Source organism: Perca fluviatilis, chromosome 7 (assembly GCF_010015445.1).
Source record: "Perca fluviatilis chromosome 7, GENO_Pfluv_1.0, whole genome shotgun sequence".
In the NCBI taxonomy this organism is placed as follows: Eukaryota; Metazoa; Chordata; class Actinopteri; order Perciformes; family Percidae; genus Perca; species Perca fluviatilis.
The window spans coordinates 23,991,580-24,113,475 of record NC_053118.1 but is presented as its reverse complement, the minus strand read 5'-3'; the positions used below and the strand labels follow the sequence as shown (position 1 = coordinate 24,113,475).

The 121,896-nt window shown below is 41.0% G+C and overlaps 11 protein-coding genes and 1 non-coding gene across 23 annotated transcripts in view; 4 read left to right on the top strand and 8 right to left on the bottom strand.

Annotated features, from left to right (window-relative positions):
• Positions 1-263: 263 nt before the first annotated feature.
• On the bottom strand, positions 264-13,655 carry pex5 (peroxisomal biogenesis factor 5). Of its 6 annotated transcripts, XM_039806526.1 has the most exons (18): positions 13,551-13,655; positions 13,398-13,458; positions 11,185-11,341; positions 11,021-11,059; positions 10,725-10,842; positions 10,456-10,602; positions 10,134-10,218; positions 8,705-8,795; positions 8,286-8,408; positions 6,462-6,575; positions 6,032-6,115; positions 5,059-5,178; positions 4,744-4,887; positions 4,560-4,630; positions 2,735-2,956; positions 2,422-2,587; positions 2,161-2,318; positions 264-1,027 (listed from the first exon to the last, which is right to left on the bottom strand). In XM_039806526.1, the coding sequence occupies exons 3-18, from the start codon at positions 11,296-11,298 to the stop codon at positions 781-783; spliced, it is 2,043 nt and encodes a 680-aa protein (XP_039662460.1). In that variant the 5' UTR covers positions 11,299-11,341; positions 13,398-13,458; positions 13,551-13,655; the 3' UTR covers positions 264-780. The 6 variants fall into 6 exon arrangements, with proteins under 6 accessions (XP_039662460.1, XP_039662459.1, XP_039662461.1 ...); XM_039806525.1 differs by having other exon boundaries at positions 13,398-13,632; XM_039806527.1 differs by having other exon boundaries at positions 11,185-11,334; positions 13,398-13,632.
• Positions 13,656-15,356: 1,701 nt separating this feature from the next.
• Positions 15,357-39,393, bottom strand: clstn3 (calsyntenin 3). The gene is made up of 19 exons (XM_039806547.1): positions 39,059-39,393; positions 38,147-38,213; positions 35,091-35,213; positions 33,146-33,356; positions 32,746-32,954; positions 31,522-31,671; positions 30,895-31,080; positions 30,516-30,803; positions 29,845-29,975; positions 28,344-28,503; positions 27,495-27,554; positions 27,196-27,344; positions 23,547-23,695; positions 20,499-20,725; positions 20,234-20,395; positions 19,317-19,462; positions 18,996-19,131; positions 17,523-17,707; positions 15,357-17,431 (listed from the first exon to the last, which is right to left on the bottom strand). The coding sequence occupies exons 2-19, from the start codon at positions 38,211-38,213 to the stop codon at positions 17,282-17,284; spliced, it is 2,889 nt and encodes a 962-aa protein (XP_039662481.1). The 5' UTR covers positions 39,059-39,393; the 3' UTR covers positions 15,357-17,281.
• Positions 39,394-39,777: 384 nt separating this feature from the next.
• Positions 39,778-57,039, bottom strand: lpcat3 (lysophosphatidylcholine acyltransferase 3). Of its 2 annotated transcripts, none has more exons than XM_039806772.1 (13): positions 56,885-57,039; positions 54,299-54,406; positions 52,849-52,958; positions 52,104-52,197; positions 51,393-51,430; positions 48,689-48,867; positions 48,415-48,523; positions 48,221-48,307; positions 47,735-47,898; positions 44,211-44,358; positions 43,789-43,944; positions 41,681-41,824; positions 39,778-41,555 (listed from the first exon to the last, which is right to left on the bottom strand). In XM_039806772.1, exons 1-12 carry the CDS (start codon positions 56,967-56,969, stop codon positions 41,705-41,707), a joined length of 1,398 nt encoding a protein of 465 aa, XP_039662706.1. In that variant the 5' UTR covers positions 56,970-57,039; the 3' UTR covers positions 39,778-41,555; positions 41,681-41,704. The 2 variants fall into 2 exon arrangements, with proteins under 2 accessions (XP_039662706.1, XP_039662707.1); XM_039806773.1 differs by having other exon boundaries at positions 52,849-52,955.
• A 2,108-nt stretch (positions 57,040-59,147) lies between these two features.
• LOC120563208 lies at positions 59,148-59,204 on the bottom strand. Its single transcript, XR_005639925.1, has one exon. It is a non-coding gene; the product is annotated as a U7 small nuclear RNA (small nuclear RNA).
• Positions 59,205-60,539: 1,335 nt separating this feature from the next.
• On the top strand, positions 60,540-64,554 carry tpi1b (triosephosphate isomerase 1b). The gene is made up of 7 exons (XM_039807089.1): positions 60,540-60,754; positions 62,653-62,776; positions 62,975-63,059; positions 63,191-63,323; positions 63,486-63,571; positions 63,659-63,746; positions 63,840-64,554. Exons 1-7 carry the CDS (start codon positions 60,646-60,648, stop codon positions 63,956-63,958), a joined length of 744 nt encoding a protein of 247 aa, XP_039663023.1. The 5' UTR covers positions 60,540-60,645; the 3' UTR covers positions 63,959-64,554.
• A 1,263-nt stretch (positions 64,555-65,817) lies between these two features.
• LOC120561701 (zinc finger protein 391-like) lies at positions 65,818-67,119 on the top strand. Its single transcript, XM_039804896.1, has 2 exons — positions 65,818-66,096; positions 66,202-67,119. The coding sequence occupies exons 1-2, from the start codon at positions 65,934-65,936 to the stop codon at positions 66,855-66,857; spliced, it is 819 nt and encodes a 272-aa protein (XP_039660830.1). The 5' UTR covers positions 65,818-65,933; the 3' UTR covers positions 66,858-67,119.
• A 6,929-nt stretch (positions 67,120-74,048) lies between these two features.
• On the bottom strand, positions 74,049-86,561 carry atn1 (atrophin 1). The gene is made up of 7 exons (XM_039806142.1): positions 86,495-86,561; positions 79,381-82,081; positions 79,020-79,230; positions 77,312-78,878; positions 75,933-76,076; positions 75,561-75,741; positions 74,049-74,790 (listed from the first exon to the last, which is right to left on the bottom strand). Exons 1-7 carry the CDS (start codon positions 86,559-86,561, stop codon positions 74,757-74,759), a joined length of 4,905 nt encoding a protein of 1,634 aa, XP_039662076.1. The 3' UTR covers positions 74,049-74,756.
• Positions 86,562-87,621: 1,060 nt separating this feature from the next.
• On the bottom strand, positions 87,622-93,581 carry LOC120562699 (gamma-enolase-like). 2 transcript variants are annotated; one of them, XM_039806552.1, is made up of 14 exons: positions 93,240-93,581; positions 93,032-93,104; positions 92,557-92,642; positions 92,224-92,319; positions 92,030-92,088; positions 91,864-91,933; positions 91,612-91,745; positions 91,306-91,528; positions 91,006-91,203; positions 89,867-89,943; positions 89,323-89,447; positions 89,126-89,234; positions 88,408-88,466; positions 87,622-88,223 (listed from the first exon to the last, which is right to left on the bottom strand). In XM_039806552.1, exons 3-14 carry the CDS (start codon positions 92,639-92,641, stop codon positions 88,154-88,156), a joined length of 1,305 nt encoding a protein of 434 aa, XP_039662486.1. In that variant the 5' UTR covers position 92,642; positions 93,032-93,104; positions 93,240-93,581; the 3' UTR covers positions 87,622-88,153. The 2 variants fall into 2 exon arrangements, with proteins under 2 accessions (XP_039662486.1, XP_039662485.1); XM_039806551.1 differs by lacking the exon at positions 93,032-93,104.
• A 799-nt stretch (positions 93,582-94,380) lies between these two features.
• On the bottom strand, positions 94,381-102,593 carry mlf2 (myeloid leukemia factor 2). The gene is made up of 8 exons (XM_039806553.1): positions 102,275-102,593; positions 100,236-100,347; positions 100,068-100,103; positions 99,167-99,220; positions 98,921-99,049; positions 98,470-98,629; positions 98,042-98,256; positions 94,381-94,904 (listed from the first exon to the last, which is right to left on the bottom strand). Exons 1-7 carry the CDS (start codon positions 102,316-102,318, stop codon positions 98,045-98,047), a joined length of 747 nt encoding a protein of 248 aa, XP_039662487.1. The 5' UTR covers positions 102,319-102,593; the 3' UTR covers positions 94,381-94,904; positions 98,042-98,044.
• Positions 102,594-104,430: 1,837 nt separating this feature from the next.
• Positions 104,431-109,632, top strand: cdc42l (cell division cycle 42, like). Its single transcript, XM_039807062.1, has 6 exons — positions 104,431-104,537; positions 106,614-106,718; positions 106,899-106,971; positions 107,073-107,182; positions 108,713-108,910; positions 109,052-109,632. Exons 2-6 carry the CDS (start codon positions 106,614-106,616, stop codon positions 109,139-109,141), a joined length of 576 nt encoding a protein of 191 aa, XP_039662996.1. The 5' UTR covers positions 104,431-104,537; the 3' UTR covers positions 109,142-109,632.
• Positions 109,633-110,931: 1,299 nt separating this feature from the next.
• On the bottom strand, positions 110,932-115,041 carry wnt4b (wingless-type MMTV integration site family, member 4b). The gene is made up of 9 exons (XM_039804861.1): positions 114,822-115,041; positions 114,359-114,600; positions 113,802-113,955; positions 113,585-113,669; positions 113,355-113,486; positions 112,446-112,588; positions 112,202-112,342; positions 111,900-112,062; positions 110,932-111,802 (listed from the first exon to the last, which is right to left on the bottom strand). Exons 2-9 carry the CDS (start codon positions 114,445-114,447, stop codon positions 111,633-111,635), a joined length of 1,077 nt encoding a protein of 358 aa, XP_039660795.1. The 5' UTR covers positions 114,448-114,600; positions 114,822-115,041; the 3' UTR covers positions 110,932-111,632.
• Positions 115,042-121,184: 6,143 nt separating this feature from the next.
• The window catches only part of chd4b (chromodomain helicase DNA binding protein 4b), a 25,859-nt gene continuing 25,147 nt past the window's right edge, over positions 121,185-121,896 (top strand). For 4 of the 5 annotated variants that reach the window (XM_039805760.1, XM_039805759.1, XM_039805757.1 and 1 more), the window contains exon 1: positions 121,874-121,896. This exon is cut by the window's right edge and continues 41 nt beyond it. In XM_039805760.1, the coding sequence (XP_039661694.1) occupies positions 121,874-121,896 (23 nt within the window). Of the gene's footprint in view, positions 121,429-121,727 lie in introns of those variants that run through there. The other variant, XM_039805756.1, reaches the window with a different exon arrangement.

The following is a 121,896-nucleotide window of genomic DNA, read 5'->3' as shown; positions in this document are numbered from 1 at the left end:
ACACACACACACACACACACACACACACACACACACACACACACACACACACACACACACACACACACACACACACACAAAACAGTCCCGCTGGTTGTCAGTTCATTATCCTGGCTGATAATTGATTACTAAAAAATTAAATAAAAGTATAAAAAGAAAAAATAGGAAAAACTCGCTGTAGCACTTCTGATTAGTGTTTGTACTCTGGACTGGACCAATCCTGCTGAGAGCACTTTTAACAAAAAGAAGTACTCTTTTCAATGTCACAGCAACACTGTACCTTTAATCTACATATTTGCAGTGAGTATACAGTTCAACTTACAACCTTCTCTTAAGAAAAAACTGTGAGAGCATTGAGTGTCTTGATAAACAAACCATCCACATGGCATTCATCATCATTCATCTTTTACTTTCTTCACTGAGAAAAAAAATTTCAAATCAACAACAAAAGTGACATTTTATTAGACCCAGTTCTCCAGATCAACAGAGTAAGAGTAAATGTGAGGACCGTCAGACATGTAAAATACAGTGACATGACTGTATTGTTGCTGGCTGCGTCTTCCAGGTAGACACTAATACTGCAATATTTGATAGAAGTTATTCAAGCGCACATGACCACAAGATGATGTCTCAGGGATGGTGGATAATTCACAGTGTCTTCCTCGTCCATTTCTCTGTAACCATTACCTCTCCGATTCCTCTCCGCTTCATTCACTCACCCAAACATTTACCTCCCAGCGACACACATTCACACTCAATAAGCCCTCCCGTGGCTGATTTTCATTCAGTCCCGCCGTCCACCTCTCTCTGGCAGAAGTGAGCCAGCAATGTGTCCAAGTCCCGACGGTCTGCTGCAGCATACAGAGCGCTCTCTCCCATCATACTGAGAGCCATACGCAGGGTGGACCAGATGTTGTCAGACATCACGGTGGCTGCGGCACCTCCAAGCCCCCTTGCAGCTCTTGCCCCATCCCCAGCAGCCTGGCGCTGTAGAGACAGAGCTTCTAGGAAGTGCTCCACTGCCTCTCTGAGGATAAAGTAGAAGGAAAGCAGGACAGGATGAACAACAGCTCATAGTTAGCCAGAGTTTCTGATATTAGCTTTACCTAAATACTTTCACACCAATAAGATAATAGTTGAAGTAATACAATATATAAATATGTTATAATCAAATATAATAATGAAAATTTTTTCCTGACAGAGCTGCTTTTTTTTTATTTTATTTTTTTATTTACCCTCTGATATATGAATAGGGTGGACAAAATATTAGAAACATGACCTCTCAGTGTAATGCAATACAGTTCAACAGCCCCAGAAACTGCAGCCTCCAAAACAACCAGAAAGTTAAATCATCACCTCTCTGAGACATTTTCAAACATTTTGACCCTTATAAAAAGTAGCATTTATTTCAGAGCCGTTGTATTAAACAACATTGTTTTTAGCAAAGTGTACCTAATAAACTGGCAAATGATTGTGTTTTACAAAACTGCTGTTGCCATCTAGTGGAAGTAAAAGGATTGCACTACACCAAGGTTTGTTAGGTTTAAATATTACACCAGATACAACAAGACAGCACAATCATTTGTTAATATTTAATTTGAAACTAACACAAGACAAACATGTTTTTTTCCCGAAATGTTAGACAAGTAACTGCGAGCATGGTGCGTGCTATGTGAACAGCACAATTGCTTAACATGGGTGCTGAAAGGAATCGTGCAGCGCTTACTGGTGCTTTGCGGCCAATGTAAACCTGGTGTAAAGCAGTATGTGTGTTAACACCTTTAACAAGTGATATCTTTTCTTTAACTTTAAATGCTTGATCAAAACAACTACATCTTTCATGAAATAATCAAACCCATTTAAAACTTTTAGTCTAACAACTTACATTAGGCACACGTAATGTTCCTTTCACCCATTTTACACAAATCTTTAGCTCATTAGCTCATGCTTGGAACAAACTTTCCTTTATTTTGTTCAGTATATTGGGCTACAAAGTAATTCATAATTCAGTAAATCATCCATGGAATCCGTCTAATGTAACGTTAAGCAGTTAACGTGATAACTACAACCAAAAAACATCCCTTTTAAAGCTAAAAACCGACAATTCTTTTGTCAAAATTACCCTTTTTGAAACAAAATACAAACCAAAGAATTCCTTACCTGTGTGCTCCTAAGTTGACACAGCTGATTCCCAAGTTGTAGCGACTACGGATGAAACCAGGCTGCAGCTCCAGAGCTCTCCTGTAGGCGGCCACAGCCTCCTCTGAGCGGCTTCCATTGGCGAGTGTGGCCCCCAACTTGTTCCACAGCAGGTAGTCCTGATGAAGACAGAAGAAGAAAAAAAGAGAGAGCTCAGAAACCAAACAGAGCATGCAGTGTGAAGACAGACGTTAGGATCTCAGAACTGGCTTCTACACTAACCTGTGGTGTGACAGACAGAGCAGCGCTGAAACAGTCCACCGCCTTGTCGTACTCTCCGCTGAGGTTGAAGAGAACTCCCAGACCGCACTGCAGCTGGGGGTCCACCTGGGCGGGGTCAGAGTTGGCTGCATGCAGGAACAGGGACTGGACATCAGTAAACAAGGATCTGTGCCAGAAAAAAAACAAAAAGTAAGGGGCAAAGAGTTAGAAGACAAAGTTAATACAATATATGACAAACATTTTAGAATTGCTGGATCTGCATGTTCAGGATTAAAACTGAAATCTGTCTGAATCCCACGTGTGTGATACTCACTCCGGCAGCAGTGACCCGAACCTCTCCCTCTCCTTCTCTCTTTCTCTGGCCCCATCCTGTTGGGGTTCACCCTCCTTCTGCTCCCACACAGAACGGTATTTTGGATTGTGCTTTAGCCAATCACGAAGAGTCTCACAGGCCTGCCTGTGCAGCGATTCGTTAGTGAAACTGACGGCCAACGCCATCAGAGCAGTCAGGTTGTCGTTCTTCAGCTCTATACATCTAATAAAAATAGAGAGGAATAAAAAGTCAGAGGGAATAATAAGGACATGCTTTTAGTCGAGAAAGCAAATGTTAGAAATTGTCAAATACTTGATGAACGGGGTCTAACTGTACTATTACATTTATGGAAAGAGGGGAAACTAGAAAAAGCGGTGACTACAGACACAAAAACTCGAGCTGGAAGATCACCATACACTCGTATTAATGACGTAACAGGATGGAATCTTTTTTTTCCTTATTTAGACATTTTAGACTAGATTTATATACAACTATTTGAATTTTGTTGTGGACTCACTCAAAAGAGGTAGTAGAAAAGCAGCTTGAGCCAACATTCATTAAGCTCATTATTAAGCTACAAACGAGTGAATCAGGACGAATTCCAAATTAGAGAAGCACCATAACATTTACAATTTCCAAACAATGTCTGCAAAGAAAACAGGTAACTATACAAAATAATCTTCCAGAGGAACTGTAATAGCCCAACAAACTCAGATGCACTACTTATATGTAGTCTCCAATTGTTTCTAAATACAATTGTGAATCTGAAGTAAGAATTTATTAGGGATGCACTGAACCCAGGATTCGTCTTCGGCCGAATATTGGGCTTTTTGACGGGGTTCGGTTCCTGCGAACCTTAGAATTTCTTTCCACCGAATCGAACCCTACGCGCACTACGCTGGTCGACGTAATGACGCCGCCGTTGATTATGGGAAGGGGTTTACGTAGGTGGACCGTTCAATGCAGTAGGCTGTGAGAAAGTGAAAATGGAACTCGTGAGCAGAAAACGTTTTGTTTGGCAGCACTTTCAGTCAAAAGAAGGAGATTCAAGTCGAGCTACATGTTCAATTTGCAATGCCGATTTGTCTCGTGGTGGCAAGGACCCCAAACAATACACAACATTGCCACTGTTAAAACATTTGCGTATGAAACATCTGAAAGAATACGAGTTGTGCATGAAGGAATCTACAGACAGCAGCCAAAATGCAGCAGCTTCAGGTACGGCAAAGAAAGAACAGTCACAGCTAAAAACTTGTGTTAAAGTGCTGTAGGTAGGATTGGAAAGATCCAGGACTTAGCCAAAGAATTTGAACATCGACAACTTCTCAGTCCCTCCCCCCTTTCCGCTAAAGCCCAAAACGGTCTCCTAAGCCCCTCCCCCCACAAGGGAGAATGAATGCATGTGCATGAGCAGTGATTGACACACAGTTAGACACCCCCCTTGCCCTGATTGGAGCATCTGAACAGGGAGCTGTGGATTTCTGCAAATCGCACTACAGGCTGTAGGTGGTGCCAGAGGAGCCGGATTTTTTTTTATTTATTTTTTTTAATTACCCGCTTTATGTAGTTCTACTGGAACATAGGGTCATTTTCAGCAAATATGACAGAAAGTTAGTTTTATAAGGCTTACCTACTGCACCTTTAACCATTTGTTTACTTCATTAATGTGTTTACTGTGTTAATGGACTGAGGATGGGAGTAGGATTCAGTATTCGGTTTCGGAAGAATCTTAACCAGTTGATTCGGTATTCGGCCGAACCCCCACAATCTGGATTCGGTGCATCCCTACAATTTATATTAGCATTTAGCAATTTGGATTGCCCACCTGCGGAGAGCACTGATGGCAGCAAATTCTTGCTCGTTCTCTGCCTGGCAGGTTCCCAGATATTGCCACGCCTGCAATTTAATGAAAAGAGTAAGTAAGGAGACTTTTTGGACAGTTTTTGACAGGGTGGTCAAAAAATTGGAGACTGGAAAATGCAAATAAAGCCACAGGCTAAGAGTCTTACCAGCTGGTTGTCTGGTTCTCTCTGTACAGCACTTTCAAAGAACCGTACGGCACCAGGGATGTCCCCCGCCTCCATCCTCTTCACTCCCTCTGACAAAGGGTCTGGGTGGGTTAAGTAGGGGTTCTCCTCTTCAAACTGATAACCCTACGACAAACACAAGGAAAACAAGAAGAGAGTTTTTCTATGTATAGTGTTGAGAACAAAGAATGATCACTTTCAGACATCAGGAAAAGCAGTATCTGCAAAAATTATGAAATCCTTAAACATGTAAAAAGACAGCATTTCTCAGCCTGTTCCGAGCATGTTGACAGCTACCTTGTCATAAGAAGTGCTGAGTAGCTGATCGAAGTCAGACAGCCAGGGGTGGCTCTCTGCGTCCCTCTTAGCCATCTCCTCCCACTCCTGCTGCAGCTTCTCCCAGAAATCCACATCACTCTGACAACATGACAGATACACATCATTACTTCACAGCCTCCTTGTATCATATATCATCCTGTATTATAGACATATTTGACCTTTACTTTTCCAAGGGACAGACAAGAGTGTATTGATGGTGTTTTGTAGCATAACTAAGTCAATAGAGACAATGTTTTTTTCCCCCTCAAACAGCATTAATTATTTAGACCAATCAATTTCCATTTTTAAGCCTCTATGTTCCAGGACACAGTGTGCTTTACCCTCTACATTACCACTGCTCCCAGTTAATATACAGTACTTTAGCTGTATTTTTTTGAGTTTAAGTTGTCATTAAAGTGATGGTTCGGAGTAATTTCACCCTAGGGTCTTTTGCACCATGACCTCAAGCCAAACAACCCTCCAGAAGCTTTTTTCAGCTGGGTCTAACATTGAACGAGTTAGCGTGATCAGCTGAATAGCTTAGTGCAGGCGCTAATGGATCCAATGGATGCTGTTCGCTTCTGCTCTCTGCTGCTACTGCTACTGCTACCGGCAGCAATTTGTAGACGTCCCTAAGCACTCGTCTTACTGCCGGTAGCAGTAGCAGCAGAGAGCAGAATCCAACAGGCAAGTGTTATTTACATAAACTTCTGGTGTACTTACAAACTTTCCAATCCATCGTTTTATGAGCGCATAACCTATTTGTACTACTGTAGAAGTTTGGTATCATTTTGGGCATTATTAGTGGGGTCATTTACGAGATACAAACGTGGATCCATTAACACCTGCACTAAGCTATTCAGCTGATCATGCTAACTCGTCCAATGTTAGACCTAGCTGAAAAAAAAGCTTCTGGAGGTCATGGTGCAAAGGACTTTAACTCTTGTCTCACCTCCACTGCAGCTTTAGCTTGCTGGAAATCCGGTCCTGATGTGGCAAACTCATCTACCCAGGCTTCAGCCGATTCCTCTGACACCTGAATCAGAGCGATGACAGTGGTTGACTTGAGTCATGAAAATCGTTATTAGAGCTGAGGATGGGTATATTAAAACGGGAAAAATATAGGGAAGTGAATGGAAAGGAAATGAAAGAAGAAACAACACAGAAAAAGCTAATTTTCTCCTACTCCTTTCTTACAGTTCTTCCTAATGAACTCCTGATTTTTTTTTCCCTCAGAAACAAAAATCACTCACCAGCAACAAAATAATGAAACGCTGAGAGTATCTTACGGTTTATGTGTAGGACAGAATCCTACAAAACTAGTCCAAAAACTTTAAATATATCAATAACTGCAGCCAATGCCAAGACCACAGAGGTCATACCTGCCTGATGACCTGGGCCCACTGCTCTGCTTGTTTAGCTTTTACTTTCTCAATCTTCTCATTCCTCTCTGGGGGTTCCAAGGGAAGACTCCCTCCCCCCGACTCCGTCAGGAACTATATGGCGGGAGGCGAGGAGGGGTGGCGATGGGGAATGGGGTAATGTTTTGAGGAGGAGGGTACGGTTGGTGAGGAGGTTTGTTTTTTGAGGGGTGGGCGGAGTAGGAGTAATTTTAAGTAGTAGGAGGAGGAACAGATGAATGGCGGTTGTTAATTGAGGGAATGACAAAGCCGATAGTTCGAAGGCAGGTCAAAAAATGGGGAAAGTACATGTCAGAGTTAGAGGGCAATTAAGTACAATGGAGCCACGGTGAACAGATAGTCATCATAAACAAGGCTGAGAGCTACACATGCACAGTAGAATATGGACGCCCAGTTCTACCAGGATAGAAAAAAGAATAAATGAAATGTTAGGCATGGTAAAATAAAATACAAAAAAAAAATCTTAATTATGAGATAGTAAGTCACAATTCTGAGTGCGAAACTTTTACATATAAATGAACGTCTGTTACATTCAAGCCCTTGCTAAACAAGTTCACACAATGCTGCTTTAGCCTATCGCCGCCAGGGAAAGCTCTCTGTATTTCTCAGTATACCCGAGTGGTGTTGTCTGTGGTGACATTAACGTGCTGACGCACCAGAAGTGTCGATACAGCTTATTGTAATAATAATAATTATAATAATAATAATAAAAAAAACAACCATTTATTTATATAGCGCCTTTAATGAAATCTAAGGACACTTTACAGAAATTACTGTGACTAAGTTTAGCTAAGGGAGGTTGTAGGCTGTGATGAACAGGTGGTGTTTGAGTAATTTTTTTTAAAATGTCCAGGGATGTAGCATTTCGGATTTCTCAGAACGAGTAGTTTATTAACTCAACAAAAAACAGCGTCACACGAGCACTACACGGCATGTCGTCAACAAACCTTGCTCACTCACTTACAGTTCTTCACAGAGTAGCTGCTTATTCTGTCTCTCTGATTGTACACGGTGTGTCAGTCTACCTGTATTATCCAATACCTTGGCAGGAATGGGGGGTGGGGGGGGGGACCACAGCGACGAGGCGTTATTATGAATCCCACTGCGTTTCTTAAGCAGGTCGACAGTGCCAGACGGGGGAGAAAAGGTTCCGCACTCCAGCCTTGAGTCAAAAATGTAGACTTACTATCTCAAAACTGATTCCATAGATAATAGGTAAAACTCCTCAGTTAACAAGTCAAAATTATGAGATTATTAGTAAACATTTTGACTTACTAAATCAAAATTAAGTTTTGACTTAATAATATATATAACTTTTGATCTATTTTTTTCCTTTCTTAGCAGAAATGGGCTTCGATAATATTGCCTTTTCATGGGAAAATCTAGTTAAAATCCCCAAATCTGGCATTAGCCTTTTTCGGCCTGAACTGAATGACGTCAAAGTCATTACTTAAAACCCCAGTAAAATCAAGAACTGAAAGAAACGGAGTCAAGGTGGGAATAACCAGCGCTTGGTTGACATTAAAACATAAATGCATTAGAAGAGAAGAGTTCTCTCATTGCTGAACAAATTCCATCTGCAATGCAGCGCAGCCTTGAGCTTCATATTACAGGGAGTGTATTGCGGCTGCTTTTGGTTACATTAGTGGAAAATGTTACTCTGCATCAGATACTGGGGTGATGAGTCACAAGGCATAGTCTATACTGTGCAAAAGTGAACCAATGTGCCTCCCCAATGTGATCCCAGTTGCAACCATCCCCTCCTCAGTGGGCAGTGACTCGTACCTGGTTGAGGTTGGAGGCCCAGTTCTGAGCCTCCTTGGCCTGAGCTTTATCTTTGAGCTGTTTGTCTGTCCTGCTCTCCACTGTCACACTGCCCTCGCCAATCTGCCTAATGAATCGCAGGAACTACACAACAACGAAAAAATAAAAATAAAAATGACAACAAAAAAAACATTTTACCATTACCATTAGTAATTGGTCAGGTTTATACTAATACAATGCTAGTTTCTTTCCAAACCAACTACTTTCTTTTCAAACTAAAAAAAAAAAAAAAACACAATGAAACTTAAGTCATCAACATTACCAATTCACTATGCTCCCAAGGAACAACTTTACAAAAATGTTAAAGGAAAAGAGATATGGTGATAGAGGATAAAGAATCCAATGACTGACATGGAGAGAGACATGAACACACTGCTCACCTCAGTGTTTTGTAACTTGGGGTCGTCAACCTTTGAGACGAGCTCATTGGCTGTCTGCCTCAGCTCCTCCCCTGGCTGATACTCCTTTGTCCTGGCGCATTAACAACAAGAGAATGTTAATATTATACTGTAAGGAGATGTAAGATGATTAAAAGAAACGGTTATATTTCGCTCTGCATATGTAGGCTGGAACAAATCAATCCAGGCTGAAGGTTGTACTTTGCATTGTTGTACAAGCCAGTGCTTTTGAGGTCAGTGTACTACGTTGATGATTAGACATCTAAAGGCCCCTTTTATCATACCTGTCAAGTATCCCATTTTGGCCGGGAAAGTCACATATTTTACCCTTCTTTCCCGCCGTCCTCCCGTATTAGTATTTTCCCGTAAATCTCCCGTATTTTAACCTGCGTTATTAAAAAATAATAATACCCCGGACCCGAGCGGAGTAAAAAAAAGAAAAAAATTCCCAATCTGAGCTGTTACTTGCCTCGCGATAACTGCCACCTGCAGTAGCCTACTACAGGTACTGTAGGTGGCAGTTGTCGCGAGTTTAGTGTGTGAGGACAGATGATGAGAGACGGATGATGGACGCTACGACAGAGACGGTGCGCTGCCAAAACCTATGAAGGCTTTACAATGCATTCCCCATAGCAATGCAAGTTGAGAAAGGGTGTTTAGCATGGTACGAAAGATTGTTACAGAGAATAGGATGACGTTAGACAACAGAACTGTCTGCGCTCTACTCTCATGTAAAATGAACCACTCTGGCCCAGCCCACAAATACACTCCTTCCAAAACAATCTTATGCAAAGTCTGCAACAAATTTGTACAATAACTCACTAAAGAAAAGTTATGTGAAATTAAAAGAAAAACTGTAAAAGAAAAGCAATATGAAATGAAAAGAATGTGTGGAATGAAAATAAAATGTAAATGTAAAGACAAGCAATGTTATAAATTGTAAATGTTTTCAGCATTCTGCATCAAGTGGTGATTTTAGCTTTCTTGTACACCTGTCTTAAAATGTAAGGGATACTGGAGCTTGGTTGGGGTGGTGGGACTGCTCGAGGTGGGCGCCGGAAAATTTCCCTTATTTTCAAATCCAAAACTTGACAGGTATGCCTTTCATGTCCTGTTCTGATGCTTATTTGCCTTTTGACAGAGCTCTTCTTTGGATGAGCTTAACATAATCAAACAAGGTTCAAAGTCTGAACATTTGAAATTCAACAGACGCATCCACTCAACAATTAGACAAGAACATAATCAAGGTTCAAATACGCTATCCTTTGCCTACCTTTGCTCCTGTTCTCTGTTATTCTTGCCTCTTGCTCCACATGTATTGCAATGTGCCCGACGTAGCCTTTATATAAGCCATTTTTCAGCTGCAAACTTTCAACGCTTTACATGCATGTCCCCCATCCCCTGTTCTAACCATTCGTTCTCCTTGTCTCCCAGGTCTCCCAGCCACAACTTCTCCTCCGACTGCTCCAGATACTCCTCTGCCCACCGTCCAGGATCTGGAGCAGAGAAAAAAAAAAAAAAGGAAAAAAAAACATAGGCACATTTTTAAAAGTACAAACGATGCAAAAAAAAAAAAAAAAGATTTATCCAATGCAAGTTTGCTCGGGTGTCAGTAAAGATTGGATGACTGATGACAGACTGATGTTGACACCAGTGCTCATAAAGCACATCATGTTTCCAGAGTGACAACACAGGAGAGCAAAAAAGTAAAAACTATAACAAACTCAAGCTACCTGCAGCCTCAGCGATAAATTCTTTCGTCCAATCAGCATCTGCTGCATCACCAAGAGCGATGAGCCCCGGTGTGGAGGCAGAGTCAGGACCTGAGAGGAACTCGGCCGTCCAATCACCAGAGAGGGCTAACGCTGCCACATCAGGAGCTATGGCATGGAAATATGTGGTGCTTAAAATGCTGAAAACAGTTTGTGCAAAGACTTAAGCCTAAGCCATACAAACACTAAAGAAAATACCCAAAACTAAAAATACTAATAATGGCATGTACCTCTCTGCGGAGCTTGTCTGTAACTCTGCTGGTCGATCTGCTGCATTTCCTCCAACAGCTGACCCATGTCAAATGTGTGTGGGGGCCGGGGGGGCGCCTGAAGGAACTCATTCACCAGCTGCAGCAAAAATAAAAAACAGTATTCTACTTTTTAGAGAATACATTAAGAAATTGCACCCAGTATACACAGAGCTAGACACCTGAAATTGCTTCAGAGTGGGGGACTTTTATTAAACATTATACAGTATTATAGTCAACACAATATGCTGAATATGGAAAGGGACATAAGCGCTGACCTCTTCTTCAGTTGCAATTTCAATCGGAGAGGGGGGAATCTGAGAAAAAAAAAGAAAAAAAATGAGGTAACAGAACAACTAGGGACATGTGTTTTGTCAAGCAGCATTTTGATGATAACACTGATATATTTCCACTTTGTAGCGGTTATGTACAAATAACTCACTGTAGGTGTTGAGCGGTGTCGCCATGCACCCCCTTCCTTGCTCATGTGACTGGTCAACTTCATGAGGGGATTGGCTCCCCCACATTCTGCCTCCACCAACTCCCGCATCGCCATGGCAACACAAGGACGAGGCAAACCCAATCAGACCACCTGAGAACTGAGAGAAGATGAATTATTCAATTTGTTTCAGTTTCATCAATTTACAATTTGCAAAGCATTCAGTCTGTGTTTAAGAAAGTCTATGGAATCAATTTTTTAGACTATTCACAGTCAAAGTGAAGCACAGCATTTTGATCACTCAAAAGGTAAACTGCACAATATTAGGTTTAATTCCCAAATGATGAGATGACAGCCGTTCAGGTCACCCACATACAAAAACAAAATGAAGCATTCTGCACAAATAAAGTCAGCACTTTAGAAATGCCCTGTCAACACGAAATGTTTCATTTTTATCTTAAAGTCCAAAAAACAAATGCACAATACAAGCCCTCCAGTGATATTTAAAATGTCAAACGTGTCCACACTGCTCAGATCTCATGTCACATAACTAAACTCAAGCTCCATCTGCTGTTTTCCGTGTCGCTTCCTGGCTTAGGGTGAACCATTAATAATGTGGATATGATGGCCCAGCAGACACAGGCATTCACTGCATATTTCACTCAGCTAGTCTAGTAAGTTGAGAGGATTTTAGCAATGACAACAAGACAACATTTAAAGCTATATCATCATATTGTTATAACCAAAATTATAGACAATTGCTATCATACAGGGCTGGGCATTAGCCTAAAAACTTCTTTTGTACCAAGCTGTGAAATATGTCCATTGCACCAAATATCAAAAACTGTCAGGTGAAACCTGCTTTAGAATTCTCAGATATTTCCTTATTCAAATAAAAAACATTTATATTATTATTATTATTATTTTGGCAAAGTTCTTCCGACAATTTTGTTGAGACAACATTTATTCCAAAAATTTGACTTGAAATAAAGGGTTTTGCAGAAGAAAAAAAAACCTGTTTATTTTTCCAAGAACGGTAATGAACAAATTACTTGACATTTTGGTATCTTTATGTTAATTTAAATGACACCCAGACTTGGTATCATGTCATCAATATGATATTCATATAAGGTTCTATTTGGTCCTCATTTATCAGATGATCACTCACCTGAATCCTCCAAAAGCAAAACAATTACAAAACAAAAACCCTTGTGACGACGATTCAGTCCAGGCTATATGCAAACCTTGCAAATAATATGTGGTCCAAGAGAAACCCTGCTGCTCAACTCACTGACCCATATCCAGGATGAACAGCTGACAAACTGTTGTACATGCTGGCCTACTCAACTTCTCTATCCCCCTGGAGAGATACGTAATGATTACAATTTCCATAATGAACTGTCAGGAATAGAACTTTAAATCCCTTTAAATCTACTCCACTCTACGTGGTGTTCACCTAAAAACATTACAGAAAATGTTACACAAGAGAGTCCACTCTACAAGTGGACTGCCCATCACTCTGGACTCTAGGCATTAGATGAACATGTTATTCCCTCTACTGTTTCAAAGAGCTGCTGTGCTGTATGATGATTAGGGTCAAAGCAAGAGGATTAGACACAGATATTAATACACACACTATCACAGACAGGACACTGTGATACCTGTTTACTTGCTCACTTCACCGTCACAAGCCTACTGTGTGCATTAACTGTGGAAGAAGAGGTGTGTGCTTTGGCCTGCACATTTACACATATTCCAACTTAATTGTGAAAATAGTTTCATTTGGGGGAAAATATTTAACAGGGTACACCTGAAAGCAACCAGCTGCCAGCATTTAGGTGCTTTTTAACTGTCAAGCTGCTGTCATGTGTCAAACCACTTAACTGACTGGGAGCAGTGTGTATACACTGATAGCGTTGTTTTGTCCGATGCTAACTGTGGCTTCAGTCATAAACTGCAACATCAGTCTGCTTGGTAAACGTTACCCTGTGTATCTCTTCTTATTTAACGTTAGCCAACACGCTGCTAATTAAGTAGCAAATCAAACGGAGAAGATTAAAATAACTAACGATCCGTTTTGTCTTTCAGCAATTGGCGAGTGTAGCTAGCGTTAGCTGACGGTACTAGCTAGCTACTGTAGGGCCAGTGCAGAGATCATTCCTGTTGTATGCAGCCAGAGAGGCATGAATAGACGGGTAGCATGATGTTCATCTCACCGCCGACAGCTGCTGCTGGAGCCGAAGCGACAGTCCCTCCTCTCCGGTCTGTCCTCACCAACTGTATTACAACAAAAGTTGCCGCAGTGTCAAACCTCCCGGTAACCGTCTGAAATCAGCCGCTATCTGTTATTAGCGCTCCTCTTTATTTACCTTCCTCCTCCATGACCCACAAAACCCTTCACCGATCGCTTGGAGTGTCGCGTAACGATGCGATGGTTTCGTATTCTCAAATGGTCTACGCCAGAAGATGTCAGGGCTTGACATATGGGCGGGGGCTTGAGGGGAAAAGAGAATGTTAACAGTCTAAATAGTCTCTGGTAAAACCAAAGATCCTTTATACTAAACCCTCTCTGGTAAAACGTAAAAGGTTTTAGGTGAAATACATATTGCGCAGGAGATCAAAGTCCATCAGATCTGGATTGGTTGCTAGCTACAAAAACAAAATTATCCAGAAATACTATTTGCAGTAAAATGTAAAAATAATCAATTACAAGTAAAAGTCATGCATGAAAATGTTTACCCAATCAAAAAGGTGGAAGTAACATCAGCAAAATGTACTCATCAAATGTAGGAAATACTCATGCAAAATGGTGGAAAATAACCGCATACAAACGTACACTTACACAAGTAATGTGCTTTTTTTGCAATTTTAATGCATAAGTACTTTACATGAAACTACTTTACAGGTTAGAAATTTTCCCTAAAACATATATTTATCTTATGAAATATGATCATGCAATGTTATTAAGGATGCCCAACAGTATGCTATAAGAAGTTGTTCAAATTAGCTTCACCTCCTCATCTTTGGAATGGCCTCCCCATAGAAAAAAAATTCTATTTCTATGGGCTCACTCAGTTCACATTTTTAAATCTAGATTGAAAACCCCAGCTCTACTCATTATAATACAACCAACCATAACACACAATCCTTTCTGTGTCCTTCACAAACAAACCTTTTTCACTTATTCTTTTATGTTGCTGGTTTTGTATTGTTTATTATTACTGCTTAACTGCTGTTCAGTTGTTTTGTTGCTGTCTGTTATTTCTGTGTTCCTTTAACTGTCAAGTGCACTGAGACCATGTTTAATGGTGATTTTACACTTTAAATAAAATTTGATTGATTGATTATGATGCTATTTACTATGTGCATCAATAATCAAATATAGTAGTGCCTCCTATAGACCACTCTGCACGATTAGTGCTTTTACTTTTGATACTTTAAGTATATACTACTGCTACTACTTTTGTGCTTTAATTTAATGAAGTACATTTTGTGAATGCAGTTTTACTTGATACATTATAAAAATACTCCTTTACAAGTAAGAAGTATTTTTATAATGTAGTATCTACCTTTACTTTTACTTAAGGATTTGAATGCTACTTCCACCACTGATTATATATTCTAATATAGGCTTGTTATTTAGCTGGTGGGGGTGTAAAACATACTCATGTTTGAACTATTTTATATAGCCTACTGTTGTGGTTAGTTGAATCCTAAACAGTGCTTTATATTTTATAAGAATGTTGTGTTTTGCACATTAAACTGAAAATTAACAAAGTAGCGCTGTCAGATAATGGTAGTGGGGTAAAATGTAAAATATGTCTTACTGTAAAGTAGATGTATAAAGTAGCATTAAAAAGTACCTTAAAATGTTATTTATGTGCAGTACTTGTAAATGTTTTTAATTGCATTCCAACACTGTAGTGTGGTACACCATATACTGTAAGTATATGTATGTTGTAATAACAGTGTGTTTGTAGTGTTGTGTGACATTTGTATGAAATTGGATAAAAGTCTAATCATCAGAAAAGATTATTTATAATACCATATTGTACATTTAAAAAAAAAGTGATTCTTCCAGGTTATTTTTCATATATGAGCTCACTTTTAAACTAGTGTTTTACAATATTATAGCGTTATTTTAGTACCTACTCTAACAAGAAAGCTCTCTCTTGGAGACGTCATATAGTGATTTTATTATGAATTTTGTAATGTTTTCTGACAGTTCTCAATAACAATTAGTCAGCATAATCCATGTCATCATTGTATCAATAATTACAGGTAATGTTCCAATAGTAACATAGTAATAATATAAGTTATTAATCAATGCAATGTTTATTCCTTCTTAACATCACACTCAAAAACGACAGGCTTTATTTACTGACAGGTTTAGCACTGCACATTGATAGGCTACACAGACAGACAGCAAGAGACACAGAGGGAGAGGGAGGGAGAGGTGCGGGGGAAAGACAGGGAGGCAGGGGGAGGTGAGGAGAAGCACACAGTTGTACATTCATTGAACCAAATATATCGGATGGAGTGCAATAGAAAATAATTGTGCGGTTCAGTTTTGAAATGTGAAAAAAATGACCTGGAATGGTGAAAAATGAAATGAGTGAGACGTATCTAAGTATCACAACAATGTGCCCTCCTTTTTCTGTGATTCAGATATTGACAAGTTCTTAAATTACAACAATACACACAAATTAAGAGACACTCATCAAGCCGGGGATTATCATCCGTATCACTACTACTACTATTATTATTATTATTAATATTATTATACAGTTTTCTGATGCTGTAAAAGTGATAACTCAAATGGAAAAAAGTAAATCATAATCTGCTCCCTCTCGAAATACGCAGAAAAAGAGAAGAGTGGCTGCTGCAATAATAATAGTAATAACAATAATATAATATTCATCATTGTATGTACAGGAATTTCATTACAATCAATACAATCAAAACTGCCCAAGCTGAGCTGACATTCTGGAAACAGCAGGGGTAGCATTATGGAGTCTACTGTGTGTGTGTGTGTGTGTGTGTGTGTGTGTGTGACGTCTTGCAGTTAATGTAAGAGCAGTGTACAGACTGCAGTGAGAGTCATCTAGAGACATTCCAGCGGTCACTGTGAGAGGGGTCAAAGGTCAGGGTACACCAGGTTTACTGTAGATGGTTATGTTTTGTCATTTAGCGGCACAAGCTAAACTTTGCAAAGACTCCTGACTCAACACCTAGAGGCTTTTACTCTGCATCTGGGTATTGCATAAGTACCAACTTGTGTAACGGGTGCGGGGTATGGTTGATAGTCCTCAGATCTTCTCATCTTATCTTCAGCACCACATGAAATATAGTTGAGAGCTGAAGCACTAAAGTAGCCACAATACCAAGAGAAAAATACCTGCAAGCGTAGTGTTTTTGAGTTTTTATGAATAAGTTGTTGAGTGACTGTAATGTCTGACCTCACTGTCTTTACTCTGCGGTTAACAGTGGTCGAGGAATGTGTCAAGAGAGGATGCAAAGAGGGAGAAAAGAGCTTGTGCACAGACTTCTCGAGTCAAGTCAAATAAGGGAGTGCAGAGACATGTCAGGATCAAGGCTCATGTCTTTGCCTACAGATCTATTCAAGGCCTGCATGTTGCGGTTTGTTCCCGTTTTCATTTTGTAAAGACTTCATACATTTTCATTCTGTGTTCAATAACAAAAGATAAAATACAATCTTTTTTTCTTCTTTTTTTTTTTAAACAAAAGCAGTCTCATTCAACTGGTATTTCACTATACAGACAGATTACCATCTTGTGATTTAGAACTGGTGCACCACATACGATTTTCGTGGGGTTTGCTCAGGCGGTTAAATTACATTAAATGTATACATTGTGCCATTGAACATTTAGATGGTGAACAACTGCCCGTTGTTGGCTGTAGGTCACATATGGCGTTGAGTGTCAAAAGTATTACAGTGACTGTGTTGTGCGTAGTGTTTGTAAGCATACATTCCTTATACTAGTAGTGTCAGCAGTCGTTGATATTAAAAGTGTTGTAGTGTGTGACTGGTGAGCCTGTTTGTGGTTTCCATGAGAACTGGTGCAGAGACACATGTGGCTCAGTAGCGGCGGGCGTTGCCGTCCCTCCCCTCCTTTTTGATGATGATTCGCTGGTCGTCGCTGGCGTCTTCAGGTGACTCTGCTACCTCCTCGTCCTCCTCCCCCTCCCCCTCTGTGTCAGCAGAGATGCCCATACGAGACTCATAGGACTGTGGGAAAGAGCGATGTGTGCATGAGCACAGGAGCTCGACAGGTGTGGTCATTTATTACGATCACATCAATAACTTATCTGGTTTTTACCTCCATGGGGTTGACGATTATGGTGAGGGCAGAGTCGTCCCATTGGCTGCTACCCTCCTTAGCCCCGCCCCTGGAATCCTCACCACGGCGATGGATGGAACGAATTCGGAAAACACCGAGGATCACCATGACAACCAGGAAACCCACACACACCATTATGATGACGGTGGCTGCTCCTGGCACCACTAGGGGGAAAAAGTGAAGGTTATGTGTAATAAAATAACACTGGCTTATTATCGTAAACACTTCCTACATGCCAACAAATGCAGTATTTAGTCCTGTTTGAGTTTAAAAAAAGAAAAAAACTATATTATATTTGTGTTTTTTAAGGATTTACATCTTCAGCATGAACAAATGTGTAAGGTGTTGAGTGTCATCGTCATGGCAGGAAAGTCATTTAAAGGACATTTTGTGGTTTTGTGAAATACATAATTAAATTTCCCTTCATATCCACAGTGTGCAATCTCATGAATGCCTTTTTTTCATTTCCATGGGAAGTTCAAACTGTACAACAAAATTGTTGACTTAATTATGGAAAGCTTAGTAGTTCATAAGAAGCCACATACCAACTCTGGGTATGAAAGTGTGAAAAATAGCATAGTTATCCAAACTAACCATCTCTTTAAAGGCAAATATAAAATCACACATTTGCTGGGGTGTTAGACTGTGTGGGCAACATGATTAAACCTGACTCCTGTGTCGCTGTAGTTACGGCATAAATAAAACAGCAGAGGTGCATCAGACCATAACACAGTGCCTCACCGTGCTCACTTACACTGGCTCCAGTCTTGTGATTAATTTTAGAGCTCTGCATGGTCAGGCACCTGCCTGCATTAGAGTTCTGCTGCACCCCTTTATCCCCAGTAGGTCTCTTGGGTCTTTTGATTAGGGTTTGTGGGTTGTTCCTCGCTTCAGGCTTAAAACTAAAGACAATTGAGCCTTTGAGGCTGCGGCTCCTAAACCTTAAAATTCTCTTGTCTTTGAAATTAAAGTGGCCTTATGGAGTTTTCTTGTAAATAAACAAAAGTTCAGTGTTACTTATCAAAAGTCAATGTGTGTATCCTTGAGGTATAACAAACTTATGAACTAAACGCAAAGCCTTTTTTGTTGCAGTCTTCTTTTTCTTCCCTGTCTTTGCTGGCGCATTGCAACATATGTTGGCGTGTTACCGCCACCTATTGATCAGAGGAATAGTGTGACACCATTGGTAGGACTGTGTGTTATGCCTCCCGTGTGTGCGTACACATGCACATGTGATAAACAAAAACGGGGACCCACAGCTGATAATCAAACTTTGGATGCTGCAGCCTTGTGGTATGTGCCCCAACCATTAGGCTACCAGGGCTCTCCATCACTTTTATATTCTGCATTTTATATTATATATATTTGTCTTTTATTGCAAAGCACTTTGTGACATCTGTTCTAGAAAGGTTCAGGACAGGACAGGAAAAGCCGATGAATGGGAAATGTCACCTGAGTTGCGGTGAGGATTGGGCAGAGTGTGTCCACTCAGCTCTCCAGCGTGGTGAGACGGATGGAGAAACTGCTGCTGGGAGGCCAGCAGGTGGGATGGGTGGTACAGACTATCAAGTGAGTGGAGGAAGTTCACCTGAAGGAAGGAGAGAAATAGAGAAAAGAAATATGTAACTAAATAATCTAAGGACCATTTTCTAGATTTCATACAAATACTTTTCCCAAAGGTGTAAACTGAACTTTGATGCTCAAATCTAAAGGACATTTATCTTCATGTCGGTGCCAGAGGTGTTACTGTTTGTGAGTGATGTTTCTTCTCACCTCCAGAGTCAACTCATTGCTTGTGTATCTGCCATTCATCTCAGAGCAGGACAGGCGGAACCGCCTCTCGAAGCGGGCTGAGCCTTTGGCCAGTCGGTAGCGGACCGAGCGAAGGACGTCCTCGTACACAGAGATGGATTCGGCACCTGGAGGGAGCGCAGAAAAAAAAAAAGAGGACAGAGAGTCAATACTGAGACGATAATTGCAGAGAGAGGGAGGAGGAGAGAAAACCAGTCTGCAGCTTCTTATTGACAGCTGGGGGTGACTGTATCAGATGGATTACTTTTATTATTTAGGTCATTGGGATCTATTGTATTGAATTTCAAAGAACTGAGTGTAGAAGTTTTAAAAGCCCTGAAAACCTATTTTCTAAATCAGGCTTACTATGAGATCTGGGGTCTTATATGAACATTTTAACATGTTTTGCGAGAGTTTAGACAGTTCTGTTTATTTCAAATGAAAGATTTTTTGTAGTTTGTGTTTTGTTTCTCACTGTTTTTGGCTGGGCAGGACTCGTTGGAAAAAAAGGTGATGTCATGTATTTTTGTGCACCAAAGAGGATTTAGCTATTTTAATCCAAATGTGATGATAGTTATTAGGCTGTTTGCTTCTGTCTGTTCTTATAAAAACCACAGTTACACTTTTATTGTTGCTCATTTAGTGATGACTATTTATTGTTATAGAGAAATACTTTAGCTAATTTCCGTATGAAAGACACACACAAAAACAATAACAAAAAAGACAAAGACTATTTAATTCTTATTTCCTGACATATTTTGTGGTATGAATTATATGTTGTTTATTTGTGTCTTGGCCAGAAAGAGATATTTTCAATGTCAATGATGCTTTTTGTTCTAGTTGAAGACAAAAGACAGTTTACAGTCATAAAATGTGCTGAATGTGTTTATGCACCGTACCTGTGATGGCAATATAAGCAGTAGTATTGATGATTTCCAGCCCCCTCTCTCGCACAACATCCATGTCCACCAGAAGCTCCTCCCTCTCTGGGTTTAGCTCCTCCCCCAGTGGTTGGACCTCACAGCCATCCAAAGTGTGAGCCACAGCGTCAGACATCAGAGCTAAGAGAGGATCAATACCCCAATTTAAGAAACAAAGCATGCAGACCAGAGATATTCTCTTCAACTCACAAGTGTTAAATCCTGGCTGTGTGCTAAACCTCACCTCCACCCTCCATCCCCTGTGCAGCCGTGTTGACTGCATGAGACAAGGAACAGACGATCCGGAGCTCGGGGAAAAGGGGGACACCACGGGGACCCTCAAACTCAGGGGCAGGACGAGCCAGATGAGGGCCGACCCCAGACAGAGAGATTTGAGGGGCGTCAGGCTGGAGAACCACCAGGTATCCTTCCAGTTGCTTGAGTGACAGACAGCTCTCCTCGTTGAAACATCTGGCAGGGAGAAAGGAAGTGTATGTTGTCAGAGATTGAAAGGAGACAAAGAGTTTTTTTGCCACGCTGGTGACATGGCTCTAGGGATGGAAATGTCAGTCTGTTAGTTGGACCATGCACCACTTTGGTCCAAACTGAAATATCTCTGCAACTATAGGATGGATTGCCATGAAATATTGTACAAACATTCATGGTGCCCAGATGATAAATCCTACTGATTTTGGTGAGACCCTGAATTTTTCACTGATGCCACCTTCAAGTTGACATATTTGTTTTGCAGTGCAGTGCAGTGCAATGCAGCGCAGTGCATTAAAGCCCCATGAAGGGTGTATTATAACAGCTTTGGTGATCCCTTAAAAGATTACTGCAGCAATTTAGCATTGCACTCCTATAACATTGTCAGACTCACTATTGACAAAAAAAGTATCAAAATCAATGCAGCAGAACTAGAGATATTGTAGTTTTTATTCTGTGCATTCTAATTCCTTGTCAAAACCTGTGAACTACATTACCTACAATGCAACTCAACCACCCTACAGTCTAAAATTCAATTGTGTTACGCAAGCTAATGTAGCCTAGAGCCGCTAGCCTCAAGCAGAAATAAGAAGCGGGTTACATAAAAGTCTGGTAAGATCACTTTTTTTCTAACTCAACACTCCAAGATTTTTTTTATTTTTCATTCCCAACCAAGACATCACTTAAGGATATGTATCAGACTTTGTACAGTTTCCTATGAAGCCACTAAAGATGTTATACACCTTTTTGTAGTACTCCCAAAGACCTATAAACATACTTGATGTGTAAAATTGGCACAGTTACCCTTTAACTTTCCATATAGAGCCATCATCAGGTTAAAATTGTAATTTTTTGTAATTGACTAAACAACCTATACAACTAATGACATTCCCATTAGCCTCAGCTGTAATTTGTTTTTAGTGCTTATTAGTAAATGTTAGCATGCTCACAAGTTAAACTAAGATGGTTAAGGTAGGTATGCAGGTAAACATTATACCTGCTAAACATCAGTAGGCTATCGTCGTCACTTTGAGCATGTTAGCATGCTTATTTTAGCATTAAACTGAAAGCACCACTAGCACCGCTGGAGACTCTTTGTGTGGCTTTCAAATTAACAACATATGTTAGGCAAGTTGGCGACTCTGGAGAAAAAAGGTCTAAATCCAGTGCAATGTTTTCTCAATCCAGTTACCTAATTCCACCATGACTGTAGTAACTTTGGTCTGAAAATAGCAAATGTCAAATCACAGTAGCTCTGCTGTTACAAATTTAATTTTCTTGCCAAAAGGGGGGGCAAATCAGATTGATGACAGGCTGCTTACATATATTTATTCATCTGCACTATAATTCAGCATCACATTTGAAAGGGGATTAAGCAGAGAGAGAGGTGTGAGTGTGTGTGTGTGTGTGTGTGTGTGTGTGGTGTGCGTGTGTGTGTGTGTGTGTGTGTGTTACATTTCCACTATCAGAGTGAGCAGCTGCTTCTATCGGCCTCTCCAGAAGGGCCTGTTGTTCAGCCATCTGGGTAACTCCTGGCCTCAAATCAGTCTAATCTTCACACACGCAATAAAACAAGCTGAAGGGAAAAAAAACTCTGGTACACTTGAGCAGAAACCAAGTGGAAAATAAAATTCTGCCAATGACCTTGAATGGTTGGAATCTTAAAAACAAAACCTCCAGCACTGATTTGTGGCCTGGTAACCTTGGAATCATGCGACAAAAACAACAGTCCAAAAAGACAGTAATAAGAATATCTGCACAGCCTGAGAGTTTGATGAGATCTGATTTGTCAGCAGGCAGTTAGTTTTTTAATATAAATACACAATATACCACATAGTATGTGCATTGGACTGTACTTCCAGAGGTGAATTAATATTTCATCATCGAAAAGTGACTGCTAAACCAGAGAGCCAGTTTTCAGTTGTTAAGCACGGTTGAGCACTGACCCGAAAACAGTGTGTGTGCTTTTTATTTTCACGGCCAGGTGATTCAGTGTGATGCGCACTGAACCAGGGATTCAGTCTTGTTCTGTCAGTCTGTGTGGCAACATTAGGGATACAATTTCTTTTGATCGTGCAATACTTTAATGTAAATGTTAAACTTTTAACCACTTTCAAGTTAGAAAGATGCTAATTATTTCTCAATAAGTGTTGAAGAATACAGAAAACAAAACAGTAAAATAAACGAGTAACTTGATGATGACAGGAATTCACTTAAAAGGGAAACAGTTTTTTTAAGTGAATTCCTCAACAAACAGTTAAAACCAGGCAGTATTCATTTATCTCCAGTATACAAGGCAAAAAGTTACTTGGTGGCTGAATGAACAAAGAGATTAAGATATTCCTTGTTATCTCTTGCTTTGACGTAATCCCTCTATAATCATCTCTTTCCTGCCACACCAGTCCTTATCACAGCTGAGGCAAGGTTCATGTTTGATGAGTTCAATGTTAAAGGAGTAAAGCAAAGTCCAGAGAGTCACACTTCAGTTGACTGCCACAGAAGAAATAATTTCACTTCACATCATATCCTTATCATTCGTGATGTTCAGAGATTTTCAGTGTGATCATTTACATTTGTGGTGTCTCTTTACTTCAGCTTGCCTCTTCTTCTACTGTTAAATATTGGGGCATGCTTTTGCTTTCAGTCTACTGCTGTTACAGTGATGAAATCAGTATTTCTGCCTCATCAATCGTCTCGTCCATCTACAATAATAAAAAAAGAGCTGTGTGCGTGCATATGTGCGTGTGTGTGCGTGTGTGTGTGTGTGTGTGTGTGTGTGTGTGTGTGTGTGTGTGTGTTTTTGTACCTGAGCGAGGTGGTAAGTTTGAGGGGTCGGACTCCAGGGGTGGCGAAACGCAGAGAGTTTCTGTAGGTGACCTGCTGCACTGCACGGTTAAAGCTCTCAATGTCGTCTCCCTCCAGCACCAACACTGACTGGCTGGGGTTCACATGAACCTGCATAGCCAAAAGAAACACTTGAAAATCTAAGTTCCTAATAGTTAACATAAGAAAACATCACATTACTGAGGAAATTGGACATTTTACAAAGGGGAGCTTTGGGAAGGTTAATCTTTTTGAATCTAATTCAATACAGGTATCTTTAAAGAGATATCAGAGGAAATAAATAATAATTTTAGCAGCCATATTACTTTTTACCCATTATACACACATTGAACAAAAATGTCTACATTATCTCAAACATAGTCTCTATTTTGCCAGACCCTCCAACGCGCGCTCGAGGAGAGTCTGGCTACTCCACATAGCATTCGGGGATGGGAGGACAACGTGCTCTGGTTTAATGGCATTTCCTTAAACCAATCACAATCGTCTTGGGCGATGCAAAGCACCGGAGAAAAGCCGCGGTGTGCTGCAAAATAGGCTCGGAAGGAACTTGTTTTGGTAGAACACGTGTACATTTAAAAGTTGTTTTAGTCATGCAACAGAAAACTCAGATTGGACAGATAGTCTAGCTAGCTGTCTGCATTAACCCTGCAGAGATCTGAGAAAAGGTGAACCATAGTCCTCATATATTGGCCGGAGTTTAAAATGCCAACACAAAGGCAGCTCAAGGCAACGATATCCGGCCTAAATGAGTGAAATCCGGCGGATTTTCCGGCGGCAACGGAGCAATCCCGGAAGTGGAATGTCAAGGATATACACAACAAACCACCACTAGGGGAGGTTAGAAACTATTTTTCAAGTCTGGTGCCCATTGGAAGATTAAAAGGTTTTGCTTGCTGTAATAATTCTTCCTGTTCAGACTTGAATGTTTGTGAACCTATATTCTTTCATCTTTAACTCATAAACAGCAAGTAGGAAAACAGATACATGTGCAAAGAAAGGGGATACTGAATACAAATTGGAGGCAACATTAGATTATATATTCTCTTCTGGCAAATATGTTATTTACTTAGTATACAAATTTAAAAGATTATAAACACCTCATATGCATAAAATACTCAACCAAAGCCTGACTTTAAAATTAGTTATCCATAAGGGTTAAATTTGGCCCGCCCCCAGCACATAGGCCTATGCTCGGTCATCAGAGGATGCTTAACTTAGCACATCTTACGCTTTTCTTGGTCTTAATAAATCAAACAATGACTAAAACACGTTTTCCTTGTAGCTGTAGAAACCATAGTCATAATGAGGTGATCAGGCTTTGAATCCAGGCTTGGAATTGACTCCGCCCCACAGGAAGTTGAATTGGAATTGGAATTGGAATAACAGGAAGTAGAATTAAATTCATGGCAATTCAAAGAACACAGTCACACAACAGAAAGAATGTGTTGAATCTCGTATACATTCAGTGTTAGGAAGGTTACTTTAGAAATGTAATTGCTTACTGTTATAAGTTACCCATTATAAATGTGGTTTGGATTACTTTATTTGGATTACTTTATTAATGCAAAGCAATTTCCTTTTAATTTGATTAGTAACTAATTGAATTACACATTTTACCTCAGTAATACAACTAAATACAATTACATTAATTTTGTAATTTAATAACATAATTTCATTACACGTAACTAGTCACTCCTCAACCCTGCATACATTTTGTTCCAAAATATAGATCACTCTTTAAGAGAACAAATATTTCTATTAATTCCACAATTGACAAGAATTGTTTTCTTGAATACAATAAGTAATAAGTAGGGCTGTCAAACGATAAAAAAAAATTAATCGCGATTAATCGCTGAATTTCTATAGTTAATCACGATTAATCGCATGTTTTATCACATGATTAAAATTCTATTATTTTGCATTTCAGAACTGTTTTAAGTACATATTAACAATGGAAAGCAATTCTTACCAGTGTATCTTGATTGGGAATCAAATGAATGCAAAGTAAGTTACTTTATGAACTTGACTTTAAGATTTGTATTTGTTTATTATTTATTTACTGTAAACAAAAGACCATGGTCAAAATTAAAGATTTAATAATAATGTAATAACTATAACAATAACTTATCCAGTAAATTGCTGTTGTTTAATTCCGACAACGGCAGCTGCTGCGCTGCAGAGCAGAGGTCCCGCTGTTGGAATCCTCTACAGTGAAATCCAGTCACACTTTACACTGTTTAACATTAGCTGTCAGCATTTTAACCGTGTTTAATCCAGCTGCTAGCTAAAGGTAGGCTAACGTTACCTGCTGTCAGGTGTAGTGTAAAGTCAGGCACCGAAATGAGGCACTGAAATTTTCGTTCTTATTCGGTCTTGTTACTACCGTTCAGTTCGGCACGTTTCGGTACCCAACCCTACTTACCAGAGTCAATATAGTGTGCAGTAACTTCTAAATAATTTTGATTACTCACTGACGTCCAGTGATCACCGGTTGATGAGACAGCGTTTGCACTTTGGTTTCAATAACAAGTCGGCGAGTAGCACTCTCCAAAATAGTGCTTTGCCTGAGCCCACTAGCATCAACCTGAGTCACGTTAACTGTACTATGCTTAGCTCGTAGGTGGTAGCTCAAGCTTGACGTGCTTCGGTGATATTTTAATTCGGCTTTACACAATGTGCCTATGGCTTTCGACTTGTCTATGTCTATGTAATCTGTACAAGTAGTTCTAACTAATATAATTTATAGAATATGTAATGCAATCATATCTGACATATATTGTAAAGCGTCATTGTTAAACACTTCATTGAAATTACGTATTTACTGAATTGCAATTGTGCTTCCTTTAATTCAAATTCAAATTGTAATTCTAGATCCTGTTTTTGACATCAATTCAAATTCAATTCAAATTCAAGAATTGAATTGGAATTTAGGAGTCATTCTCAATTCAATTCTGAATTGTGCACAAGCCTGAATGTGATCATCAGAATTTTCACATGGTTTCCTTTTCTTTTTCTTTTTAAAAGCTCCCTAGCAGATCAGCGACCTCAGACTAGGTGGTGGTAATGCACCTTAAAGCTGGTTGCCACCCGCCATAAAACGGAAAAAAGAAGAAGAAGCGACCTTACATTCAGACAGCACAGATGGCAAAAAGTGATTGTGTTGAGGTGAATGGCAAGGTAGGGAGAAAATACTGACAGGTTTAATAACAGAATGTAAATTGCTCTGATATTCTGCTTTAACAATGTCTTGCTTTTACAAAAGGATATCAATTCTGATTTTTTTGTCTAAAAAATGACTGAAAAATATTTATATTTCTCTTGTAAATGTATTCATCCCCAAAGACCAAATACTGTATTTTCTAAATTATATTCTAGAAAGATGACAGTAATGCTATTTTCTACACTTAGCATCTATGGTGATCAATAAGTCATAAGACTGGACAATCACAGCCCAGATGAAGGCAAGATGGCTGGATTGGTGAATAAAGCATGGTGTACTGGCGAAAAGTGTAAATTGTACTAATGGGGATGAAAGATGTAAAGGACTCTCTGAGCATCCTCTCTCTCTCTCTCATTATAACATGGTGGTCTACGGTTCTCTGAGGCATTACCTTCATGCCAGAGCCCAGAGTCTCCAGGTCTCCAAAGTCCAGGCCCTCCCTGCAGGCGTACAGACACTCCACCACACTGTGAGGTTCCACGCTGCCGGGACGCACCGTCACCCCCGACAACAGGCCGTGGTAACCACCCACATACTTCACTAAAGACCAGAGAAAGTCCAGTATGAATACATATTATAACACCACATTTACATTCTAATATGCACATAAATAATACACCAACAATGACACAGCAAAATGACAGACTGCGCACCCTCATGTTGACAACAAAGTGAAAACAGGGTGGTCACCTGAGTCTTTACCCTCTGGGATGGTGTTGTTTAGTATTTCCTTCTGCTTCTCTTCAGGCTCTGTGGGGCAAACCGGTGAGGGGCACAAAGGGGAATAGAAAACAGTAAGGCACTCTGAGAGAGAGACTTGAATGTAGTCAGTTATGAAAAGAAAGTGAGAGGAAGACTGAAGGGGCCAGAGGTTGGAAGAAGAAAAATGAAAAATAAAAAATAAATAATATGAGGAAGAAAATGCAAGCAAGAAAATTGATAATAGAAATGCACCATCTCCTCATTATCCAGCAGCAGCTGCTGCCATGCAGGCAGAAGAGCGACTTCCACTGTGGGTGAGAGTGTAACACTGTGAATGTGTGTGTGTGTGTGTGTGTGTGTGTGTGTGTTCGTGTGTGTGTGTGCGCGTGTGCGTGTGTGTGTGTGTGTGTGTGTGTGTGTGTACTTCACTGCTGCCCTGAATAATTAATCAGTCAGTTATATTATTAGACCTAAAAGACAAAATGCATCAACACAATTATAAATAAGTGAAATGAGGGAGTGAATGGCGCGAGGCAAAATGGCTTGGCAGATTGTCTGAAGAAGCCTTAACGAGGGTTTGTGAGTTGCCGGTGCTCATGCCAGAAATGGCAACCTGCTATCTTTGGTGATGTGTGGTTTGGATGACATTTCATTGACGGAAGAATGCAAAAGAGGAAGGCCAACTGCACAAATGCTGCTCATAGCATTTATGCAAAAAGAAAAAAAACAGGATTGCTCGCTCTCTACTTGAATACATTTCTGTCAGAATCCATCATTAAGCTGGAATAAAATATATGTCTGTTGTGGATTCGCTGAGCATAAATTTCAGTGTGTTACCCCAGCAGGCGCCGATTAACATCCTCTGGCGAGCGGCAGGGTTGGGGATGGCTCCGTTGTCATGAATGAGGGCGGGGTCGAAGGTCACACCATCGACATACAGGGTCACCGAGGGGAACTGGACGCTGAGTGAAAGATGATGCCACTCACTGTCACACACCTGTTGGACAGAGTTAACATGAGCCTGAACAAAGAAATAAATGTCTTGCAGGGTGAAGGACATTTACTGATTTGTGGATATCAGTGGCGGTATTAAGTATGTATTTAGATATTTTACCTAAGTAAAAGTCCTGCATTTTGAATTCTACGTAAAAGTGCAGAGGTATTTGCATTAAAATGTACATAAAGTATCAAAAGGAAAAGTACTTGTTCTGCAGATAAATGGCAGTGGGACTGATATATCATTATATATTACAGTATTGCTAATATTGTTATTGATGTAGCTGGCCGAGGAGCTAGTTTTAAGTACTTTATATACAGTTAGGTAGTTTAGTCCAGTCGTTTCCCAACCAAAGGGTCAGCTCCCCTCCAAAGGGTCATAAGATAAATCTGAAGGGTCGTGAGATAATGGGGGTGGGAAATAAGAAAAAAACAAAGGTCTGTTACATAAATATGCTTTTCCTTTTTAGGACTTTTCATTAATTTTTCCTTATTTTGTGAATTATTGGATCATTTTATCTTGACCAGTTCATCTACACAAGACAAAGGGGCCTAACTAGATAATGCTTTTATGGTAAGGGGCCACTTCCAAAAGGGCTCGTAGCCACTGGTTTATCCTTTGAAAATGTATTGTATTTTTAAACTGTTCATGTTTCTTATGTAAAATCTGAAAAGTAACATGTAACCATAGCTCCCTTATAAATGTAGTGCCGTAAAATTACTTTACATTCCACCACTGGTGAATATTTCATCTACATAAATTCCTGTACACATTTGTTTTAGATTTCTCTTCAGATAGAGTGACATCAGAAGGAATAGAAAGAAGAAAGACAAGGGAATTATACAGACAGAGGGGCAGTAAAGAAAGACCGGGGTAATAAGATATTGTGGTTTCAGACAGAGGGATTTGACAAATCTTCTCTGTATCAGCTCAGCATCCTTTAATCCATGCTGCTCCAATCTGTCTGGGACCAGTGGCTGCAGTCAAAACAAACCCCTTTACCTCCTAATGTGCTGTCTGACTGATATAGAAAATTAGTTTGCTAGTGTCCTTAAACTTTTGGCTTGTAGCAGTTATTTTCAGCATACAGTTTGTGTGAAATTTTCCACATAAATATGTAATTTGAAAGTACATAGGAGTAGTCTGTGTTCTTATATATATATATATATATATATATATATGTGTGTATGTATGTATTAGCGAAAGGTGAATGTTTTGTATAACAGCGGTTTCTGGGCCAGATGTTTGGCATTATACAGACAAACTAACGATTGCATTTCCTCCATTTAGTTTCAAAGGTACAGAAGAACATCAAAGGTAAGTGTTGCAGTTCCCAGTTACTTCTAGTTTCCATAGCCTGTCCAGTAAAAAAAAAGAAACAACACGTGAGGGGGTGAGAGGGGGGGGGAGAAAAGAGAAGAGAGAGAGGCGGCAGCCGTGGACAGAGAGGGAATAGTGGGAGAAGGAATCATCTGTAGAGTAGGAGAGCAGAAGAGCAGAAAATAATTGGTGGGTCAGTGTGGTCTTTTCAAACTGTCTTAATATCCCCAGGAATTTCTTCAGAGAAATGTGCAATGAGTTTAATATAGATTTTTATCTCTATTTTATCTTTCTTACTTGTGAATTTTATTGCTGTTTTTACCTGAGGGAGGGTTTGCTAAACATGCTGCTTTTTAATGCTGCCCCTACAAAGTCATAACGTTGAAAATATTCACACGAAACACTAAATATTCTGCCTGGCACAATTACAGTGTCTTACTGGTCTTCTGCTGCTGTCCACTTGGCTGCTCAAGTGGAGCAGCTGGGGGTTAAGTGTCTCTCTCAAGAGCACCTTGATAGTAGCTGCTGAAGCTATAAACAGCTTTGTATTTTTTTCTCTGCGGTTCTGGGTATTTAACCTTCTGGGGGTTTAATGTCTGAGGTTTTCCTTACCAAAATTTCCCAATTTAGCTCACTTCTCCTTACATTTCTCTCAAATCCTACTAAAACCACGACTCCAAAATATAACGCACCGTTCTTGACAGTGCTGCACACAATAGTCTCTTCATCTTTGCGACTTCCTCTGGTCTGAGTGGTCGCAGGCTGGATGTTGGCGCCGCCCCTTCGCATCCACAGCTGCAGGGTGAAGTGGTCACCCGACAATGCCGAGACAACCGAATCCGGCACCACAGCGACGTGGTTGGATCCGTTAAAGGAGAAGACCAGAGATGAATCAGAGGAGGGGAGAGTGGGCAGAGCTGAGGTCCAGTTGGCAGCAGGAGATGGAGGTGGGAGGAGGTCTACCTCACCCCTGACAGCACCTGATAAGGAAAAAGAGAGAGAGGATATTTAGAAAAAAAGGTTCCTGCTCTCTAAATATTGACACGTTTCGAGGCGTACAGCAGAACTCACCACACAGCCGTCGCACAGATCTGTCAGAGTAGCTGTCTCGGTCGCAGCCCTTCCCGATGTGTCCGGTCTGGAGCTCTACGGTGGCCTGGATGTTCCACACAGTCTCCTCACATGTCTCCAAATGCAGGCTGGGGAACAGGGGGATGCTACCTGACCCAGGTGTGTACTCTACGCGCTTGGTCCATCCTGAAAATATCACGTGTGGAAATGTAAAATCACAACCTGAATCTCAACATTTGGATTCAAAAAGTTAAAGATGGATTAAATAGCATATGCACTAAGGCTCCAAAAGCCCACAGTTAGTACACCTGTTGTATTTAAAATGTACTGCACTGTCACTAAACTGTGCTCATCCTGTTGAAGGAATCTCATGTCAGGCAATCCAGAGAAAGTTTAATTATGTGCCATCCCTTGATATAACTTAGGTTCAGGACTACCTCTTTAAAACTCAGCTCTTGATATAAACATGCAAAGGTGAATCATCAAAGCGGCAGCCCACGCACATTACAACTAAAAGTGATAGTTGCAACAGAGATTAAACAACTAAAACACATCCCTGACACCTCGTGAGAGTTATCCAAGCGTGATAATCAGGACAGAAGGAGAGCGATCTGTGAAATTGATTACCGATCCAGCCGGGTTTGCAGGATGGCTTGACCGTGACGACAACCTGGGCATCAGCCTGAGCGCGGTTCTTTCCACAGTCGAAGGCAGTCACCCAGAAGGTGTGAACCCGCTGGCGCTTGGAATCCAACGGCTCTGTGTTTTTAATGTTACCTAGGAGACGAAGAGGGAGACAAAGAAACACAGGAAATGAAATGATGAAACACAAGAATAAAAGGGAAACAGAAATAGCAGGGTTAGTCATCAACAAGTTTGCATTCGCTTATTGATATAGCTCTGCACGTGTAGACAATAACAGAGCCACTATCCTGCTTAGTGCACTATATCCAGGAATAGGAAGATAAAGGGGAAGATAAATTGCACAGAATAAAAATGTGAAGGGTTTTCCTGTTTATACAGATAAAGACAACAGCGAATAACTGCAATAGGCTGCCAGCGCTCAGCATGCCAGCTGACAGACAACAGGTAAGACAGAAGATGGTGTGACATGGCGAGAGGAGATGGGAGGAAAGAGATAGTGGTAGGAACAGAAAAGACAAAGTGAGGAAAAAAACTAAATAGACAATGACAAGCCCACAGCATCTGAACAAGGTTGGAACAAAAGATCTCTGTACCAGTCTGATCCAAAAAACAAAGAAGCTGTGCCTCTGCAAAAGCCCTCCAAGTCCAGGACGATTCTGCAGAGTCATACTAAAACAAGGCCCTCCTCAGCTGCTGTGTCACGTTACAATTGATCTGCCTCCAACCAGTCAATGGATACAATTACAACAGAGAATTTAGGGAATCCACGAGCAGCCAGGAACTTTAAAAAAATGATACTATATTCAACTGAACAGCTGCTGACACATTTAGGCAGAAACAGAACAACAGTCCGCCCGCACAAAGTCCTGTTTTTTTCTTTTGGTTTCTACCTGTGCGAGGAAATATACCTGCAGTGTGTTTCACTGTTGCTATGCAGACATCAATATCCCAGCAGCGGCTGGTTGGGCGGTTTTCATGTATGAAGGCATCCGCAGGTGTTTAGGAGTTGAATACTGAATATTGAATAAAGTGATTCTTTTTGCAACCAAGGCCACACAAAGCAGATAGTGCAGACAACATATGAGGGTAATAATATATATTGACTGGTGGGGATATTGTATTTCTGTAGCACAGACAGACAAACATTAATAAGTCTGTGAGTCCGACACGCGTTGATTTACTGCTACAAGATAAAGCATATCTCACCATCGTTGTCGATAGCGAAGGGCACATTAGGAGTGATGATGTCATAGAAGCAGATCTGGCTGTACTGCGGGGAGCAGTCGGCATCCAGAGCCTCCACACGCACGATTCGGTCAAACAGACGCCCTTCTGGGACTGACGCCTCGTAGCGACGCTCAACGAACACAGGGGAGAACTCGTTGACGTCGTTTACTCGAACGTGCACAGTGGCCCTGAGGGAAGAAGGAGTGAGAAGCAAAACACAAGCAGGGAGAGAGATGGAATATTGTAACAACAGGAAGCCGAAATGGCTGGATAGTGTTTGCAGTGCACAGTCAAAGGAACCTCATATCATGACTGTAATTATTGGCAAAAAAACATGTCAATATCTTCTGTTTAAATTGGGAGGAGATAGTGGACTTACTTGTGGGATTTCTTGCTGTTGACTCCGTCAGGTCCCTCTCCGCAGTCGTAGGCCTGGATGGTGAAGCTGTGCTCCCGCTGGCTCTCGCAGTCCAGCGGCTCCTTGGACCGGACCAGGCCCTCTCCAGTGGAACGGTCCAGAACCACCGCTTCAAACTGGACCGAGCCTGAACCAGAGGGGCCATTATGGACCCGGAAGCCACAGATTTCACCTGGGAGAGGGAGAGAGGAAAATAACTCATTGTATCAGTATAGTGCAATAAAACAAATGTATCACATTATAGACACTATGAATCCAAATGTACGCATATTGTATTTTTTCAATTAGTAAATTGCCTGAAATATTCAGTATAATAATATTATTAACTTCCTATTGTTTAAAAAAATGTAAGTATTTTTTTTTTATCATTTGTGTGGCAAAGACTGCTCACATTTGATAGAGAATGCTGTGACTTTAACTCTTAAGGAGAACAAATAAAAGAGATAATTTTACTCCTAATTTACCCTCTTTCTTTCTTCTTTCTTTCATTTGATTTTAGAATTTAGGTGTTTAGGTTGTACTCATTACTTTTAAAGCACTTCAGGTCTGGTTCCAGCATACATTTGTGTGTTCTTACATACAGTACCTGCACTAAAACCTTAGATCATGCAAGAAAACTCTGCAGTCTAGACTCAAAACAAAGGAGATGTATTTACTGTCAGTGCCCCGCGAAACTTTGGAACAACCTTTCTCTTAAAAGTAATCTTGCTACCTCAGGGATTCCTTTAAATCTCTACTGAAAACTTTATTTAGTAGTCTTTCTGTGCCCTGTCACATCTTCTTTTTATTGTCTCAATCATTTGTGTTATGTTGTTATGTCCCCCCCCAATTTCTTCTGTTAATAACTAATGTTATTATTATTATTATTATTATTATTATTATTATTATTATTATTATTATTATTATTATTATTATTATTATTATTATTATTATTTTAACAGCTACAGCAACAAGTGCCATATAACCAGAAATTCAATCAATCAATCAGCCCACAGTCCAGTCCAAATGTCCACAATCTAAGTGGCCATACTGTATTAATAAGCACCAATCAGAAGTGAACTACTATAAGAGAAATAACAGGCATTGATAAAATATGTATCATTATTGAACTAAGTCTGATAATGTATCCTAATATTCAGTAGTTTTAAAGTCATATCATCTGGATCTTTTCACAATATAATAAGTGCTGACAGATATCTGAAGGATTCCTTTTAGCGGCCCTTTATGTTACACAATCATTATAAGAATAGAATAAAATTGCTGCTGAGACTCAAAATAAAATCCTTAATATAGCTGCTGATCTTCACTGGCTGACAAAAGTTGAAGGTAGGGAAGGTTTCTTGCTCAAACAGATAATTTTCTCTTCCTTCTTGACACAAGCCCATTAAATTCTAAGGAGCACTGGAGTAATTCTAGTCGAGCTGTTAATAATTTGCCTGAACACGGTTATTTCCAGGAGTGCAAACACGATAACCTTATTTCATCAGGCTGCAAAGGCAAGAGCACTGCCGACTGCTGCTCCTGCAATGAAGGGTTGAATTACACTATGATGGTCTAAAAATAGTGGACTCTGTAACTGAATACATTGCTTTTAATATTTAGACTGGTCTATTGGGAAATATGGCTGGAAATGGCAGCAGCAGTCTGAAACTTCTCTCTGTAAAAATCAGCGTTGTGTTTACTATTAAAGCCCAAGCAAGGCCTGGTGAGAACATTTTCAATTTGGCCTGGTGATGTGGTTTTGACATTGGCTGTGCGAGAACTTGAATTGACCTATTTTTCACAGCAGCCAGATCTGTAAATGTTCAAGCAAATTGAAGTAAAAGTTGCAATATTTTGGGGCATTTTTCTTTGCCAGCTCTTTCATCCTATGTTCTCCCATGCTGTTTTGTGCGGTTGGTGTTACCAGCGTAGTGTAGTGGAGCATCTTTGTCCAGGGCAAAGAGAGGGGGATTGAGCAGCACGGTGTTGTCGTTCTCCATGACAATCCCCTGGTACTCTGTCTCGATCCATGGCTTGTGCTTATTGGCTGAACGGCACAGAGAAGAGACCGAAGAGGCTTTGGGTTAAATGGAGCAATTAGAAAGAATCAACGTGTCTATTTTTAACACTCCATTATGGGCAAGGACATGGTGAGCATGAGTGGAAAAATACACAATGTATGTGTGACCACAAGGACATAGTTTTATCACATTTACTCTCACAGATTTCTCCCTTTCTTCTTTTCTCTATACAGACCATCTCTTGTTCACGTCAAGCACCATTCTTCACACCTTCCTGGTTGGCAGTATAATAAAAGCCATTAAGATTTTACCTTATCACACACAGAGAGGTATATTGCTCATTTCAATCAGCCAAACAGGCCTGCCACAGGCGCTGCACAAAAATGCACGAAAAAAAAAAAGCTGGGTCCAAATCAAATGCCCGAGGATTACTGTGAATTTAACCTTTAATTGGGAATTAATTATTCATCCTTGTGCTGAATGTTCTGCGCTGAGTGATCAAAGGGCAAGTTAATGAGCCAGAAGGATGACGATTTTACACCCCAGCAAAGAGCAAAAACAAAAGCCTGAGTGCCTCCCCTCTGTTGTCCTCAATCTCTTGGAAGCCGAAGCTACAGAGTTTGAAATCAGACAAAAGCACAAGACTTGTGTTTAGCAATTGCTTTGTTGTCTTCACAGTGAATTTTGCAGAAAATCGGTCTGGAACCAATTGTGCCGTCTCGTCTGTGAGAGGAGAGTCAACAGAGGAAAATGCTGCTGGTTCAGGATCTGAACGAACTTATATACATATATATATATATATATATATATATATATATATATATATATATATATGGAAAGTATTTAAGTACAGTTACTCAAGTACTGTATTTAAGTACAATTTGGAGGTACATCACTTATGTATTAATTAGGTATTTCCAATTTGTGTTACTGTATACCTCTACTCCACTACATTTCAGAGGGAAATATTGTTCTTTTTATTCCATGACATTTTTTTGACAGATATAGCTACTAGTTCAAATTACCTCAACTAGATACAATATTGAAATGTTGTTTACAAAGTAACACATCAGTAATAACAATAATAATCTTACCACTCTGAAAGAGGCCATTCTGCTGTCTAATGAGAATTAGTTCAAGCTAAAATGGGGCGCTAAGTTGCTCTTTAAGCAAATTTTGCCATACCTTTACTTGTAATTGGGTATTTTTACATTGAGTTATTGCAACTTTTAGAGCTGAAATGATTAGATGATTAATCAAGCCGGTCAACAGATAATTGAGTAATCCTTTCAAGTGTAAATAACCAACATTCCCATGTTGCTGGTTTTCAGTTGAGTGATGTGATAATAAAAAGAACATCTCTGGGTTTTTGTGCTGTTGGTCGTACAAAACCGGCAGTTTGAAGACATTAACTGGGCTCTAGAAAACTGTAACATATATTTCACAATTGTTTTGTAACTTGGTATTATTCTCTTTAATTCGTGTTTTTTATTGCCTTGAAATTGCTCTTTAATGTTTTATGTAAAGCACTTTGAATTGCCTTGTTGCTAAAATGTGCTATATAAATAAAGCTGCCTTGCCTCGGCTTGCCATGTTTAATGGAGACAGAAAAATAATCGACAGATTAATCAATAATGAAAATAATTGTCAGTTGCAGCCCTAGACACTTTTACTTGAGTAAAAGCTCTCAGTACCTCGTCCACCACAGTTTTGTTTCTACAAAAACACAAAACAAGCTACAATTCTTGATTGTTGTGTTTAAACAAAAGCAGCTGTACCAGAATTAAATAGTTTAAAATTGGCAAAAATCATGATTTACATAAGAAAATATCTGATCACTAAATAAGCAAATATGACTAAACTTGCGGTACCAAAAAAGAATTGAGGTTCAGCCCTAATCAAAGACATTCCTCCTCTCGTCTCAAGGTCTAGCCTGACTCCATCTCCTCCTCCTCTATTTCCACAGTCCTCTGCCATATCTCTTTTTTGGTCATTTATCTCCCGCCCTCAGTTGATCTCCCCCCCCACCCCCCCTCCCCCACCCTCCTCACTCTGCTCTGCTCTGCTATAGCATTAATCTGAGCATCAGGCCTGTGGATTACATTCGGGATTACAGATTGAGAGGCATCCCATTCCATCTCTCCCTGTCTCTCCTGGCACTCTTCCTCTCTCTGTCACTCTATCGCCCCGTGACACTCAACCACCCCTCTTCCTCCTCCCTCTCTCTCTCTCTCTCTCACACACACACACACACACACACACACACACACACACACACACACACAAACGCTCCGATATCTTGCGCTTTTCCTTTTCCCTCAAGTCACCTGATCTCACGTACCACCACCTCCTCTTCTTCCTCCTCCTCCCTCCTTATCAGCCTGCGTCTTCTCGGCCACGTCCTCTCCTGTCACAGCTCCTTCTCCTCTGTCTCGCCTAACATTTCCCCCCCATCTCTCTTTCTCCCCACTCTCTCTCTGTTTCTCTGACACTCCATCTCTCCTTCAATCTCCTCGTCTTCCCTGCATCACTCTCCTCTACCTCCTCCTTCTCTGACATTCTCCCGCCATGCTGTCTGTTTCATTCGCCTTCCTCCAGCATGATGATCATTGGAACAATGATGTTGACTCAGAGTCATGTTTATCCAGGATGATAAATCTTCTACAGAGGAGGAAACAGATGTATCATCTTCATCTCAGAGTCGCAGCACCGGCAAAACAGGCACATGCACACTGGGTCACGAAACACAAAATGTATACATGTACGTATGTAGTCTGTTTATGTGATGAGGAAACTGATAATACACTCATAAGGGAGAGCAATAAAGTCATCAGGAGCATTTCAAGGCATAACAGCGATGGTCCTGCCCTGCACCTTGACAGGTCTGCGGGCTCCCATGGCGATGTCAACCATCAGATCAACACTACACAATTAACAATCAAAACGATGAGGAACTGACCTTTGTTGCTATTGGCAACCGAAGTCAAGCAAAGGAGGAAGAAGGAGAGAAAATTCATTCTGTCCATCTGAGGGAGGAAAGGAAAGGAAAGGTGGAGGGGGCAACAGGGTGGGGTGAGGAATACAGTACATGCATCAACAACTGATCAGCACAGGAAGAGACAGGTAGGCTACAGTAACAAGACAGAGAGAGGCAGATCAGGCCTATCAGATGCTGTGTTTGTGCAATAAAACACAACTCCAGTATCATGTATATAACCTTTGAGGTCCAAGAGAGACCCTAAATGATGAACTCCTTATAATGCTGCATATTGAGTCACCAATAATCCATCCTTGTTTCTGCTTCTTCCTCAAAATCAGACTTGCAGAGCCAAGAATAGCCTAGGATATAAAGCACATACCTGGTTGTTAAGTGTGTAGCCTACTGTAGGTAGGATATGTGTGTGTCACTGTAATAGGTTTTGTGTGGCTGTGTGGGTGTTTTCCTATGTTTCAATTATGGTTTGTTAGGTTTTAAAAAATGCAGCTGCTGTCTTGTGGCCACAACTGAAAAATGAGTCCTTGGTTTTTTTTTCATGCTCTCGTTGACATAACAAGCCTCTACGTTTTTCCAATGCTGCAGTCTTTAACAGACTACAGGACACCATATAGCCTAGATGGTTTAAAGAGGAAATATATAGCCTAACAGAGGACTCCATCTGTTCACATGTTGTCCAGGCTACACATACATCCAAGACCATAGAAACATGCTATGCGACAATAATCAGCCGATTTAGATTACAGGCTGGTATTGACACACATTATAAGCCTGGGCTTCATGACTGCCTTATAGCCATGTTGAGAGCTCAAACTAGAACCAGAAGAGGAAATGTCGCAATGAAGGTTAGGCGAAGCGAGATTTGACATTACCTACCGTGGTGAGTTGCGGTGATGCTCCTGGTTGGTACCCAGCCTCTACGCTCGCAGCATCCGCCTCTCACGCCCCTGCCGCTCGGCTCGGCAATCCCCCCGCAGGCTGAAAACAAACCTCCAGGTAGAGGAAAGGACACACAGAGAGTCTTTACACAGCAGCGGAAGAAATGACAGGGTACTGTATACAGCCTATTTATGCCTGACGTTAGACTAGTGAGATGAGGTGTGAGGAAAACGAAGAGACCGATGGATGCCCTTGTTTTTTCGGCTCTACCAAGGAGAAAAAACGGTGGGAATATTACGCTGGCGTCCCCTCCCTCTCAGCGTTTGTTAACCCGCCCACACTGCGTCCTTCTCCCTCTCTCCCCCCCCCAGCTCGGCACCAGACTGCTGCTCTGGCTGTTTTTTGCTGTTAAACGCACATTGAGAGTGACTCAGGTCCCAACACAGCAATTCATCTCATCACGTTTGTTCTCAGCTCTGGGCCTGCTTAGAGAGTGACACCCTTCGCCACCCACCCCCCCCCCCCACACACACACACACCTTTTTATTTTTCTATATAGGCCTATATATACAGTATTAATTATTCTATATCCCACTGCTCAAGCTTACCATCACCAGACTGCAAAATGACGTCATATAACCCCTTGTTGCCCTGTGCTCGTGTCAGACTCATGAAGGCAACGGGACACACATACACACAATAACTAGAGTCCTTGCTTCAAATGCAGCATTTTAATGAACATTATAAAATAGTATTTGAAAATCAATCCCCTCCCCCCCCAATCCATCCCAAGTTTTCTTTTCCTTTGTACATTTTGGTAGGAATAAGGCAAAAAAGTAGTCTCTTGAAATAGCAATTCACATCAATTAATAATCACCATGTCATGTATAAATATTACTAAAATCTGGGCTGTTGCTACGGTTAGTTCGTCCTGTCCATGTGTCACTGTCAGCGAGAGGACGCGGCGGCAGCAGCACCAGTGCTGGGCCTTCCTCCAGCATGCCATGGTTCAGACGATCCAGCCCCCCCACCCCAAAAAATTAAATAAAAAAAAAAAGGAGGCATTCCCACAGTGGGATGGGATGCTTCTACATTTTAAATATAACCTGCTGTTACAAACAGAAGAGCAAGTTAAAAAAAAATAAAAATAAACAAAACATTGTTTTTGTTTCTTTTGCTTCCAGTTAAAAAAAATGAGACAATTCCTCAATTCCAAAACCTATTTATGGAGATATAGTATGTATGAACCAAAGCGATTAACTATAGTAATGTATGGTTGGGCAGTGTGTATCTCCTTCTGCGACTATTCACTTTCTGTACATTTCAGAGCTGAGGGTCGAGGGCTTGAATCAAAGCAAACATAGGAGTGTAGTAGACTGAACATATGGGAGAGGAGGCAATAAAGAAAGCAGAAAAGAGGAGGCAGGAGAACAATGCAAATTATTTCATGAAATCTTATCCCAAAGCTACAAAATGTTCCTTTTAATAAAAGATGTTAGAACTCTATAAAAACCAAGTATTTTATCCCCATCACAAATCAAAACCAAATCAAATGGACTGTAAAAACATTCATTAATACAAGGCCTTTTTGAGTTGGGGATTAGTGTACAGTGTTTGATTTACAGTGCTTGTATAACCACCGGCAGCCATTTTCAAGAACGAACCCCCCTTATTATTATTATTATTGTTATAATCAGTCTTTTGCAGAAAGCGTTTTTGTATAGTTATATTAGAAAGTGCCACATACGCTCACGCTGTGCTTAAACATCCTGTGAAGTCTTTCTGCTGCTGCTAAATGATGATGGTAGAGGTGACAGAAAGGGATGAAAAACTAAATACAAAACAAACACATTGGAGCCAATGACAGACTTGGAACCTGTGACTGGTGAGTGCAATTCTGTGTTGACCATTGAGCATTCAAGATCTACAAGTCCAACATTTCTTTACAAAAACAAAAGAGAAAACAGGAAATCGCCCCTGATTGGCTCACAATTACCCCATGTGGCACGATGGTCATTTCCTGTAAACATTTCTCCCAATCGTTTTTTATAAAAAACACCCTTAAGCACGATTTATGCTTCTGCGTAAAATCTACGCCGTGGCTACGTACGTAGCCGGACCTTACACCGTAGCCTGATGCGCACCTCCCGAAAAATCTAACTACACGTCGCTCGGCCGTGGCTTGGTAGCGTTGCATTTCCCCCTACTCATTTCCTGGTTCTCCTTCTTCATAAACATGAAATCAAGGAGAGGGTTAACTTTTCCTGCTACAGCACAAGTATGAACTTCAGGCCACATAGGCTACGGCGAAAGCTCTGCGTGGAGCCTCCGCACAACCATAAATCAAGCTTTACCATTTTAAACAAAAAAAATATATAGAAATTTATTTTTACATGGACATATATATATATATTACTAAAGGCCTTAAAATATTTTCCATTCTGCTCCTTGAAAGTCATAGTTCCCTTCAGTAGATATTTAGCCTTAGACGGACCTGGAAAGAAACAGAGATATTTAAAAAAATAAATAAAAAAAACATTTATTCACAGCTTGTCATTTGTCTTTGTAACATTACAACTGAAACAAAATGGCAAAACATAAAGGCCTGCACTTGCTTACCATGCCGAGTCTTAGTACCAAGTTTTAATCCTGTTTTGTCTGGCTCCGTTCTTTCTTAGGCACCAGCGCCTTACGGAGGTATGGTATGATTAAAAAACCTACGAGGAAGAATACGTGACCACAGAAGTAGACTGACGAATACACCTGAAAAACAAAAGGTGACAAAACAGGCAAATTAAAATCCTCATTTAAACATCCAATGTTGTGATGACACCTGCTCTGTCTCATCGGTCCACCTGTTGCCAGTTTCCTGCCTTTGTCAATAAAAAAAAAAAATTGCCCGTTGATTTTTTTTCCAAGTTTAAGACTCTTGTTACTGAGCATATCTAGTAAACGGCTTTTAAGGCCGTGTTCAGAAAGACATCAGCTGTGTGTGACAAAGAACTGCATTGTCCAATCAAATGCTTGCAAGTTAACATGCCTGGTAGATTACTTGTAACATGAACGCTGTATTTATACTGTCTGCGTGTGAAAAAATGCTGTAAACTAAGAATGCTTTCAAAAATAATAAATAATGATTTTTTTATTTTTATCAATTTACAAAATGCAAAGTGAGCAAACAAAAGAAAAATGTAAAAATCACATCAATATTTGGTGTTACTACCCTTTACCTTCAAACCAGCATAAATTCTTATAGGTACTTGCAAAAAGTCAGGGATTTTGTAGGATTGTAGTCAGGTGTATGATCAACCAATTGTAGTATATAGGTAGTTATACTGCATCAGCAAGGACAAATATTTCAAAGCAGACTGGTGTTTCAAGATGTGCTGTTCAAGCTCTTTTGAAAAAGCACAAAGAAACGGGCAACGTTGAGGATCGTAGACGCAGTGGTCGGCCGAGGAAACTTAGTGCAGCAGATGAAAAACACATCACATCAAGCTTATTTCCCTTCGAAATCGAAGATGTCCAGCAGTGCCATCAGCTCCGAACTGGAAGAAACCAGTGGGACCCAGGTACGCCCATCTACTGTCCGGAGAAGTCTGGCCAGAAGTGGTCTTCATGGAAGAGTTGCAGCCAAAAAGCCATACCTCCGATGTGGAAACAAGGCCAAGTGACTCAACTATGCATGAAAACATAGGAACTGGGGTGCAGAAAAATGGCAGCAGGTGCTCTGGACTGATGAGTCAAAATTTGAAATATTTGGCTGTAGCAGAAGGCAGGTTGTTCGCCAAAGGGCTGTAGAGCGGTACAACAATGAGTGTCTGCAGGCAACAGTGAAGCATGGTGGAGGTTCCTTGCAAGTTTGGGGCTGCATTTCTGCAAATGGAGTTGGAGATTTGTTCAGGATTAATGGTGCCCTCAATGCTGAGAAATACAGGCAGATACTTATCCATCATGCAATACCATCAGGGAGGCATATGATTGGCCCCAAATTTATTCTGCAGCAGGACAACGACCCCAAATATAGAGCCAAGGTCATTAAGAACTATCTTCAGTGTAAAGAAGAACAAGAAGTCCTGGAAGTGATGGCACGGCCCACCACAGAGCCCTGATCTCAGCATCATCCAGTCTGTCTGGGATAACATGAAGAGATAGAAGGATTTGAGGAAGCCTACATCCACAGAAGATCTGTGGTTGGTTCTCCAAGATGTTTGGAACAACCTACCAGCCGAGTTCCTTCAAAAACTTTGTGCAAGTGTATCTAGAAGAACTGATGCTGTCTTGAAGGCAAAGGGTGGTCACACCAAATATTGATTTAGATTTCTCATTTTGTTAATTCACTGCATTTTGTTAATTGATGAAAATAAACTATTAACACTTCCATTTTTGAAAGCATTCTTAGTTTATATATATATATATATACACACATACATACATTTGTTTCTTTCCCTCCATTAAAGTTTTTTTATTTGGGAGGTTTTCCATATTCCAAGGGTCTAAGGATACAGGGTGCCATATGCTTTACAGATTGTAGAGCCACAAGCCAAATGTGGGATTGTGTTATTGGGCTGTTTAAATAGAACTGACTTGACTTGATTTGTCATGACGAAATACAAAATTATTGCAAGTCTGATCCTCTTCCCTGTTGCCTCAAACCTGGACTATGACACCCCAAGCTTGTCAGAGACACCATATTTGTCCTATGATCTCTGAGAATTGTGTGTTACCTTGAGCCATTTGTCATAGGTGAAGAGGCAGAATGGCACTAGGGGGTAGCCCATGAAGAGCCAGTGGAAAAACTGCTGGACTACATAGATGAGGGGGTAGAGCGTGCTGTTGGCCAGCTTTGTGAGCAAGGGACTGTCCCTCACGAGTGCCAGGGCCTGTCACACACAAACACATACACAGGCAGACACATATTCCATAATGGTTATAGTAATACAATAAAAAAATAAAATAAAAAAAACAGTAATATAATAAACTGATGCTGTTAAAAAGTAAAACAATTGGTGCAGACAAAGCTCAAAGTTATAATTAAAGAGGTAAACAACAAACCACCTCCTGAAATAAATACACAGATGGATTGAGCTTCCTGTACATGCACATAATTATCTTTAGGTTACCATTGTGCCCTGTATCTGTAGTGTACCTGTCTCTCTACAGTAACGATGAAGAACTCCATGGAGAAGCACAAGATGTATCCAGAGTGAAGACCATGCCAAATAGTCAGAAAGACGAGTGTGGTCACATGAGACAGGGTCTTATTTCCCAGGAACTTCAACCGTTTGAAGACATTTCTTTAAAAAAGAAAAGAGAAAGACACAAGTCAGGATTGTTTCTTTTTTACTATACATCTGGATAAGGGCAGTCAGAAAAGCTTAATACACCAGCTATCACTGCCTGCATGGTAGGCACTCACTCACCTGGAAGTTGTTGTTGCATAGCAACTGAGGTTATATTAAAACATTTCAACAACTTTACATCCTCTTCAAGGGTGCTCATCATTCAATGCAAGCCCAGACTGCGCTATAATATCATAGTGGCAGTGCACACACATAATGCTTTCAATCCAGTGTTTACATACTGGTGACAAGCTGCAGTATTAGCTGTAGGGAGCCGGGTCAGACAAATAACTACATGGAGTACTACTGCTTAGAAGCCTTACTCATGGCCTTAAAGGCATCATTACCGTTCTCCCATCAGGGAGAAGGTTGAGAGCTATTAAGACAAGAACCTCCCGCTTTCTCAACAGCACATACTGCAGAGCCATTAAATCTCTAAACAGCTCTCCATCTTTGCACCAGCACCTTATGGAAAAGGGTTCACCTGAGGTGCGTGTATAAACTGTCCACCTCCTCACATTGTTTTTTTAATATTACTTTTTATGTCACCCATATTAACGGTATTTATCTATTAATTGTAAAGTGTGGACTTGCGCTATGCACTTTTATGCAACGTGTCACTTTAAACTGATATTGGTTATTTTAGCCTCCTGGACTGTTATCCAGGTATGTAGTTATGAGTATCCCCATTTTTTTAAATCTTTATTGTCTTTTTTTAACTGCCTGTGTGTTCCCATGTGGGATACTATATGTGTATATATTACATATATGTTTTTGTTGTTGTATGGTGTCGATGTCCTGTCATGAGCACACTGAAGCAAATTCCTAGCAACTTGCACCGAGTTGTATGGCAATAAAGTATTGAATCTTGAATCTTGAATTATGCTTCAAACAAAGTGCTGCACACACAAGTGAGATGCACACATCTCTGCCTATCTTCCTCTATATTGCGGTTAGCTACTACGACCCACAAACTGTGAAGGGCAGTTTTATATGACCGATGTGGCTAGCTAGTCACCCAAAGTCTCATTTGATTGGGTAAACTTTTTCAAAACGCCCCCGAGTGCAGGCTGAGTCAAACAACTGAAAGCGTTTTACAAAAAGAGAAATGATGGGGATTTTGATGTAAAAATACTATGAAAAATACTCCGATAATGATTGACATATAACAAGAGATAAATTCACATTTAACCCAAATGTATTTTTCATTTCACTGCGTCTTCAACAGCGTCTACTCCCCATACACACACACTTTCCTCAAGTCTAAATTGTGGGGATACTTTTTGTAACTTTCTAAAACTGAAAAATCTGACAAGTGCATTTCTCTTAACGAGGCGACTAGCCAGGTGCAGAGGTACAGAAAGTATGCAGGATTTTATATTCTCTCAAGCTCACACAAGTACTTTACACAATTTTGATGTGACACTTTGTCTTTGATTTGCGTCTTGCCGCTCTCTATGACGGCTGACTTTTCACCCTGCCTTTGAATGTGGCCATTTGGAACAGCTATAATATTTCAAACAGTACTTTATACAAACTATTTTTTTAATGCATACTGAACTAGGCCTGCACGATTAATCATAAACTCGCGATCGCGATTCACCCTTGTTCGCGATTTAATTTTTAAATGACTTAGATTTTCTTCTTTTTGTGTGTGTGTGTGTGTGTGTGTGTGTGTGTGTGTGTGTGTGTGTGTGTGTGTGTGTGTGTGTGTGTGTGTGTGTGTGTGTGTGTGGGGGGCATTTTCGGCCTTTATTTTGATAGGACAGCTGAAGACATGAAAGGCAAGCAGTTAAAGAGTGTGCTAAGAAATCATTCTATTTTTGATACTGTACTTAAATTGGCAATTGACAAACTCCATTTCTCTAGAGATTGAAGCTGTAGTTGCAGCATGTTGATTGACATGTTTTAATTATGTAAAGACATGTTCAAGGAGTTCAGATAGTTATAGGTCACCATTTCTGGTGGCCTACTGTACTTAAATGGCCAGTATATACTTTATTTTCTTTATTCATTGAAGCCTCTATGTTTATAGGTTTGTGGTGATGCGCAATGTGCTATAGGTGCCAAAAAAAATAAAAATCTATGTTTGGTACTGCCAATTTGTTTTGTCATGGTTCATGTGTGCAATAAACATTACACTTAGTGAGAAAAAAAAATTCGTGGCAGAGAATCGTGATATCAATTCTAAGCTAAAAAAATATATATATATTAATAATAATAATAATAATAGTAATAATAATAATAATATTTTTCCCCGAATCGTGCAGGCCTATACTGAATCCTAAGCATCTCCATATATTAAACATTGTCTGAATTAGTCATGCCTCTCTGATTGACACTGGTTTCTTCCCTACTGTATGTTGTATGTATTTAGATGCTTAAAAAAGCATCCATGTTTATAAATCTAAAGTAAGAAAGCTTAAAGCTATTGTGCATAGTTTGTCGCCCCCATGAGGAATTATAAGTAATGACAACACTGTCGGTGCGTCCACAAGATACAGCCTTCCGTGACCACGCCCCCACCCCTCCTCCACGCAGTTGCTAGTAGCCAAAGAGGACATGGAGGATTAAAAAAAATAAATTAAAACATGGTCAAAGTCACAATCTTCTGAACATAGCCATACTGAGAAATACAGAGAGAGTTGTGTGGAGCTGATGGTCTTAATTAGCTTTGTAGCAACTCATTTGGCAATGGCTTGAATGTAACGGACATTCAATAATATCAAAAAGTTACGCACTAAAGCTTTAATAAAAACAATATCAAACTTAACCCATTTAATACTAAACTGCTTGGCATAGGTGACTATAAATAGACTTTTCTTTGTGGGTCAAACAATGAGAGCATTTGAAGTATATTATCTACAAAGGGCATGAAAGCTGTTCCTCAACCAGCTATACAGTGAATTTCGGTTTATTTTGGAAAGATGTCACTCTCCTCTACTCTCTGCGTCTCACGCCATAAGCTAAGTAAGCTCAGGAATCTAATACATTCAAATGAAAAGAACCATGTAATAAACTGTATGTTCAATAAATTGCTTTGGTCACTCTGGTCTAATGAGGTTACATGTTCAAACGGTTTAATGCATGAGGCTGGAAAACTGAAAACTTTGAAACCCTTCTTAGGATGCCTGCTCCCTCCCTGCGATGATTCCTCTGGTCTTTAAACAAACTGTACTCCTTTTCTGTGAAGCATTGCCACATTAGCATATCGGATTGAACGGTCATCCCCTATACTTCACTGCTATCATCTGAGTAAATATTTAACTTTGACAACCCCTGCTTTGAATACAAGCTAGAGAGCTTCACAGATTTCCGGCTCGACACTGACCTGGCAGCCCAGGCGTTTGTGTTGATGTTGAAGGAAGAGATGGTTCCTGTAAAAAGCGGCGTGGTTTCAAAGACCCACACCTTCATATTGGTACAGGCGTTCCACTGGTGCTCACCATCCACTACACCATTGTAGCCCAGTCCAGATAATATACATACACCCTCCTGTAACACAACAAAACAGTTTCATCATTTGCTGATGTACGATCACACCATAAAGCACAAGAACCTGATAAACTGGGACTGCGCCTATTCATTTGGGCTGAGCAGGGTGTGCCAAAAATAAATCTAATCCTGCATGTATTCATTTATGCAAAGGTATGCATGTTCATGCTCTCTCACAGCAAGAGTTAAGCTAGGTACTGTATGTAAATACAGTTTCATATACATAAAATTAGGTTTATTAGTTTTTAGCATAAACTTAGTTTATTAGCACTTTTTTCAAACACATTTCATGCACATACTTGCAGATCAGGAGGCTACTTACCGCTATAACCCAACAGCTGACATATTTATACAAGATGACTTTAGCCCAAAGCAAAATAAACACACAGCGATACCAGAAGGGCTGAGCCTGTGGAAAGGACATAGTTTTACATTTTAGACAAACTCTGAATCGTCTTACATTGAAGGACGTTAAGCATACACTGTGATTATTTTTGAACATATTGTCTTTCTCACCTCATAGTCATCTGTTAAGAAGTAGCTGTCTGTGTAATAGGGACTAAATATTGCATATATCACCAGGCAGAGAAAACCCAGAGCAAACCTTTTCATAGCGGGGATAACACTGGAGGAGAAAGAAACACAATGACGATAGGAGATTGGAAGGTAATAATGTTAACTGCAGAGGGCTGTGACACTGCACAGTTGGCTTATTTTACGGAGATGTAATAAAGATAAGTCTTTCAGCTCATTTTTCTTTTCGTCGCTTATCATTTACTTGTTCTTTTACCTGTTAGGAGGCTTTCCAGGGCAGTCGGTGAGCTCGCCTGCCACCAGCCTCTGGTAGCTGCGCAGTGTGAACTGGGGCCCCACCAGAAAGCCTCCATAGAAGTAGGAAAAGCCGCACACTTCGAGCAGAGAGGGCACTGACGGCAGGGCTGCGTTCCTCTGCTCTAAACTCAGCTGGGACTGGAGTTTAAAGATATGAGAAGAAAAACATGATGAAAGAATAAGAGACTAATATGAAAAAGGGAGGAAGAGAGCAGAAAAGGGCAAAGATGTGATTTCAAAAGGCAAGTTGATACAGGATGTATCCAGTTACAAAGGATTATTTTAGAAACAATCTTGACTGACCACAAACCCAATATCACTGCCCTAAATACTCCTTAACCGCCATTAAACTGCAGGCTGCAACTGTGTAGTGGAGTGATAATATTAACCAGATTTGTATGTTTTTACACAAATCAAAAGAATGAAAAGCACAGCATAAACTCATTAGAATAAAAATGAAATAAAGCAACAGAAGGGGCAATTAACAGCTGTCACAGATAAACTAACTGCACGAGAGAGGAACAAAGCATACTGTAGAGTGTAGACAAACCGAGTGAAAATAGGAGAAGGAAAAGCTGCTCAACAGACAGTGAGCTTTAAACTGGTAAAGGGAGTTCAGGGACACAACAATAATGGACGTACACCTTAATGGTGGGTAATGTTGCATGTTTGCATAAATATAAATAATAAAGTAAATTAATTTGGAAGAATACAGTATTAGATCCAGAATTGGATTAGCCAAAAATAAGTCAGTCATACTTTTTCTAGTTACAGTCAGTTGAGTAAAAATGTGCTGCATCATAATATATACGGATGTTGCGATACATTATTGCATATACCGCGATGAAAGATTTTCACCAACCCATCTGATGCCATTCCTTTGTTGTGTCCCGTTTTATCCCCCCTCTGTTCTATATCATCTTTTCCTCCACAGACTTAATAGAGAGCGTCTACTGACTGCAGCTACATATAAAAAAGGAGAGAAGGCCAAGGAGAGGGTCAGACCAGCTCCTCACAAGCACAAAGCCCTTTTGTTATGTTGCAGTTATTTCACTACTGCTTTGGGTTGCTAGTAGTCCTGTTTTCAGCTGGTTTAGTCTCATACAGTTTAGTGGGAAGATCTGCGTCCAGCTGCCCAATGATTTCACGCTTTGACTGAGCTTTCCCGGGGTTGTCCAACTGCCTTCTTCTGAGCTACAAGTTAGTATTCCTTGCATTGTAATAAAGAATTACGTATCTTGACTAACTGGTATCTAATAGGTTATGGTATCTGTTGGAGTCAAAGTAACAAAAATCTGCTCCCACACACACTTGTTGATTGATGGTAGTAACTATTGGCGCTTTTCCATTACATGGTACCTACTCTTCTCGCCTTTTTTGGTTTTCCATTACGAAAAAAAGTACCTGGTACCTGCTAACAGATACTTTTTTTTAGTACCACCTCAGTCGAGGTTCCAAGCGAGCTGAGGCAAGCCGAAAAGGTGACGTGAAAACCTGCAGGCTGCTGACTGGTCGGAAAGAATCGTCACTGATCACTGCATTGCTAGCGAGAGACGGCATTTTTAAATAGGTAGCCAGCGGTGGTTTTTTGCTGCCGGAGGCTCCACGCAGAACTTTCTCCGTAGCATACAAGTGCCCTGATGTTTATACTTGTGTGTGCATGTGTGATGTGTGTGTGGGGAGCTGGTGAGCGAGGGAGAAGTGAGAGAGTGCCGGCGATTATCTCCGCAGCGAGTAGCGACTCTAGAGTCATATATATATGTGAGAGAAACAAAGTGTCTCCCCTGTTCTTTCTGACCATGGTGGGAAATCTGGAGCAGTAAACGTTAACTATCTCTTTGATATCATGTTGTTTACGGAGACGGAGAACCAGGAAATGAGTCGGGGAAAAGCAACGTTACTAAGCCACGCCCACAGCAGTTGCTTTGACGACCAGCCACGCTGAGGCGGTACTAAAATCTGCAATGGAAAACGGACGCACAGCGTAATATATATATATATATATATATATATATATATATATATATATATATATATATATATATATATATATATATATATATATATATATATATATATATATATATATATATATATATATATATATATATAGAGAGAGAGAGAGAGAGAGAGATCTGATTTATTGACTACTTAGACAGAAAATGAATCATCAATTTTGATAGCCTATTAAGTATTTTTTCAAGCAAAAATGACAAAATTCTAAAGGAATCCACTTCTTGCATGTGAAGATTTGTTGCTTTTCTTTGTTTTCTAGGATAGTAAACTTATCTATATCTTGGTGGTCGGATGAAACAAACCATATGTGTGTGAGCAAATATCCCTTTTCTTATACGGTCTTTGTTTGAGGTATGGTTCTGTTTTGAGGACCCAACATTTTTTTACTCAGGTAACTGGTTGTATTTAGTAACTGCCAGTACCATCTTCTTGCAGCATATTTGCACATTGTGATCATCTACTTGTTTGTGGTGAAAACTATCAAATCATCTTCCTTTCTTTCACACATGACAGAATGGAAAAAAAGAGAAAGGAAGGAAGTAACAGATATACAATGAGCAAAATTCTAACAAAGAACATTTCAAGACAGACAACATCAACAAATTGATGATCAAACAGGCAAAAGCAAGAGAGATCAACCAACTCACTGGTTCCTTCCCGCCATCATAGTAATCAAATGACAAACCTGCAATCAGAAAATGCAACTGGTGTCAGAAACTATGTTAGGGTGACTAATGCTGTAATGATAATTCGAATGAACACTGTTAATCATGCAAAGGCCACGTCAGCAGTTTATCAGTGTGTTAAGTGTTCACTAGAGTAAAGGGGGGAGATTGCAACAACGGCAACAGGAAGATAGGGCTGAGCAATATATCAATATTATATCGATATCGTGATATGAGACTAGATATCGTCTTAGATTTTGGATATCGTAATATACATCTATCTATCTATCTATCTATCTATCTATCTATCTATCTATCTACATACAAAAAAATCAGAAAATTACATCACTTTACTGTAATGCAGCCTTTAAAACCAGGAAAAATACTTTTAAAGTGATGTAATTTTCTAAACTTTCCAGCTGTTCTATTATTTGTCTTTAACCACTTAGTCATAATATCCACATGATTGATGATTATTTATCTAAAATCTGATTGTAAAGATATTTTGTTAAAGCACCAAATCTCAAGCCTACAATATCAACATTGAGGTATTTGGTCAAGAATATCGTGATATCTGATTTTCTCCATATCACCCAGCCCTACAGTTAGGTATCAAATGAGAAAACCTCTGCTTTTATGACACAACTGGGTTTGTCAAGCAGAGGAGTGCAAGGAGAGCTGTAATCAACGCACCAACAAGTTTGAGTGTGAGGACACAATGAGGCATGGTCCACTTGATGTCATACTCCTCTGTCGCTGTGTAGTAATACCCTGCCAGCAGGTATACCTACAGGAAGAGAGAACGACAGGATTAAAAAGACAAAGACATCCAATAAGCATACATCTGTGTTATCAAACATCTCCAAGCAGATGTTTATCAGACAGAAAGAATGAAAATAGGAAATCGCCATATAAATCCCAGGAAGTGTGCTGTTAAACAAACGACGTCTGGCCTGGGCACAAATTCTGTGTTCACTTTATGAGGTTTTTTAACATTAATATGAGTTTCCCCAAAAGTTCATTAATATGAATTTCGGGAAAGAGACTTCAGATACAGTATTAGGGGACCACACAGGTCTATATAAAAGCATCCAAAGAGCACCATGTCATGGGACCTTTAAAGTGTGAGCAGTAAATGCAAAAGCATGCAAAAAAATAAAGGCTCCAGAATTCCTACAGGAAGCATGTGACTACGTCTTAAGATTATTGGTTATAAGAGGCCCTTTTAATACATGGGAAAAACTGTGGGTAGCCAGTAGCAAGACAATTAAAAGAAAATCACAGAATGTAGATGCAGAAATCAGACAAACTGGCAGGGAGTACCTCAGCCACTGCAGTAAAAGTCTGACAGTGGACAAAAGGGAGCTAATACTATACAGTAAGCCTGGACGCATGGAAAAGCGGATAGGAAAGAAAACGAAACACCGGGACACCTCACCATTTGAAAGGTAAAGCTGCTCAGGACAGTTGTTACCGTCCTTCCCATGAGCCTCAGCATCAGGAATTGGACAAGAATGCATACTGCGGAGTGATAGATCTGAGAGCCTGGGAAAGAGACGGACAGGGGGGGTGAGTGCAGTCAAGTGTGACCTGTAGGACTGGACATGACAACAGCATTTTTTCCTCCACAGTTCAGATGGAGAAAGAACAACAAGGCAAATCCATGAGAGAGAGAGAGAGAGAGAGAGAGAGAGAGAGAGAGAGAGAGAGAGAGAGAGAAGAGACTTTTCAAAAAGGAGGGTTGGAAGGAAAGGAGAAAAATAAAGTAACAGACCTGCTGTAAAATCCAAGTGCGGCCACAACAGAATAAAAGAAAAGACAAAGATCGATGTTAGCAGTTTGTGTTTACTCCAGCATGCCACTCTCATCTTATCTGGAGGAGCACTTCTACCATGGTTGTCATTTTGGCAATTTAAAAATACAATTATTTCTTGAGTAACAATTTTGATAATTTATGTAATTGTCAGGCAAAACTGCCAACATTTCAGTGGCTCCCGGTGCTCAAATGTGAATATTTGCTGGTTTTCTTAGTCCTTTATGGTGGGAAATTGACTTAGGGCTGCAACTAATGCTTATTTTCATTATCAATTAAGCTAGATGATAACTGGGGGATTAATCTATCAATCGTTTTGTCTATGAAATGAAATCTAATCAAACTGGACCAAAGAATCTCCATATTAATTAACGATGAAAATAATAGTTAATTGGAGCCCTCAATGAACTCTATGGGCTGTATACTAAGCTACATATTGGAAAATAGTCTGGGCCACATGCATAAAGACAATATTTGAATTTAGAGTTGTCAAACCCGCTGCTGTATTCAGTTAAAGAGCACCACGTTTATTTCCTCATCAACCCAGAAATGACTCAACAATAGTGGATGATTAAACTACATGAAAAAACATCCCTAAGCCATTATGTTCCAAACTAAACAGCAAACGTACTTCGTGTTTATGAGTTTCTTCTGGATGTTACATTAAATATGTTATTCAAAGATTCATTTAAATTTTTATATAAAGTTACATAAAAAAAAAAAAAAAAAGTACCCTGTGGAGTTTTGGATTGCTAGTTATGCCCTGGAGCAGTTTTTTTTTTTATTAGTCTCGTGCACACACAGGAGAAACGCAGCAATTCACCAGCAAAAAAAAAACAATATGGATTTAAACAATGCAGAATTAAAAAGGTTTTAAAAAAAAACTCACTTTACAAATGCTTTACAAGGACGAAAATGCATTCAACAGGTTTGTTAGGACAGTTTTGTCAATTTAAACATGGCTTGTGTGTGTGTACAGGAAAACTCAACATGCATATCTTAAACTCAAGAAATAGGAACTTGCCAAAAGAATACTTATAATAATAGAAAAACGGAGGCTCCCTCTTTATCTCACCAAAGTTGAATGCTGCTAGAGCCAGTCCAGAGAACGCGTGGAACAAGTGTATAACTGTGGCAGGCTGGTAGAACAAGAACCGGCGGTACACCAGAGCACAGGGATACCCTGCATGAGAGAGAACAAAAAAAAAAAAAAAAAGTAGTAATGGAGCTACAGTATGTGCTTTCATATCTGCCAAGTGAGCCATTGACAACCCGTGATATCAACAACACTGACCTTTTGGTAAAAACACATGGCACACACATACATTGTACATTGTACCATTGGTACAAGTGTGTGGTGGGTGTTGCTGCAAATCTGGCATCTCAATTAGAAGGATAACTGCCTAAAGTAAGACTATGTAAAAGGACAAACACTTACCATCATGGTAAAAATTATTTCCATAGAGTTCAACCAGTTTAGTTGGACTTGTTCTTGTTCACATTTTTGTAGTCATGTAATTATTGATTATGTAAATGTAAACACCCTACACATTTTTTACAAACAATTAATTGAGAGTGTAAACATGCTCTATGGTATAATATATAATATAACTGAGGGGCCAAACATCCCACCATTTGAAATAACTCTTTTTGATTGGATGACCAAGTCCCTGTACCTTTGTCCTTCCTGGGAAGAGATAGCAGCTATAATTAGTGGATATCAAGGGACATCAGCAGCTTAGATGCTGCTTAATATAAAAGGTGCTTCATTTTATGTAAAGTAACATTAGTTTAGTTCCATCTGCTTCCACTGGGTTACTTTAAAAGGCTAGCGATGTTCTATATTTTTCTTATTGCCAAAAAAATCTCATTAAAAAAGGCCAAAACCAACAATGAATTAATCTTACTAACAGGTATTGTTGGTGTAGCCAAAGCCTGATATACTGTAGCTCATTCCTCTTTGCCATAGACGCCCTGTTGTTGTCCAAACCCACCGCTGCACTGGGTGACATGTTCCTTCATGACGATCAAAAGAGGCACTGTGGTTTATTTTGAGTTAACCCCACATGCATGACTGGGCTGCCATAAATATTCACTGGTTATGTATTACTATTCAGCTGAAAATGCACTACTTGCTCCTGTTTGAGTTATGTTTGCTTGCAGTTCTGTTTTAGGAGTCACATTTTTAAAAAGGAATGAAAGTTTATTTTTCTATTACATTTAAAAGAGGGACAGAGTCTGGAAGTCTTGAGGGACAGATTAACACATTGTTTTTTTTCAAATGGGGTTGGTGGACATTAGAGAAATATAGAAAACTCCAGTCTTATCCTATGAAAACTTCTGCAATCTAATAAATCAAGTAAGGAGCAACTGTAGGGCATTAATCATCTAAGTAACGTATGCAGTATTGCAAGCCACACATAGCAAAGCAGCGGGCTGACCAAAGCCTAAATCACATCAGCCTATGTATAGCTGAGGAAACGCTTACAAAACCTCCTGTTATTTCAGGTTCCACTGCTGTAGTTACTATATGGCTACAATATTATGCAAGAAACATTAAGCAACTCTGGGACAAGGAGCATGCAACTAGCTAACTGAATGTTTTTCCAGGCATTAGCCAACCAAAGTCTGATCTGAATGGCCACGTTCAGTTCAGTCTATTGTATTGTTGGTGTGAGGTGACAGAAAAAAAAACAGACATGTCCATGTGTCAGACCAAAGTTCAGAGAGGCCCCCCCCCCCCCCCCCCCCCACACACACACACACACACACACACAAAAACACACACAACACACACACACACACACACACACACACACACACACACACACACACACACACACACACACACACACACACACACACACACACACACACACACACCCCTGACAGCAGTCCTATAGTAGTGCTACATGTTACAAGCTACAATAATACAGCAGATCCTAAGTTAAAGCAAACTCCCATAAAAAAATAAATAAATACAATTTAAAAGTAAATTGTAGCCTTGTTCAAACATATTCAAGTTCCCCAGAGTCTGTCTCCCCTCTACTCAACTGAGTGGAAAAATGGAGGGTTAGGGGACATATTAGGTCAGCCACCTTATGCTCATTCTCTTTTGTCAAAGCATGTCCCTCCCCCTCCAACAACATTGGGACTATTATTTTCACCAGTCTCATTCAATTATGCTAATCCAACAGCCAACAATCAATGTTATTTTTTTTACTGTCCTGCTAACTTGACCTAATTGTCTAGTTTGTTAGCTAGTCCAACAATTAGGAAATTAAAGGAGGGGAGATTCCGCAGTTGACAATATTTGACACGACACCAAACTAGTCAGTTAACACCATTGGCGAACATGTTTTGAAGGAACCAGAGTCTTAACGTTTTAGGGTGTGTGCCATTTATTCAAAACCCTTCTGGAAATATATAATCAAGTAGGTTCGGGGAAGCCCGTGAGGGGCTTTTAGGAAAATGGTTTAGCTAGCTTACACAGTAACAGACCAATACAACTGGTTTGCAGCCTGACTGAGCTTTATGTTAGCATTGAGTGTGACAGTTAACGTTACACAGAGCAGTTCTGAACTGAAACCTGTCACCGGGATGGAGGCCATTTCGGATAGCTACCAGAACAACCCGTATTGATTCGTGAGGCGCAACTCACCGATTAAAATAGATAAAATGAGTCGAACCGCTGGCTCCGGGGAACCTAAGGACTCCGACAGATTCTCCAGCAAGGGAGCCGCCATCTTTCTTGTGGGCGGAAACGTCTCTTCGCGACGGTTCAGTGAACTCTACTGACTCACGGCCGACACACGCACACACACTCCGCTTTTAAAGACCCTTCGCGGTTCAACCTCCTTCAAAGTTAAGCAATGTGATTATCCTCCTACTTCTCCGCCCCTCATGCCTATCGTTACCACACTTGTATTCGTTTACAGTATGTCGCTAAAGATTGGATTTATGCAGTGGTGTAGTCGTATTGTAGTATGTATACTGTACTGTATATATGGGCCAGAATCTGCCTTTTGGGGGGGGGGCATATCATAGTGGGGGCTCTGGGTGTCCTCCCCCAGGGAAGTTTTGAGCGTCAACAACTTCATTTTCTGCATTTGGATACACTTGATATATGTTGAATGTCATCTGTGTGTTCTTTTTCTTCGCATAGGCTAAATAAAGGTAAGCCTATGCGAAGAAAAAGAACACATGACATTCAACATATATCAAAAATATAATGGAAAGTATGTTGTTGCGTGTCATTGGGCATTTTAAAGTGGGTATATGGAAATCCTGGAGCTTTCTTTAGTGGGTATACTGCGTATACCTGCGTATCACGTAGACTACACCACTGGATTTATGGGCTGACATGAGGCTATCAGCACACACCGAATGATATAATTGTAGCACACCATAGAGAACGATAATAGTGTGTGAAGATTAACCCTCTACACATGACATAATAGTATCATGGTGCCCCCTTGTGTCGAAACGCTGGAAAAACATTAATTAACCCTTGTGTTGTCTCAAAATTGTAAATTAACTCTTTTTGGCTCATTTTTGCAACGTTTTTTGACACTTTTTGAAACGTTTTTGTCACTTTTTTCCACGCATTTTTAAATACATGGTCAATAAACATAATTTAAATGACATAATAACATACAATAAAACAGAAATTGTGGATTATTTTGAATGATAGTTAAGATCAGAGGATGTTGAGTGGATCACAGTTTATTTGAAATGCTATAAAATTTAAGAAAAAAAAACACCGACAATTCAATGAAAGTAATCATTCATTTTACCTGCCAAGAATGTTACATGGCTTCCACACAACGTACATCCACGCATTCATGTTATTTTGGGGCAATTTGGTTCCAAGAAACTCATAATTCTGATATAAAAATGGATGAAATTTGACCCGAGGACAACACAAGGGTTAAAGATCCATTTCACATGTTTTAATACACATACAAATACTTTTAATAGTTTACTAGTCTGTGTCTGATATGGTTTACCACAAAAAAAGTTCAGTTACCTAGGTAAACATGACTGAAATTAAAACTATTCTCATTGGGGGAAAAAACCTTAATATACCAATATCTTTTCATTTCAGAAAGTTTAACCACTAAACAAACACAAGCATGCAACACAAGCACTTGGCATAGGAAGCTGTGCATAACTGCAGAAAGAACTTTCATCTGGGATGTCTTGTGAAATGCAATAAACTATTTTTTTTTAAACAAATACAATACACATTTTCCATAGGCTCAGTCTGCCACTTTTTAAAAAAAAATTTCAGTGCTGTTCCATGGTATAAAATGTTTGGATAGTCACATATATATGGATAGATTTATATATATGTGTGTGTATATATATATATAAACATGCATATCTTATCTTATGTTAACTTCATATATATTTTTGTGGATGTACATAGACATACATACACATATAATAAAATAAAAGAGTATATAAATAAAATAAATAATACATGAAAGTTACACGGAAATTCTTCGTAGACCAAGCTTTTTGATTTGACATTTATCAATAGTACTGATCATCTATGTCTGTATTATAATGAAAATTTTGACTTGAAATAGTTATAGTCTACTTTACTTAAGCACTTCCCTATACTACTTCCACTCCACCACATTCAAGGGGACATATTGTTGGCTACTCTTTACTCCATTACATCTTTTTGACTGCTATAGTTGGTAGTTATTTTGCAGATAAAGATTTTACATACAAAGCATATCAATTTATCCACCACCACTACAACAACAACATGCCACTCACCTGGTAAACTGCTCCTCCTCCTGAATCAATATACTGACTAGAACGACTTTAAAGTCATTACTACTTCTTGTGTTACGATCTACAAAATAGAACACAGAAGCCAGTTAACCAAGGATTTCCTTTTCACAATACGTGGGGGCTTCTCTTACGAGAAACCTTCTAGACAAATATCTAAAGAGCATTAGTTTCCTAAAGAATACACTGGAGACTGGCAGTAGTTGTACACCAAGTGCATACTCCACTGTGACGGTGTCATGTTGAAGCCACTTAACAAAACGAACAAATAACAACAATAACAACACAAATAGAGTTTAGCATATATTTCTGACTAACATCACATTAACATGTTCAAAATTCAACTTTATGCGTGTAAGAACGCTATTTTTTTTTACCGCAGTGCAAATTGGGTACGCAAGACTGGTCTGAAAATCCTCCAATCGGAAGCACGTTGGGGGGTGGGACTTTTCTTGCCTCAGCCAACCAAACGGTGGATCTTCATTTCTTTTGCCTTTCATCCTAATAACAATACATCAATGAAACATCAGTTTTATGTGTATTTTGCAACATGTTTCTAGGCTGTGTTGGAAGACCCTTTCAGATCCTTTACTGAAGTAAAAGTAGAAATACCATAATCTAAAATACTTCATCACAAGTATTCAAAATGTTACTTAAGTACATAAGTATTATGATCAAAATGTATTAAAAGTATCAAACGTAAAAGAAGTCAATATGCAGAATGTCTTCTCTCGCAGTGATTACTGTAGAATATTATACTAATTTTATCACTTAGTAAGAGCTGTTTAATGTTGTGTAATGTAGAGCCAAGTGTAGATAATTTGTATACTTCTGGGTAGTAAAGTATTGCATATAATATGCTTTTTTAAATGTATAAAAATAACTAGTTACTAAAAGTGTCAAATAAATGTAGTGGAATCAAAAGTACAATATTTCCCTCTGAAATGTAGTGTAATATAAATATAACGTAGCATAAAATGAATATATTCAAGTGAAGTACAAGTATGTCCAAATTGTACATTACTTGAGTAAAAGTACTTAAATTATATTCCATCACAGGCATTTGGTGTATATAGCTAGGCTAAAGGGTGCCAACAACATTTACTTGTATGCTATTGTATCATTGTTTACCACACAACGGATGATATGCACAATGCGCCATGATATGATAAGAACCATAGACTGTATAATATTAATACAGTCTATGATAAGAACCCGTATAGTACGTTTTTGCGTCTGGACCATACGATGACTGAATTGGTATAGCCCATGGGACTCCCTGTAACAGATTAATCCATGTGTGGGAACCATAGACTGTATAATATTCATTTTGAATATACAGTCTATGGTGGGGACGCTTTACACACAGCACTTGAACGCAGCATGACATATTGCTCTTCCCCTTCCTCAAATTGGGAGAGGCGTTTACGGCATGGATGATGGGCGTGCCGCCATAAACCAATGAAGTTGACAGAGAGGAGGGGTTAACTTTTCCATGTTCATAAATACTCTGAGCTACTCTCTCACGTCCGCTCTCTTATCCCAAGAAGGTACCTCCCGGTGGACTGTCGGAACCGTTTTAACCCTCAGCAAACGTCCCCTTAAAAACCCGCAATCATGAGCAGGAAATTCTTCGTAGGTGGAAACTGGAAGTTGAACGGCGACAAGAAAAGCCTGGGGGAGCTCATACAGACCCTGAACGGAGCCAAGGTGGACCCCAATGTCGGTATGTGTGTTTTGACAACCGTTACAAAAATCTCCTTTAAAACATGTACAATTGTTGCCACTTGTTTTCTAATTATCATGGCCCCAATTTCAGTTAGCTTAACTTGTTTGTGTGTCGTTTCCTCATTTTTATGTCACTGAACGAAGAGTCAAAATGGCTCGGCCATTCATTAAATCAATGACCCCATCATAGATATACGCCGTAAGCATCACAGACTTCCATCTCCTTCATTTAATCCCCTCATAAACTAATATTCAGTGATAGCTCTGTAGTTTCCCGTTTTTAACCAAGCGTACGCTTAGCCCCGCTCGGATGGGATTTTCAGTAATGTCGGTGGTGGTGGGTGTGCGTTTGCAGCGGCACGTAGTCCAGCAGCCGATCTGCCTCTGCTCTGCTGTGAGAGTGCAGGGTGCATTCAAGTGAGGCTGCTCGTTAATGATGTCGCTCATCTTTCATCAGCAAACTGAGGAATACAGTAGCCTATTGTAAGCTTCCCTCGCCGTTACTTGCTGAAGCAGTTTACATGAGGAGTTGTTGGACAGTTAAGTATTAAACAACTCCGACCAGAAGGCCACAGACAACAATTAGTAGTTAGTTTGTGTCGTCTACGATTTTTACCAGCATGACCTGAAAGCAGCAGTAGACATTTGCCCTGTTGCTGTCTGCTTCCTGCAGACAGCCTGCTGCAGCTGTTTAATCAGAACATTGCTCAGTTTTTTCGTTCAGTGCATGCTACATATATACTGTCTATGCATGCTACTCTGTTGGAAGTGAACACAAGCAGGGAGACGTTGAATGTGTCTAGGCCTGTTTCCGCTGTCACCAAGCCAGTTGTGCTCCTCCTCCTAAGTTGGTGTTATGCAACTGTAATGGTGTGTGCTGTAGACCAGCCACAGGAGCAAACTGTCACTGTTCTGACTACCAGAGTTCAGATAACCTTGGACCCTGTTCTATTAATCAATCCACCCCCTTACACCACCAGAGTGTAATTCAAGCAGACTTTTTCTCACTGGTCTCTCTGCCTCAAAGCTTTAAAGTCAAAGTTCAGCTGTTTCCTCCCCAGACTGATTTTCTTCCCATGTTGGATATTTAAACTCTGGTTCTTTTATCTGACCCTTTTGAACTCCGTCTCATGACTTTTCTCTGACCTCTGCAGAATGTGGCCACATAAGCGACCTTTAGGAGGCTGAACTCAGACCTTTAATGCAGAGATGCCTGACCATGGCCATGGAGAAATGACCTTTTACTAAACCAGTGATAACAGGTTTAATATAGACTCTGGTAACCCCAAGATATAGTTACAGGCTGTACTGCTGTTGAATCATGTTTGCACATGAGGGCAAACTATTTGTGTTTCTGCTTAGTTCAATATGTATCAGTTTTAAAAAAGTTGCACAGTAGATGGTTTCATAATACAATATGTCGGTATGTATTAGTCTTGTTTGTTTTAATTTAAGTGCTGCTGCAACAAGCCTTACTGATGTGAAGAAGCCTTTAACAGCACAGTCCTTTTTTTTGTTTTTAATTTTGGTGGTGGTTGACCCTTTTTGTTTGCATTTGCATTTTTTCAAACATCCCATTTTAAAAGACTGCTCTGAATTTGTCTCTTTAATCCCCATGGTGTTTCAATACTGTGGGAAGAAGTGCATATATAGTCTTGTACTTGGCAGCAGGTTGGGGGGGGGGGTGTCTAGTGGTTATACAGGCTGCCCTTTTAACTGACTTAACTGTGTTCAAGCCCATATTTTGGCACACTGTTGACATTGAAGTGTCTTTAAGCAAGGCCTGGAATCCCCTTCTCTTTTCTATGAGCAGTGATCTTTTAACATCCCAAACTGTTGTCACATCTGGAAATTGGTCTATGTATTGATTTTATTTTTTTTCCTCTGTGTTTATAGAGGTGGTGTGCGGTGCTCCTTCAATCTACCTGGACTTTGTCAGGTCCAAGCTGGATGCTAAGTTTGGCGTTGCTGCTCAGAACTGCTACAAAGTTGCCAAGGGTGCCTTCACTGGGGAGATCAGGTACGTCATGTGTCCATCAGAGGAAAATAACCAGGCTTTGAGCTAATAAAGATGGATAGATAACCTCCTCATAAACTTCATTCAAAATGCTTTGGGTTATGTGGTTAGATCGCAAATATAGAATATTGTTTTAAAAACTGTATTTAAATGGAGCAGATTTGATTATTTTGTGTAAATTGTATAATTATCTGTGTTTAGCCCTGCGATGATAAAGGACTGCGGAGTGAACTGGGTTATCCTGGGACACTCTGAGAGGCGCCACGTCTTCGGAGAGAGTGATGAGGTAATTCTTTTATTTTGCTCCTGCTTTATCGTTCCCTGTAATGATGCTAAAAGTGTAAATGGGAAGAATTGCATCCTTTTCCATGAGTAGGATGCACACAAAAAACACACCATGCTTGTGTGTGTTGTTAGCTCATTGGTCAGAAGACCGCCCACGCTCTGGAGAGTGGTCTCGGTGTCATCGCCTGCATCGGCGAGAAGCTGGATGAGAGAGAGGGCGGCATCACCGAGAAGGTCGTCTTTGCTCAGACTAAGTTCATCGCAGGTAAAGGTTCCGTGACGATCTCAACGTAGAGTTTTATATGCACAGGAAAGTCTAAATGTTGTAGCTCACATTCCAGGGAAGGTTTATGCAAGCTAGAGTGTGGTGGAAATTTAGAAAAGTTGCGAAATAGAAATTCAATCTTATCACACGTCCCTTTCACAGACAACGTAAAGGACTGGAGCAAGGTTGTGCTTGCTTATGAGCCTGTATGGGCAATTGGCACCGGCAAGACTGCTTCCCCACAGCAGGTAAATATACGTAACCACTGAAAATGATTACTGCAATCTCTTCCCATAAGTCGTCATAATGTGTCGGTTTCCTGTATGATATCTCAGGCTCAGGAAGTTCACGATAAACTGAGGCAGTGGCTGAAAACCAACGTGTCTGAGGCTGTAGCCAACTCTGTGAGGATCATCTATGGAGGTCAGTCGGTGTGACGAGATGGTGCTTATCTTTGCAATTTCATTTTGATTTTCCCACATTAACCTCTTCTCATAATTCTGTTCTTCATCTCAGGCTCTGTGACTGGTGCTACCTGCAAAGAGCTTGGCTCCCAGAAGGATGTCGACGGTTTCCTCGTCGGTGGAGCCTCCCTTAAGCCAGAGTTTGTCGAAATCATCAACGCCAAGGTATAAAAACCTGGGCAACTGCAATGTGACCACGTCCAGATCAGAGGCCAGCTCCGTTCAGACGATCCAGTTCCATCACCCCCTCACTCTCAACACTTAGTCCTCTTCCCCTTTTTTATTTAAAAGTATTTGTGTAATGATGTCATTCCCTCCTTTTTTCTTTTTTTTTTTTTGTTGGTATATTTGTCATGAAGAAAAGGGACAGGTTGACACATGCACAGTACCGCACTGAAAAGAGTTCTGTGTGCATAATAACTTTACACCAAGTGCTCAAGCTAGAAATACTTGACAATTATTAAACCTTGAGGTGGACGGGCCAGTCCTCGCCTTTACTTTGAAAAGTTTGCCAACTTTTCTTTTGGGTGAACAGTGTCACAGCTTTTTGTCAATCGGATGTATTTGTCTCTTTAATATCGATGTCTCTTTTGTGTAATTATGATGGTTCGTGGCTTTTACCTCCCTGTAGACGTGCATGATCCACTCTCTCATTGGCTCTTTGCCAAGAGGGAAGCGTCCATTACATGTTAATCATATTGTGTCATGGCCGATGGTTAGAAGGGTAGGAAGGCTGTAAGGAAACACAATAAACCGTTTAGAAACTGTTTAAGTGTATTGTCTTGTTTTTACTTTTTTCTTGATTAAGTTTATCTCTTGACCTTCCATAGTGGTGCCTATAGGGATGCCTACTTGTGCTTCTATACCAATAGGTTTCATAACCTGCTGTGTTCATATACAGACGATACTACAGTATACAGTAGTATTCTCAGGATGGCGGGGAAAGAGTATCTTGTTGCAGAAGTGACCTCCCTTCTGTGACAATGCCATGCAGGGAAGCATTAGACTGCTATTTTTACACACAGCAGTGAAAGACTCATGTATTGGGGGATGAAATTGTAGCTTTGCCAACTTACAAACTGAAACTAATGTCCATTAGAGTGTAAAATAAAGCACACTAAACCTTTTGGTCCCCACATCTTGTGTTCGTTTTAACAAGGCTTTATTCCCCCATCAGGTCTCTTAGGTCTAAATAGTGCTCTCAGATTTTAGCCTGGTTGTGTTATTTTTATTTTTATTTTAAACTAACTTCCAACACTACAGTATATTTCTCACTCCCTGATTCACACAACACTTTAATTATACTGGACAACTGCTGCACTGACTGCAGAAACTGTCTTGGAGCTCAGGTTGAGGTCAACATCTCAAACACAATCACAATCTGCATGTCTATCTTAAGCAAACACTTAGTTTTGACCAAATATTTGCCAATCCCAGTGTCTTTGTCTTCTTCTATAATCTCAGTGTTGAAACTGCCACAGGACTGCACCACCTCCAGTGACCACAATGCTGTAAGTATGTACAGGAGACAAAATAACAAGAGTGCTTGTAGAATATGATGTAATTCAATGCAATAGCTTATGATATAGTACGTAGTAAATATTTAGATAGTACCACAAATACTTGGAACAGACACAATCCAGACACCAACAGATTTCAAAGCATTTTGCCATTTAGCCAGTACTCCTGTAATGAAATATTACCCTGCTGCAGGTTTATGATTATTTGATTAAACCCCACTTTTGTTAAGAATACACACAATGTAAATATTTTTCAAATTGAAATCGATTTTGGACCTGGCCCCCTCTACAGAATAAGAAAATGCAGGAGCCACTTTTTGGTGCTTACCATTTAAGTTTTTTTATTTGTGCTTTTCATGGCGCATACTGCCAAACAAATTGGTAATACAATTACATTGACATATATATAATTAATACAATTACCACCAAGTAATTGCCCCCCCCTCCCCCCCACTGTGTTTGCACCCCGGTCCAGCAGGGGGCGGTAGTGTCTCACATTGAACACTTTGAGTGGCTCAGTCTCATGTCCGTGTTTACAGGCGAAGCGTGACGTTCAGGGACTCGCCAAAAAACGTCACCTAGTGCAGCTGAAAACTACATTTTTTTTGTATTTCTAAACGTCCAAAATGCAGTCACTGAAAGCGTTTCTCATTGAGAGACTGACCGCAGCCGCGGAGGAGATATTTGGAGCTGTTGAAAAGACAATCGCCGAGTACAAAGAGGAGGTTTCTCGTTCAAAAGATTTAGAAATCAGCCGTCTCAGGATGCAGCTGAAGCTTCTCAAGTCAGGTTGGTTTGAATGGAAGCTGAGTGCATCCAAACCTATAATGCAGCCTTGCGTTATTTTGTAGATACATTGCGTGATTGTGGTGTTATCATTTGTCTTTTACCTAGAGCCTCGGTTGGATATGTGCCACGGAGCCCAGCTGCAGCAGCTCACCCATCATCACCACCACCACCATCCTCCTCCTCTTCCTCAGCAGCAGCAGCAGCAGCAGCATCAGTCAGTCCCTGCAGTGGAGCCTCCTAAGTCCCAGCACTGTGAGGAGGATGGGGGCAGCAGCATGGAGCAGGAGGAGCAGGAGGAGCCCTCACAGGTGAAGAAGGAGCAGCAGCTGAAGAGCCACAGGGATTTCTGGATGGGTCATGATGCAGAGCAGCTCGAAAGCCTTGATTCAGACATCAAAGACTTCATCTTGTCTCCTTCCAGCCTTAAAAGCAGCCTGCAGGACCCCACCTTGCCCTTCCACCCCTACCACAACAACCACGGCGAGGAGAGCAAAGACAAAGGCTACTGCTGCTCTGTTTGTGAAAAGCGTTTCAGTAACTGCTCCCACCTCGCAGCTCATATCAGGACACACACAGGAGAGAGGCCTTACATATGTGAACTATGCAGAAAGGCTTTCATCACAACGAGCGCTCTGAACAGACACCAGACGATCCACACTGAAGGGAAACACTTTGTCTGTAATTATTGTAGTAAATCCTTCAAATGGATGGAGTCTCTTGGCAGGCACATACGAAGTGTGCATAAGAGAGAGAATATATGACTCATTGAAAATACACTAATGTCCAATAGATTATTCATGTTGTTACTGTGTAGTCATCTATGATATAAGTATAAAACACCCAAACAAAGAATGTAGTGTCTTTTTTCTGTTTACTCGTAAATGATGTTGTGCATGGACCTCATTTAGCCTTGTAAGACAGTAAATGATGTGCAAATGAATTGTAAAAAGACATTCACAGACATACCTTTTTATAAATACATTATGGTAAATGTATTCTTACAAAATAAATATGTAAATACTCTTTGTTTGGTATTGTTTAAAGTATTCTGCTTTCTGCTGCAGGAACATAAGATAAGGGGAAGTTGCACAGTACTCCAGTAGGTGGCAGTAATGGCATTTCATTCACAATTTCACATCAATCTACAGTATCTGGCAGTGTTCAGACTCCAGTGTCTAATGTACTGAGCATGTACTTCTTTTCTGGGAACTGTACCCTCAGTCAGTAGCCTTCTTACAGTCAAACTATTCATTCAGAGATAAGCCCTTATTCCCAGTGGTGGAAAGCAACTAAGTACATTTAAAATGTTGATGTACTTGTACTTAACTTGAGTGTTTCCATTTTCTGCTACTTTAGACTTCTACTCCACTACATTTATGTGAAAGCTATAGTTACTATTTACTTTACATATTCACATTATTAACACTAAATATAATCAACAAACAATTGATGATGTATTGTTATATATTAAGTTACCCTGCAGTTTTTAAAGTAGTTAAAACTAGCTCCACCTTAACCAGCTGCAATAATAAAGTGATGCTTTCAAATTAATTATAATTCCAAAATATAATTTGCTTTGGTTTCAGGGTCTTGGTGTTGTGCATGCTGGCTCACCATCATGGCTCATTGGAACGCTCGAGCCATTGGTAATGTTATTAGTAACACCTGGGATTTTCCTACTGTGACAAGTCAAATGTCTGCCAGAAAAAGGCCCATGCACATCCAACTTTATAGCAAAAATTTGGGAAAGCCCTTAGCTGTTGTGACATAAAGAGTGTATAAAATGAGGATAGGCTACTTTTCTGAGTGTGTTGTGGAAGAACTTGACTGACCTCAACTCCATCCAACACATTTGGGATGAACTGGAACGCCGACTGTCTGCCAGGTCTTATCACCGAACATCAGTATCCAACTTCACTAATGCTCTTGTGGCTGAATGGCAGCAAATTCCTGCGACCAGGTTCCAAAAGTGTTGCGGAAAGTCTTTCTTTTTTAGGAGAGAGGATGCTTGTATAGCAGCATATCAAAGCCCATGGTTTTGGGATCAGATCTTTAGGGGTCTAATTTTCAGGTTTATTTAGCAAAAGCTATAAACTTGGGATGTTGCTCTGGCTCACCTCACACAAGAAACACACAGTCAGTCCACTTCCTTCCTCAGGGTGAAATTAGACAGGACGTCCCCCCGCTGCCCTCTCTATTCGCTGTCATTATGAAGCCATTAGTTATATTCAGGGGTGAAATTGAGATTCGTAATGCGGGGAGCTGTGATTCACAGAGTGCGTATGTACATATGCAGCAGCAGCGGTAGAGTTCAATGTTTTGTATTATGAATAGTAGATACAGTATTAAAGTTTAGGTTAATAAATACAGAGTTCATTGTGGTTCGATGAGCCAATACAGAAACTCAAACGGTCTTTTTCAGTTCATACATTCTTTTTTCATGTCTTACAGTGTTGTAGAACATCTTGTTGAACTGGATTATTATTTCAGGGTGCACTCACTCATTGGAGAGAGATTTTTCTGAGAGCTCTCATGTACATCCAGGCACTCTGTGCAGTAAACCACTTACTACAAGTGTGCAGAGTAGCCAATTCAAATTATGACACAATATCTCTTTGAAATTGAAAATCTGGATTAAAATAACGATGAATTATGTGCTGCAGGGCGCTGCTCCAAATAATGAAGTGTTGCTCCAAGCATAGATTTCACCCCTGGTATATGGAGAAGTTATAGGACAACACTTACAGGTGTGTCCAGATAACCTTATTGTTTCATTTTTGTTTCATCTTCTCTGCGGTTTGGTCGACTGTTTCAGAAAATGACAGAAATAGGTTTTACACTGAATCTCCAAAAAGAGCAGTGTGCTTCCCATTAACTCTGTGGCCTAAAGGGTTCCCTCACTCATTGCTCTCTTTAAATGGATACCAAACGTTTTAGGTATCGGAGAAGTATTTTATTTTTTTAACCTTTATTTATTCAGGGAAGGTTCACTGAGAGGCAGCCTCTCTGGTTGCAAGAACGCCCTGATCACATTCACACAGTTCCACATTCATACCTGGAAGCTTCCCAGTACAACCACAGTCTGATCTTCTGGCCACTGAGCAGCTCCACTGGAGCGGTCGGGGGTTAAGGGCCTTGCTCAAGGGCACCTCAGTGGTGGTAATGAGGGAGGGACAAGCGCTGCTCTTTCACTTTCCCCCACCCAGATTGTATCCTGTCGGTCTGGGGATTGAACCGACAACCTCCCGGTCAAAGCTTCTCTAAACTTTAGGTCACCACTGCACCTATTTACTGAAAACATCCTACCATCGTTTGAAAAAAAATGGCTTGAATTAGTGGTTTCCTTTGTCATTTTGTTTGACGGGTCTCATTTGATCATCATTATTCCATCACCCGCCATGACTGGTATCAACAAACCTGCGTGAATGATTAAAACATCCCGTGGTTTTGTCACCGCAGAGTTTAATGCAACATTAATTTCAAATCTTGACCTTGTGATAGTTTGAATCCTCTAACTACTACTGTGCACTTTGGACCCATTGTAAATAGATACTGTATATCAGCATCAAAAGCCTTCTTTAGATGTGCTGCTGTCATCCTCAGCTCAAATCCAGCAGCAAGCCATGCAATCAAAGTATGCGTTCAATTTCCTAAAATTTTCATGTCGGATATTTCATCCATTCTTTTTCTAATTATGGAAGATGTTGTTGCACAACAACACATCTCACTACATACACCCATCCATTTCTACACCTTTTACATATTCAATGTCATGGAGGGCTGGAGCCTCAGTCTCCCAGCATATATTGGGTGGTGGGCAGATAATAGAAATATGAAGTTAAAAAGGATAAAAAGTATTATGTTGGAAAAACTAGCCTAGCCGAAAACTTGCAAGGGAAAAAAAATAGGGCAAATTAATTCAAAGTGGGATCTTCCACACAGGATAGATGAGTATGACACTGATACCGTGACTACCTTTGCAACTGTCATTACCTCCTTTTGTCAAACATTTGTTTTGTGTAGGTAAATATGTAGCCAGGATCCTCATACACCTATTGTTTTCAAGCTGGTTCCTCGACCCAAAGGACCACCGGTTTCCGTTTTGTTAATCAAATCATGGACTGTTTTAAATGTGGGATTCCAGATAATAATAATATTAAAAATATTAAAAGCTATCAATTTTCAGGCCTAAGCAGACCAGTTTTGATCTTGTAGCTGGTTGCTGAGATGGTGAGAATGCAGCGAGCTCCACCTCCCTGGTGTGTGGTGGAAGGAGGCAGAGAGCTCTGGCCACCCACATGACCCTGTGGGATCATCTTCTTTAGGGTAGAGTGGAGTGAGCAACAGGTCAGAAGAGATTGATTGCACGGGTGAGAGGAGGTGAAAAAGGCAACAGACTGTTCTTAGCCAGCACTTGGGCCACTTTGCAGGTTGTCTGTTGGTGAGACGTTGCTCAAGCAGATGTTTCATTGACCAAAGTGAGTATCCCTCCATGGCATGGGAAAACGTTCTGCATCTAATTGAACGAGATAAGCAGAGGAGCGGCAATAAAAAGTAAAATTACAACAGAAAAATTGGAGATGACAGTCTAAAGTCCTGACAGGAGTGTTATGGCAAAAAAAAGAACCACAAGAGAAGCAGAGTATCAGCCACAGTCAGCACTGAGGCAGTGGACAGGCGCAATAAAGTGCTAGTTGTGGTCATTAGATGACCTTTATGGGAGTATGACAGCTCCATCAGGAGGAGAAAGATGGTTGTGGAGCAAATACGATAGCTAGAAGATGCAGCAAAATTTCTTAAAAGTGTCCCCTTTCGGGCAAAACAGAGCTTGAATGAAAAGTGAAAGTACAGAAAGGAAGATATTTTTGCTGGAAGGAGCTGTGGGACAGGGTCTAAAACAAAAGAATCCCTGTTTGTGGAAAGTACACTGTGCAAGCATCAAATCCCAAAATTGGATCTATGACAGCAGATAACATTTGGAAATTGGTGTCAAATGTTTTGAACTTGAATGCTTTCTTTGGATAATGGCACAGTGGAGAGTGAGATCCCATCGTATGTAGAACCATTCTGTTTTGTATGTATGCATGCTCGATCGTATTTGACTGAAAGGCATCAAAGAGTTGATGTTAACTGCACTCTATCTGAGGCAAGAGAAATGGGGTGCCACAGGGTAGTGTCCTGGGTCCATTGTTGTTTCTCTTGTATATCAACGATATGAAATCTGTTTGCAATTGTAATCTTTTTCTCTATGCGGATGATTCAGCCTTGGTGTTCTCCAATAAGGACATAAAAGTTATTTAGAATCATTTAAGTGATGAGTTACAAAATATAAGTGAATGGCTGATAGAGAATAAACTGTCTTTGCATTTGGGGAAAACTGAATCTATTTTATTTGGTTCTAAAATAAGGTTGAGTAGGACTCCTGAGCTTAAAATTTCTTTGGGTGGTATCCAGATTGAAGCAAACAATTGTGTTAAATATTTGGGCTGTGATTTAGACACTTCTGTGAGTGGAGAAAGTATGAGTCAAAAGGTTGTCAAAAAAGTGAACCAAAGAATAAAATTCCTGGCTCGTAAGGCTCAGTTTCTAAATAAAGAAACTTTAAAAATGTTGGCAAATGCTTTAATTCAGCCACACTTCGATTATGCCTGTACTACATGGTACAGTAGCACACCCAAGAGGATAAAAGTTCAACTTCAAACGGCACAGAATAAATTAGTCAGGTTGATTTTAAATCTCAACTATAGAGAACATATTGGCTCTTCTGAACTTAAGAAATTAAAATGGCTGACAGTTGAAAACAGGGTGAGACAGTTGAAACTAAGATTAACAAGAAAGATTTTGTATAAGAATGAGCCAAGGTATTTTAAAGATTATTTTAAGCTTATTAAAAAACTCTCATAGCTACTCAACGAGAGGTAGTGCCACAGACATAGTTCCGTGTAGATTTAAGACCTGTTCTGGGCAAAATACGTTTTTGTACATGGCGGCAATGGAATGGAACAAACTCACAGTTGAGATTAAGTTAAGCCAGTCAGATCATTGTTTTAATCGAGCATGTGGTGAATGGTTGTTAAATGCTAATTAGATTCAATCTATTATGTAGTCTTAAATGAATATTTACTATTACAGTGTATATATTTGTATTTATTTTGTATTTGGATGTGGTTGAGTGTACATAAGGTACCTTTTAGTCATCTGTAGCTTGCCTGGACATCTTTGTCAGACTATAACGAGGACCACAATGGAAATAAGTTTGTAACTTTCTTGTGTTATCCTCGACAATTCTGATAAATGTACAATGTCACTGTGTTGGCATCTTGTTATGCATTTATTTCTGTTACTGTCTAATTAATCAATCAATCAATCAGTCTTCCAACAGTGTGCTACAAATGTGAGGGTGTGTGGGTTTCGTTCTTACTTTTATTTCACTCACACACATTGATTTGGAACAACTTGTTTATTTGAATGTTCAAGCAAAGGAGTATATATTATTTGAGGAACATTTTAGAATTTATGAGGCTTGCATGACTTTGGCATCACCTAGTTAAGCAATTGAAACACTGTATTACAAAAGAAGGGTGTTGTTCTGTGGCCTTGTTTGTTTAATCCACACCCATATTGGTATCACATGTAGAATCAAAAGTGCTGGCGAATCATTTGTAGTTTTTGCAGTCCTATTGCTACCAGATTGGAGTCTGTCACAAGTGACACTACAATTAATTACAGATAATTTCATAAACCACAGGGATGCACTCAGAAGTCCTGTTATTTAAAACTGACCTGCCATTGTGCATTAACCTGATGCACTAAACTATTCATATGTGGTACTAAAAGTAGGTCAATATAAAAGAATAAGAATTATTTGAAAATCTTTGTCCTAGACTTGCAAACAAGAACTGCTAATAATGTTTTTTTTTTTTTTTTTTTTTTTTTTACATCCAATCCATAATACTAGACCTATATGAAATTCAGTGTTCAAATGTCTTTCATCTTTCTCATCCATCCTGAGAGAGGACTGATGAAGTGCTAAGAATATCCCCCAGATGTGATGTCACCAGAGGGGAAAATCAGATTTGTCCTGCTAGAGGACTTTACATTATGTTGACACACTTATTCAAGGTGACTTTTAATGACACAAAACCTACATACCAACTCACAAGCATGTCCTGTACAGTATATATACAAATGTATATATATATATATATATATATATGCTGGCTGTTACAGATAAGACTATCAATCAATGTCACATAATTATGAGGAGCTTTTATTGCATAAATAAAGAAAAGGGATGCAGTCTTTAGGCATGTGGAGAACCATGTAAGACTATTTAAATGGACAGAGTGCATCATGATGACTGAATATGAATATTGTGAAGTTTGTTTAGCCAGATCTACATGTCCCACGAAACTGCGAGCCAGCAATGATTCTGTCTTGCAACATGAAGGCCGTATTCAGTGATCCGTGTCGGTTTGAAGGAGATTCCTCCAGCCGGACACGGTGAGAACACACACAGCCCAGAGCATTCAGCAGTAAATCACACTCTCACAGCTCCTCCTTTTCATTTCTCTCTTTATATTTTTTTTCTTTCCTTTTCATTTTTACTGTGCAGTAAGGAATGCTCACTCTACAGGGTGGCTGCATGGTGTTCACTGGAGCGCCTCAACTCCCATGTCTCACACTCATCCCATGTGTCTCCTATTAGCTACACTCAACCAAGAGAGGGAGGGACAGAGAGAAAGAGGAGGGAGTCAGAAAGAGAGAGAGAGAGAGAGAGAGAGAGAGAGAGAGAGAGAGAGAGAAAGAGAGGGGGGAGGGGGAGGAGAGTGTGGAATTTGATATGCTTTGTGCATGAGTGACTTGTATAAAACAAAGACGGGGCAAATAGTCTGAATGTATGTGAGAGTGGAGGAAATAGTGCACGCATGAATACGCCAGAGACTAGCAAAAAAAGATTATAATTTATTTCCAGATTTTTTTGCCTTCATTTGCATCTTGTTTCACAAGGTAAATTGAAAATAAAAAATAAAAACCGACTGCCATACCATGAAAATGTAAAAAAATAATACAAATAATATGTACTGTATATATAATTATATCATTATCAACAAACAGACAACATTAATCATAATAACAATACTATTGATCATAAACATAACATAACACTAAATTGCTGGTCTCATGCATATAGAACGCCCCTCAGATACAAAAGAGGGGGTAATTACTAAAAATAGAACCAAAAGTTTCACCAGTTCAGAATAAGCGCCTAGCTACATGCAATGACATAAAAGAGACTCATGTACACATTCCTTCTGGCATCAAGTATTTTACACATACTGTACTTCACTATTGCCGCCCCCATCTAATATACTGTACAGAGCACGATACAAAACAGGACTGGAGTTTGAGAACATTATGCAGGGAAGCGCTGGAGTCTGGATCTTCAACATGGTGCAGTTAACAGGGACTGTGTGCAACATTTTCACGCCCTCCTCCCTCTTTTGTAAATCCTTGAAAATCTGCTTGTTTTCTTCATTAGTCCAGCTTTTATTCTGAGTCTTTGTTCCTTCATAGTTTTTAGTGCTTTTCTTTTGCGTTTCATTTTGCACACATTCTCCCTCGTTTTTCTCCATGCTGCTCTTTGTCGTGCCCCTCCCTCACAGGGTCTTGTCACTTTCTTTCTTCAGGTGACTAAAAGGTCAAAGGAGAAACCATGTTAGAGTGCAATTTGAAGTTAAAGGTCACAGCTAAGATTGGGGTTCAATTTCCTCTCAGATAATTGCAGGTTTTACTCCCAAAATTTGGGATGCATAAAAGCTTTACTTTTTGTGTGTAAATTAGCGTTAATGTGTTAATTTTTTCACACTCATGAGCAGAGAAAACACCCCCTGTGCCACACAGCTGACTTTACAGCTGAGATGCTTTACAATTTTGCCAGCTTTCCAACTACCTTTTCTTTGGTAGGCCGGCCAATTGTAACAAACTAATCAACAAGCCCAAGGCTGCCAAATGCCAGTATCACTAACCTTGGGCTTTCATCTAAATAACAAAGGCACTCTAGGCACATGTATGCCAATAGCATATACAGTATAGTGTCTGCAACATTAGAGCTGGAACTATTAACACATTAATTCATTAGTCAAAGTAAAATAATCTGCAACTATTTTGATATTTGATTAATTGTTCAAGTGTTGTTTTTAGCAAAAATGCCAAACATGTTCTGATGACAGCTTCTCAAATGTGAAGATTTTCTGCTCTTCTTTGTCTTGTATCTTAGTTCATGTATGTATATCTTTAGGCTTTGGACTGTTGGTTGAACGGAAAAAGCAATTGGAGGACAAAAAGTGGGCCTTGGGAAGCTGTGATTTTATAGACAGGGATTAGCAATTAATAGAAAAAAGAATCAAAAAATTAATTACTAACAGTGGCAGTTACAATGGACACACAGACAGCCTCTGTACCTGTAATACTCGTCCTGGGTGAGAGAGTGGTGGTGATGGTGATGGATCCACTGTTGTTCCAGGGCCAGTCTCTGGATCTGCAGCTCTGCGCTCTGGGCCTGCTGCATGGCCTGGAGCTGATGGGCTGCCGACATGGGACCAGTGAGGGAGGACGGCTGGGGCAGGTCACGGAAAGGAGCACCTGTATAAAAAAATAAAATAAAAAAGAAAGAGGAGGAGCAGGTGGGATACAAAAAGGAAATAAAGGAGGTGAAAGGGCACCAAGGTCAATCATCATCATCATATTCAAAAAGTCTCTTTAGAAACTTTCATCACTGAAGTTTTTAGAGAGAAAAACTGAACAAGTACATGGACGAGGAGCCTTCTCCTCACCGAACAGCTGTTGGCGGAGCACCTCGCTGTCAGTGAGGGGGTGAGCCAGGATGGGGGTGCCTAGTGTGGCTCCTGGGTAAGGGAGGCGTGTCAAAGGAGACCCCGACGCCAACGGGTCCATCAGGGGGTGTACCCCGCCCGTCGCTGGATGCCAGTGATGTAATAGGAAATACAGGAGATATTTAATAAGAGTCAAATTATGAATTCAAAACAAAGATAATGCACACAGCATGGAAACATGTAAGAAATGTCTGATTCTTGGTGACACGTGAGCAGCTGAGAAAGTTAAAATCTGAGAAATCTGGATTCTGGATGCAACATTAAGTCAGTAAACATATTGGCAGTGTAAGTGTAAATGTGAAATGCAGTTATTAATATCCATCCATCCATTATCTGTAACTGCTTATCCTTTACAGGGGGGGAGGGGGGGGGATAGAGCCGATCACTGCTGACATTGGGCAAGAGGCGGGGTACACCCTGGACAGGTCGCCAGGCAATCACAGGGCTGACACATAGAGACAGACAACCATTCACGCTCACATTCACACCTACAGGCAATTTAGAGTCACCAATTAACCTAAATAAACCTAACCTGCATGTCTTTGGACTGTGGGAGAAAGCCGGAAGATCCAGAGAAAACCCATGCTAATACGGGGACAACATGCAAACTCCACACAGAACACTCAGGGGATTGGAACCCAGAACCCTCTTGCTGTGAGAAACCATGCTAACCACTGCACCACCCCAAATATTAATATGCACATTTTAACTTTAAACATGACAGAGAAGTCAAGACTTCTCTTGTTTGTCATACATTTGTCATACTGATTGGTGTTACCACATCCCTGCCCTGTCTGTGGAAAACAACCCAAGCCTATTTCTTACTCCTGAAGATGTAAATCTTCAAAAATGGGTCACAAATATATAGATAAAAAAAAAGGCTCAGCAATCTCTGCTCCACAGCTTGGCATTGCAGTTTTTAGCAAATGCTACTCAAACAGGAGTAAATTTGGGACTATTGTCAGCCCATGGATTATGACAAATTTGGTGTGTCAATCCAACATACACTGCTGCACGGTGCATGTGGGATTGACTCAAAATTAACCACATGCCATCATAAAGAAGGAACATGTCATCTAGTGCAATTGTGTGGCTCTTAGACTTGTTTTTTTTTTTATAGTTTTGGGGCAATAATGGAGGTCTATGGTGATAGAATATCGCTTGCCTTATCCTTTACCTTTATAGTATGCAAATCTTGCACGAGTCAACCCTCATAAATGAATTTTAGACTACAAAATGTTTTCATAGTAACACATCTGTGCAATCTCAAGGCAGTTGATACTGATTATAACAGCATTTGTAGTAGAAGTGGTTAGTACCTGTGTCTTGCTGGTGCAGGTGAAGATGTGAGTGGATGTGTGAATGCTGGTGATGATGAGGTGTCACGTTCAACATCTGCAGACGCCCCAGATTCTCTCCTCCGTTTCCACCTGTTCCTCCTCCACTTCCCCCTCCTCCTCCAGTTCCGTTTCCACCACTTTCTCCCCTTTCTCTCTCCCTTTCTCTTTCTCGCTCTCTGTCCCCAAAGGCCGGCAAAGCTGCTCTGTCTCTCTCCCTCTCCCGCTCTCTTTCCCCACTCCTGTCTCGCTCATAAGAGGCAGGAGAGCGAGTGGGAGTGGGGTAGTTCTCAGAGGGAGCGGCTGGAGCAGTGGCTGGTGGCAAATGAGAGGACAGGGAGCTGGGAAAAGAAGAATGGGGGACTGGGTGATGAAGTGAGGAGGCGTTGGAGGTCGGCGGAGCAGGTGGAGGAGGAGCTGGTGGAGGAGCAGCAGGGCCTACTGGGGCTTGGGGGGCAGCCGGCGGTGCAGATGATGGGTGAGAGGGAAGAGAGGGTGTTAGGAGAGATGAAGGGGGTGGATTGGACAGGGACTGAGGGGCAGGAGGGTTGGGAGGTCGAGTAACCTGGGCCAGGGTTGGGTTCTGGAGGTGCGGTGGGGCAGGGGGAGCTGGGGGAGGAGGAGTACCATAGAGTGACACCTCATTAGCTCCCGCTGCACCTCCTCCAAGTAGCAGGGAGTGTGCATGTGCATGTGCATGGGCATGTGCATGGGCATTGGCATGGGCATGAGCATGGGCATGGGCATGAGCATGAGCATGGGCATGTGCATGGGCATGTGCATGAGAATGAGAGTGAGCAAGGGCAAGAGCTGCATGATCCGGTATAGCCCCTGGTGGGTAAACCCGCTCATCACTCTTAAATTCAAAACCTTGCTTTATTCGCTCTCGATGTGCAGCCACTGCATGAGGAAAGCCGACTCCTCCTAACCCTGCACCCCCAATCCCTCCAGGTATTGGGCCTCCTGCCATCCCAGCATGGCCTCCAACACCTGGACCCCCTTCAAGGCTGCCACCATACAAAAAGCCCAAGATGGCTGCAGCTGTAGCTGCATCAGGAGGCAGGTGATGCGGGTGGCCTAATCCATGATTCTGGAACTGAGGAAGGAAGAATGAGGGGTGGACGTGGGGATGGCCATGGTGAACTTGTGCATGGTGTGCCTGGGCGCGACTTGCTGCCCCGAGTGGAGACATAGCATGAGGGCGAGCATACTCGCTCAGGGTTCTCAGCGCTGGGGTATCAGGGCCCAGATATGGACCTCCTAAACCTATTCCCAGGGCACCCTGAGGGCCAACCACTGTTGATTGACCCATAGATGGCAGAAGGAGGGAGTGGGGGATAGAGTGAGCGAGGGTGGGGTGGAGATGGTGTGCTGGAGCAAGGTGAGCATGCGGGTGTGAGGGATGATGCTGGGGGTGAGGGTGGGAGGCAGAGTTGCCCGAGGATGAGGAGGAAGAAGATGAAGGGTCGAGGATGATAGAAGATGAGGAGGGGAAGAAGAGAGAGGAGCCCTGGCGACCCCCTCCAGAGGCGTTGACATCCTTCTGCTGCTGTAGAGAAAACAGTAAAAGACAGTCAATCACATCTGACCTGATCTGCTTTACTCCCCTCCCGTAAAAATGACCAATTTAATCTACATCAATCCATTAAATCTGACACGCTGCATAATTATCACGCTCAAATGTGCACACCTGTAGATGCCGATCCAGTTCCCTCTCACGCTCCCTCTCTCGTTCCCTCTCTTTTTCTCTGAGGTCTCTGGCCCGCTGCTCTACCTCCCTGCGAGCCCTTTCGATGACCTCATTCCTCTTCTTCCACAGTTTGGAGCCATCCAACGGGACAAAGAGGACATCACTGCGGGCACAGGAATTCCCACTGCCTCGATCAAGGACCTTGTGAAACCTGGACACAAGTGACACAGCAGAGTAATACATCATTACTACAATCACCAGGAGTCATAATCATGTTACTGTTAATTACATCTGATCAAATTAAGAGGGACTGAACAGAGTGACAGTCTCAAATAGGATGATGATGTAATTTTGACTTTACCGTGCTGATTGGCTGGCGTGGATGGGAATGTCTACAGGTTTGGGTTCAGGAGAGGGGCTTCTCAACACCGGTGGAGGGCTTTCAATCTCTTCCCTTTCTTCTATTGGTTCCTCTTTGATAACAGGTGTGGGAGGTGGGCCCGAATCCGAATGTCCGTCTCCACCAGGAACTAAAGAACTGGAGGCAGGGGTCGAAATGCTGTTGTTGGCTGAGTTACTAAGAGGTGGAGGTCCTTTGGAAACATTTTGAGGCGAGAGTGATTGCGAGTTGGTATTGCTGCTATTGGGTGCGCTACTGTTGCTATTGCTGTTGGCCATGTTACTGCCACTGTTCCCATTGGAATGGTACGTTCCACTGAATGGAGGGTGGCTGTTCAAAGTGCCATGGAAAGGGGAGGGGCGACATCCAGGTGAACAGCTGGATGACACACCTGGCCCAGGAAGTGGCATGTTGGGTCCAGATGAGGAGCCAGGGGGAAAAGGTGAGAAGCCTCCCATTTGATTTGTGGATGGGCTGGGTAATGGGGAAAGGGGTGTTGGAGGAGTCTGGGTGGAGGACTGGTAGTGTGGGGGACGTACATTGGGTGCCATACCTGATGGGGATGGCTGGGTGTGGGAGGTTTGGGGTGTCGGTAGAGGAGGCGGTGGAGGGGGATAAGGAGCATTTGGAGGGTGTCCGTGATGGCTGGAAGAGGAGGAAGGAGAGAGCGCAGGAGGCTGATTTGGGCCTCCACGATTTTGGTACAGAGCAGACTCTCGCAGGTTTGAGTCTCTTTCTCTGTCTCTGGGCCCGGACTGGTAGTGGGGGTGAGGGTGATGGGTTCCTCCAGGCCCTGAATACTCTCGTCCCAGGTTTGGAGTCACCCCAGGGGGGCTGAGGTACTCTCGATTTGTGCCAGTGGAAGGAGGCGCCCCAGCAGGAAAGTCTTTTCCTCCAGTGGGAGGATACTCTCTGTGAAAGTGATCTGCTCCAGAGGAAGGGGGTTGTGCCTGGTCCATAGGAGGAGGAAAGTCTCGGCAAGATGAGTTTGGGGGATGTGGGTGGGGGTGTGGGGGCAGGGAGGAGTGGGAAGGGTGACTTGGGTTGTTTTGGGGTGATGCAGGTGGGTCTCGGTTCAGCATTGGGGTAGCAGGTAACCCGCTGGTTGAACTTTGGGGGGTTCCCTGGGGGATGGAGTTGTTGTTTGGGTTACTGTTGCCCACAACCTCTCTTGTCTGGCCCCCAAACTCACCCCATCTGCCTCCATCTTTCTCTCTGGGATGCCCCCCTCCAGTTCCGTTGGGGCCAAAGTCTCTGCTCTGGTTTTGGTTTGGCAATGGAAACTCCCTCCCTGCATCCCGTTCCCTTTCTCGCTCCCTGTCTCTGAAAGCTGGACCAAAGTCTCTTCTTTCAGAACCCAAGTTAGGTCCATCTCTCCCAGAACCTTGGAACTCCCGGTTCTGACCCACTGGCAAACCCCCAAACTCCCTGCCTTGGATGCTGTTAGACCCACTCATCCCACCACAAGCACTATTACTATTACCCCCACTACTATTGTTGCTGTTGTTGCCAATGGGAGCAGAGAACTCTCTGTTGATCTCCCTCCCCCCACACTCCCCCCTCACTCCCCTCTCCCTCTCTCCTGCAGCCCCCCTCTCTCTGTCCCCTCCCCCTCCAGCGTACCTGGGAAGGTACTCCCTGTGGGGGTGGGGGTGAGGATGGGGGAGGTAAGAGGGGTGGGAGGAGGAGTGGCGAGAGGATGGAGGGTTGTAAACAGAGGGAAGTTGCTGCTGCTGCACTGGGGGCTGGTGCTGTGGTTGGTGTGGGTGGTGGTTGCCAGGGTAACGGGTGTATCCCCAGCTCCCTTGGCAACCAGTTGCTGTGCCACCCTGCCAGCTGGTGGAGTTGTAGTGGTGAGGGTGGGTAGAGGGTTGGGTCTGAGGCTGGGACTGTGGCTGGGGGCCGGCCTGTGGCAACAGAGAAGGAGGAGTGGACTGGGCCTTGTCCAGGAGTTTGTCTGCCTTTTCTATTTTGTCTCTTTCTATCTTAACCTCAGCAGGCAGGTTTTGTCCCCCAAGCTCCAGGGGCTTCAGGGCAGGTGGAGGAGGAAGAGGAGGGGGTAAAGAGTGAGGAATGTTGGGGCTGTTATGTGAAAAATCTCCTCCCGAAACAGTTGTCTTTGTCACACACTGCGTGCTGGCTTTGGAATTCATTCTGCTGCCACTAAGTGCTCCGTCAATGCCCGTAGGTCCACCATACTCAACTTTACACATCAATTTGGAGTCCATGGAAAAATAAGACTTCCTCCCACTATTGCTGTCGTTTGATGAATCCCCTGCTCCACGGAGCGAGGGAGTCAGACCAGAGGAAGAGCATGGAGTGGAGGGGGGCTTAAGAGATGGACAGTCTTCAATTCGTGCATCCATCTCCCTCTTTTCTCCATCTCCACAGGACTCCTCCCCTCTCCCCTCTCGTAGCGCTCTCCTATCATCTCCTGCCCCTTTCCCCACTCCTCCCTCCTTGCCTTTCTCCCGTTCCCTCTCTCCTTGCTTTGGTGAGTCGGGGCCATCGGAATCAGAGTCCAGGCTACCCAAAGGGGAAGCTGAGAGACTTGGGGACGAGGAACGATTGTCCTGGTCTATATCCCGCCCACTGCTCAGACTACTGCTGCTATTGGCCAGGCTCCCTACAACTGAACTCCTACTGCCCTGGGATTGGCCATCTTCGAAATATAAAAAAAAGAGGGGGGGTTTTATATTTGTAGGATTAAAAGGAAAGAGGTAAAAATTAAAATTTTGTGAACGTGGCAATATTGTAAAAGCAAAGAATATAACTCTTACTACTTAGACAGTGCCTTTTGGATGATTTAGCCGAATCAAAGCTTTTTAATTAGTCTTTATATAACAGGTTAATGAAATGTAACACAAACCTGAACTTTCTGCCTCTTTGGAGGAGAAACAAGTTCCTCCCCCTCACTCTCTGATGAATCATGCCCTTGTGATCGGCGACTGAAGCGATTTCCAGCCAATTCCTCACCAGCACCTCTTTGCTAAAACAACACAAGACTTTTAATTCTGTAGTGATGCTTTTGAATCCCTAATAGGCCTATAACTGTTTTTAGAACAAAACCACACTTGCATGCACACACACACACATACAATGTCAAACACGAAACATCAAAGATTTCAAAGAACTACGTTGTAAAACACGCTATCGAACAATACTGACACTGCAAGGGTTATGTCTGTGGCAATCAGACTGATGACTCATGCACTGAAAGCACACGCAAACAAAATGTAATACACAGGACAGTTCTTTATTGCTCATAATGACTGTTATACAGTACTTGCATGCTCACACATAAACGTACGGCCAAAACAATGACGAGAGATAAAGATATAAAAGAGGTGTGCTCTAACCGTCTGTCTATCATTGCGTTCAGGGCGAGTGGGGCTGGGATGCGGGCGTCTGCCCCTTCTCTCCTCACTCGCCCCCCGCCGTCGCCCACTGCGCATGGGCATCTGCAGAACCCAAAGTCCAGAAAAGGAAGAAGATATGGATGGGAATGGTAAGCATTACATATTAAAACAATGTAGAGTTAAAGGAATAAAGAGATATACAGAGAGAAATATGTGATGATTATAATGAAAATTGAAGCCAAAAGAAAATCGTTCATTCAATTCAAGGTGGAATGTAGAAAGGACAACAAGTGGAGAATAAAAATGGGAGGGAGATGAAAAGAAGAACAGTCCATAATAGAGAGAAGGCCACAGAGAGGAGGGATACATTGATAAATTGTAAGCAAAGGAAAGAATCAAATATAAATGTGGAATCTCACAACCAAATAAGTGATTTACATCTTAGACATCCTGGTTGTTTTGAAATACTATCACATACTGAACTAATTATCATGTAGCCACACTCCCAAATGTACTACACTTACAGTACAAGAAATAGGCAGGTATACAATCCCTGGCCTCATTGTAAAAAATATACAGTACATAGGCCTTGTTCATACCGATTCTTTGTGTGTCCGTGTTTTCATTATTTCTTCTTTAAAACGCTCATTTTAAAACGCAAGCCATTGCAGGGACTGAACTGGTTCCTGTTGCTTACTGACTGGGCTGTGTGTTACACCATGAGAGCAACCAAAACCTGTAAAGAAGCATAAACAAAGAAGGCATTATTCAGTTTTTATCGGCATGGAAATCCTACAAAGAATTCAATGTTTTTACTAAAGAACATTTAGTAAGGATACAGTGATAAGCAATATCGTTTGGTATCTGCACCTAGTGTGGAGCTCAAGAATTTTTCACATTATGAAAACATCTGAGTTTAAAACTGCAAAAGCACTGTTGCAACATTCAAATTCCCAGCATGCTTCACACTGTATTGGCACAACTGCTTTTCGCTGCGCTCCAAACAGTTTCCGCTCAGCCTTCAGTCTTCACCACAGCAGCATAAAATCCACAGTCACAATTGGTTAACCCACTCACACTAACAGAATGCACTTGTCTGGGTATTGTATAATTGGGTGCTTTAACATTAAAACAACAGATAATAAGAGCGGAGCAGAAAAAGTGCTGATTGGTAGACTGCATTTTGGAAAGCAGCTTGCAGAAGACTCAATATCTTAAGCATATGAGAACCCCCCCCTTTCCTTCCACCTTCACCACAACAGCCAAAACCCACAGCCACTTGTGGTTAACTTGACCTGGTTATGGCCGGCAAAATCACATTCTTATTTATTTATCCAGCCAGCCATTAGGGAAATGCACAATGTCAAGATTCTTTATCTATTTGGCTGTGCCTGACAACGTAGGTGGACTACTTTGCAAGGGCTCGCCTAATCCATTCATTCATGTACCACTATGATGAAAAAATGGCTCATGTATTTTCAATGAGGATATAAATAGTCCACACCATTGGATGTAAAAAAGATATATTTGGCTGAACAGTTAGCAGAGCCATTGTACACACTGCTATGCAGCCTGTTTATGTGTGTGTGTGTGTGTGTGTGTGTGTGTGTGTGTGTGTGTGTGTGTGTGTGTGTGTGTGTGATTCCTATAAATCCTGTACCAGCTCCACTACACATTTATTATTAGTGCATGCTGCAGTGACTGATCCAATCAGAATAAAATCTTAACCGTTACAATCATTGTTCACACTTCATATGCATAATAGAAAAAACACATGGCACATGTATGTATAAGCATGCAGTGTATGTATAGTCAGCCTAATTAACATGAGTTCACCACACAGAAAACATTCAGTGCCTAGTGGGTAACTGTACATAATGCATCTCAGTTACAGGTGGCAGCTACTGGCCTGGTCTGTGGTCCAATGGCAGGTCCATGGCCATGGTCAGTAAACAACTATGACTCAAACACACATCACTAACATACACCAGCATTAACACTTGTCCCCTTGCACGCTCATGCTTGAGCACACAGCAAACAGCACATGCATTATCAACAATTTGACCACTGCATGTGATGCAAAGCAGCAGCATGCAGTTGCTCTGCTTACATCACCAGCGGGCGAGCACTGCAACGACTCTTTCTTCTTTCTCCCTGCGAATGTTATTGATACACATGCAGAGGCCGGCCAAAGCTGCTCTACCGCCTGCCTCTCATACTACCAAGGCGGAACACAGTCCACCTACGACGGGGAGAGTCGTGTTCAGCAGCACATACATGTTCACAATCAGAATGGATGCCTGTGCAGGGCTGTTTCTAGACGCTGCACATCCTAAAAGAAAGAGGATATGGAATGGCGAATCATGGCATTTCGCACCGGCTCTCCCTTCCCCTTTCCTCGCTGGAATGTGGGTGCGCGTCGTGCACTCTATTAACATTAATTCGCCGGGACATAATTTAGCCATAACGCAGGAGCATGATGGTAATTAAAGCACAAAGGAAAAAAAAATGGGAGGGAGAGGACAAACGTGGCCAGCAGGAATAGCTCCAAATACACAGTATACGCATCCATTTTTTCCTTTTACTTACCTATAATATCCAGCGATGCGTGCTCTCACTCTCCCTTTCTCTCTCTGTTTTGTCGTTTTATGTTGCACGCTGACACGCACACCTCAGAGCCCAGGCGTCTGTCAACAGAGGCTTGTGCTGGCTCATATTGCAACGGGCTCCGATAATAATAATGCAGAAGAAATCTATTTCTATTCGTTGCAGGAAAAAAAAACAGGGGTGCCAACTGAAGACTACAAATTGATGCGTACCCTTGCCTCTTCCCCACCCCCTTTTTCTTTTTTTTTTTGCCCCCCCCCCTCTCCCACCCTACCTACTCCCCCCTTCCTCTAAGACGACTTGCACTTTTTTTTATATCCCCTCTCCGGTCTTACAGTCACAATTTTTAGCGGAGGGGTGAGCCAGAGAGAGGGATGCACGTCGGGTGAGAGAAAGGGAGAGGAGAGGGCGTGATTTGCATGAGGAGAGAGGGGGAGGATAAAGGAGGAGGGGGAGGAGGAGGAGGGAGTAGCGAGGCAGGGAGAAGGAGGAAGAGAGGCGCAGAGAGAGGGCCAAAACTCTGAAGAGGGAGGGGATCAAGAGGGAGGGTCTCTCTCTGTCTCTGTTGCCTAGTCCCTCCAGAGTCACCTTTACTGTATGGAGAAGCTCTGCTTTCACACCGAACAACTAGCTGTTCGGCTTTATCTCGTGATGAAGAAATGTCCAATAGGTCTTTGTTCCTACAGGCCTCACTTATTTTAACGCCAAACAAGCTGAAAGGTGGACTAACTAAAGAGAACATAGGCTACACATCTAATTGTGTGAACATTTTTAATGACAATCTCTGCGACTTAACAAAGAAAGCTCCAAACTCGTTTTAAATAATTAAACAATTAAGACATTAACAAACTAAATCGTCTCCTCTTGTGTGTTATGTGTCTGTCCAGCAGCTCCCTGTCTGTCTGTCCGTCCGTCTGTCTGTCTGTCTTTCTGTCTGGGGGGAAGCTTGCAGCGGTGTGTCCAGTCAAGCGGCTCTGCAGACCTCCTCCTCCTCCCCTCTCCTCCCCTCCGCTCCGCTGCTGTCGTTCTCTCCCTCTCTCCCCTTCACGCAGCCCCCTGTCCCGTCTCCTATTGTGTGGTCACCATGGAAACCGGGCCGGAGACTGTACCCGTTGCGCATGCGCGGCTCCAGCCTTCCTTCATCATCATCACCAGCAGCCCGGCACGACCCGACATGCAGGAACCGAAGCCTCGTCGCGCTCGCGCTCCCTCTGCTGCTCAGTTCAGCGTGAGCACCTGCTAATTAATGTGCAGCCGTGCGCCGTTACAACGTAGCGACAGCTGATGCGTTGTTATCATGGGCAGGTGTGAGCTCGAGTTAAAAAAAAAAAAATGTACGTTGATTTGTATAGGGACAAGTATGTTGCATAGACCTATGCCACACACCACAGCATTTGTAGCCGAAGCTAATTTGCAATGCACGTCCCTGGATGGACCCTTTTTTAAATACAATAACTCAACCCTTACATAAAAGACAGAAGAGAACACAAACTCGTCAATAGATACATACCTTCAAATGCAAAAACTCACAAGGAAATACAGACAAAACAATACAAAACACAGACTGATACAATAAATCACATATCAGGCTATGATTATGAAGTCACAACATTTTTAATTATATTACAACTTAATGTAACCGATTAATATACAACGGCATCGGATATATTAGATTAGAATATAGGCACTTTTTAAAATGTGTATTTATGGGCCTATACTATTATTAAAATCATTATATTTGATGATACATATCTCATATCATATTGCACTTGTCGTCCTGCAGATGTAGAAGTAGGCTATAGGTGGCCATTAATTATTGCTTTCAGTTCCTTCAGTTGGCATCATGCAGGAAAAAAAATCCTTCTACTGTAAATTTTCTGCAGAAATTCAGACGATTCCCCCTTGAGTTCCTGCAAGGTTTATGCTGAATTCCTGTATGGTTCCTTCGAAATTCCTAAATTATTCCTTCATATTGTATCAGCAGGAATGACCTTTACTTTTTTGCAGCATTCCTGTACGACTTTTTTGTAAGCAGTGTTCATCACCTGCTGTGATGTCAATATTTAATGTGGCCGGAAATGGGACATTGTATGTTGTATGTTTCTTCTTTCCAGAGAACAGTACAGAGATGGTTTTTAGCCATATTCGATTCAGTGATTATTTACCTTTTAAGCAATAGAAGAAATAAATAACGAAGAAAAGCCTTCCCTTTAAACAAATACACAGAGATCTTTGGTTCGAGTTAATATGTATCCATTTCTTTATTAAGGATAACCTAATAGACAGACAAAGTGACAGATACAATTTTGTAGCAAGCTGCTGAGAGTTCACATCAGAAACGACATGAAGAACAGGAGGGAGAGGAAACTGCAGGGCACAAAAGATCAAATCACTTCTGCAACGAGTCAAAAGGAGACAGTCAAAGGGTTCAGGAAAGAATGAGAAACTAACAAGTGCATCAGGCGAAGTGTTCGTCTGCTGTGGGGTGAAACACTGATCTTTTCCTCCAGGCTTTGTTCAGGATTACGCTGCAATCGGCTGTAGTCAATTAAGTCAATCACTGAAGCACCTGGTCAATATACTGTAGCTACAGTTCATTATCTGTGCATTATTATTTGAAAACTAATTAGGCTTAATGCGTTTAAGTTAGTGTGGTTAGAGCTTTGCTGAAACAGGTGTCATGATGTCAGTACTATGTGCCCGTCAGGGAAATATAACATGATTTGTATGTTTGCGTGCTTGTGTGCCACTGCTTATGGCACTGGCACTCAAAGGGCACTGGGGTTGCGAAAGTTATGCCCAGCAAAGCGAGCCTGGTCACCCAACTCTTCCTCAATCCTGAGAAGAGGAAGAGGAGGTGAGGAAGAAAATAGAGAGAAATGTAGAGCAGGCAGATGAATGGGAAAGAGGACAACAGCAGATGAAACAAAGAGGGAAAGGAGAAATATAAAAGTGGCATTTTTTTTTATGTATTTCTATACGTACTGTACATACATATCCAAATCAAGCTATGGACACCCACCTCATGAGCTGATTGTATTTGGCCAGACGTTCTGATCGACAGGGAGCTCCAGTCTTGATCTTGAAGTAGACATAAATACCAAGTGTCACAGAGAGTTAAAGGTGCAGCTACATTATTACTAACCCTTGAAATTTGGTCAGCAAGCAACACTTATTTTCACGATCAAAGTGATCTTTCGATTGCTTTTTTTTGTGATAAATCACATCTGTAAAAGGTCAAAAATAATGGCAACTACTCCAAAAGTATTCACATTTCACAGAGAAACAGGCTTCTGTAATATTAGCATTTTGAAGCTTTAGTCAGCTAATCTTAGAATGTTTTTCTTGAGATCCAATTGACGAAAGTGAGTTTTTGGTGTTCTGTGAACTGACTTATTAACTTATTATTCCACAACTTCAATCATTTCAATTAGTATTATTATTAAATAGTCATTATTTAGTAATATAGCTTATATTGCTAAAATTGCAATGCTCACACCTTTCTGCTTCTGATTATTTGACTTATGTATCTCATACTTAAGCTACTATTGTACTGTTGCACAAGCGCAAGTATTATTGTTGTTTTGTATTGTCTTATTAACTGTGACGAAAGGGACAACTAATGTAATGCAATGAAACAAATGTAGAATTCTATTACTAACTAAATTGGGAAAGGAAGAACGGACAGCACTTCCCATTGTGTTGTGTGTGTGTGTGTGTGTTGTGTGTGTCTGTCTAACCTGTCCAGTGCAGAGACCAACCACCAGGTCAGCTATAAAAGTGTCCTCTGTTTCTCCTGAGCGGTGGCTCACCATTACACCCCAGCCGTTCTCCTGGGCTAGCTTACACCTGAGAGGCAGGGGCAGTATAAATAAATATATAAATATGATGCATGCATGTGTGCCTATGTCAATGCATCAAATACACACAAACTCACGCCTTGATGGCCTCTGTAACAGAGCCAATCTGGTTGACTTTAAGCAGCAGGCAGTTGCAGGCCTTGTCCTCCACGGCTCGTTGTATCCTGCGTGGGTTAGTGACTGTCAGATCGTCTCCGACCACCTGCACAAATTATGCAACTAAGTTACAGACAGATTAAGGTGAATTTTGTTGCTCACAGTAAAAGTATTGGGTCTACTCAACCCAGGAAGTTTGTTGTCAACCTACGTAGGCTACTTAGACTTACATTCTATTCCACTGACATCACATAAACCAATAATATTAAATAGGAACTTCACGGATTTCACAAAGAAAGATCAGCCTGCATTATAAACGCGGGACAAGGAGAGTCAATAAAATACGCTATTAAGTTTCATTATGGACATGGTCGAATCCAACATTTAGCATCCATACTTGCAACTAAAAATTTGCAGCATCAATTTTGATAATTTTCATGGTTGGAAGTGCTTTACTCAACTGCTGGAGTACCCCTTAAAGGATCTGACTAATTCACTTCTAGATAACATAAGGAAAAAGTGTACCTGGATGCCCACTGAGGCTGTGAACTGGGACCAAGCCGGCCAGTCGTCCTGGTCAAAAGGATCTTCAATAGACACCACTAAAAGAAAAGAGAGCTCATTTTTCTGCATAAGTCTAGTCTCGCTTTGCCAGACCTTCCTCCACCGCGGCGCTGCGGAGGAGGGTGTGGCTAGTCCACACAACATTCCGGGATGGGAGAAAAATGTGCTTTGGTTTATTGGTATTTCTTTAAATCATTCACAATCGCCTTGGGCGGTGCCGCGGCAAAATAGCTTCTGGAAGGAACTTGTTTTGGTGGAACGTAAATGTTCAAAAGTTGTTTTAGTCGTGCAACAGAAAACTCAGATTGGACAGATAGTCTAGCTAGCTGTCTTGATTTACCCTGCAGAGATCTGAGAAAAGGTGAACCATAGTCCTCATAAATCGACCGGAGTTTAAAATGCCAACATAAAGGAAGCCCAAGGCAACGGATATCCGGCCTAAATGAATGCAATCCAGCGGAATTTCCGTCGGCAATGGAGCAATCCTGGAAGTGGATACAGACTAGCATAAGTCTAATATTATAACCTTTGAGAACAACTCATTTTTTTCCATTACTCACCTACAAGTCAATAGGACTGGAGCACCAGTGGCATAGACAATAAAGGTTCTAATGGGACAAATGTCGTTAACTGCACTCACATTACACACTGATACCCACACAAGCAGGAAGCACACCACTGACAGGGTAAAAAGCCACATCAGAGTAGGTCCCTCCTTGCCAAATGTGCACAGTAGCGCATAATTAAAACCCCTTTAACAGGCCCGAGTGTCGGGAGGAGAGACCGAGCTGTGGAGACATCCAGCTCTCTTGTTCTCTTAGCTTCTCTTTCTAAAAAGGTGATGAAAGAAATATGGCAGTTGTAGATATAATATAAAAAAAATTGCCTGGTGTGTCCTTTAAATGCCTTGGTTCAATCAGTTAAAACTGATGCTGAGACATGTGCCTGCAGGCTCAGTGATCTGTGGAAGTACATTTCCCTTATTTTAAAGTTCCATGATAAGTTGTCCACATCATGTTCTCTATGCAACTATAACATCTGTAAGAGAAGAATTACTCAGGACTGAAATCCGACACACTCACACATATCAGAATACACACCTGGGTAGTTGTTAATGAAGCCCTGGTAGATACTCGCCAGCTCCTCACCACTGATGTTGCGGGCAGCATTGGGTGGAGACTTAAAGTCCAGGTCGTACTTGCCCTCGATGAAAAACTCTGAAGCAGCAACATCCATCCCTATCACCACTTTGTCTGTGAAGCCCGCTTTCTCTATGGCAGTCTTAATCAGCTCCAGGGCTGACAGACAGAAACAACAAGATGAAACATCACAGGAAATTAAGGGCAGGAGAAGGGAATGTTTTGCATGAGGTTATATGTGGAATATGTGGTTGTTCTTACCTTCACTGTTCTCTTGTATATTTGGGGCAAACCCTCCCTCATCTCCCACATTTGTAGCATCCTGACCGTACTTCTCCTTGATGACACCTCTCAGTGTCTGGTAGAGCTCCGCCCCCACACGCAGAGCATCACGGAAAGACTCCGCCCCTACAGGAAGTACCATGAATTCCTGCATAGCCAGTCTGTTACCAGCATGCGAGCCCCCATTGATCACGTTAAAAGCCTGAGTGAGGAACAGATAAGGGAGATGAGACTGTATTTTATGTTTGGAAGAATTACATTTTTGCACAATAATACAGGACTCACAGGAACTGGGAGGACCAACTCTCCGTTTCCTGCCAGATCAGCAATGTGGCGGTACAAGGGGACACCTTTCTCTGCTGCGCCAGCTTTGCATATGGCCAGTGATATTCCAAGAATAGCATTGGCCCCAAACTTAGCTGGGAGAAACACAGAAGCAATCACACAACAGACGGATGCAGGCAGTGACCACTGGTGCGGAAACATGTAATTACACATATATGCCATCACCCCACACGAGATGTGAACGAGCCTTACATTTGTTCTCAGTGCCATCCATTTCAATCATCGTGTTGTCCAGTTTCTCCTGCTCCAACACATTGATTCCCTGAAAGAGAAACAATATGTCAAAGATCTTCATTCATCACTGTATCATTCAGCCATTTTTTACTTTAAATTGATCAGATTCTGCACTGATGCTCACAGACTGGATGAGGGCAGGTCCAAGAGTGTCATTGATGTGACTAACAGCTTTGGTTACACCTTAGACAGAATAACAGGAGGAGATATGTATTTCACATTTATGTAACAAAACCACGTAATAAAATGCTCAAAGCAAAAGCAGAGACACCGGCAAAGACAGAAGCACAGAGGATTCATCTCATTACAAGTGTTCACCTTTGCCCTTGTAGCGAGTCTTGTCTCCATCTCGGAGCTCCAGAGCCTCGTAGATGCCGGTGGATGCACCACTGGGCACAGCAGCCCTAAACACACCTGGAATGGAGAAAATATGGTGGGTGGGTGGAGAGAAAGGTGCATGTATGGGAGTGGAAGGTTGAGGAGGGGTGAGAAAAGGTCAAATGAAGCTCGTGCGAACCAAACGTGATGAGTTTTCAAGATTTAGAGATTAGACAAGGTACACTGTCAAGTCCATTATCAGACAATAACACGACTGACAGTACAAAAACAGAATATAAATAATCGTTGAATGGAATGAATTTATTGTTTAACCTTTGCCAGTGTACAGATCTACTTCCACAGTGGGGTTTCCCCTGGAGTCCAGGATCTCCCTGGCAACAATATTCACAATAGACATCCTGCAAAAAGAAAAAAAGAAATGCTTTATTTAACAATTTGTACATTACATTGCATCTCTCATACACCAAACCATACAATCATTCCATCTTATTTTGCTTAAAAAAAAAAAAGGATGAGGGAGAGAATCAATGTACAGAGACAGATGCGTATGAAAATAGGAAATAGCAAACGTCAAAAACGCTTTCATTACAGCTAACGGCCTCAATTTTACATTAGTCACAATGACTTCACACTCTCTTCCTCTTCCTCACAAGCACATATACATTGTGATGATAGTGACGCAGCCTTAGGGATGGAAAGCTGTGGAAAAGATGCTCCCTAGGAAGATGCTGGCACACACACACATACACAGAGAAGGAAACATAAATCAAAAGCTCAAAATGCATACCTATTTATGAATCTACTGTCAACCTGTTCCAGACCACAAGCCAGTTCAATTTCTGCACTGTTTCAGTCAGTGACTGAGAATATGGACCAATGGAGAGATGAGACGGTGAGAAAACACAGAACAGGAGGAGATGGGGTGGAGGAAGAGGAGGAGGAGGTTTAGAGGGATGGAGGGAATTAAGAAATAGATCAATCTTTTTAAGCATTACCTGCAAAGTGTTTGAAGCCTGCTGGAGAAAGTGAGCGGATGTGGGCGAATGAGAGGGAGAGACAGAGGGAAGGGGAGGTGGGAGAAGGGGCGAAAATTTATGACACACGGGGGGGGAGGGGAGCATGTGAGTCATTGGTAGATGCAGAGGGGAGGGCAGCGAATGAAACTGGGAGAGGAGAAAAAGAGGGATCAAGTAAAATAGCAGGGTTACATGCATTTGCATGCGTTTTAGTGAAGCTTCAGGGAAATAGAATGAGGAAAATATGTGCCGATTTGTAACGTAGAGTCCAATTTCATAATTGGACTCTACATTGTCTTACTGACTTCCTAAAAAGTCCTTCCATTTGATTGGCACTGCTTGCAGAGTTTACCTCTGCTCATCAGCTAACAAACTGCAGTAGCACATGTGCAAATACTGTCCCAGTAAACTGCTAACATGAACATTTAATTTGTAGTTTCTGTTCTCCTGCAAAGAAATGTCATAAAAAAAGGTTTCCTGGAAAAATGAAAACAAACATCTGTATACTTCAGATGTGGATGACAGGTAGAAAACATCAGAACAAAGAAACAACGAGGAGGATACATCTAAGCAAAGACGGATGCGCAAAATGAGCTGCCTTGTCGGAGAACTTCAGAGATCTAATGACGGGGATAAAAGGAGACAGGAAGAAAGGTAGACAGGTGACGAGAGCATCGCATGCTGGAGGGAGGACATGCATATAAAAATAGTCGTGGATGTAATTAAAGATACAGCGAGCACAGGAGGAGGCAGGCAGGGTGCCTACTATGGGAGAGATTTATCAAAACAGAAGGTTTTCATTGGCTGCTCCAGTTTGTGTGCTCCATCTGGATGTCACATGAGCTGCAGACATAGTGGCACAGGGAAGAGGGAGCACACAGATACATGCACATGCAGTGGGGAAAGCAACACACAGCTGAACTACAGCAGCAGAATTAGAGATTTAGACTCTACAGCTGCCGAGAACCTGAACACAATTTCACAAAAAGAACCCTGGATTAAAGATTTAGTTGCATGTAGACATCGGTTTGAAGCTGTACGACAAGTTGTGCGATTCAGTTTTTAAAAAACAGTCCATAATTTATTATTTAAGACATGCAAACACAACAACAGAGACACATTTTGTAATTATCTAACAATGTTTAATGAACTTTTATTTAGTTAGATTAATTAGTTAACAGTATACAATTCAATTCACTGACACACTAGTGTCTTCACAAACATAAAATGGACTGTACAGCAGATGTACTGTATACTGTTGCACTTAAGTGCAGTGGGCAAAAACACAAGTCAAGTTGTCAAGTTTTGAGAATGAGTATATATAAAGTGAGTGTAGTTATACCCATGTTTGCACAAGGGTGCGTGATGTGTATGCGTGTGTGTTGAGTGTAACAGTGGAGAAGAACTGTTAATGTAACTACCAAGCGTGTATGGTTTTGTTTGTGTGTGTGTGTGTGTGTGTGTGTGTGTGTGTGTGTGTGTGTGTGTGTGTGTATATGTGTTGTTCATGGATAGACAGTCCAGTCATATCAAACATTTACGACGGGCAGTTGTGAAGATCATCAACTTCCGTCTTCAGCGTGGTTCACAGCATCGGGGAAATCCTCCCTCAACTCCTTTTGTCTGGTCGCCCAAGTGTGACACCTGCAGGGACAGTCAACAGAGGCCACAGTGTTTATTACGATAAATTATAGAGCGAAAAGGCAGATGGAATCAACAGAGCTTTCATTTATCAATTGAGGATTTTAACACAACATGATGCCATGGTTGTCAATCCAAAATAATGATCCTCGATCGCACTGAGAGACATGTCTAACAACAGCCAATTTAGAAGTTTGGTAATTGAAGTCAGCTTGTTAAAAAAAAATTCTGACATTATTAAAAATGTAGGAACAAATTCTTCACAGTGGGACTGCTGTTAGGAAACATTTCTCCTCTTTTATTTACATTGTAGCACTAGGGCTGGGAAATATATGGAGTTTTAACCTTATATCGATATATTTTCAAACGAGATTTGAGATTAGACAATAAAGTTTTATATCGATATGGTTTAATATTGCGTTACATGAACCATTTCTCCTGTAAAGCCGTGCCTGTGTTTGGATCTCTCTGCGCAGCCCCGCCTCCATTCACTCACAAACTCACACACGGCTCCCCTGCAACATGGAGAGACACACAGCGCCACAGGTCCAAACTGCTGACATTTGTCTACAGTTTTAATTGTTATTAACACAGCTGTATATTAAGTATGAGAGGGAAACCTGTATTTGTACCAGTGTTTCCGCTGGTAACTCTCTGTCATTGCGGCCGCCACGGCGAAAAACCCAGAAGTTATTGAATGCAACTAACTTCAGTTCGTTGAGTAATAGCGTGTGAGACGGAGCCTGCTTGACCTGGGCAAAGAGATGTGACCCATGGCCAGAATATCATAGTTCATAAAAACGCAGCGCAGTAACGATACAGACATTTCATAGCCTACACAAGATGTGTGTAACGCCACTGACCCGCCAGAGCACATTCGACCCGTGCTGGACCCGTTCATAATGGGTCAGCCGTCACTCGGTGAGTAGAGAATCCAGTCTGCAGTGTAGTTCAGACACTTCACTGATAAACCAGAGAATTGCACTGTAACAATCGGCTTCATGATTTTTTGTACAACATACACATTTTTGTACCAATACGCTTCAGCCATCGCACTGTCCCTCCCTCCCTCGGTCTGTCTGTTTTTTAAAGACATTTTCGACCTTTATTTTGATAGGATATGCAGCAAAGGGCCACAGGTCTGAGTCGAACCCGGGCCCGCTGCGTCGAGGAGTAAACCTCTATATATAGGCGCCCGCTCTACCAACTGAAAAAAACAAGCGAAGGAGCTTTCTCAGAGATTTTTAAATATAGCCTAGGCTATTTATTTCAGATAATTTTCATTTACATGTGTTGCAGCTGTATATTTTCAAACTGGGTAGGAAACCCTGTCTTTACACTTTATTTTGATCACAAATTTTAATAAAAGTGATTGTGGAAAAGCGGCTTTGACTTAAAACTGAACATTTAGCCGACTTTGTAAAAAATACAGAGATATAGATTGTGTATCGCCATTCAGCCGAAAAATACAGATATGATTTTTAGTCCATATTGCCCAGCCCTACGTAGTGCTACTCTTAAACAGACATCACAGTCTGACAGTCTCAAAATTGATATTTCTCAGTGTGATACAGTTCATTAGACCCATCTCACAGTGTAACATGCAATGAATATTATTATTATATTATTGTACAGTGTATAGGAGCTTCAAACTGCAAATGTGTACTATAGCGTACCAGAATACATTTTAAAAGTGTTGGCTGCCCTGTCTGGTCTCTGGTCCTATCTGTTTGGCGACACCTGGTAGCTGCTTGACGTCCTCCTGGATCATATTCGTCACGTTTACAATCAATCTATAATTTTTTTCATCCTGATTGTCCATACTGTAATTTTACATTGGTCTATTCTGTACACACAACATCTAGGGCCCTATTTTAACGATCTAAGCGAACGGCGTAAAGTGCCTGGTGCAGGTTCTTGTAGGGCGTGTACAAATCACAGTGTCATCTCCCATTCCCTTAAAAAGCCAGGCGCGTTTGTACCTTGGCGCATTGCTACTATGATTGCGGATTTGCACCGTAATATTTGTATTTGTAATCTTTTGCATGTTTGTCCGATGCTGCGCGTCCCTGAGTGTGTGTAACAAGCATAGTGTGCGCGCGCTGTGCATAAGCCTAGGCGCATTTTACTAATGCGCTGTTAAAATAACAGTGAAATGCTGCACTATTGACTTTAGACCAGGTTTTTGTTGGTCAATGGCACGATCACTTCCCACTGCCTAAAGACAGCAATACGCCAAGAATTCACTTGAACACACCTCCCTGTAAGATCAGCATGCCCATGGGCGCACTGATGGGCACATTTGCTATTTAAACGACGTGGGCGCTGGATGGGAAATTGACAACTGCGTCGTTCTTAAACTAGCAAAACTAAAAACTCTTAAACTAGCAAAGACACTTGAGTTGGGCTTTGCGCTGCTGAGTGTGCTAGATAGGGCCCTTACTATTGCACGTCTGTCCGTCATGGAAGAGGGATCCCTCCTTTGCTCTTCCTGAGATTTTCATTTTTCCCGTATAAGTTTTTTTTCTTATCTGAATCGAGGGTCCAAAGACAGAGGACTCCTTGAGGAAAAATTTTGATTTGTGATATTGGGCTGTATAAATCGAACCGACTTGACTTATTTGACTTTTATTGCACCGTATCTGGACAAAGTGTTGTCTGCTTCCATCGACTCTCTGCAGCTCTTTGTTCTCGTGATGAACTGTGTTCAGGGTGTTTTTCTAACTAAAAACAAAACAAAACCATGAAAAAACATAATATGTTCGCCAGAAAATATATATTTTCAATCATGAACATAAGACATATTTTTGCATGGAATCCCTTAAATTAGCTTATTAAGGAATTGTGACCAAGATATGTATTGAGCAGGACATTTTACAGTAAAAAAAAAAAAAAAAAGTGCTCAAAATGTAATGTTAATATTTAAAAAAAAGAATTCTTGTTGTTTTTCAGCAGGCATATACACCAAAACAAATATACATGTTATTAGCCAAAGTTGGCAGACAATAGCCAAACAAATGTATTGGTATTTTCAGCAACTTCAGCGAAATTAGAGCCAAATTCCTCACCAAACCCATCAGGTCGGGCTGGACTTGACTGATCCAGGCCTGAGAATCAAGGTTGTAAATACTCACTCTTACCTCTCACCAGTCGTAACGTGGACGGGTGTGGGGTTGACGGTGTCTGGGGGACTCGTGCCGATGGCCTGGGGGGCTTGTCGAGCTGGGAGGGGCAGTGAGGGCCAGCTGCTGACCGCCTCCCCGTCGATCTCGGCCGTAGTCCAGCGCCCGGGCAGTCGGGGGAACGTATCTTCCTGCCTCCCTCCTCCACTCCTCATCAAACGCTGCAGCATCAGCTAGTGGGAACGGAGGGCAGGTTTTTAGGCGACACAAATAACATGTCTCATGTCACTGCAGCATGATCTGCGTCACAGGTAATCTCACAATATTACTTTTGTTTCTTGTTAAGCCAGACATTTCATTATATTCAAAGTGATATTCAAAGTTTACCAGAGAATAGTGGATCCCCCATCATAAACAGTCATTATCTTTCTGGCCCAATGACTCACTCTCATCAAGGTTGATGAAGTCTTGTCGTTCCTCGCGGTCTCCAGTGCGGCGATTTCGTGAACGCTCCATTACGTGTCCACGTTCCCCGATGTGGTGGCCGATGGCAAGACGCTCAAGGCCGCTCTCGCTGTCCCTCATTGACTGTCGCGTCTCGCGGATCTGAGGTGAAAAGAGACAACTCGGTTGCCCTCTGAATGAACTCAAGACTGAAATGTTCATATGACAACTATGATGTTTATACTGTACACAAGATCAAGTTATTGTCACTACAATTACAGTTACTTTGCTAATGAGGCTAGAAGGCCGCAGTCATGCCTGGACTAACAAAGCATGGCAAGGCCACATGTCCAGTGAGGCTTAGGTCTCAGTAATGAGGTCTTGTTTGGCACTAATCGACACGCCCTACGTGTAGTGTAAGCATTTCAACAACTGTTAACAAGTTATTCTAACCCCTCCAGGGCCTGTTCTCGTTGCACTGGTCTGCTGATAAACTTCAGGAGGCCCCGAGTCTGAAGAGGAGTACGAGATCACTGTTGAAGAGGAAAACGTCTGACAGTTCGGTGAACCGGACATTCTTTCCTACAAGAAGAAATTAATAAAATGTAAATAGAAGGTGAGATGGAGTACTGTGCAGACACAGGTTTCATTCATTACAGTAGTTACTTCATGTTCAAATTGGTTGACATAACTACTCACCACGTTTCCCATCATTTCTCCCATCATGCCAAACATATCCATGAACCCTCCACCCTGCAAAAATAAATAAAAGGAGGTATTTTAAATATCTTTTCTAAAAAAATAAAAAATAAAATAAAAAACACCTCTGAAACAGCATTCATTGTCTGTTCAGTGCAACTAGGGTCATCCTTTGAGCCCCACAACCTTATTTTCAGAGCAAGAAGATGCATGAAAAGCTTTTTTTGTGGCAAAGAAACACTTCCTTCTTTTGTCCAGTGATCACTGGTAATTCTGTTAATGAGGTGAAAAAAGATTAGCACAGATTCAAGTACATATTGCATAAAGGGGTGACACCGAATAGTTGACTATTCCAACTAAGGTGCTTGATTCGACTTCCAATCTCAAGAGTTGAATCATGACAGTGACGGAAAACGTGGTTACGAAACAAAGGATCATTCCATTTGAGCTGTATTTTACATATAATAGCTTGGTTTCTTGGAGACAACAAGCAATTCTATGTAGAAAGACATTTTCTCCCAATAAATCATGTATTATAACCTATTTTGGAATACATTTAATAACATTTAATAAGTAACTTTTGAGCACACTGTCAAGTCACTTGATAGTACCTGTCTAATCTTAAACATTACATTAAACGGGCGCCCGGATAGCTCAGTTGGTAGAGCAGGCGCCCATATATAGAGGTTTACTCCTCGACGCAGCAGGCCCAGGTTCGACTCTGACCTGCGGCCCTTTACTGCATGTCTTTCCCCGCTCTCTTGCCTTTCATTTCTTCAGCTGTCCTGGCAAAATTAAGGCCTAAAATGCCCAAAAAATAATCTTAAAAAAAACCCATTACATTAAACATGTAAATTGTATTCTTGAAGGTATTGAAGGAGGTTTCGGAGCAGCTACTCACCATTCCCATCATGCCAAAGGGGGTCAGTGCACCAGTCTGGAAGAAAATTTGCATGTTAAAATAAAAAAAAAACTTAACAAATACAACAGATAAACTAAAGTGGATGTCAAACACATGAAACACACAAAACGCATAAATCAACAGTCCACCAACATGTCGGACAGTTACCTGTCTGCGTGGTGCACGGGGTGGTTGTATCTGGGGGGCGAGTGCAAAGGGATCCATGCCAAATGGTCCAAACATAAGCCTCATCTGCTGCCTGTGAGCAGCAAATGGATCCCTAGGAGAAATCACAGATTACACTGAAACTTTTTGACTTCTCATTCATGGCCAAAACTTCAGATTTGTATCAGCCCCAGTATAAATTTTTCAAACAATACTAAAGCCTACATATCACTTTTAACAGTTTGGTGTGAACCTCCTCTTGCTAAGAACCCAGTTTCCCTAAGATTTAATGAGCCTAGCAATTAATGAGTTATGAACTCTATCAAGTCTTGTTTTTAATTTTGATCATCTATTTATTTTCTTTCAACTAATCCATTAATAATAGTCTATAAAAGATGCCCAGAAAAACAAGTTCTAAACGGATAAAAAACAGCAAATTGTCACATTTAAGAGGAACCAGTGAATGTCTTACACGATTAATAGATTGTCCAGGGTTCATACGCATTTTAACCAATACTTTTCGGCAACTTTCCATGACTATGTATTCCTGAAAATCTCAGTCGACATTACACAATAACAATACAAATCTGTGTTAAAGTTTACACTTAGAGGTTTAACAATAAAATGAATGGCAATTTATGTGGTTCATAGTGGAATTCGTAATATCGCGCCCCAAATAGAACGTTAAGGTATAGATGACATGAAATACATTTTTTATCAAATACATTTTTTCATTAATCGCGTATTATTATGCTGTGTTAATAACAATTCCATGATATTTCCAAAACTTTCTGGGTCTTTTTATTTTTCCAAAACCTTGCCAGGTCTGGAATTTGCATTTTTCAAATTCCATAACTTTTCCAGGTTTTTTCAAAAAGTATGAACCCTGATTGTCAACATTGTTGCAGATACATTTTCTGTCAGTTAACTCATCAATTAAGGTTAAACTCAAATCAAGTTGTCATAAATGTGTGTATGCATTTCTACTTTGGTTTTATTTTCAAGTGCATAGAAGGAGCTGCAACAATTAAGTCGATTGACAGAAAATGAACAGACAGACAACTATGTTGATATTTGAATAATTGTTTTTTAAGCAAAAATGCCAAATATTGGCCGTTCCCACCTTCTCATATGTAAGGATGTGGTGCTTTTCTTTGTCACAGAAGATAGTAGACTTAATATTTTGGGGTTTTGGACCGTTGGTAGGACAAATAAAGACAATTGAAGCATGGGCAGTAAAAAATTATATTTAACTACTTTCTGACATTTTACAGATACATGGATTAATCGAGAAAATAAATAGGAAGATTAGTCAATAATGAAAATAATCGTTAGTTGCAGCCCTATAATAATGGCAATATGTTTCAACCCTGACTGGCTGTTTATGTTGTTTTGACATTGTAAACAGTGCTGTTGCTAATGGTGTGACAGGTGGTGACTATGCCCACAGGGCCACCAAAGTTTCAGTAGGATTGCATTATTTAAAAACTAGTAATAAAGCTTTTGTGTGTTGGTGCAGCAAATCTCTAAAGAGATCCATAGATCCAGATTTACTCAACCACTTCAAATCTACTTCTTGTGTATGCCAATGAATGTATTCAATTTATTTAGCAAAGAGAATGAAGGTCAGCACTTTTCAGTTTCATGCATTTATCAAATGTAGGGGAAACTCTTCAGGTAAGGTTATGTAAAAGATGTCCCGGTACCTAACGTTAGACCATTAAAACAATTGCCACCTGCCATCAATTAGCTACATCTCAATTTCAAAGTTAATTGGGAAAAGTTATAGGAGTAGTGATAATTGGCCATTTTAGCTACTGATTGGTTAACCAAGTGCTTTTGAGCTCTGACAGCTTTTTTGTTATTGTCTATCCAATATGGTGGACCACCGTAGGCCCCCACAGCTGGCTGGACGTTAGGTACCTGCTTAAGGCACAGTGGAAAAATAGAATTTACCGTGCCAATATGTACATTTTTCACCTCATGCAAAACACACACTGATAACAGTGTTTAAACAAAATGTAATACATGTCAATACTTACATCATGTAGGGGTCGTCATCAACGTCATTCAAGAACCGAAACATGCTAGGTGATTTAACTCAGCTGGCTTATGCTAGCCAGCTAGCTAGGTAAACAGTCGTGTTTTTCAAGGGTGGAATAAAATGACGGACCCAAACTCTAAACAGGCTGAAATGGAGGACCTTTTATTAGCTCCGTCTTGAAAACACTAAATCACAACAGATGTTTATCAAAGCGAGAGATGGCTCAGTCTCACTAGATAGTAAATTCCAGAAACCTGGACCAAACATGAAAACGGAAGTCAGACCTCTGACAAAGAGAAGCAACACTACGATGAAGATAGCATCAGAGCTAACGACCGCGACTTCCGGCCTTTTTATTTTTCAAAATAAAGTATTTCCCCAGGGGCTTTCAGAGAAATCTTTCAACATAATGTCATGAAAAGAATGTGACATGTTGTAAACCAAAATATTACAAAAACAATTAAAATTAGAAAGCACACCAATATAAACTTATATTGAGAGTTTCTTTTAAAAGTATTTACAGAAATTGAGTTGAATACAAGATAAGATATTATAAGATAAAATAGAACTGTAATCCAGAAGGAATTTCTTAAACTACAACATACATATTGAATATACATACACAAACTCTAGAGTTATAAATGTAATGTGTATGATGAGTAATGTTAACACCATTGCCTAACAGAATAGCTAAAAAAAGAAAAGTAATGGGTCCATTTAATGTCTGCAATACAAACATTTGGGTCTTTGAAGAAACACTATTACTCTAGTCATTTTATGAAAAAAAGGTAGGACAAATTGCAACAGGAGCAAAGTCAACTGATTTTGTATCCTCAATATGTCCTGAATAAGGGAAAAAAAGCACTGAAGAATCCCATTAGGGGGAAGTTTCGAAAAGACCCAAATATAGCCTATTCATACGCCTATTCACTATTTTTCTCACGTGTAAAATGTTAAGCCTTTACCTATCACCATGAGTTGATTACTTACATGAAGACAAACAAAAAATGTAATACAAGTTTTTTGAAATTGTTATGTTTAGATCTGTTGTGGTATTTATGCAAATTATACGTAATTAGATTAAGCACCGTTTGCCCATGTTAACAAACAATTAAAAAAAAACGTATAATAAATTTTTGTTTGTCTTGATGTAAGTAATCAACTCAGTAATTGTCATGGTGATATCTAAAGGTTAAAATGTTTACCCTATTCATGTGAGAAAAAGATTGAATAGGCTATATTTGGGTCTTTTTCGAAACTTTCCCCTAATGGGATTCTTCGGGTCTTTTTTTCCTTACTCAGGACATATTAAGGATACAAAATCAGTTGAGTTTGCTTCTGTTGCAATTTGTCCTATAGGTTGACTCCCATTTTGGCTTAAAATGACTGGACTATATCTGAGACACGTATGGGAGGCAAAGGTCAGCTAATTATAAGGAATAGACAAGCTGCTCTTTCTCTGTGCAGTGTCAGACTGTACGTCAGAAAAGGAGAAAACCATACGTATCTTTAACTTTCAACAACTGTTAGCTGATAATGTCATATGAAAAACTACCCAACCACATATAAAGTAGTTAATATCAGATCAACGATCAGCAACTATGACACAATGATATATAATAACTCTACTACGGCCCTGTTTTTCTGCATGAGTACTTTTAATATTAGTACATTTTATGATAATATAATACAATAAAATAGATCTTTATTGTCATTGTGTTTAAAACAATGAAATTCAGCTATTCAACAGTGTGCAACATAAAAGTAAATCAGTGAAGTAGGCTAAATAAGTAAGTAAATAGTTTAAAGTTCAAGTAAATAAATAATAGGGAATAAAAGAAAAGAAAAATGAAAGCAAAATATATAATATACCCTATTTAATGACAAGCTCGAAAATTAAGTAGTAGCATTTATGGTGGTATGTGCAATACTGCAATATGTGCAATATTATAGTAATTATCGTAATAGTGAATGAGCTATTTTTTACATAGATGGCTGTGTGAGTGTGTGAGTGTGCGTGTGCGTGTGCGTGTGTGTGTGTGTGTGTGTGTGTGTGTGTGTGTGTGTGTGTGTGTGTGTGTGTGTGTGTGTGTGTGTGTGTGTGTGTGTGTGTGTGTGTGTGTGTGTGTTTCTGTCCACCGGGCGGCGGTGTTTCTTTTCCACAGCTGTGAATGTGGTTCGTCTGGTCTGCGGCTGCGCTGAGAGTAATTCGACCCTCAAACCCGGATGTAACCAACGCCTAACCTGTCCAAAGAAAAACGGTGAGTAGAGTTAGAAAAACAGCCTGAAAAAAACTATTTATGGCTAATTATGTTGTTGGACAATGTAGGAAAAGTCCCCCTAACAACACAAAGCTTCTACCGAGAGAAAACGCTCGTTAATTGGTTTCCTAATTCGCGTAACGTTAGTGTTAAAGTTGTAGAGCCATCAAGCTTAATTTAGTGTTGGCTAACATCAATCTGGTTAAAGAAGTTGTTGTCAGTTATCACCGCTGGTTGTGCGGTTATTTCCTTGTGTTTGTCTTTATATACTATATACTTTAGTTTAGTAAGTAAGCTAACTGAAGCAACTATTTAACAGTTGACAAACACTTCTCACTTTATCAATCTGAGCTTTTACAATCACTTAATGGATACAATCAGGCTCAGCTTTAACTGCTCGTTTTTATATGTTGGTTATAGCTTATAAAGTGTTTGCTTACAGTTTTAACAGTCTTCAGCCCTCAGTTTATTCGATGAGCTGCTTATTTAGCGGAAGTGTTGGGCAGTATCCGCTTCTAAATTACATTGTGCTTACAGGCCGTCTTTTTTTTTCCTCAATATCTTTGGTATGTACCCTATACGGAAGTGATTCACGGTCATCAATAAGCTTTTACGCGCACATGAAGTAACAAGTATCGACTAGAGATTTTTTGTATTTCTTCCACCGGTTTTCTTTCTCTCTAAATACCACAGAATGGGAATACTAAGATCCAGCAAGATGACCTCAAAACTGTACAAATTTGCTCGGATAATTGATAAACTGTACTTGTACACTATATATTTTAGTGCTTTCTTTTATGAAAGGTCTAGAACATTATCAATCAAATTACAAGCCTGTAGCAGATAAATTATTGTTTTACAATTTGACACTAGCTCTGTCTGTGTGTTTTTAATATGGCATAATTGTTTGGTCTTGTCAGCACACCTGCATGTGATAAAGCAGTAATTAAGAGTCATTAAAATCTAAGAGTAGGCTAAATAACAGGAACACCTCTCTGTATAAAGCAATACAGTTCGACAGCACCACAAACTACATCCTCCAGAATGACCATGAAGTTGAATTAGCACCTCTCTGCAGTTGCAACAAAAACTAAACATTATAAGCATTTTTTATTTATTTTTTATTGACAAAGGCAGTTTACAGAGAATCAGGTAAGCAATAATAGCACGTGAACATCAAGTGCACAAACTTATGAAGATAAAAAAAATAAAAACAAATGAGCCAGACATTACAAACGGAACAAAAAGTACAAGAAGACATAAATTAGTCAGAGGTTTCGGGGGAAAAAAGCTCTACAGTTTCCACAATTTTAATACTTTTTTTGTTATCCAACGTTCTAAGGGACTTCAGTAGAGATTTAAATTCTATGAGATTATAATCATTTATTATAGGACTTTTGTAGACTCAGATTGCAATAGTTTTAGCTAGGTGTACCTAATAAACTGGCAACTGAGTTTAAGCTCATGTTTAATGTAAAATCGTACGCTGAAAAATATTTAGTAACTTTAGCTCAGTGGAGGGGGCAGTTTAATGTAGTAATTCTACTAATGCATCATACATAGCCTACTACACGTTTTTATATGTTTTGTATGTAAAATCTCTTATCATCTATAGCTACCAGATCATTTTAGTGGAGTAAAAGTAGGCTACTCATTATGTAGCAGCACAGCCCCTCTCAGAGTGGTATATCATATTATTGGGTTATTATTACTGATGCATCACTGTGTAAGCACATTTTTAATGTTGTAGCTGGTTAAGTTAGAGCTCATTTTAACTAGTAACCAACTAGTAATTATATCTGGAGTAAAATTAAGTAAATAACAATCAATACTCATGTACGTCAAAATTGTATTTAAGTAAAGTACTTGAGTTTTATGTACTAATTTCCACTACTGCCACATATAAAATGGTTACAAATAGTTATATTTATAGTAGCACTGTGCCACTTGTAACATTGTCTAGCCTGTTGATGTAAATGTGTGGTTACTTCCTCCCACAGTGTCTGCTGTCTGATGTACTGCACTCTATTTGCTGACGCTCTTATGGTGTTTTTTATTTTCTCTTTATCTCTGTAGATGCAAACTATAAAATGTGTTGTGGTAGGGGACGGTGCAGTAGGAAAGACCTGCTTACTGATCTCCTACACAACCAACAAGTTCCCCTCAGAATATGTGCCCACGGTAAGAAGATTTAAAAAAGGCTGAGTCATGTTGAAAAGTACTGGATGTGATAAACACATCTACTGAGAGCTCTTTCCTTTTAATTTTTCTTTATGGTGGAAATAAAAAACAATCAAACATGCAGCATTTTTATGTTTTGCAAATTATTAATTATTTTTGTCTTTGTGTGTGTGCCCAAAGGTTTTTGACAATTATGCAGTGACAGTGATGATTGGGGGCGAGCCCTATACACTCGGCCTATTTGACACAGCAGGTAACATGATTTTTTGAAAATCTCTTTATTTCCTTTTTATTTCTTTCACTTTAAAACAAGTAGAAAAACATCCCTGTTTCTCTTGTGATTGTCGCTCACAGGTCAGGAGGATTATGACAGGCTGCGTCCTCTCAGCTATCCACAGACGGATGTGTTCCTTGTATGTTTCTCTGTCGTCTCCCCCTCATCATTTGAAAATGTCAAAGAGAAGGTCAGTTTTTTAATCTGCTTGTCATTCACCCTCTCTCCCCCCCCCTTCATTGGGTTTACCCAGTCTATAGGCCTACATCATTAGATATGACAAGGGCTAGTAGAAAATGTAAGGAGAAAGGTGGATGGGAAAAATTCAAAGGAAAGAGGGACAAGTCTCTCGAGACTGATGCAGCAAAATGCAAAAATCTCACAGAGGGACATGATGAGTGGCAGACAGCAGAGTTAATTTCACATCAGCAAGAGGTACTGGTAAGTGCCAGCAGCAGGACACATTCTAATAAGCTGCCTTTATCCCTATCTTAGCGAATTGCATAGTCATAACATTAAAAGCGTTAGAAATTAATCGCGGGTTGACTGCGATTTCACTTGGTTGTATATGAGAGGTTGCAGTGAGCTCACCTTTGCTGCTAGGATGAAGACTATGGTATTGAATTAAACCTGGAAACATCAGGCATGCATTGGTACCACTCTAAATGTGCTAACAAACAGGGAAGGGGGCTTAATAATTCACCAAATTTAACCAAAAGTTTAACCAAAAAATCCTAGCTTTCACATTCTGTCTGTCTTCCATCAGAGTGAAGTTTTTCCTTGTCTTTTATATTTGTGTTTACTATTGTGGAACTGGCAAAGAGCTGGTGGTTGTTTGTGAAAGCTTCACAGACAAAATTGATAGGGCCTCGTCATTTAGAATTAAGAATTGCTTAAGGAGCAGAAATTCTCAGGAACACCTGGAAACATTCATGTTAATGGCCACAGAGAAGGACATCCTCAGAATAGTGCCATTCTCAAGAAACTTTTACTTCCCAAACATTAAATTTGCTTACATTATATTTGAATAGTTATAAGTTATAGTATATAGTAACTAACACTCTCAGTGTAGTTTTGGTATAGGCCTACAATAATAAATAAATAAATAAATCTAATCCCCATGTTCAGGTACAGCAAGTAGCTTACTTTATCTCTGAAAGTGTTGTCAGTAATACTCTGTACTGTTTTATAATTACAAGTTTGTGTAATTTGGGGTTTCTGTAGTCAGTGACATTTCATTATTTGTCTTTTATTTTCAATGCAGATGTAATGGCATTGTACATTTTTTGTTTTTAATTTGAAGGCTGAGGCTTCATTAATAAACACAACCCCAATTATCATCATTGGTTTTGAGATGTTACTAGGCTACAGTATTGTGGCATAGTATCAGGACATCCTGGCTAGTGTCTGTCGCGCACGGCTAGGGGGCGAATGGCCAGATGATGGGCCTATTTGTCCAACCTAGTCCAGGGCTGTTATTTGTTTATTTATATCACTGAACTGGTTGCAGTCTTGGGCGAGCGAGAGAGAGACTTAAAAGAACCCAGAACCTTATGTAGCCTGAACCTGCCTGAATCTGACCTTTCTGACATCCAGTGCCAGCTCTCAGTACCTGACAGTTTTTGTCTGGTAACAAAAAAGTTTTGAGGTTAGTTCTAGACGTGACCAGGAAGGAAGAAAATGTGATTTAATCTTTCTATCTTTTTTTGTTCTTCCCCAGTGGGTTCCTGAGATTTCTCACCACTGCCCACGCACACCCTTTCTGTTAGTGGGCACACAGGTGGATCTGCGGGAAGACAGCAACACGATCGAGAAGCTGGCGAAAAACAAACAGCGCCCCCTATATCCTGAGAGCGGAGAGAAGCTGGCTCGTGAGCTCAAAGCTGTCAAATATGTGGAGTGCTCTGCTCTGACACAGGTATGGGGCATTGTTACAGTTTCATCACATTGTTAAACTGAAAGCAACATATTTGTTAAATCTGCCAATAATTACTTAATTAATTACAGACAGTATTCTAATTTTTTGCTCTCTGTCTTGTTTTCTGTTCTTTCCAACCAGCGAGGGCTTAAGAATGTGTTTGACGAAGCCATCCTGGCAGCCCTGGAGCCCCCTGAGACCAAAACCAAGAGAAAATGCGTCCTTCTATAGATGAACAACGACAGCGAGAGACCTAACGGTGTAAAAAAAAAAATAGGTGGGGTCAATGGCCATTTTGAAAAAAAAAGGACAAAACTAAAGGGGAAGGGAGGTACAATGCCATTGAGACTTATTTCAAAAACAAGTGTACACTGATTGTGCCTTCAAAATAAACTTTGAAAGAGGCTGAGGGAGCAAAACTTCAGCATGCAGCAAATGCAGTAAGTGTCACCTATCTCCTTTCTGAAAGCTTTTAGAAATTGCAGTGTTCTCTCTACAAATATTAAGGTGGGGCGGGCCCCCCTGCCTGTCACTGTTGCTCCTTTTTTATTTTTAAAGAAAGATTCTTTTTTATAGTTGCCTTTGACTTTCTTGTTTTTCTCTGTGTTTTTCTTATTGGGGCCTATTCAGGCTTTTAAACCCAGTGTAGGAAATGGGGAAACACTTTTAACATTAAGTTTTTTCAGTGGACTTTGGGTAATACAATAAAAGGTGCAACTTAATGTTAAGTGGTACTCTTTTCTTTCCTGACCCTTTTGAATTTAATAATGAAAGCACAAGAGATTTATTGTCACTCCAAACAAAGATAGATGTCTGTAAAGGTTACTCTCTTGTGGGGAGGCCAAGTGCATTTTCACCAATTTCCCTTCTTCAGTTGAATTATGAATTTCTATTTTATTCTTCTTTTATGTATATTGTATTAATTCTGTGACATTTTGGAATATTTTTTAGCGGTTATTCATTTTGAGACTTGATTTTTTTTTTATGTTATCAAGATTTTTTTTGTATTGCTAGACTACCAACTTTGAGCAATTGATAATATGACAAATTAAGTTCTAATATTTTGAATAGATCTTAATCTTGATGAATTTCTGGGTGTTTGTAATCACAGGATATTTTTAATAAAATGGTTTAATGACAATGAAAGTAGCCATTGTTTTGTATGTTTGAGGGTGAATGGGGCATGCACAACATAAGAGAGACAACTCTAGTTAACCACAGTAGAGGTATTGAGTTTTATATTATATTTTTATATTCAGTGTTTCTCACTTCAACACATTGTGGGTATCCTTGATTTCTAACAAATTTGTTAAATGCATTTCCGTTTTATTAAAGTAAGGCCTATCTTTGCGTTGTTTACATTAGCTAGCAGCCCTCTTCTTCACTGCCTTCTGCTGGTGCATTGCTATGTTTTTGGCATGTCACTGCACCGACAGTCAGTCTGTGTTTTTATACTTGCATGCACGACACACTTGCTTTACCACCCTCTGCAGTCAGCAGGAATGTGTATCATGTCAGCCGAGATAGATGTGCATCCTTGTTTGTGTACTATCACAGCATTAAGTACAAATAGGCTGGAAGGCAGGAATTATGGCTCCCCAGACACACATTTACGTCTGCTTCTCCACAAAGACGTTAAGAAGGGTGTTATGGGTGACCATAGGTTGCAGGGGCACACCTTTCAAATCTCGACAATGTGCTGTGCAGACCTGTGCGTCAGGCACGTTGACTGATTATCTCTTATCGTCAGGAGTGTTTGTAACAGAAAAGAAGGAACACATAAAAAAACCTGTACAAATATAAAAGAAACAACACATGGATGTCTCCAAACTACTACCCTGCATGTTCGCTCACGTGCAGCCAGGAAAAGCATGTTCCAGCCTTAAAACAGGGACCCGCTCATTAAAACATTGCGCCATAGTCATAGTCTACTGGTAAAAAAACTCCACAGGGTACCTTTAACTTCACAGCTAGCCTGTGTGCTAAGACACGTCTGGTCAATAAGTAACTCAAGAAACACATTTTGGATAAAACTACTGTATTTATTAGATTTCTTGAACAGACCTAAAAGCACTGCTTGTGCAGGAACATCCAGAAGAGTTTCACATGAAGGTGAGGTGACAAAACACAAGACAGACACTGATGTAAGTAGAAGTTATATTTGCTATTTAAGATATTGCTGAAGTGAAGCAAGACTCAGATATAAAAATAAATAAACGAGAATAGAGAAGAAGACATAAATACAGTAAAGTTCAAAGACCTGCTAGTCTATGACAGCGCAAAAAAGTTTGCATAAAATAAGAATAGTGCTGCAATGTTTCCCTGTTAGTTGTGGTTAGGTTCCGCTTTAAAAGCTTTGTCAGTTCAATGTGAGATTAACTTTTGAGTGTGTGTGTGTGTTGATGTGTATTTGTGTGCATGCATGTCGGCCCACCTGTCCGTCTCCGAGGGTGATTTTTGTTTGTACCTTAGTGTTGATGTAATTGTTCTTTGCTTTGCTTTTTACACATGCTCTAACTTTGTCAGCTTTTACAACAGAATCCTCAAACTTAACTGCTTCACTCGAAAATGAGTTAAATTAAGACCAAAATCTAAAATAATTTGGCGCTAAAGATGTAAATTAGAAACGGTTATTGCCTATGTTGTCCTCATCCCATCTTGTGTCAGGTGGTTTGTTGTTTGGTCTTTCTGCTCTGTCGGTTTGGTCTTGTTTGGGGCCCTCTTAGACTCTACAGGTGTGAATGGTGACTGTGTTCTTGCACTGCTCGCAGCGGACTGAGCAGCACCAGGAGAACTTGCAGGAGCAGCGCTGCACCACCTCAGCCCGGCCCGCTCTGTACCCTGGCCCGCAGCACACCAGCTCGCAGCCGTCTGGTGCCAGCCGAGAGGTTCCTGGGTGTGGTTTAGAAGAGCGCAGCATCATTTTTCTGTAATTGTTTTGACTGATAAATTGGATCATCTGGATTGTTTCCCTGTGAGATGATCTTACCGTTACATCTCCTACCAGCGGTCCCAGGGATTCCGTTGTCAGGGTCGAGATGGCAGAAATCTGGGGAGGGCGCAAGGTACACAAGGTCTCTGGCAGCAGGGGGTTTGACTTGGGGGTCACGGGGAAGCAGAGCTGTCCTGGATCCGATACGAGTCAGGCGAACCTAAGAGGAGGGGGATGTTGAGAGAGCTATACAGACTGGGAACATTCAAGGTTTCTGATAAAGTATCTGTTTCAATTCATGTGACTGCTTCATATGTTCACCAACTGAGCTGAAAGAAGCACAAGGTGTATTCTGATACCTCCGTGGCTCCATCAAAGCGTTCCTTGAGCACAACACCGACGCGTCTGAATGGAGGCATAACCTTCCAGCAGGTCCTCAACTCACAGGAGCCGGAGACGCCATGACACTTGCACTCCAGCTGCATGTTGTGAAGGATGGCCTGAGGATGAGAGAATGTTGACTGTAAGCCGAGCAGATTGAATCTCATAGATGACAAAGTTTGAAATCAACTGGGATATCGTAAAAGATTTGTGACCACCAACCTTTCGGCCAGCCTCGTTGTTATGGAGGTTCATGAGTGGTCGCCCCGCTGACAGCCCCTTGGCTCGTTCTGGTTCATCCACAAATGTTTGGGAGAAAGCCACACCATAGGACAGGTTGTCACTGCACCCTGACCACTGGAAGCCTGTGGTTGGACAGAGAGACAGTATTGTGGATTATTGCTGCTTTGAAACAACTACACATTTTAATTTAAAGCTGGAAAAGGCTGCTAAATGGTGAATCCACACTGGATGACAGAGAAGCAATACGTGTTGCACTTATGGTCACACGATCTAATCATTAATCTCACAGCACTGTGACAGCTGATGGGAAAATACTAGAGATGGCCCGATACCATTTTTGGCTTCCCGATACCGATTCCGATACCTGAACTTGCGTATCGGGCGATACCGAGTACCAATCCGATACCAGTGTGTCATATATTTTATTATGTTTTAACAACTGTATACTACTATCCCTGTATGGATGTGATATTATTTCTATCTTTGTTCTCTGTCTGGCTCAGGTTAAACTCTTTGTGAAACATGAACAAATACAAACAATGAATGCCGTAACTTTCTTTTATTATCCAGTTTGACAGTCGGTTATAACGGAAAAAGAACATAAATAAACTACTTTAAAGTAGATTTTGTTTAGGGCATTATTACATGGTATCGGATCGGTGCATAAACTCCAGTACTTCCCGATACCGATACCAGCGTTTTAGGCAGTATCGGAGCCGGAACATCTCTAGATAATACCTGCTGTCACCGCCTGGGATGCAGACATTTAGTGTCCATACTTGGAGGTTTTAACCCACAGAAAACAGCGCAGCAGCAGTTTTTTGATGTGTGTGTGTGACTCGTGCGGATTTTCGCGTTACATTTTCATGCAAAGGAATCCAAGCTCACCCTCGGGGCTGACCCCCCTGACCTTCCTGTCACAGCCACACCTCTCCAGCTCCCCGCGGGTGCAGGCTCGGGTCACAGCCACTGCCACGGCTGCCGACGACAAAGCATGCACAAAGGCCGCCTCACGAGTCCCTGAAACCAGAATAGAGCATATGATGCAAAAACGTCTTCAGGTGAGAGTTGTCCTTTGTAAGGATTTATCAGCAGGCACATTTTCAATATGAGGATACCTTGGTTCATGACTCGGCCAAATACATTGATCCCACGTGTGGTGGTGGAACAGTTCCAGCGGCGGTTCCTGAACTGGTGCTGGCACTGAGTTAAAACAGTGACATGCATAGCAGTGAGGCTCTGATTTTTGCATTTTGACATTGGTGTGGGTGTTTTGAGGCAAATAGTGATGATGCCTGCAGGTCAAACCTGAGACTTTGTGGCCTCTGACCATACCTCTTCCATGACCATCTCGGCTGCCTTGCGTACGGACTCCATGACCTCCCCTCGCGCCCTGCACACCCCCACCTGCCCTGGGGTCAGCCCCCTCAGCCGTGCACATGGGGCAGCACCGGACACGGGCCTGGAGCGAGGCAACCTCGCCAGGGAGCTGGGACACAAGTGGGGAGTGGTGAAGTGACTCAGAGCAGGTATGGAAAAGGGAAATAATTGGGCAAGGGGGCAAAAAAGAGAGGATTCATTGTGAAGAAAATAGGAGGGAGTGAATGAGGAAGAGGACATGAAGAAGAGAAAAGAGGGTACAAAAAGGATGAAGAGGTAACGACCGGGCAGAGTTTTAGAGAGGATGGAAACAAGTGGAAGACAAGGCAAAGAAGACAGAGAAGACACAGTGAAGGCAGAGAGAAAGAAAAGAGAAAAGGTCACCAGGAGTGAGACAAAGAAAGAGAGCGGAGCAACTGAAAGAGATTTAGAGACATGTCAGCATCTTTTAAAAGTTATAGCATGACAAACAAACTCCCTCTTTCTCTTCCTCCCTCGCACGCTAGACTTACAGCCAGTTGGTTGCCATGGTGGGTTGGGTTGCCCATAGCAACAGGAGGAGGAGTGGTGCCGTGAGATTGACAGTGGAGACAGTTGGCATCAGACTGTCTGTCTGTCTGTCCGTCTCCGTGCGTCAGGCTGGGTCTTTGGACAGCACGCTGCCCGTCTCCACGGTCAAAGTGATCTGTCTGTCTGCTTGTTGTGGTGTTGCTTTATGTTTCTGGTCCAGAGTCTGGGGATGATCCCCGCATATCTGTTGAAATGACAAGTTAACAGGTCAGAGAAAATACAGTATAGACAGAATACAGAATAGTTGACCATGCTTCTTTTTTGTTTTTGTTGTTTTACAGAGAACCTTCGAATAACCAATCATTTCATGACTAATATGTAAGTTTTAACCTTTTTGTGATCATGCCGCTGCAGCTCTACGACTCTACACAAATTTTAAGTTTTACAAAAGTAACTGATTCTTACCAGTTCGTAGTCCTGTGGTATCCAGTTATTCTTCTTTTTGATATTGAGTTGATCAAATTTAAATTGAATCCCAATTTTAATCAACAAAGATGTTCGTCAGTTTCTTCACTTGTGCTGTCAGTGACAGCAAAAGCATGCTCATCCTTTAGACACAAAATAAGTCCACATGTCCAATTTAATTGAACATATCAGTAGAATCTATATCTATACCCCCCCCCCCCAACAAAACAAAACCCAAAATCCAGACGTGCTAGTAAAATCAAATTTTTACAAAAACATTGTGTCAGCAAGTATTCAGTTTTGTCCCGAGAAAACAAATGTGTCCATTCCTGGTTGAAACGGCCAGAATGAGTGAGAGCAGAGTGATGGGTTATAAAGGAGGTAGAGAATGAGGGTGGGAGAGAGAGGACAGGCATGATCCAGGGTGTGGAGTGATGCTGAGAGAGGGGAGGAGGAGGCTTTGGGAGGGATAATAGTTGTACTGCGTAAGTATTAAGAGTGTGAGTATGCTTTTTATTGTGGCTGTTTGGCATGAGACCTCAAATCTGAGCCTGCACTGGAGATAATGCCCTTAGAATGATTGTCACAAATGGATGTGTGTATTGTTTCTTTGGTTTTCATCCATGCATGTTAATTTGTGTGCTGCAGTACGTTTGCTGCTGAGAAACATTTTATGAGAAGACAAACTGAAGCCTTTTGTTTCCTCTATAGAAATACTTTGCTCTATAGAACATTGATCCATGCAAGAAATCCTTACAACAGAAACTATGACACAGCATTTTTCCACATATGTGTATATGCATGTGAAAAAGTGTCTTACCTAATGTTTAATTTTCCCAAACTTTGTTGCTCATTTTACGAGTCCCCCCACCTCCCCTTTCTCCATCTCCCCCGCATTTGCCCTCTCGTTCTCCCTCTCTCCCACTCCCTATATTGTCTTAGAAGAAGGGGTGACATTTAGACAAGGGGAAGAAAACACACTGCTGACAAATATTGGAACTGAGGCAAATAAATCACTAGATAGGAGGGCATAAGGAGAGAGCAGATGGGTGTTACACTGGGGTTAGGAAAAAGCTGTAAAGAATAACAAAGCAGGTTTGTGACACGTAATTAAAGTTAAAAAAAAAATTACATTATGTGTGTGGATTTATGTAATAGTTGTGGAGGGAACCTGAAATACCCTATGAACAGTGTTTTATTCATTTATGCAATGAGGAACAGACAGCATAACATACCATATAGAGTCAGACTGTATTGCATGATTAATCATCATTTACTGCAAAACATTTGCAAGTAATTATTCAACTTAAGTGCACTTCTTTTTCTTTTTCCTTTCTTTTTTTACAGTTTATTTGGTATTTCCCCCTCCTTTTGTCTCTTTCTGTTTAGCCAGTGATATAACATTACAGAGAATCTCTCACACTTCTAAGAATAGTATATAACTGGAAGGACAATGCTGGAACTTCATAATACATTATATATATATATATATATATATATATATATATATATATATTCATTTGTAAATAAAAGAAGTGTTGCAGCTCTATCTTTATATTTTTGTAGTGTTTCTTTTAGCTGTAGTATTATTAGTATTAGTATTATTTCTCTTTTATTCCATGACACAACTGGATATTAATGAGGAGAACGTAAACTCAGATTTTATTCAAACTTGAATTCTAATTTTCATGCTGTTGTTTGAATGTTTGTTTTTATTTATTGTGGAATATATCACCTTTGAATTTTACTTAGTCAAACTGTGTAACAGACCTTAATTGTATGCCTTTTAAGGCTGATTATCCCAGCCTCCCCCCACCCCAAAAAAGACAAAAGAAAATCCTTGCATGAGACTTAAGACACACTAAAAACACAGTAGGCTATCTACAAACTTTTTCTGGTGTCCCTTTTTTTCTCTGCTATATGATTACATTTAGCTACTGCCTTGTTTATGGGGTAAAACAAACTCAGTTACTAAGATGTTGGAGCATCACAATATGGTAGAACAGGTAGAAAAAAGTGTGAAAACAACTCCAGGGCTAGCTATAACTATAGCTATCTTACCAGAAAGTTTTAGTTGGGCCAGAAGGCAATCTTTCCAAAAAGAAATACACATTTTTATCGCATAATAATTTTTGATATATGTTATATTCTGGTCCTCACTCAATTTGGACAAAATTGTAGTTACTCCGTTTCAGCTTTGTTCATGTTATGTTATAGCTGGTTTTATTTAATGGATATTTATTCAGTATCTTCTGTAATCAGTGTTGGCTGATTAGGATGGTAGCGCTGTAATTTCTTTAATTTTGTGGATGAATAAATGTAACCTTTTTAATCCCTTAGGCTAATAAAGTAATACAAGATTGTGCTACAGCCTTGTCAAACCTGATGGAACTTATTTACTGCTCTTAAGGGTTGAATCAGAGCTGAGGTCCGAGAGGCACTGAAACCAAACATTTGCAGACTCTGTTGCGGTCTGGCCCAGGATTTGGTGGCTCATTTACCTGAACCCTCTGACACCCAGTTTCTGAGTAAATGGTCACCCCATCTCTCTCTCTCTCTCTCTCTCTCTCTCTCTCTCTCTCTCTCTCTCTTCTCTCTCTCTCTCTCACCTAAGCACACAGACACACACACACACACACACACACACACACACACACACAGACACACACACTTTCCTCTGTCTATATCTGCAAAGACAGGTTTCTTGTAGGCCCCCTTCCCTCCTTTTTGTCCTCATGTCGTATTCCTCCTTTGTGTCCCCTGTTTCTCCAAGTGACGTGTTCCGCTGTCTCCCACAGCAACGCCATGGTGATGAGCTGGCCACTGTCATGTCCGGCGCCTCTGTTATGCTCATCCCTTCACCCCTCTCTCGTAAATAACTTGCCCTCTTTTTTATCTTTATCTTTCCCCCATTTTGTGGACATTTTATCATGCTGAAATGGTCCAGTACTGATTGACTGTAGCCAGGTTGCAGAGCCTAAAGAGATGCTTGTTAAAGCTTCAGCATGACATATACATAGAGATGACTCTTATTCCCTCTGTTACAGTGGGAGGCAGCAGCAGACTTTGAGAGACTCTGTTGTGAGGTGGGGCAACTCTAAACTGACCTCACGGATGCTGACAATGGAATAGATGATGGGCGTCATTCAGAGATGATGCCTCAGGGTGACTCTGGACTTCGTGAACATGTTTTTCGCCCAAGGTCATTGTGAGATAGTAATGTGACCCGCCACATTTCACTCTCTCCTTCATTTGCTTTGTTTCTTCTCTGCACTTGAGGGCAACCTGCCTCAGCACGCTCACATTGCTCAGCATCTCTGTGAACAAAGAGCAACGCGCACGGCTGTGTATGAATGTGTGTGGAGCGTGTGCGTGAATATTATGGGATGGCGAGCGATGGTGTTGTCAGGCAGGGAAGTGGGGGTGGCAGAATGGGCGGTGAGCTGTGTGCACATGGGGGAGGGGGCAGAGGGAATAGACGACCCATGAATATTATGGGATGATGGAGTTTGTGGGGGTGGCGTACATATGGGATAGAGGGAGTAGGAGGAGGTGGTGTTGGTGACAGCGTTGCACGTGAGTGCATGTGCACGCGCATACATGCGTATGTAAGGGGCATTCAAGCGATTGTAACAGACAACGGCCAGACATAGGCCTTTGTTGCTATGCGATCTGCATGTACCGTACAGTGGGGAATATTGCAGTGGCCATCACAGTAGAGGAAGCAGTGGAAGGCCTCTGGCCTCACATTTCCTCCTGCCCCCTTCTCTTACCATATCTGCGGAACCCAACGTGCAGAAAATACCATCTCTGATACAACAGAAATCTTTGCTACCATGAACCAGAATAGACCAAAATGATGTATGTATGAAATATTGTTTTCTTTAGCCTTTAGGGAGAAAAGCACAGACCTACAAGTCAAAAGGTATTAGCTAATCCCTGTTTAACGGTGAATAAATTAATAATATTGTTGTTACTGTAAACCATAATATTATCTTAAATGAAAGCTCATATGCATCTTTAAAAACTAAGTTTTCAAAATGTAGAAAAACTAGTGCAATGTGTAATTACAGTATAATTATCCATGGCTGTCAGTCTCAATGGTGTCTACTGTAACTTACACCTTACCAAGCAGCAGCCTGCCAACTTTTTGGAGGATTTTTTCTGATAGCAGCCAAATGGTGCTCATGTTGTTATTGTACATGCCCAAATCAGATTCAGAGTGATTAAGAAGTGCAATTCAAAGAGATTTAAATGACTGAATGCCTCTCACAGTGTATCAGTAAATCTGTATGCCGCATGATTAGACTCTCATGTGGCCTTCAAATGCTCCTTGTAAGCTCTTATTTCAGTCCAAATATTTCACATAGGACTTGTTAAACATTCAAGTGCTTTCACTTTAAAATACCAACAAAGCAAACGCTGCGAAGCCTAAATCATCGTTTGGCATTTTTATTTATTTATATTTTAGAAGTCAAGCAGCACAGAGCCACAATGTGCTGCAGCACCAGAACCAAATGGATAAATGTGCAGCTACAGCCGGGATGTTTTAGTTTTATTTTGCCATCTGTAGTTGATATGGGGCCAATGTGCTCAGAACCTTGACATTAACTTTTTACAGTCAAATGTATTGCTTGGCTGGGTCTGAGATGTGCAACAGCTGCGGTTGTGTTTACTGTATTCCAACCAGAACCTATTGATTAATTTTAGGACTTTAGACAAACTCGCTTTTGAACTGCAACACATACTGTAACCTCAGACCAAGAAACGTGTATGATGTACACCTGCCATGACTCTTGTGCTCTTGCACACTTGTTGGCCTATATTGCTCTGGAAGGACTTGACCATGGGCAGTCAGATCATAATCTTGTTGATGAGGCAGATGTAATGCAGTCTAGATGTAATAACAACACATGATAAAGAAGTACAATTCAGAGGGGAGTTTGCCTCTCTCACAGTGTATCAATAAGTCTGAATTCAGAATGATTAAACTCACATGTGGACTTCAAGTGCTCCCTATGCACTCTTATTTGGACTTGTTGCACATTCAAGTGCTTTTACTTTGAAATAGTCATATGAACAACATGGACCCTGCTGAGTCAAAAATGATCATTGAGCACCCACTTTCATTTATTGTTTTCAAAGATTTTACAAAGTAAGCAGCATAAAGATACAATGTGCTGCAGCACCATAACTAAGCTGAAAAATGTGCAGCTGTAGCAGGCCTGTAACGGACATTTTAGTTAATTTATTTGACACTTCTTTTGTACAGTATAATTGCCATCTGTAGTTGATGTAGTGTGTCAAATCTTGGCAATAGTAGCCTACTAGCCATCAAAAAACCCTGTTATTGTTTTGATGTGTCTCTGATGTGCAGCAACTCAAATCTTATTTACTGCATTACAAACTGAACTTAGGGGGAACGTTTTGTGTGTTTAAGTAATCAATTTTCTCACCTTTGACCTGCATCCCACCACAGCAGATCAAGATACTTGTATGAATGATGTACACCCGGCATTACTCTTGTGGACGTGCACACCTGTTGGCCTATGTTGCGCTTGAAGGACTAGATCATACATAGACAGCCAGCTCACAGTCTTCTGGGTCAGTGAGACAGATATGGTGCAGTCTAGCTGTAATATGAACATTGTGATAGGAGGCCTCTGCCTGCATTAGGGAAGCTGAGGAGCATTGTAGGCATCATCAAAACGCACGTACACACACACACACACACACACACACACACACACACACACACACACACACACACACACACACACACACACACACACACACTGTTCTGTTGCACTACCAAACTCAGGCCTGTTTGACCAGAGCACAGCACTGTAGGCATGCAGTCCACCTGTGTTTGGGATCACAACAAAAGTGAAGGCTCTTTGACCTCTTGGCATCACATATCACACGTCATGCTCAATCCCAGGTGGATGCTCAGTGAGTATTATGGTCTGTCACCAGTGGACTTCAGCTCCCCTGGAGACCATGTGACTTTTTCTTTTTTCTTTCTTGTCTTTTTAGGAGTTGTATATTATGGGATGTATCCTGCTACTGCTGGAGTATTATGGTATGTCGAGGAGTGCAGGGAAGGGGGTGTCACCATGACAACGGGGTTGCTAAGGGGGCTGGGACTACTAGTGGAAAGGGGAAGGAGTGTGCATGCAATGAGCCTGGTGCATGCATGCCTAGTAGTGGTAGTGTACGTGCGTACGTGCGTGCGTGCGCGCGCGTGGTGGAGGGGGGTGGGGGCAGGCTGAGTATTATGGTCTGTCCGTTGCGAGGTAACTATGCAGAGTCCTGTGTGAGTGTGGGAGGGGGGGGATTATTATGGGATGTCTGCCGCCTTTGTGTGTTTGTGAGGATGTTAGCTAAGCTCTGCCTGTAAGGTTGGGGAGAGAGAAGAGGGGGACGGAGCAACGTGTTCTGGGTCATTGACGGCTCTTTTATTTTTTTTATTTCGCTGATCATTGGTTCAGCCGGTTAATGAATGAGCACTAAATGACAACAACTGCCGCACAAACAGCCTGACTTGTATTCATTCTTGCACCGAGAGGGAGCACACCTCGACCCGGGACTAGCTACACACACACTAGTAAGTTTCTAATGTGTGATGGTTTCAATGCTTAAACTTTTTTTTAATGTATTGTCTTAACTCGACGGGGCGAATTTTCATCATACTTGAAATAATGAAAAATGCCACACTTAACTTCATTCACTCCTGTGTAGGAAAATACCTGCAAATCAACAACAGATACTGTCCTAAGCATACATAATCTAGTTATCCAACTTGTTTGAGTACGCAGGTGGTCAAAGTCAATTAGATGCTTTGGAAATAATAAGACATGGGGAAGGGTTTTCTACCACCAATGCCAGTTATTTATTTATTTTCAGCACCCACCGCCCCCTCCCTTCCTGGACACCCCCGGTCAATTCTCCAACAGTCCCACGTCATTTTCCCTCCTCCCTCGCCGACCTAGAAGCAAGGTTTAGGAAGGATTAATTCGACCAGCAAGACATACAATTAAAACGCTGCGAAAATGTCGGGCAGCGAGGATGAAAG

Coding starts and splice junctions, on each gene's coding strand:
- clstn3 (XM_039806547.1), bottom strand. CDS start 38,213: ATGGACAGAATGAATTTTCTCTCCTTCTTCCTCCTTTGCTTGACTTCG. Junction 33,357..35,090: donor TGCTCCACTACACTACGCTG/GTAACACCAACC, acceptor TCCCTCTCCCAG/GTGAAATCTGTGGCTTCCGG. Junction 32,955..33,145: donor AACAGCAAGAAATCCCACAA/GTAAGTCCACTA, acceptor TTCTTCCCTCAG/GGCCACTGTGCACGTTCGAG.
- lpcat3 (XM_039806772.1), bottom strand. CDS start 56,969: ATGGCGGCTCCCTTGCTGGAGAATCTGTCGGAGTCCTTAGGTTCCCCG. Junction 47,899..48,220: donor TCAGCTGTTGGGTTATAGCG/GTAAGTAGCCTC, acceptor GTTGTGTTACAG/GAGGGTGTATGTATATTATC. Junction 43,945..44,210: donor TCGTTACTGTAGAGAGACAG/GTACACTACAGA, acceptor TGTGTGTGACAG/GCCCTGGCACTCGTGAGGGA.
- pex5 (XM_039806526.1), bottom strand. CDS start 11,298: ATGGCGATGCGGGAGTTGGTGGAGGCAGAATGTGGGGGAGCCAATCCC. Junction 11,060..11,184: donor GACACCGCTCAACACCTACA/GTGAGTTATTTG, acceptor TTTTTTTCTCAG/ATTCCCCCCTCTCCGATTGA. Junction 10,219..10,455: donor ATTTATCGCTGAGGCTGCAG/GTAGCTTGAGTT, acceptor TCTCTGCTCCAG/ATCCTGGACGGTGGGCAGAG.
- LOC120561701 (XM_039804896.1), top strand. CDS start 65,934: ATGCAGTCACTGAAAGCGTTTCTCATTGAGAGACTGACCGCAGCCGCG. Junction 66,097..66,201: donor GCTGAAGCTTCTCAAGTCAG/GTTGGTTTGAAT, acceptor TCTTTTACCTAG/AGCCTCGGTTGGATATGTGC.
- cdc42l (XM_039807062.1), top strand. CDS start 106,614: ATGCAAACTATAAAATGTGTTGTGGTAGGGGACGGTGCAGTAGGAAAG. Junction 106,719..106,898: donor CCTCAGAATATGTGCCCACG/GTAAGAAGATTT, acceptor GTGTGCCCAAAG/GTTTTTGACAATTATGCAGT. Junction 106,972..107,072: donor CGGCCTATTTGACACAGCAG/GTAACATGATTT, acceptor TGTCGCTCACAG/GTCAGGAGGATTATGACAGG.
- wnt4b (XM_039804861.1), bottom strand. CDS start 114,447: ATGCCAACTGTCTCCACTGTCAATCTCACGGCACCACTCCTCCTCCTG. Junction 112,063..112,201: donor GCTTTGATGGAGCCACGGAG/GTATCAGAATAC, acceptor CCCTCCTCTTAG/GTTCGCCTGACTCGTATCGG. Junction 111,803..111,899: donor CGCTGGTAGGAGATGTAACG/GTAAGATCATCT, acceptor AACCACACCCAG/GAACCTCTCGGCTGGCACCA.
- mlf2 (XM_039806553.1), bottom strand. CDS start 102,318: ATGTTTCGGTTCTTGAATGACGTTGATGACGACCCCTACATGAT. Junction 100,348..102,274: donor GATGACGACCCCTACATGAT/GTAAGTATTGAC, acceptor GATTTCTCCTAG/GGATCCATTTGCTGCTCACA. Junction 99,050..99,166: donor GAGAAATGATGGGAAACGTG/GTGAGTAGTTAT, acceptor TTCTTCTTGTAG/GAAAGAATGTCCGGTTCACC.
- LOC120562699 (XM_039806552.1), bottom strand. CDS start 92,641: ATGTCTATTGTGAATATTGTTGCCAGGGAGATCCTGGACTCCAGGGGA. Junction 92,089..92,223: donor GACTCGCTACAAGGGCAAAG/GTGAACACTTGT, acceptor ATTCTGTCTAAG/GTGTAACCAAAGCTGTTAGT. Junction 89,448..89,866: donor CAGCCTCAGTGGGCATCCAG/GTACACTTTTTC, acceptor TAATTTGTGCAG/GTGGTCGGAGACGATCTGAC.
- tpi1b (XM_039807089.1), top strand. CDS start 60,646: ATGAGCAGGAAATTCTTCGTAGGTGGAAACTGGAAGTTGAACGGCGAC. Junction 63,060..63,190: donor TCTTCGGAGAGAGTGATGAG/GTAATTCTTTTA, acceptor GTGTGTTGTTAG/CTCATTGGTCAGAAGACCGC. Junction 63,572..63,658: donor AGACTGCTTCCCCACAGCAG/GTAAATATACGT, acceptor ATGATATCTCAG/GCTCAGGAAGTTCACGATAA.
- atn1 (XM_039806142.1), bottom strand. CDS start 86,561: ATGTCGGGTCGTGCCGGGCTGCTGGTGATGATGATGAAGGAAGGCTGG. Junction 82,082..86,494: donor GAGCCGCGCATGCGCAACGG/GTACAGTCTCCG, acceptor TATATTTCGAAG/ATGGCCAATCCCAGGGCAGT. Junction 74,791..75,560: donor ACCCAGGACGAGTATTACAG/GTACAGAGGCTG, acceptor TTGACCTTTTAG/TCACCTGAAGAAAGAAAGTG.